Source organism: Macaca nemestrina, chromosome 10, assembly GCF_043159975.1.
Source record: "Macaca nemestrina isolate mMacNem1 chromosome 10, mMacNem.hap1, whole genome shotgun sequence".
NCBI classification, from domain to species: Eukaryota; Metazoa; Chordata; class Mammalia; order Primates; family Cercopithecidae; genus Macaca; species Macaca nemestrina.
Window position 1 is genome coordinate 131,097,348 of NC_092134.1, and position 144,179 is coordinate 131,241,526.

The 144,179-nt window shown below is 49.1% G+C and overlaps 2 long non-coding RNA genes across 3 annotated transcripts; both read right to left on the minus strand.

Moving 5' to 3' along the window:
• Nucleotides 1-53,431: 53,431 nt before the first annotated feature.
• Nucleotides 53,432-114,535, minus strand: LOC139356868 (uncharacterized). 2 transcript variants are annotated; one of them, XR_011609349.1, is made up of 3 exons: nt 114,505-114,535; nt 57,113-57,762; nt 53,432-55,914 (listed from the first exon to the last, which is right to left on the minus strand). It is a non-coding gene; the product is annotated as an uncharacterized lncRNA (long non-coding RNA). The 2 variants fall into 2 exon arrangements; XR_011609348.1 differs by lacking the exon at nt 114,505-114,535 and having other exon boundaries at nt 57,113-59,452.
• LOC139356869 (uncharacterized) lies at nt 95,865-99,512 on the minus strand. Its single transcript, XR_011609350.1, has 3 exons — nt 98,497-99,512; nt 97,331-97,567; nt 95,865-96,966 (listed from the first exon to the last, which is right to left on the minus strand). It is a non-coding gene; the product is annotated as an uncharacterized lncRNA (long non-coding RNA).
• Nucleotides 114,536-144,179: the final 29,644 nt, after the last annotated feature.

The following is a 144,179-nucleotide window of genomic DNA, read 5'->3' on the forward strand; positions in this document are numbered from 1 at the left end:
CACGCAGTTTTCCAGGGCGGCCTTTGCATTTCCTGGAACTATTAAGAGCTCCTTCCTGCTTCCACGGTGATTGGCACGCAGGGCACCTGAGGCCTTGCGTGGCTTAGCCTCTTCTGCAGGCTTAGAGGTCACTTTCTGCTCTTCCCCAAGCCTGCTCTGCTGTGCCAAGTGTTCACTGCGGGCGACGGTCACACTGTCTGGCACAGGCCAACGAGGCCACAGGGCAGACTCCACGTAGCGGAGCCTGCAGAATGGCAGAGCCCAGCCTCCTCGCCGCCCTTCACAGGGAGCAGAAAGCACAAGCCTGTGATCAGAGCTGTGCTAGCCCAGAAAGCCTCCGAACAGGTTTAATTGAGGAATCGGCTCCTACCAACTGCCCATGTTTAGGATGTGTCTGAGTTTTTGTGATTTTTCCTGCACTGAAGCTACTGGGCTGGCTCTGAGTCACCGTCATGGGACTTCACCTTGCCTCGACAGGAAGCGGCGGGGGAGGTGGGCGGCACAGAGGCTTGCGACCCTGATAATGAAGGGCTTGTTGCCTCTTGGGACAGCGAGTTCAAGCTCTTTGTAATTGTCAGCGTAAATAGTGACCCGCTGAGGACAAGGCTGTAATTCAGGGTGGCATGGTTGATTGTCATCCTTAGTATCAGGTACCTGCCTCTAAAGTGACGGTACCCGTAGTGCGGCTCCAGGAGGGCAGCTCCTGCCAAACACACGTGCCCCTGGGCCCCTGCATCCAAGGTCGTGCTGCCAGCCAGGCCTGCAGCTGTGGGTGCAGCGGGGTCTTCATGGCACTGAGCGCCTCCCTCATTTGCTTGTGGGGCCCAGCCCTCCGTCCCTCCCGGTCCCCAATGCGGCTCTTCCCTGGGTTCTCCCAGCCCCATGCACACCTCCGTCTTCACAGCTTCCCTAGTTTTCTCCTGGGTGCCCCAGGTGGGCGCCTGGGCGGGGTTCGTGTGTTAGTCCAGTTCTCTCCAGCCTTCCCTGGCTGGTAGTTCAGCAGGTCCCTTCAGATGAGTCAGCCAGCTGTGTGCCTGCATGTTCAGGATACTTGTCAGGGGCCTTCCTGAGGTCAGAGCAAGACTGAGGCTCACCTCCTTCGTGGGACTTTGGAGCCCGCCCTGGAGAGACGCCAGCCACGTCCAGAGGGGCCGCCCGGGTCCCCACAGGCTGGTGGGAGTGACTTCTGAGCCACTCGAGGCCCCACTTTGTGTTCCTACACCCCACAAAGACACTTAAAGCCCATGTTCTGGTGCCTTGTGCCTCTCGAGTGTGGCACACAAGCCTGGACGGGGATCTGAGCGGGCGCTGCCTTCCTCAGGCTGCGCTTGTGTTTCGGGACCCCTGGAGCACTCTTGGTTGTGATTCTTGCCGCTGTCTGGGCTCCGCTAGAGGGTCTCACCCGCAGCCTGAGGGCCACATCGGCAGCCACCGAGGAGCTGGCAGGTCCGGCGTTGGTCCCACTCAGTCCTTCTCGACTTTGGTGACAGAGGAGACAGCAAAACTTCAGCTGGGAGCCCCAGGCCTTCTTTGCTTGGGGCCCTGGGACTGAGATAGCACAGATCCTGCCATCCACATGCTGGGGGCCCCGCCCTGCGGCTCCCTCCTCTGGTCAGGGGCCACGCCCCTGAGCTGGGCAACTCCAGGTCCTCAGGGCGGGTCCTGGATACAGAGAGAAGGAGAAGGGCGGCGGTTTGAGCCCAAGTGTGTTGGCTTCATCTTCTGCCTCTTGTCCCTAAATACATTTGCAAAGTTTTCCAGATGAAAACTCAGACGGGATTTTTAATGACTGGAATCTGTGAATTCCATGGAAGCCAAGTCTGTCCACCTCTTTCACCCACCTCGCTTCTCCCCACTGGGGCTGATTTTGGCAGCGTTCATAGGGGCATGGACGCAAGGGGTGGTAGCCAGCCCTCAGCCCTGCGTCCCTCCCCTCCTCCCCTCAGCCCCACAGCATTTCAGTGTCATCCCCTTCCCTGTAGGCGTCCTCATGAAAACCAAGTGCGGCTGGAGGCAGATGCCTGCGCCGGCTCCTGTGACCTTCCTGGGCCAACCCAACTGCAGCGGCCCCTGGGCAGGCATCTGTCTGGTGCTGCCTCGGTGTCCCTCCCATCACCTGACGCTCCTACTCCTGAATCTTCACGCGTGTGCTCCGTGCAGCCACCTCACGGGCTCCCTGGGAACGGAGACAGTGTCTCATGTGGGTCAGAATGCTCTTCTCTGTCCACTGAATAGTCCAACACAGAATCATTCCTCTGTGATTATTTATGCTTTGTCATGTAGAACTGGAATAAAGAAAAAGTGAATTTAGACATTACAGCCATCAGGTTGAAGCTAGGTAATTGCATTAGAGAATTAAATGAAAGCATTTGAGCTTCTCGAGTTCTAATTCCACATCTTTGTATCCCCATCACCCCATACCCAGTGTCTAACACAGCTCTTGATCTAGGAGTTTCTTGACAAATGCTTATTGAATTGAACGGGACTGAGCTTAACATTCTCACCCAGAGTTAGAAGCCAGTCTCTGAGCAAATTGCATTTAGAACGTGAGTTTGATGTTACTGTGGTAAGGGGTATCCTACATGTCATAATTCCTAGTCAATATCGGGTATTTAGTCAAATAGACTCAAGTATAGAGAGGCATGGCCCATCTGATGAAAGGGTAAGGCACAGTGCTTTAGGTCCAAGTCCCCAATATCAACTATGAAAATAAAACATCAACTCCAATTACAGCCCTGTCCTCAGCTGGTCCCTGTTCACGCTAACAATTATAAACAGCTTGAACTTGCTGTCCTGAGAGGCAACACACCCTCCATTCTCTCTGTAGTGCAGCTGCCTTGGTGGATGGAACATGCCCCTCCTCCCTCCCTCCCCCCTCCTCTCTCCCTCCCTCCCCCTTCCTTCTTCCTGTCTTCTCTCACCTTTCTCCCCCCACCTTCTCTCCTGGGCGAGGGGCAGAAGAGAAGAGACCTCCGGAATCTTCTGCTTCATCCAAGTAGCTTGGGGGCAGCATCAAGTGCTACAATTTGGCTGCCCCAGCAGGTGCCTCAGGGCAGCCTTTCTAATGGGAATCCTGGAATCTTGTCTTTCCTTAATGTGTCCTAAAGGCTGGAGGACATGAAGTGAAACAATGCTCCATGCTCAGTCCTATGATTTTATGTATTTATTGGACTTACTTTGAAATTAAACTAAATGATACCCAAGGTAGAGCATTAAAAAAAAGAAAAAAACAGGCTATGGTGTTTGAAAAACAAAGTTGTTTGGTTTGTTGGTTTGTTCTTAGACCTTCACAGGCTCCTAGGTCACACGTTTCAGTTTCTCAGGGAGTGACTTTCTCTCTGGAAGCTGTATCAGCCTCTTGTTTGATGATGTCAGCCACAGCAGAAAGAAGCACTCCGTAGGCCCGGTGCTCACCACCTTGGCGTGAGCTCATGCCATCTGTTTATACTCATCACAGCTCTGTGCAATGGGTGTCCTCCTCATCCATGTGGGAGGATGGAGGATGGAGGCGGAAGAGTGAGTGATGGCAGGATCACATTAGGGGTCTATCCCGAGGTCGGGAGGGGAACCAGCCCAGGACCTCAGTGCCCATTGCATCCTTCCTCCTCCTCCTCTGTCTCTCTGTGACTGTTTGACTCAGGCTGCAGGGACAGACATGAGTATGTGCAGAGCGTGTGTGCGCCCTGGGGGGGTGTGCTCATATTGGAAGGGAGGGATGTGAGCGTGTACAGAGCGTGTATGCACACCTTGGGGATGTATGCTGGCATTGGCAGGGACAGATGTGAGTGCATACAGAATGTGTGCTGGCATTGGCAGGGATAGATGTGTACAGAGCGTGTGTGCACACCTCGGGGGTGTGTGCTGTTGTTGGCATGGACAGACAGGACAGATGTGAGTGTGTACAGAGCGTGTGTGCACACCTCGGGGGTGTGTGCTGTTGTTGGCATGGACAGACAGGACAGATGTGAGTGTGTACAGAGCGTGTGTGCACACCTGGGGGTGTGTGCTGTTGTTGGCATGGACAGACGTGAGCATGTACAGAGCGTGTGTGCACCCCGGGGGTGTGTGCTGGTGTTGGCGGGGACAGATGTTTACAGAGCATGTGTGCATACCTCAGGGTTGTGTGTTGGTGTTGGCATGGACAGATGTGAGCATGTACAGAGCGTGTGTGCACCCCTGGGGGTGTGTGCTGGTGTTGGCGGGGACAGATGTGTACAGAGCATGTGTGCATACCTCAGGGTTGTGTGTTGGTGTTGGCATGGACAGACGTGAGCATGTACAGAGCGTGTGTGCACACCTGGGGGTGTGTGCTTACGTTGTTTTGTAAGCGGCAAATACGTGGCCTGTTGCATCGGGCGATGTGCGCCCATGCTGAGTCCGTCAATGGCCCTCGGGTTGAGGTCTCTATCTCCCCAGACAGCACTCGAGTGTCTTGAGGTTTCAGATTCTTCCTCTCCAGGTACTTGGGCCTCCTCAGGACCAAACATCAGAACCAGTCAACTGCAAACTACAAGAACGTTCAAATGCATCTTCAGTAGGAAAAACAAAAGCAATTGGAATAATTTTCCAACACGACCCCGTGGTTAAGCCGTTAGATACTCTAGCCAACAGATTGAGTCACTTTAAAATTCACACCAATTAAAATGGTTGTTAGAGTTGCAGAGCTTTACTGCTAAACCTTGAAATAATTGAAGTGTTCTGCTCCATTTGCTTACAAACTAAGGTTGGGGATAACTTCCCATCCAAAGTAGCAACCTTCTAAATCCAGCTTAGATGCGAGGCTCCCACTGACACAGGAAGAGACGGTGGCCCTTGTTTATTCTCCTGTGTTCAGATACTTTTTTTTTTTTTTTTTTTTTTTTGTATCCTGATCATCACTTCTGCTTTTCCAATTCAAACTAAAGGGAGTTTAGTTCTGTTTTGGAGAAACTGTGGTTAGTGGTTTCTTTTCATGGTTTACTTAATCTCTTAGATCTGGTGCTTCCATTTACCCAAATGGACTTTTCTTTAGTAAGACGGTGCCGTAGCCCAGGGCTTTTCCCTCCATATCTGCTCCCCAGGAGGCCCCCTAGGAACGGGCGCTGGAGATCCAGCCCCTCTCCGTGTGCCGTTTTCTTTGAATCCAACGTAGGTTTGGCTCAGAGAAGAAAACAGGCCTCCGGGTTGGGTGCCTCTGACTGCTTGCTTGTGAAATGTGTAATGATAAGGCACCTTCCAAACTAATTTTACACATTGATAGTTGTAGCTTGAAGTATCACTGCAGTCATAAGAATAAGAAACACTCCCATAAAGTAGATAGGCAGAAAAAAAGCCATAAAAGTTTAATAAAGTGCAAATAAAATGGTGTTGTAAGAATGTACAGTGGGAAATGCTCTCAGTCCAGCCAGATCGGCTGTGGTGTCCTCCTGTAAATACATTCAGCCACATGTGGCCCTGATCACAATCACTACTGTGAATTGTGATCCAGAATGTTCTTGGGGCCCGATGCCTGGACTGTGCCAGCAGCTGAGTCTGATTGGGCGTCACAGCAGTGATGTGCTTAGCGCAGCCAGCTGGGCTGAGGGGTGGCCACCCGTGCACTCGCCACGTGCAGCCGTTATTCTGGTGATGGAGTTGCACGTGGCACGGCTTGTCCACCTGGGCTACTTAAAGTACCGGGAACCCAACCGTGGGCGGGTGCCTCCTGACATGGGAGCTGTCATTTTTATCCAGGGCCTTCTGGTGCAGCAGACCCCGCTGCCGGTCCCTTGAGTCCACGTGGAGGCACCGGAGGGCTCTGCTGAGCCATGGAGGTCCCCGAGCAGGTGGTCACTCATTGCTTGTGGAGTGGTCCATGGCCTGTGAGTTTACTCCCGGGGTCTGTGTGGGCGAGGTTAACCAGTTCACAGCTGGGCACTTACCCCTTACACAGGTGTCACTAGTTGAATTGGAATCTCTATTAGCTCGTACGGGAGTATGTGAGGAGCTGGGAGGGTGGGGGGAGGCTTGGCCTTAGCACTGGAGCTCGGGCTCCTGACATTCTGTGTCTTCCTGTTGAGGGGCCGTCAGGTCCGCTGTGGGTCCTGAAGACAGTGGATGCCATATGGACCAGGGGATGTGGAAGCCTCTAGAGGCTGTGGGAGGCAAGGAGACAGTCGCTTCCCCAGAGCCAGCCCTGCCGACACCTCGACGTTAGCTGCTGGGACCTGTTTTGGACTCCAGCTTCCAGAAATGTGAGAAAATAAGTGTTTAGGGCGATTTAGTGGAGAAATAGAAAACTAGTCCATGAAGGTGCAAGCATTGAAATGTGCTCTGTCCAGCTGTTCACAGAGTGGGCATCAGTGTTCTGAAAATCGTGCAGTTTTACTGAAGGAAGGGAGCTCGCTACGCCTTTCCTCATGTAACTGAAGGTATGTATGCCTGCCACACCACCGGGGAGACAGGGACTAGAATTCTGACTTTATTTCTTATGGGAACCAAGCCACAGAACACGGTGAGGGCTGAAATGAGCTTCCTACGGCCTGAACCGGGAAGAGGAATGGCAAGTAGTTTGTGTTTTTCTACACAGACCTGTCCTTTGAGGTTTTGTTAAGTTCTGGAAAAAGGGAGAAGCCAGGCACACCTTGGCGAGGGACAGTGTTTCTGGAGGTGGTGTGGCTTCAGCCTGAACGTGGCCATGTGGCTGGGAGGCTCAGAAACTGCCCTCCAAGGGCACTCATCTGTTCCTTATTGCACTAATACCTCGTTTATAGAAATCCACAGAAATTACAGGGCAGTGCGGGAGGCCTCTGGTCTGGATGGGTTTGTGTGGACCGAGGGCACAGGGTGTTGTCCCAAGTGCTTATCCTGATCTGGCAGAGGCTCTGTTCCCAAATAATTATTCCACAGTTTCAGAGCCTATATCTGAGGGATAGTCTTAACTTTGTTGCGTAAAAGCAAACACAGTATGTCTTGAGTATCTAAAAATCCATTTAGTAGTCATGGGTGTAAACTCTCACATGGGGTTTTAGGATGGAGTGAAAACCACCGTAATCTGGCATGGACGCTGCGTGGTATTTTTAGTGTGGTGGCTTGCTCGTGCCTTGAGCTCCATCTGCAGTGTGAGCAACAGCTGTGCATTTGAGAATGTGGGCAGCTCAGCTTGCTCCTCCAGGTGCATGCTGGCATCTGGGTGAGGGGCCTGGGATGAGGCCACATCAGTGGGAAGGAGCTCGGGTATGTCAGCAGATATGTCTGCCTCTACAGGCCCGCAAGCCAGTCAGAACCCAGTTTTCCTTTGGTCATCTAATGCTGAAAAAAAATCTGTTAGTCTCATAATTAATGAACCATTTGACCATAAAATGTTACAAATGCATGAGGCTTTACAACTTGGCAAATATGTAACTCACATGTTCTGATTGAGTCAAACTGTTGGAGATATGTTTCACTTGAAGGTTTTTAGCATTTTATGCACAAACCAAATGCCAATAGCATTTTAAAAGAGTATTTTGGGATTTTAAACAGAATGGGACAGTGCTGGGTCTCTGGGATTCTGGTGAGGTGGACGTGACCTCAAGCTCTTGGAGCTTGCAAGCAAGCAGGATTCCTAAATTGTCACACCTGCAGTGCTGGAAGTCAAAGTGGATTTCTGTAAACGAGGTATTAGTGCAATAAGGAACAGATGAGTGTCCTTGGAGGGCAGTTTCTGAGCCTTCCAGACACCGCAGGAGGAAGCGGGGGAGGGGTGCAGTTACCCACCAGAACCTGGACGGTGGAGCCGGGTTTGCAGGTGGCCTTGCGTGGCAGGTCATTACGTGCAATAAGGAACAGGTGAGCGCCCTTGAGGGCGGTTTCTCAGCCCTCTTCGCAACTGCAAGTGGAAGACGCCTGGGGTGGGGGAGTCAGTTACTCCCCCGGAGCCTGGATGGTGGAGCCAGGTTTGCTGGTGGTCCTGCGTGGCAGGTCATTACGTGCAATAAGGAACAGGTGAGTGCCCTTGAGGGCGGTTTCTCAGCCTGCTTCGGAACTGCCAGTGGAAGACGCCCCAAAGTGGGAGAGGGGTGGTCAGTTATCCAGTGGGGCCGGGTTTGCTGGTGGCCACCGCGTGGCAGGTCACTGCGTGGAGGGATGGGAGGTGAGTGGAGTGGGAATAGAGGACGCACCCTCCACAGCTACTGCTGGGACTTGGCTCTGGTAGCAAAGGGGACATAGAGGGATTCCCATCAGGGGCAACATGGCTGGTATCTCACGTGTACTGGACGCCGAGGTGTGGCTATATGTGATCTGTCTCCACAGCAGCCCTGGGATGTGCGTTCAGTTACCTTCCCATCTCACATTTGAGAAATCTCACAGGCTCACATCACAGCTGGGTGGGTTAGAACTAATGTCTCAGGACGTTGCCCCCAGAGCCCAACTCTTACCCCACCTGCTTTTTTCAGTCCACCAATCTTGAGAGGGGGCTGTGGTGGAGGGGGGACGGAGGTCATGCATTTCAGGGGGCGGCTGAGAAACCAACACAGTAGAAGGGAGGCAGGAGACACAGGCAGTGCTTGGGAGGTCTGCGCAGAGTCTGGGTGGGGGGGACACCTGGGCCTGTGAACACCATTCTGAGCTCCCAGCTTGCCCAACCCTGGCCCTCAGCCACATGCTTCGGGCTTTAGGTGAAATCTCAGTCCCTCGCGTGGTGGGGGCATGTTTTCTCTCTGGCTTTGCCTCTCCCTAAATCACGGAGTCTCAGTGGGGATGGCAGGGTGGTTGGTGGTCCATGGAATTTGCCCTCCACCTCCCCATCTTTGTGCTGTCCTGTGTGGCCTGTTACTTAAATCTGTCTCTTCAGAGCCTGCAAATGAGTGGAGGCCATGGCAGCCTCTCACCGGCCTCTCAAACTTTTATTATTCAGAATTGTGTTAAATGCTGATTCCTAGGCACACCATTAGACTCTACGCCTGCCTGACATGGGTACTTTGAGGAAAGTACAGAAGGTTGCTGGGCTGTTGCAGGAGGGAATTTGCATTTGTAGAATGTTCACTGTGGTCCTTCCAGCACTCTACTTTCCACGCACACGTGGCATTAAACCTGGAAGATCTCTGGGTGCTGTGCTGGTGAGGAAGCCCCGGCAGGACGAGGGGCTGCTGGGGCTCGGACTTGATTCCTGGGCTGGGGGCTGCGGGCTTGTTCTCCTCAGTGGGCCTACTGATGGGATGCCCTGGGAAGTCCTGTTGTGCACCCGGGGGAAGGTGCAGAGACGGGCTCAGGGAATACAGACCATGGATTTAAAAATTCCTACTGGAAAATCTTTTATGAGCAAATTTGCATCTGAAGACAATCATTGCTTGAATAGTTTATTTACAAAATTGATCCTATGAACAAACAGATTAAAGTTATCATTCATGCCTTGTCTGTAATGTAAATAGGAGCTATTACCGCAACCTCAATTAGCTTTAAATTTTGTATCAGATTGCACTCCAGATCACAAACGGCTGCTTGATAATCTAATTGAGAAAACGGAGGAATTTAGTACTTGGAACCCAGAGTGAAGAGAACAGAATTGCTTTGGTTTCTCAAAAGCATGTATGTGAGGGGTGACCTGGGGTGAAGAGAAGTGGGTGGAGTCATTACACTGGAGGAGATGATCTGCCCCAGCCTTTCTCAGCTGTCTTCTGGATAAAACAAAGGGGCGATAAATGGAAAAATTCACTGAGTTCATCTATGCCCTGAGCTGCTTATACGGTCATTAGTGACCAGGCTGTATCTGTGAAGCCTCCATACAGGCACAAACGAATTAGGCTAGAGTAAGGCGGCCGGCGGCCTCTGGCGTCTGGGCCGCATGTCATTTTCTAAAGCACTTTTGGGTGAAATGACAGTCGCAAGGTCTGTTCAGAGGAGTGTAATCTCACGTATGAGATGCAGAATTTAAACACCAAAGCCAGGAAGCTTGGTGGGAGTGGCTGTCTTCCAAGTGGTTTTCTGTGCTGCCATGGATGAGCCGTGGATGTGTCATCTGTTGGTGAGATCCACTGGTGAAGGGGCTCAGCAAACCCTGGCGGGGGGTGTGTGGGGGGGTCGTGTGTGAAGCTACATCTCTTGGCATCCCAAGTAAATACATTTTGTAAAACTTGTGAATTTGACCCTGACCCTAACCCTGAGTGTTGAAGTCTGGTGCAGTGTCTTGAGCCCTCTTCTGCATTGAGGATGAGTGACTGTAAATGACCGATCCCTCAGTGGTGAAGGTTCAACTTTAGCTTTCCTGAGGAAGCCAGACTTCAGTCACCCGTGTCTCCATTGTAAACACTGCGGCCCCTACACGAGTGGCTGCAAGTTTCCAGGCCCTCTTTGGAGAAGCAGCCATGTGGTGCTTGGTGATTTGATAACATCAGCCACCTGTCTTCTAATCACGGTACAAATGATCCTCCCACAAGGAAATGGATCTGGTTTCTTCCCCGATCGTTGGAAGAAGCAGCCCGCCTAGGGACAGCACCGTCCTCTGCACTTTCACAGCGAAGCTTGTGTCTGTCTCCGAGGAGTGTCATGTGGGTCGTGAAAATCACAGGAATTGCCGCCTCTATTCTTCCTGCTTTTGAGGGCTCGGGCAGCTCTGCCTCTTTCACCCGGGATGAGCAGCGGGTGGTCTCTGGCTGCTGTGGGACTAGGGCTTGGGATGCGTCATCACATCCGGTGGCCTGTCCAGGTGGGCATCATTGTCTTTTGCCTGTTGGCTGAGGCAGCTGTGATGCCATGGGAGAGGCTCTGGGCCTCTCCTTCCCATTCTTACTCCCTGGAGCTGTGATGCTCGACAAGGGAGCCCATAGCCAGAGGCTCCTTTAAATTAGAAGAAAGATTTGATTACCTAGCCAAACACACTGGAAAAGAACTTCACAGATTAAATTCCAGATTCAGCCCTTCAGGCCCAGTGACCACGTTTTGGGCCTGAGTAGCTGTAGGTGGCTGTTGCCTTTGAGTTGGCTGAGCAGATTGGGGCGTTTCCAGTTCAGCAGGCAGTTCTCTTGCATGGCTCTGCCTGTGGTGAGGGCACCTCAGCTGGAGAGCCTCTTGGGAATCCCTTAGGCCTCTGGCTGCAGCCAGGCTGCACGGTTCCTGTGCCCCGGGTCCTTTGCAGGCCCAGATGGGTCCCACCACAGAGCCAGCACTGCTAGACTTGTGGTACTGTGTGCAGATACCAGAGGGGCAGGTCCGTGCCTTGCAGGGGCTGGAGTGACTGGCCTCTTTAGCCAGGCTCCTGTCTCCGAGTCTTCATGGGAAATGCATCCACCATCCACACCGTGCACCAAAGGAAAACTGCAGGCTTCTCTGTGGATGGTGAATTGAGATCATGCAGAGTGACTAGGCTTGGGCTCCTGACCAGTGTGGAACTTGGTACCTTTAGGTGGAACCTGACATGCCTCCGTGTGTACATGGCAAAGAGAATGCAGCGTTGTCAGCTTGAATCCAGATGTGCTCCCGTTTTGAGGTGGAAGGTTCTGGGAGTATTGACCGTTGGTGATTGTCCTCCGTGGAGGACTTTGAATGCTGGCACTGGTTTCGGATAACCCTGGTTTCCTGGTCCTGTATGTGGGCATCCCTGAATATCCTGGGCTGGAGGAAGGCAGGGCAGATGGGAGGGTGACAAGCGGTCAGGTGTTTCCAGCTGTGGGGAGTGATGCCATCAGATGGCCGAGGTCAGGAGGGTTGTGGCTGCGGGACCAAAGCAGGGGTGCGTGGAAATGCCATGTTTCCTGGGGCGTGGGGAGGACCTGTTGAACTCTATTCCTGGGCAACAGTTCTTCCATTCTCAGGAATCTCTGCCATTGTAATTGAGTAGCAAGTTCTGTAATTGCTCTAATTACTTACTGTTAAATCCCCATCCCAATTACCATGAATTAGCAACAGTGATAAGTTTGCCTGGTCAAGCCTTGCCAAGAAAAACCTGTGGAACTAGTTTTAGTTGCCTTGAGTTCCCTCCTAATCGGATTCCTTAGGGGCTTGTGTCCCCACAGATGCTGCAGTTCCTCCTGGGCCTGGCAGGCACATTCCAGACATTCACATCTCGGCTCAGATGCAGGCGTGCACGTTATTTATAGAAAATCGCACTGTGCTGTGATCGGCTTGAGCTGATGTTTTCTAGGTGGGAGGTGGAGGCCGAGGACCTGTGAGGGACTGAGTGTCCTCTCATTGACTTGGAGCAGGTGCACATCTGTTCTTCAAAAGTTCTAATGGGATGAAATTAGAAAAATGAATTTTTAAAATTCACGTGTTATGAACTCTCTCCAGTGATTTCCTCTGAAATGAGAGACTATTTGCGGACAAGGCAGTCGGCCTGCAGCTCTCCTGAGAACTGTCCTAGACCTCGATGCCGTCCTATGGCTTCTTCCTGGGTGTGGGGTGCTCTGCTTGAAGTAAAACCAAAGGAAAGAACGTGGTCAGTGTGCATCACTACTGCAGCCAGCACAATGCACACCCACTTGGAGGGGGGCCTGATCACTTAACATTTTAAATGCATTTCACATTAAACCAGCAGGTCAGCCAGTGCTTTCTGTAACCAAGCTCCCTGGCTCATGGGAACCTGACACTTTTTGGAAGAGAATACTTGCGTCTGTGGAGTGTCAATATTTGTCTCATTTCTTGAGACTTTGTTCAAAGTAATGAACGTGTGTAAATTAGGACATTTTTGTGTAAATTGGGCCACAGAGATCTCTAGACACAGTCAGGGGAGTAAACGGCTGTGAAAGATGCCGCCTGATGTGAACCATGGCCAGGCACTTTGGAACCTGGAATCTCATCTCCAGCCTTTCAAAGGACGTAAAGGAATATAAAATGCAGATGGGAGAGTTCATATTTTGGGCATCTCTGTTCTTTTGAAATCAAAGTGCAAAGAAAAAGTTTTGCCTTAAGGTCTTACCCCATACTTGTTTTTCTCCTGAGGTTTTAAAATTTTTTTAACTGTACTTTTTTCTCCCCTGATCCTTGGGGAACTTCTATCTTCATATCTTCTTAAAAGATACGGTTAAATTCAACACTGAAATGTAAAAATATGCTTTCATATTATTTTTATTTTAACCGATGTATCTGACATTGGTGAAGAACTAAGTGGGCGTGTTGGTTTATTTTTCCTTTTTTTGAGAGTCTTGCTGTGTTGCCCAGGCTGGAATGCAGTGGTGTGATCTTGGCCCACTGCAGCCTCACTTCCTGGTTCATGCCATTCTCCTACCTCAGCCTCCTGAGTAGGTGGGATTGTAAGTGCCTGCCACCATGGCTGGTTCATTTTTGTATTAGTAAAGATGGGGTTTCAACATGTTGGTCAGGCTGGTCTTGAACTCCTGACCTCAGGTGATTCACTCACCTTGGCCTCCCAAAGTGCTGGGATTACAGGCATGAGCCACCACACTCGGCCTGAGATATTCTTGATTATAACTGTAATAGATCCCTTTAATAAAAACAAAACACAAAAAAAAAACAAAACAGCTGTCTGTAAAGTCCCAAAATTAAAGAGTTCACTTGGATTTGGACACCAGTGGAATGGTCCAGCACAAACCATAGTTACATGGGCCGCTCGGCCTGTTAGATCCTTAGGGTATTTGAAGTGGTGGGGATATTTGCGTTTCTGCCTCTGGATATCATGTTAGTATGAATTCGGCCAGTGTTTGAGGGCCAGGCTCAGATCTGGGAAAACAAGAACCCCTACACTCACGCCTCTTTTCTGTGTATGTGTCTTAGGAAAATAGAAAGCATAAGAGTGCAAATGAAAACCACAATGAGATACTATCTCACACCAGTTAGAATGGCAATCATTAAAAGGTCAGGAAACAACAGGTGCTGGAGAGGATGTGGAGAAATAGGAACACTTTTACACTGTTGGTGGGATTGTAAACTAGTTCAACGATTATGTAAAACAGTATGGCGATTCCTCAAGGATCTAGAACTAGATGTACCATATGACCCAGCCATCCCATTACTGGGGATATACCCAAAGGATTATAAATCACGCTGCTATAAAGACACATGCACACGTATGTTCATTGCGGCACTATTCACAATAGCAAAGACTTGGAATCAACCCAAATGTCCATCAGTGACAGACTGGATTAAGAAAATGTGGCACATATACACCATGGAATACTCTGCAGCCATAAAAAAGGATGAGTTTGTGTCCTTTGTAGGGACATGGATGCAGCTGGAAACCATCATTCTTAGCAAACTATCACAAGAACAGAAAACCAAACACCGCATGTTCTCACTCATAGGTAGGAACTGAACAATGAGATCACTTGGACTCGGGAAGGGGGACATCACACACTGGGGCCTATTATGGGGAGGGGGGAGGGATTGCATAGGATTTATACCTGATGTAAATGACGAGTTGATGGGTGCAGCACAGCAACATGGCACAAGTATACATATGTAACAAACGTGCACGTTATGCACATGTACCCTAGAACTTAAAGTATGATAAAAAACAAAAGCATAAGAGATGTTTTTCAATGAGCTAGGAAGATGGAAAAACAAGCTTAGAATGTTTATTATTCAGAAGAAGGGAAGTGCAAGGAATACTCAGCTTTGCTGCTGCTGAAGGAGGCTCCTGGCAGAGGCTGTTTCAGAGGTGAGGTCTCTCTGAGAAAGGTGGTAAGAGGCAAATAGGATGCCCCATCTGGTTTGCCAGAGATGGGGAAAGTTAGTATCCCCAAAACAGCCTCAGCATTCTGGAAAAGGCTTTGGAAAACCAGCTAGGGTGTGGGACATTGTTGGCTGCTGGGTAGAAGAAAAACGTTGCTAGTCCTGAGGACTGTACTGTTCTTTCACTGCTATAAAGAGCTACTTGAGGCTGGGTAATAAGGAAAAAAAGGTTCAATTGGCATACAGTTCTGTGGGCTGTACAGGCTTCTACATCTGGGGAAACTGACAGGGTGGAAGGTGAAGGGGAGGCAGGTATGTCTTCACATGGCTGGAAGGGGAGAGAGTGAAGGGGAAGGTGCCATGCACCTCCAAACAACCAGATCTCAAGAGACCTATCATGAGGACAGCACGTGGAGGATTGTGCTAAAACATTAGAAACCACCCCCATGAGTCGATCACCTCCCACCAGGGCCCACCTCCAACACAGAGTTACAGTTCAGCATGAGATTTGGGTGGGGACACAGAGCCACACCATGTCAGGCTTCCCATTCTTCTGCACGTGCTTCCCAAGTGGTTCTGTCACTGATTTTTGTTTTTGTTCATACATAATATATGTACATATTTTCAGAGTGCATATGATATCTTGATTCATCCCTATATTGATCAAATCTGGGTACTTGGGATGTCTTTCACTTGAAATATTTTCTTTTCCTTGTGCTGGTAATGTTCAAGTTATTCTCTCCTAGCTGTTTTGAAATACACAGTAGATGACCTACTGCCACCCCCTGCTTTATCAATAGTAGGTCTTGTGCTCCCATTAGGCTGTGTGTTTGTGCCCGTTACCAGCCTCTGCCCATCTCGCTTATGAGTGGGCTCTGCTGGGCCCTGTTGGCCACCTACTCTTGGCCTCCATGAGATCTGCTCTCAGCTCCTGCTTATGAGTGAGAACATGCGCCGTTTCTTTGCTTGGCTCGTTTGCTTAACGTAATGTCCTCCAGCTCCATCCATGCTGTCACGGATGACAGGGCTCTCCGCTGTGTGGTGGAGTATTGCTCCTGTGTATGTTCGGGCCACGTTCCCTTCATCCCCTGTTGATGGGCACTCAGGTGATTTCGGACCTTGGCTGCTGTGGATGGTGCTGCATTGAAGCCGGGAGCAGTCACTGGCTTTATACTCGGGGGACGTGAGCCACTTTGATGTTCTCAAGCAGACTATCCTCCATGCCCTCCGTGGAATGCCACAGTCCTTTGTGCCCATGGCTTCCACTAGGATGAACCGCTGGGAAGGGGCTTTGAGTGAACGCTTGGGTTTCTGTCTTTAACTGGTACATGACTGCACTGACCAAGCAGGGGTCCCAGTGACCCTGGACACTGCCTCACACAAGGTCCAAAGATGCAGTTAGGTTCTTTTTTTAACTTAAAAAAAAAAAAAAGGCTTTTGACCTGGTTAAGCTATAGCATTATCAGTGTTTTTCATGTTGGAAAGGTGTATATTTGATTTTCTAAGAAGGAAAAAAATCCTGTTAAATACTCTAACCACAGATTAAATCATGTCAAGGAAAGAGGTACCATTTTGGGGGAAAATCACTCTTTCATGTCAAAGATCAAGGAGATTACTTACATAGTTTAATTGAGTTAATTATGAAATCTTAAGTGGTTTTGAGAAGACAAACTGGATGCTGCAAGACATGAGACTAAGGCTGACTTAATGTTAGTCAGCCCTGACAGAATGTGGCTGTTATTTAAAGCTTGCTCCAGTATTACTTGATAGATTGCAAGTTAATGTAAAGATCTGTTTGATGCTTTTATTTTACAAAATATTATTGAGAAAATGTTTGACAGCCAAGGAACAGCCTTCAACCAATTTCTTCCTAATTTCTATCACCAGAAAAATGTGTCCTGTTAATTCCAGAATTTACTTTTGGAAAGTTCCTGTAAGGAGAGCAGAGGTATTGGTGGTTGAATGGTGACTTGAATTTAGGTGAACGTCGTTAAATATTTCATAGTTATGTTTGTCTTAGTGGTTTTAGCAATTTTATATTAAATTTAGAACTGCGAATCAAACCAAATGTGTTCTTTTGCTTTTGTGATACTCCTTTGTTTGTATGACTATATGGTAAAGAATGATAAAATGTATATAGGGTATTTTTTCTGTGTAGATATTAGGATTTTTAGGGGAACAAATTAATCATTCTTCTAGTAGACATTGTGCTGTATGTTGGGTACTTTGTATATTGAATCAGTATAATGAGGACCACTTGAAAGTATGTTTCTATACAAGATCTTTTATATGCTGACTTGTGTTATGCAAAATCCTTCATCCTCTAAGCAACGGGTTGGAGGAGAGGTTTAATCCCCCATTAGGTCTATTCCAAATGCCTAGAATTGAATACAAGTACGAACAGTTTGGAACAGTTTCATCCCATGGTAAGTCAGGGAGCATATGTGGTCATAAAAGTAGAGACGATGTCATAGATACCATGAGATATAATGTCACTGATGTTATAGAGATACGATGAAAACAATCAAGTGGGACTTGGAAGCCTTGGCAGGACTCACATGGGCGGCTCCTGGAATGCAAAGGTGAGCGCCACTGGCTTGTGGATGTGAGGTCTGTGCCTTCTGCTTAGCCCAGTGGGTTTTGGCAGCTCTCCAGGGCAGAGAGGTCCAGTGTTCCTGTGTTTAGGTGTTTCCTGTGTTTAGTTGCCTTAAGAGGCTAGGTCAATTCTCACTGGTGTCTTCAGGGCTTTAGGCCTTCTGAACAAGCAGGAGGAAGCACGACTTTAGAGAGCTTTGGAAATCCCAACAGACTTCAGGGCCAACCCCCTTGGCAGGAGAGAGCCCCACTGGAGGTGAGCAGGGTGCAGTGCAGGGCTGTGCTGGGCCCAGGCATGTACGGACGTTGTGAGGGCCACAGGACACAGATCGGTCTTCGTTCACAACTGGTGTGATGGCCACGCAGCCTTTCTGGCAGGTACCTGAGTGCGGGGACTTGGGTTTTGGTGTGTGCATCCTGGTTGCCTAGTTGCTTGGAAGACGCCTATTCAGACCCCAGCCTGAGTCACCCTGCCAGGCCTCCCGCTTCACAGGCCACAAGGAAGCCGTGGCGTCAGTCACTCGGTGCCCACCAGATGTTAGATGTGCGTGTGTATCTTCCCTGGTCTCGGGATGGGTCTTGTTTTGAGGTTATAGTAAACGTTCTTTAAGAGGGGTTTTTGGATTTTTTTATGTTTGCAAGGAGGCAGCAGGCAGTGCTTGAGCAGTGAGATCCCCTTCCCAACCAATGCGATTTCAGGTCACAGCAGGTAATTAGGGCAATGGAGCTGCGAGATCACCTTCCCAACCAATGAGAATTCAGATCACAGCAAGTAATTAGGGCAGTGGGGCGGGTGGTAGAACCCTGAACTGTGGCTGTTTCTGGTGTCTTGCCCCCGCGGACAGAGCGTGCTGGGGCCTCCCTAGTCCTCTGTGGGGTGGGTAGAGCGCATGAGCTGGGTGCTGCTGCTCCGTGGCTGGCTCCCCAGCCCGGGGTTTGTGCAGGACTCTTCTGAAGACAATTTGGAACCCAGAAAGCAGCACGAGGAGAACGGGTTTGTGCGTTTCTGGATCCTTGGTGCTTCCCAGTCTCAGACGCTGCGCAGGCTCTGAGGGGTCTCGCCAGGGAGACTTGCACAGTCAGCCCCGGGGTGGAGTGGGGCTGCAGCGGGTCTTGCAGGAGCTGGAAGTGGAGGTGAGTGTCTCGCAAGTGGGACCTTTCAAATGGACCCAGCAGGATGCATCTGTGGAAAGGGTGCCACCTAATGCAGGGCTGTGGCCAGCAGGGCCTGAAAGGCTACAGCGGGCTCTGTTTCTGCTCTCTTGACAGAGTCTCTACACGGTTTTCCTTGGTTTTTGTCTGTTTGGAGGACGCTTCCCCCTTTCTTGGGCTTACCAAGCCTTCTGAGCGTCCTTGTTGAGTATGACAAAGCCCTGAGAAGGCATTTTTATCACATAGTTATGTTATCCTGGTGGCTGGGTAAATGACCTGCAAATGCGGGTGACTCAGTAGCTCTGAGGGTGCTCAATATCTAAGACAGAGGTGGGAAGAAAATGTTCAGGCAGGCGTCAGAGGATCTGTTCTCTGCTTCACACTGGGGCCCTGGTTTGCTGACGGTCTTCACACTCCATCCAAAATGGGGATAATGAAGTCTCACGGATTCGGCTTCAGCTGAGAGCTGCCTCCAGCACAGTCTTGTGTGAGTAACAGTTTGTATGTTTGGTGGGAAGGGCGGGCGTCATTTGATCTTATTTGTGGTGGTGCTTCTGGTGGCTTTTCGGTAAGGAATTTAGACTTTATTAGCTTTGGCAAGGGAATCCTGAGTGATAAAGTGGAAGAATGTTTCAGGAAATTCTGGAACCGACAGTGAATCTGGAATCTGTATGAAATTGAGATTTGGATTCTCATGATTTCCTAATGCTACCCCGAAACCCAGTAGTTGAGATAGTCGTAGAGCTTCAGTTGTGCTGCCCCAGTTCCCCATTTTAAAAGGAACACATTGCTTTCATCTAGAATGTTCTGAGCTCTGAGTGCTGCCAGCGGAGTGACCAGCCCTCTGCATCAGAGGGGAAGCCAGGGATGCGCTCACGACGTCGCAGCAGCTGGGAGGTGACCCTGGACCTCAGGCACGTGTGCTGCTGACCATTTTCTGTAAACTCCAAGGGTGCTGCAGTGGTCTCCTTGGCGCTTTACAGTCTTCTGAAGCTTTTGATGTGTCTGCACTTTATAGATTTTTACCGAAGTAGATGGCCTTTTCCCACACCCTTGTGCTGAGTTTTGTCAGAGGCTGGTGTGTGGGAAGCACCACACCCACATTCTGACAGGGAAGACTCTGGTGCCCAACTGAGGTCAGAGTGGAATTTGTTTTTCCTTCCCTCCAGTCTGGTCCAGCTGCTCCCTGCTTGGCCAGAAGAAAATCATGCTTATCCAAGTCATAGGCAAACCCCCTAAGTCAAACATTTGTCTTTTTTCTTTAATATACCCATTTAGTTTGTATGGGATGATAGAGAAAAGTCTTTTTAGGGGAAAATTAATTTAATTACAGAGAACTTTTTGGATAAAAATTGCAATCAAGAGGCTATTTTGTAATAAGATCTAGTTAAATACTACAGTTGAAACCTCCTTATATTTGATCTTAAACTTGGGCCTGGTGTGTGTGTCTGCACACTTGTGCTCATGAGGCCAGGCTCAGCTGTGAACTTACAGGCACGGTACATACTTTCTGGTTGCTTTTTTGAAAGTCTTACTGCTTGGCCTCTCTGACTCAAATGTTGAGTTACATTGATTCTGTTCAGAATGATCATCCTTCTGTCTAGGGTGCAGTCATCTTCCTCTTCTTTGTCTCCTACAGTACTGTGTATTTAATAGTCAAGTATTTTATAGGTTACAGGTGACTGATCTCATTAGGAAAACAATGCCAATTTTTACATCATTATAATGGACTTGTTAAATGATTATGTTAGTATAATGAAGTTTACATGGCAAAAGAGGCTTTGCAGATGTGACTGTAAGGGACAGTGAGATGGGGGAGGACCCTGGGTTGTCCAGGTGGGGTCCGGTGTCCTCACATGTGCCTTGATGAGAGGGAGTACGAGGGTCTGCCTCAGAGGAGACCTGAGGGCTGTGCGGCTGAGGGTGGGAGTGGGGCAGGGGCCGGAGGGGCATGGGGCCAAGGGTGGGGTGGGGCCAGAGGGGTGCAGGGCTGAGGCCGGGGCAGTGGTTGGAGGGGTGTGGGGCTGTGAGCTAAGCTGCATGGTGTGACCTCTGAATTGGGAGACCCCAGGCAGGAACACAACCTACTGACCCCTTGGCTTCAGCCCTGGGACTCCTGACTTCCAGGGCTGAGAAGAGGTTTGCATTTGTGGTAATTTGTTGCAGCAGCAATAGGAAGTTAATGCATTTTATCTGTTCTTCACCTCCAAACCTTTGAAAAGTAACCCTGTTGTATCGGCCTCCTCCTCCTCCACGCTCCTGCTCCTCCGCCGCCCCCTCCTCCACGCTCCTGTGCGGCGGCCGCAGCCTCCTCCACGCTCCTGCTCCTCCGCCTCCTCCTCGCTCCTCCTCCTCGCTCCTCCACTCCTCCTCCTCGCTCCTCCACTCCTCCTCCTCGCTCCTCCACTCCTGCTCCTCCACTCCTCCACTCCTGCTCCTCCACTCCTGCTCCTCCTCGCTCCTCCTCGCTCCTCCACTCCTGCTCCTCCACTCCTGCTCCTCCTCCTCGCTCCTCTACTCCTCCTCCTCCACTCCTGCTCCTCCACTCCTGCTCCTCCACTCCTGCTCCTCCACTCCTGCTCCTCCACTCCTCCTCCACTCCTCCTTCACTCTCCTGCTCCTCCTCCTCTACTCTCCTGCTTCTCCTCCACTCTCCTGCTGCTGCTCCTCCTCCACCCTCCTGCTTCTCCTCCACACTCATGCTCCTTCTCCACGCTCATGCTCCTCCTCCTCCACGCTCCTGCTCCTCCTCCTGCTCCTGCTCCTCCCTCTGCTCCTGCTCCTCCCTCTGCTCCTCCCGCTCCTCCTCCCTCTGCTCCTCCCACTCCTCCTCCCTCTGCTCCTCCCACTCCTCCTCCCTCTGCTCCTCCCGCTCCTCCTCCCTCTGCTCCTCCCGCTCCTCCTCCTCCATGCTCCTGCTCCAGCTCCTCCTCCACGCTCCAGCTCCTCCTCGCTCCTGCTCTTCCTCGCTCCTGCTCTTCCTCCTCCTCCATGTTCCTGTTCCTCCTCCTCCAAGCTCTTGCTGCTGCTCCTCCCTTTCCCTGCACAGCCCTTCCTTTTCCCACTTCCTCCCTATTTCCTAGACAGCTTTCTTTCTCTTTTTCTCCTTTCCCATCCTTGGGCAACCTCCTTGAAACTGGTTGAAAATCACTGGTCTGTGGGGCCACCCATTTGACAGACGAGCACGCTGAGGCCCAGACCAAGTGACTGACTCAGACCCGCGCGGAGGCTGACCCAGGGCGGATGTCATCTCTGCCTCCCATACCACTGGGTTGTCCCTAATGGAAGAGAATCAGTGATGCTGCTTCACTGATCTCCAGGGAAAGCAGGTCGATAACAGGTTATAAACATGGGAACGTTTTGGAAAATCTGTCATCCACTTGTCAGCTCCATCTCTCCTGCCTGGAAGATGTAGCGAGAACCTGCCTTCAGCCAACCCTCATCCCGTAACAGGACAGAGGACAAGGGCAGAGACCCAAGTCCTGTCGGTGCCCTCAGGAAACCCCCCGTTTCCTCCTCATGGTGGAAGTGGAAACCATCCCGCTGGATGATCTTCCCGGGGAGACCCTCCACAATGAAAGCAAGGAATCTAGTTTGAGCACACACACATTCTTGGTGCCATCACTTTCTGCAGCTGAACGCTGCGTACGTGGCCCATTAATCTTGCTAGTCCGGTGTTACTGGGTCCTGAGAGTTTCTGTGGGTTGATGGCAAGTGTTTACCATTGTGTTTAGAGAGGAAAATAGAACTTCACTGTGTCGAAATCACATGATAACCATTGCCATGTGATTCCTTGGGTTGGTTGGGGCTGGGGATACTCAAGCTTTTTCAGAGGGCGAAGTTCTTGTTTGAGACAGTCTCACTTTGTTGCCCAGGCTGGAGTGCAGTGGTGTGATCTTGGCTCACTGCAACTTCCGCCTCCTGGGTTCAAGCAGTTCTCCCTGCCTCAGCCTCCCGTGTAGCTGGGATTACAGGTGTGTGCCACCACGCTTGGCTAATTACAAAAACTTTTCAGGCAGGGTTTTGCCGTATTGACCAGGCTGGTCTTGAACTCCTTACCTCAAGAGATTGGCCCACCTTGGCCTCCTAAAATGCTGGGATTACAGGCTTGAGCCACTGTGCCCGGCCCAATCCTGACATCTTTTAAAGCTGCCTTCATGTACCAAAAGCCAGTCTATGTTTGAAAATCAGGCTTGAAGAGCCTAAAAGGAGAGGGATATACTTCAGCTAGGTAAATAACTATGCATATGTTAAAAATGTGGGCCAGAATCTACCCCAAATGTTAACTCTTCTGCTTGGCTTTTTATATCCATTTATGGTTATTCTTTCAGTATTAAGATTTTTAAAGATTCTTTTGATAATTGTGGACAAATTACTATTAAAACTCAGCTGCATTTGTAACACTTTAAAGAAGTAATTGGATGACTTTGTTTTTCTCGGAGGCATTTTGAATAGTTACATAATTAATGTTTATCTCTTTGCCAGAAATCTTTTTTTCCCCCCAGAATAGAAACCTGAAAAAAAAATTCCTTTGCATTAAGTGCTATTTCACTGTGTGACAATCAAGTTTTGAATGTGAGAACAAGATCATCATGTATTTTTGGGATAATTCTTGCTTAATAGTGATAATGCTAAGTGTTAAAATAATGGAACAATTAGTTTCTTTGAAAATTGCTATTTGCCTGCTCATCAGGTGGGAGCTGATGAGAACGTGGTTGTAAAAATTAAATTGTATTTAGCTTGTATAAAAGAAGTTTAAAAAAAAAGCTGTTTTGTGCTACTACTGAAGTTGCTTAGCTGTGGAAATGAGGTGATTGCAGGCACCTAGAATTTGATCTCCTTCACTTCCACGATGGGAAGAAATTCTCCAAGAAGCACAGGAATCTGACTTTCTGATATTGAGACTCCTAGGCATCAAGCCCCATGGAAGGGGTGGTGATTACGTGAGCATTGGCATTGATGTGGGCATCCTCCAAGCCGGACGCAGGGAGCAGGGAAGGGCAGAAAGAACAAGCCCCTCAGGAGCCATGAGAAAATAAAGTGTTGGCAGCAGTTGTGAGGGTTGGTGTCAGGGGCCAGGAAGAGGTGGCGAAGGGGAGCATGTGCCTCAAGGCAGCCCTGGAACCCGCAGTCCCTGCAGTGAGGTCTGGTCTGCAGGGGACATGGACAGCCATGCGGTGAGACCCACAGACAGCCTGGACTCGGCTGCCTCAGAACTCTGGTGGACGTTGCAAACGGTCCCACAGGGTTGCAGTGCACATTCCTCGGACAGAAAGAAGACGCTTGGAACTGTTCCCGGCACGAAGCCAGCGCCCTGTGAACAGTGGCCGCTGCTGTTGTGACTGAGTGCTGTCCAACTGGGGACATTTGCTCTGCTCAGTTCACTTAATTGGGCCAGGAATGGGGTTGCCCTGCCTCCAACAAGCTTGACGCATTGAACGAGGGCTCAGTCGATAATGTACTCTGTAAATACGCTCTCCTGGCTAGAGTGAGCAAAGCCCAGGGAGCGGGTGGTTCTTCAGTATTAGCCAGGTGTTTGTGGCAGGGCCAGCTGTGCGGCTGCCAGAGCGAATGTGACCAGGAAGCTTCTGTCCCCCCGAGGTGGCCAGCGTTCCTGTTACATGTGCCATAGGCAGAAGGTGGGCACTGCTGGGGAACGTGCTCATGTTCCTGTTTTCTAATTGGAAATTCAAGGTTTCTGAGCATCCTATATCGAATTTGTACATTGCTGAAACTGTACACATTTCAACGCTTATTTTTTTCTGCTTTTCAGATCTATACAACCTGGCATTTGGCCGTGGCTTCCAGGACAGGCTGGATGCAGAGTGAAGTCCTCTCCTCACTGTCAATGTTTGCAGATGTCTTCTTGTATAAACTTCGTATTTCTTGAGACTTTCAATTAGGTTTTAACTAGACTCTTAAAATTGCCATGCACATAACTCTACCAGTTACAATCTTGAGCTAACATGGGTTTTTGGTTTTTGGTTTTACTTTGATGAATGTTTAACATTTGCATGCTGGATGTGGGGGTGGAGGTCATTTATCTGCTTTTCATTGCCTTCTTGGTTATACTTAGTGACTTTCAGGTAAGCTGTGGAAGGCGTGGTACAGGGTGAATTGCAGGCCGCACTGTGGCGTTGTGGAGGACAGGTGCGGGCTGCAGTGGTGTGCACAGTGGATGAGAGACAAGAGGAGACTTCTATCCTCGAGGGAAACACACAACAATTTAAAAAACGGATCATGTAGCTTACATGAGGTCCAACAAATTCAGTTTGCAAACTTTAGCTTCCAAGTTAATTTAGTAATTTTTCCCCTAAGTCATTAATTTAGTAGCTTATGTTTAAATATATTTCTTTTGTCTAAAGGAAGTCATAAATTCTAAAATGAATGACTAAACATGTAATAATTTAGGCATACAGCACCTGAAGGGAAAACTGCCAGTATGCTAAAATATTGGATACAGATGCTTTTAAAAAAATAATGTAGCATTCTTACAATGCATGAGTTTTTAGCATGTAACTTGGTGAGTAGTTTTGAGCTATGTTTGTAGGAATGTGTATCTTGAATACTTGAGGCCACCACTGCAGATGTGTGCGTGAGATGTATAAATACTGAATGTTCTTCTCCCTTCCCTTAAATGAAAAACATTAGCTCCCTTTTATTTTCATTTTTATTTTTTTTTTTGAAGTGGACTCTTGCTCTTGTTGCCCAGGCTGGAGTGCAGTGACACAGTCTTGGCCCACTGCAACTTCTGCTTCCGAGGTTGAGGTGATTCTCCTGTCTCAGCCTCCTGAGAAGCTGGGACTACAGGCACCCGCCACCATGCCCAGCTAATTTTTGTATTTTTATTAGAGATGGAGTTTTGCCATACTGGCCAGGCTGGTCTCAAACTCCTGACTTCAGGTGATCTGCCCACCCCGACCTCCCAAAGTGCTGGGATTACAGACATGAGCCACCGTGCCCAGCCAGCTCCCTTCTGTAATGATTTTTTATACAGTTGTTTTTGCTTTTTGTTTTTTTTGAGACGGGGTCTCACTGTGTCGCCCAAGCTGGAGTGCAGTGACACAAATCTAGGCTGACTGCAGCCTTCACCTCCTGGGCTCAGGTGATCCTCCCACCTCAGCTTCCTGAGTAGCTGGGAACAGACACATGTCACCATGCTCAGCTACTTTTTTTTTTTTTTTTTTGTATCTTTAGTAGAGACAGGGTTTTGCCATGTTTTCCAGGCTGGTCTCGAGCTCCTGGGCTCAAGCGATCTGCCCGCCTCAGCCTCCCAAACTGCTGGGATTACAGGCCTGAGCACCACATCTGGCCCATTTTTTTTTTTTCCTTCCTTCCAGGATTAGAAGTCAACTTTCAGAAAACCCTTCAACCTGGCAAACTTCATTTTCCATAATATGCCTCTAGGATAAAAACAAGACCGAAACAAAGAAATATGTGTGGACTGCAGTTAAAAATTTTCAACACAACATAGCTTAGGAGAGTTGACATTTACAAAGAGCAGGAGGCCCGTTCAGTGCCTTCTAGGCATTGGGAATGGCGGTCTGTGGGCGACCCTAACTTGTGCGTCCTGAGACGTGATCGTGGTGCTCACGCTTTTCCCGAGGGCCCACCAGGAGTACCAGAGGCTGCTCTTCTGCAGTCGGCCAGCCAGGCAGCAGCTGCTGGAGAAGGAACAAACAGTAAAAAGACAGATGTACATGGTGTTATTGTGGCAGAGAGGTTAAAACCAGGCTCACTCTGTTCTTACAGTTTTAAAAAACTAATAATGAAGTCCTTGAATATGTATTGCATTTCAGGATTTTAAAGCAGTTGTGGGTGTGTCTGTGTGTCTCTCTAGCTCCCGTTCGGGTGCTCCCTGTGAAGAGAGCTCAGAGATGCCACCTTTCCTTTTTGAGGTGACAGGGCCTGGAGAGTTGTGAACCCCGTGTTGGGGGGGTGGGTGACTGACCTGGGGGGAGGCTGGGTCAGCGGTGGGGATCCACCCCCACTCCACGTTTCTGTAGGGAATCCACAGTTCTAAGTCTTTATGATATGGGTAACATGAACCTGGAAGAGGTGTTATTTTTTAAGAAGTAAGTGCCATGCTCTTTTTTCCTCATACTTCTCCATGTTTAAGCAGCATTGAAGGATAAGGCACTAGTAGCATGTTGGTTTGGAAACAATCTTGTTGGTTATTTTACCTTGAATCTGATATTAAGGTTGCCTGGTAACAGAAGTTTTCCTTTAATAACATGGAACTCTGTTGAATCTGTTACCCCACTGGCTGAGCAGTCTGAAGTCAGTGCTGTGGCAGCTGAAGAGGCCTTGGAGGAAGCCGCTGGATGGGCAGAAGGCACCCCCTTTGATTGAGGGAGAGAGGTGCAGTTTGCAGGGACCGCACGTGGCACTTGCGGCTCTCTTCTGCCCCCTGCTGGTTGACCAAGCGGCCTCGCCACAGTGTGCTCAACGTGAATGTTCACCGGGCAGGCCAAGGCTTTTGCTCCGGAAACACTGACTTCAGAGAGGGCCGGCCGTGTGTGTTGAGCATGGCAAGAAAGACTTACGTGTGTCTTAAACCTCTTGAACAAAGCAAGTTGATGTTTCAAATGCATCTCTAAGGCTAATGACTTTGCTATGGTCAATATTCAGGAGAAAATGGGGTTTGATGAAATAGACAGGAGTGGCAAGTGAGGTGCTTGTTCCCTGTATGACTAAGGGATGTCTTGGCCGTTCCACACCATGGCCTCTGAGTAGCCGGCGTGTAGATACTGGGTCAATTTAGATGGGACTCCTAGAGCTGTCAGCCACCCGGGAGAAGCACGAGGAGTTCTGTGTGCCCATGGTCATGGTTCCCGCTACTGTGTCCAGCAATGTGCCGCGTTCCGATTTCAGCATCGGGGCAGGCACAGCCCTGAACACTATCACTGAGGTAAGTCCCTGTGCGCCCAGCCAGGCCGGCACCGGCTGACGCTAACCCGAGGGCCCTGGCCCTTTTTATCTACCAGTGCGCTAGAAAGAGGCTGTTACAAATACCCTGAATGAGAGCTTCTCCTTCTTTATTCCCCCCTATAAAAGTAGGTTTTTAGACTCTGAACATTTTTGATCTCACTCCTAAAAAAGTTTGACCGCCTCTTCTGTGTGGCCACCGGTGGGGACGTAGTATGGCCAAGACCCCGTGAGTACCTGCAGCGCTGAGGATGGCTGGGCTGCAGTCTCCTGTGATTGCACCAGCATTAAAATCCCCCCCTCCCTTTTTTTTTTTTTTTTTTAATGCTCAACCTAAACTTTCTTTGAACCTCCAATACCCATTATGATGAACCCCTGCCTTGATGCTGAGGGTAGAAATTGAACTGAATATTTTATAATTGTAGTCATTGTCCTGAACGTACCATTGCATTTGTTATCTCTTTGGTCTTGGCTGTTGACTTCATTTTCCCGTTTGTAATCTGGGGATGTTAAATTACATCTAAGGCAATATTGGGGCTAGTTTAGTTTTTTTGCCAAGAGACAATAATAAAACAGAAGTATATTCTTCTGTTTTTTTGTTTTGTTTGATTTGTGAGACAAGGTCTTACTCTGTCACCCAGGCTTGAGTGCAGTGGTGTGATCTTGGCTCACTGCAGCCTCGACTTTCTGGGCTCAGGTGATCCTCCCACCTCAGCCTCCCAAGTACCTGGGACCACAGGCACATAACGCCATTCCTGGCTAAAAGAAATATATGCCTATCCCCATGTTTGTGTGTCACACTTGGTGATTCACGTGGGAATCTGAACCGTACCTAACGCAGGAAGCATTTCATTTTTTTAAAACTTGATGTCTAAAATTTTTCAGAAATTCTCAAGTTCTAATTTTTCTTGTGCGACTTGGTTCTCACGAATATTTTTCAAAGGTTTTTTTTTTTTTTTTTTTTTTTTTTTTTTTGTAAATCCTTGGCATGAAACTTATTTCTAGCACTGGTAAAAAAAGATTTTAACATACAGCTCATATGGTAAGTAATGATTAGCACTCGTTTCTTGCTTTTCTGAGCGTCTTAAACTTTCTTCACTTTCGTAGCGAAGGAAACCTGCCCAGGTTTTCCCATGTTCACTGGCTTTGGGGGCAACTTTCACCTTATTTTTGGCAGTCACTAATCTCTGACCTAGACGTGGCTTCTGTAATCCTGGTGACGGGTGTCACGGTTTTGCTGCTGTGGGTCCAGCCCGGCTCTGGGCTGACCTTCATGCTGGGAACGTGAACATGAGTGTCTGTTTCACAGAGGGGGGATTCCAGCATGGCTTTCACTGCTCTTTCACCGGCTTTAGCTGGATTTTTGGGTCTGTGAAAGTTGGGTGTGCAATGGGGAGGGATTGAAGCTTCTTTTTAAATCATTACCTAATTGGAACTTGCCCAGAGGGAATGGGTGAGAATTTGAGAGCAGTCACTGCAGTTAGCTGAGCATCTGAAGATGTGGGACAAAGCTGGTGTTGATCTCCCTGTGACTTTTTTATTTTCAAGTTTCCACACAAAGCATAGATCCTTGTGGTATGTGATGTACACTTGCAGGCATGAAGAAAATCTCTAATTCCAGGGTCCTCCGCTGTAAATATGTAACAAATGTGTAGGGTCAAAATTTGAAAACCAAAATACTTGAGCCAAACACCCCAGAGATGATCAGTTCCACCCGCTTTGACTTCCCTTGGAGGGATTGTGTGATTTATTATGCGATTGTTTTAAATTCAGTTTTTCATTCGTTCGAGTTTCTCAAAGCTAGGTTAAACAATTTCGGGTTTTTTTTTTTTTTTTTTTTTTTTTTTTTTTTTTTTTTTTTTTTTTTTTTTTTTGAGACAGGGCCTCATTCTCTTTCCCAGGCTGGAGTGCAGTGGTGCAATCACGATTCACTGCAGCCTCGACCTCCCAGGCTTAGGCGATCCTCCCACCTCAGCCTCCTGAGTAGCTGGGACTATACGTGCATGCCACCGTGCGTGGCTAATTTTTTGTATTTCTATAGAGATGAGGGTCCTCCCTATGTTGCCATGGCTGGTCTCAAACTTCTGGGCTCAAGCAGTCCCCCTGTCTTGGCCTCTCAAAGCACGGGGGTTACAGGGATGAGCCACTGCCCTGGGCCTTAAGTTAACTGATTACAAGAGAGAAATAACTGGAGCGTGTAGTTAGTTGAGCCTCCCTTTGGCCAGGCACAGCCACCTTGGTAAGTGTATGTGTGTGTCCTCATTGCCCTTCTGATCCTGAGCTCCGAGGAATGAGGCTGTCTTGGGAGTGCTGTGGTTCTAGTCTCGTGATGGGTGAGTGACGCCGGCTGAGCTGATCGAGGTCACCCTGGCAAATGCTGCAGCTGCTCAGGAGTCGGGGCAGGGACGAGAAAGCCGCCGAGGATCCCTCTGTGGACCCCTGAAGGGAGAGGGACCGAGATGTGGACATGGCAGCTGTTTTCTCCAGAGCCCTGTTTACTGACGGCCAAACAGGCTGAATCCTGAGGAGGTTTGAATTTGGGTCTGAACTGGGCTTGTCTGGCCGTAGAACAGGAGGTGGTGACGAACACGGGAAATGAGAGCGTGAGGCGACTTAACGTGGATGGCTCCGGGTCGTTCCAGCCACTGTCCTGAAGCCGTCGGAGGCTGAGGATGTGTGGGAGTGAGCGTCTCTTCCCTGTCCGGCCACACCCTCTGTGACCCGTGACGCCTGGCCCTGGGCAGCATTTATGTTTGGGGTCTCTGGATGGCTCCAGGTGTTCAGTCAATTTGGTAATTCTCATGGGGTGACTGTGACCCAGGGGATGTTTGCACCATCCAGGGAGGTTTCTGGTTAGAACTGGGAGAAGGGATGCTCCCAGCACCTGTGGCTGGAGACAAGAGATGCTGCGGAAAGTTCCCCCAAGCACAGGGCGAGCTCCATAGTAGGTGTCTGGCTCAGGACCTGGCCGTGTTGCACTTCAGAAGCCCTGGGTGGATCTGATGTGGTGAAGTCGTCATCTTTGGACACGTGTGTCCTCATCCTGACTGATGATTTGCTTCTTGCCAGCATTGATGCTTAGCTGACGCCACAGCCCCTCAGAATCTATGTGGTGCTGGCGAGTGGGTCTTCCGGGCAGAACAGAATGAATGAAATACCTCAGAGCAGGTGTTACACATTCTCAGGATGTGGCTGCAGGGAGTTTCGGTTGGACTCTTCATTCCTTAGCGCTGGCTGGTGCGTTACTCTGTCCTGTAAACTTGATCAGGTCACATCAGAAACACAGGTGGGTGCCACGCTGCTGTCAGGTGTCGCGAAGGTGGCGGTGACCACAGCCTTGTAATTCCTTGTCATAGTGGCCCCACCACAGACCCAGGGGCCCGGCTGTGCTTGGTCTTGAGAGTTTTATGCTTTTCTGGGCAGGGTCTCCCCTGTCGTGAAGCTTCCCTCCCCTTTTTTGGAGACTGAAGGAAGGGAAGAGGGGAGAGAGGATTTGCAGCAATGTGGCCATTCCCACAGATTTCAATGTGGAGCTAAGGAGCTGAGACCCCCCCACCTGCCCTCTTGTGTGCCTCAGGCCCCTCCTGGCCCCGGGTCACCCACACCCTCTGGCTTCCGGCAAGGGCTTCTTGGAGAAGCAGCCAGCTCCCCGCAGCCAGTCTTGGTCCAGCCAGTCTTGGTCAGTCCTGAGCTAGGGTATTCCACAGTAAAGGAGTGACATCACCTGTCTGAAAAGCATAAGGAGCCCCGCATGTGGTGGTCCTGAGGGGGCCACATCCTGGGCACCAGGCCAGTGAGTATCCCCAGATGAGTATTTCTGGCTGGGAAGCAGGCTGGCATTTGGATTGAAGTCCTGCAAAGACTGCCATGGCCAGAGCCTGTACAGAGCAGCCCAAGAGCTGGGCATATGCTGGGCCTGGGTGGATGTGGAGGCTGTGCCATGGGGGCCTGGGGGCCCCTGCTCACAGCTCACCTTGTGGTCACCCAGCACTGACCCACCCACCTTACCCTCCTACCCACCACGCTGTGAACTCACCTGCCACGGATCTCTACTCACTGTCCCAAGCCCTCTGCCCACACACGGGCTCCTGGCCTTGGGATGCTTTGGGTTGCACCAGGGCTGCAAAGCCTGGGTCGCTCACTGTCCAACTCTCCTGGGAGATGTGGACCCCACCCTGTGTCCCAACAGTAGCATTTCTGCAGCAGATGTGGAGATATTCACAGTAAGAGGGACACGTCCAAGTCCATAAATTGTTCGTTTTGCCACCAAGTGGATGACAGAAACACTTTGCCGTGTGGGGCCGCTGGGAGGTGGGAACAGTGGGCGTGTGGACCTGTCCTGCTGTTACCTTGGTTAACAACCTGAGGTGGAGTCTGAAAAACCCCGGTGCACACGGGCTCGAGAACAGCTCCCCTTTCTGACACCAGAGCCCATTTCCCGGTGGAACCCCAGAGCAGCAACTCAGGTTCTTGCTCGCGTGTGTGGCTTTGTGTGCGGCTTCCCGAGGGCAGAAATGGCAGCCTTCCGCTGGAGAGCAGAGATGCGGCCCGGGGCTGAGTGTGGCCCCCCGGTAATCCAGCTGCCTGCCTCCTTCCCTGCCTGCGCGTGGAGGCTGCCTCTGCACGATGATGGCGGTCACTTGGTGTGGTCCTTACAGCTGTGGGCCCCATCCCACTCATCCTTGCCTGCCTGCAGAAAGCTACAGGACTGGCTTTGCCTTTAAACGTCCTGACTGCCCTGGCCTCCCTTACCCACAATGAGATGCCGAGAGCTGAGCTGTCCGGCTCGTGACTAACTCGCCACTGCCTGCAACCTGCTCTGCTGCTTGCCTCACACCCACCCTGCTGTGCTGCCTGCAGGCCTCCCCTTTCATGAGGACCTGGACTGTGCCCAGGCAGCCTCCTGTGTCACTGAGGCCTGTCCTGCTCCCGCACAGCCTCCAGAGCTCCCTGGGCCCCTTGACCCACATGAACGGGCTTTCCCTGGTGACTCAGGCCCCTCCTGTCCCTTCCTGGACCTCAATGCAGGCCCTGGGGCTGGCAGGTGAGCACCCGGCACCCCTGCTAACCACTTGGCCCCGCTGCTTCAGGCTTACAAGAGCGCGTGCAACATGGCCGAGGCACAAGGCCGCCACCAGGAGCTTTGCATCCCCCGTGTGTGGTGCCGGCCACGATTAGCAACAATGTCCCGGGCACAGAAAAAAGCCTGGGCTTATTTATTGACCAGGACAGACGGACGGATGGACGGACAGATGGCTGGCTGGCTGGGGAATACTGTGCTTATGTCATTCAGAGACAAGCATTTCTTGAGCACCTGCTGTGGGGGCTCAGCCGGGTACTGCTGATGGTGCAGTGTTGTAAGCCCAGCCCACAGTTCCTGCCCTCATGGAATTCGCAGCCTAGTGAGAACTACAAGTCAAAGAACCACGAGGTAACTGCAGGGAGAGACACCGGGGTGATTTCTATGAAGAGAGGACATGGGGTGCCCCAAGAGCCCCTGACGGAGGGAACTTTGGTCCTAGAAACCAGACGGCGTTTTCCTGAGGAAATGACATTTCCCTCTGGGTGTCCCGTGGCCGCTGTGACCCTGACCACACACCTGGGGCTGGAAAATAATACTCGCTCTCCCACAGCTCTGGAGGGCGGGAGCCATGGGCTGAGACCAGAGTGTTTGCTCCAGGAGAGTCCCTCATGGCCCATTCAGGGGCCGAGAGCTGTGGGCCTCGCATGCCTTGTTCCCTGGAGCCGCCGCCGCCTCCCATGTGGGAGTGCAGCATCCTGCTCCAGGGCCTTCAGCCTCTGCACGCCTCATCTTCTGAAGCAAGTGGCGGCACTTAGGGCACACCTTGGTAGTCCTCAGGATTCACCTTTATCACCGCGTGAGGGCACATTCCCAGGTTCCAGGGATTAGTACCGGGATTCCTTTGGGGGGGGGCCCCCTCCCACCCGCCCACCACTGTGCCTGAATGTGATGTACACAGCGACCGGCATATCCAGAGGTCCCAGGAGGACCTGGGGTGGCTGGAGCTAGAGCGGGACCTGGTGTCAGAAGCAGGCAGGGCCAGGGATTCCCAAGAAAGGCTTGACGTGTACTTGAAGTGAGCAAAGGGTTTTGAATGGTTTTTATAGATGGGTCTCCAGTCTGTGTGAAGAGATTGCAGGGTGCCGGGGTGGGAGCTGAGGCCCAGGCAGAGGCTTTGCAGAGTCCCAGGAGAGGGCGCTGCAGCCCGGACTGGTGTGTGGGTGGGAAGGCCGCGGATGCATTTCTCTGCTGTTTTTCTCCCCGCTGAGCTTGGGTCCTCGTGGAGGGCGGATGGCAGACATTTCACTCGGGGACCTGATGCCTATGCATCGGAAAGGCTTCCCCAGGCGCCTTGGTCTAAGAACCACCGTCTGCCTTTGAGTAGAGTTTCTATAAACGTAACATTCACCGATGGATGGAAGATGGCCACAACTCTAAAATCACAGGGAGCTTTTCAGAAGAAAATAGAAGAGCACATTTGTTCCCATGGACTAAGCTGGCAGGTGACAGCCCCCTAACTTCTCAGCATCCCCCCTGAGAGATTGTTTTTGCCATTCAAAACAGGAGAGGGTGACATGACTCCAGATATGGAAGAAAGTGCAAACCCCCGTGTGATATTCTAATATCTAGAAGAGATATCAATCCCCATATCGCAGGAGGGGTACACTCACTCTGATATGTTTCCAAATATGCAGATATTTGGAAATCACATTCCCAATATCGCAGCAACGGATGTACACCCCTGTGTGAGATGGTTCTTCATAACTTTCTGAGGCAGAGGGGATATTACATATATGGCAGAAAGTGTACACCCCCCAGGGATATTGTTCCCATGATCCTGGAGGGAAAGGGATGTTACATTAAATATCGCAGAAGGTGTACACGCCCCCAGTGATATTGTTTCTAATTTCCAGGTGGGAGAGGAGGATGTGACACCCAATATTGCAGGGAGTAGATACAATCCTGGGATACTGCTCTTAATATTGAAGAGGATGATACAACTTCCAATACAGATGGGTGTACATCCTCTGAGGGTGTACACCCGTCTAGGAAAGAGTTCATAATTTTCAGAGGGGGAGATGATACTACTCACAAAATCGTAAGCAGGCTGTGAGTCCACCCTGTTTCCTAATAGCTAAGGGGGGGAGAGGGGGTGGCTATTAGTCCCCACCTCGCAGGGAGTGCCTCACCCCCCTCACAATATCACTGTTGATTGAACACCCCCTGCAGTGCAAAGAGGAATAATACCTTCCTTTAGCTCTTGAGAACAATATCACATGGCGGGGGACAGCCCCTGCACTTTTGGAAGTAACATGCTCTCCTCCTGGATAGTGGGAACAATATCTCAGGCAGGTTGGACAACCCCTGTGATATTGAGAGGAATATCCTCTCCCAACGTGGATATTAGGAGCCATAGCACAGGGGGCATGTTCACTTCAATTTTGGTAGCGATATCATCCTTTCCTCCCTGGGTTTAGGAAACAATGTGACCTGGGGAGTATTAGCCCTCCCTGGATATTAGGATCCACGGTAGACACAGCGTGTTTACAATTTTGTAATATCGTCTCCCCCTAGACATTTCCAGCAGTATCAAAGACGGGTGTACACCCTCTGCAATATAGGGAGGGAGATCATCCTCTCCCCACCTGGATATTAGGAACAATATCAAAGGGAGTGTTTATAACTTCTGCGATATTGGGAGTAATATCCTGTTCCCTTCTGGAACATGGGAACGTCATCACTGGGGGGGTGTACACTTTCTGCGATATTGGGAGTAACATCTGTGCCTTGGAATATTAAGGACAATATCACAGAGGGGCGTGTACATCTGCAGTATTCGGAATGAAACTATCCTCTCTCCCCCTGCAAATTCGGAAAGAGGTCAGAGTCGGTATTCACCTCCTGCGATATGGGGATTAATACCATCTTCTCCCCTTCCGGATATCAGGAAGAGTATCACACGGGGGTGCACAGTGTCTATGATACTGAGAGTAATATCAACCTCTCGGCCTTGAGATTTTAAGAATATCCCAGACTGGGTGTACACCTCCTGCTCTGTGGGGAGTCTTATCCTCTCCCAGGATATTAACTATCTCATGGCGGGTGAACACAGCCTGTGATACTGGAATTATTAGCCTCCTCTCCCCCTCCGGATACTAGGAACAATATCCCAGAAGAGCTGTACCTTCCCTGTGATACTGGGAGTAATATCATACACTTCTTCCGTGAATATTAAGAGCAATATCACCAGGTGGCTGTCCATTCATTTCTATGTTGGAAGTCATGTCATACTCTTCCCCTTTAGATTTTAGGATCAGTGTCACAGGGTAGCACTGATATTAAAACTAATATAATGCTCTCCATCCCTGGATATTAGGAAGGACATCACAGGTAGGTGTACACCCCCTGTGGTATTAGGAATAATATGATTAATTATTAAACATCAATGGTCCATTTTAATACTATTAAACAGGATACCATTATTATACATAATTTTAAATATATGATTATGCACACTTAATGTCATTTAACAATATTACAATATCTCAGTATTGAGGTAAGTAACATTAATTGCTGATATATTTTATTAATAGTGATATTAGTATTAATACTAATTAACATTTTTGAGCAGTAATTTTTACTATATTGTGATTAATATCGATGATTACTATTAATTTTATATTAATAGATTTGCTCCTGATATCCGGCAGGGAGAAGCTGTTACTCCCAATATCGATGAAAGTGTATACCCCTCTATGACGTTATTCCTAATACCAGGAGGTAGAGGATAACATGGAAACTATAGCAGTGGGTATACATGCCCTCGGTCATGTTGTTCGTTGTACCTGGATTGGGAGAGGATATGACTCCCAGTAACGCAGGGGACATAGACCTCCCCTGTGATATTGTCCCTAATATCCAAAGGTAGGATATTTCTTCTGATTTTGCAGGGGGTGTACACCACCCCCGTGATATGATTCCTAATATCCAGGGGGCGAGAGGATATTAGTCTCAATATTGCAGGAGGTGTACACTCCCTAGTGATATAGTTCCTAATATTCAGGCACGGAGAGGACGATATCACTCCCAATAGAGCAGAGGGTGTACACCCCTTCTGTGACATTGCTCCTAACAGCCAGCAGGGGAGAGGAAGATACTACTCCCAATATTGCAGGGGGTTTACAGCCCCTTGTGATATTGTTCCCTATATCCTGGGAGGGAGACGATGATACTAGTGGTAATATTGCAGGGGGTGTAAACACCCACTGTGATATTGTTCCGAATATCCAGAGGGACAGAAAATGGTATGATTCCCAATATCACAGGGCATGTGCATCCTCCTGTGATATTGTTTCTTATATACAAGGGGACAGGATGATATTACTTCCAATATTGCAGGGGGTGTACACAACTCCTGCGATAGTGTTCCTAATATCCCGAAGGGGAGAGCACAATATTTCTCTCAATATGGCAGGGGCTGTACACCTTTGTAATATTCTTAATATCCATTATGGGAGAGGATATGACTCCCAATAGCATGAGAAGTGTACAGCCGCCTGTGATATAGTTCCTAACATCTAGGTGGGGAGACAGCCGCCTGTGATATAGTTCCTAACATCTAGGTGGGGAGAGGATGATATTACTGCCCATATCACACGAGTTGTAAAACCCCTGCAGTATTTTGCCTACAATCCTGAGGGGAGAGGATGATATTGCTCCCAATATCGAAGAAGACGTATACCCTCTGTGATACTATGCCCCATATCCATGTTGGGAGACGATGAGAATACGCCCAGTATAGCAGGGGATGTACACACACCCTGGGATATTGTTACTTAAGAGGGGGAGAAGTTGCTATTGCTCCCAATAACGCGGGCTGTGGCTGTACACCCCTCCTGTGATACTGTTTTTAATATCCTAGGGAAGAGAGGATACTACTCCCAAGAAAGTAGGAACATTACAGCAACCCTGGGATTTTGTCCTTAACCAGAGGGGAGAGGTGATATTACTACCGGTATTGCAAGGGGTGTACACTCCTCCTGTGATATTCTTATATCCAGGAAAGGAAATATTAGTACCAATATTAAAGGGATGGAGAGCCCCCATGGGATATTGTAAAGATACAGGTTGGAAGAGGATGAGATTCCATCCAATACAACAAGGGGTGTACACCCCACCTGTGATATGAATCGTAAAACATAGAAGAGAATGACATTGCTTCCAAAACTACACGGGGTGTACACCCACCCTGTGATATTGTTCCTGTCATCTAAAGGAAGAAATGATACTACTCCCACTACCGGAGAAGGTACACACCCCCCCTGTGAAATTGTTCCTCATAACTTGTGGGGGAGAGAATGATACTACTACCAATATGACAGGGGCTTGACACCCAGTCTGTGATATTGCTCCTAATTTCCAGTAGGTAAAGTATGATGTACCTGCTAAGAGAGTAGTGAGTGTACAGACGCCCTGTGATGTGTCTCCAAGTACTCAGGGAAACACAGGACATTACCCCAAATCTCCCAAAAAGCGTACACCCATAATGTGATATGGTTCCTCAGATCCGGAGGTGCAGAGAATGGTATTTGTTCTCCAATTGCAGGTTGTGTACACACAACCTGTGAAATTGTTCCTAATATCCTGAACAAGAGAGACTAATAATGGACACACGTTGTGGCGGGGAGTAATTGACTATGACGATCCACATCGCAGGGGGGTGAGGCACCCCCTGCAATGTGGGGAGTAATAGCAGCCCTCTCTACCCCCTGGCTATTACGATCCACATCGCACGGCAGTTCAGGACACGAGCCCTGCCCCAACCTTGACCCAGACAGTGGGTATCATGGGACCACCGCACAGTGGGTGGCAACTCAGCTCTAAGGTGTCCTTGCTGCCAAAGACCAACTTCCTGCTTGTTTGAATCTGGCCACAGGGTCTCTGTTAGACATGACTATGAGGCAGACACCCTGAAATCTAGCACAACAGAGTTCAATGCCGCCATGAGAGGCACCATAGCACTTAGACTTTGAAGACCTTAATATTTGTCCTTAATAACCACATGGTAGAGGTGATATTACCACCAATATTGCAAGAGGTGTACACCCCTCCTGTGGTATTTTCTTATATCCAGGAAACGACAGGATGGTATTAGTACTAATACTGAAGGGATTTACAGGCCCCATGGGATACTGTTCTAAAGATACAGGTTGAAAGAGGATGAGATTCCATCCAATATAACAAGGGGTGTACAACCCGCCTGTGATATAAATCGTAAAACCTAGATGAAGAATGACTCAGGGCCACAGCAGACCCTGAGTGAGGAGCAATCTGACCAAGATCCTGGGGTCCTGTCACACAGCCCTTAAACCAGGGACTGGAAACTTTCCCTAAAGAGCCAGGAGTCAGTATTTTCAGCTTTGTCAACTGATCTTTGCCTCAAGGATATAACTCTGCCCTGGCTACATGACAGCAGCTTTCTGCAGGTGGCCCCTGAAGAGATGGGCATGACTACACCCCCATCAAACTTACGGACATGGAAACTTCTCAGTGTCATGAAGTGTTGTTTGTTCAACCATTTGGAAATGTAAAATCCATTCTTGATTCACGGGCCACAGGAGCAGGCAGGTACGGGCTGCCCCTGGCCGACCTTTGTAATGAGCTTTGAGAAGGAAAGCACAGGCTGGGCGAGTGCAGCCTCCTCACAGCAAATTCGCTGCAGGAGGATCCTTCTTAGCAACCACTTCTCATCCTTCATCTTGGCTTCAAGTGCAGTTCAGGTGGAGAAAGAGAAAAAACTGGCCTCAACAACAAGGAAGGAAGGAGATGCAGGGTCAAGCAGCCATGTGCATCAGTCACACTCAACAGTCACACCAAGCAGAGCACAGGCAGGACCAGCCTGGGGGGACCGAAGTGGAGGCTCTCTGGGGTGGGGGACCTCTGGGTGGGCAAGATTCTCTACCTAAAACTCACATAGAGGTTCTACACAGCAGTAGTTACAGAAAACACACACTGAGAAAAAGGCCAAAATAAAAGAACAGCTGCCTCTGCCCACACCTTGTCCCTCAGGAACCCACCTTCAAGCCCTGGCAGATGAAGACTCACTTCCTGATGCCCTTCCTGGTGAATTATGTGGGCGAATGCATCCGAACTGTCCCCTACACGGACCCAGATCATGCCAGGTAGGAGGGTGGAGGTCGGTACCTCTCAGGCCTGAGCTTTACAGAAGCAGCTCGTCAAGCCTGTTCGAGTTCACAGGGTATGTTTTAGCACAGGAATTCTGTACGGACTCTGGGTGTTGGACCTGGGGCTGCATGAGTCTACAAGCGGCCCTCTTGAAACAGCAGAATCTTGATGAACAAAGGCCTAGGTTTAGAGCCAGTCATTTTTGTAAACTTTTTTTTTTTAACTATACGTTAAGTTCTAGGGTCCATGTGCATAACGTGCAGGTTTGTTACATATGTATACATATGCCATGTTGTGCTGCACCCATCACATCATTTACATCAGGTATAACTCCCAATGCAATCCCTCCCCCAGCCCCCCTCCCCATGATAGGCCCCGGTGTGTGATGTTCCCCTTCCCGAGTCCAAGTGATCTCATTGTTCAGTTCCCACCTATGAGTGAGAACATGCGGTGTTTGGTTTTCTGTTCTTGTGATAGTTTGCTAAGAATGATGGTTTCCAGCTGCATCCATGTCCCTACAAAGGACACAAACTCATCCTTTTTTATGGCTGCATAGTATTCCATGGTGTATATGTGCCACATTTTCTGAATCCAGTCTGTCTCTGATGGACATTTGGGTTGATTCCAAGTCTTTGCTATTGTGAGTAGTGCTGCCATAAACATACGTGTGCATGTGTCTTAATAGCAGCATGATTTATAATCCTTTGGGTCTATACCCAGTAATGGGATGCCTGGGTCATATGGTACATCTAGTTCTAGATCCTTGAGGAATCGCCATACTGTTTTCCATAATGGTTGAACTAGTTGACAATCCCACCAACAGTGTAAAAGTGTTCCTATTTCTCCACACCCTCTCCAGCACCTGTTTCCTCACTTTTGAATGATGGCCATTCTAACTGGTGTGAGATGGTATCTCACTGTGGTTTTGATTTGCATTTCTCTGATGGCCAGTGATGATGAGCATTTTTTCATGTGTCTGTTGGCTGTATGCATGTCTTCTTTTGAGAAATGTCTGTTCATATCCTTTGCCCACTTTTTGATGGAGTTGTTTTTTTCTTGTAAATTTGAGTTCTTCGTAGGTTCTGGATATTAGCCCTTTGTCAGATGAGTAGATTGCAACAATTTTCTCCCATTCTGTAGGTTGCCTGTTCACTCTGATGGTAGTTTCTTTTGCTGTGCAGAAGCTCTTTAATGAGATCCCATTTGTCAATTTTGGCTTTTGCTGCTGTTGCTTTTGGTGTTTTAGACATGAAGTCCTTGCCCATGCCCATGTTTTCTTCTAGGGTTTTTATGGTATTAGGTCTAACATTTAAGTCTCTAATCCATCTTGAATTAATTTTCGTATAAGGAGTAAGGAAAGGATCCAGTTTCAGCTTTCTACTTATGGCTAGCCAATTTTCCCAGCACCATTTATTAAATAGGGAATCCTTTCCCCATTTCTTGTTTTTCTGAGGTTTGTCAAAGATCAGATGGCTGTAGATGTGTGGTATTATTTCTGAGGACTCTGTTCTGTTCCATTGGTCTATATCTCTGTTTTGGTACCAGTACCATGCTGTTTTGGTTACTGTAGCCTTGTAGTATAGTTTGAAGTCAGGTAGCATGATGCCTCCAGCTTTGTTCTTTTGACTTAGGATTGTCTTGGCAATGCGGGCTCTTTTTTGGTTCCATATGAACTTTAAAGCATTTTTTTCCAATTCTGTGAAGAAACTCATTGGTAGCTTGATGGGGATGACACATCTACAGCCATCTGATCTTCGACAAACCTAAGAGAAACAAGAAATGGGGAAAGGATTCCCTATTTCATAAATGGTGCTGGGAAAATTGGCTAGCCATAAGTAGAAAGCTGAAACTGGATCCTTTCCTAACTCCTTATATGAAAATTAATTCAAGATGGATTAGAGACTTAGATGTTAGACCTAATACCATAAAAACCCTAGAGGAAAACCTAGGTAGTACCATTCAGGACATAGGCATGGGCAAAGACTTCATGTCTAAAACACCAAAAGCAACGGCAACAAAAGCCAAAATTGCCAAATGGGATCTCATTAAACTAAAGAGCTTCTGCACAGCAAAAGAAACTACCATCCGAGTGAACAGGCAACCTACAGAATGGGAGAAAATTGTTGCAATCTACTCATCTGACAAAGGGCTAATATCCAGAACCTACAAAGAACTCAAACAAATTTACAAGAAAAAAACAACTCCATCAAAAAGTGGGCAAAGGATATGAACAGACATTTCTCAAAAGAAGACATTCATACAGCCAACAGACACGTGAAAAAATGCTCATCACTGGCCATCAGAGAAATGCAAATCAAAACCACAATGAGATACCATCTCACACCAGTTAGAATGGCAATCATTAAAAAGTCAGGAAACAACAGGTGCTGGAGAGGATGTGGAGAAATAGGAACACTTTTACACTGTTGGTGGGATTGTCAACTAGTTCAACCATTATGGAAAACAGTATGGCGATTCCTCAAGGATCTAGAACTAGATGTACCATATGACCCAGCCATCCCATTACTGGGTATAGACCCAAAGGATTATAAATCATGCTGCTATTAAGACACATGCACACGTATGTTTATGGCAGCACTATTCACAATAGCAAAGACTTGGAATCAACCTAAATGTCCATCAGAGACAGACTGCATTAAGAAAATGTGGCACATATACACCATGGAATACTATGCAGCCATCAAAAAGGATGAGTTTGTGTCCTTTGTAGGGACAGGGATGCAGCTGGAAACCATCATTCTCAGCAAACTATCACAAGAACAGAAAACCAAACACCGCATGTTCTCACTCATAGGTGGGAACTGAACAATGAGATCACTTGGACTCGGGAAGGGGAATATCACACACCAGGGCTTATCATGGGGAGGGGGGAGGGATTGCATTGGGAGTTATACCTGATGTAAATGACGAGTTGATGGGTGTAGCACACCAACATGGCACAAGTATACATATGTAACAAACCTGCATGTTATGCACATGTACTCTAGAACTTTAGTAATATAAAAAAGTCTAGTTAAGTAAAAACCTAATTGAAAGTCTCAAGAAATATGAAGTTTATACAGGAAGACATCTGCAAACATTGACAGTGAGGAGAGGACTTCACTCTGCATCCAGCCTGTCCTGGAAGCCATGGCCAAATGTCAGGTTATATGGATCTGAAAAGCAGAAAAAAACAAGTGTTGAAATGTGTACAGTGTCAGCAATGTACAAATTTGACGTAAGATGCTCAGAAACCTTGAATTTCCAATCAGAAAACAGGAACATGAGCACGTTCCCCAGCAGTGCCCACCTTCTGCCTATGGCACATGTAACAGGAATGCTGGCCACCTCGGGGGGACAGAGGCTTCCTGGTCACATTCGCTCTGGCAGCCACACAGCTGGCCCCACCACAAACACCTGGTTAACAATGAAGAACCACCCACTCCCTGGGCTTTGCTCACTCTAGCCGGGAGAGGGTACTTACAGAGTACATTATCGACTGAACCCTCATTCAATGCGTCAAGCTTGTTGAAGGCAGTGAACTGAGCAGAGCAATGTCCCCAGTTGGACGACAATCATGACAGCAGCAGCAGCCACTGTTCACAGGGCGCTGGTTTCGTGCCAGAAACAGTTCCAAGCATCATCTTTCTGTCCGAGGAATGTGCACTGCAACCCTGTGGGGCCGTTTGCAACGTCCACCAGAGTTCTGAGGCAGCCAAGTTCAGGCTGTCTGTGGGCCTCGCTGCGTGGCCGTCCATGTCCCTTGCAGACCAGACCTCACTGCAGGGACTGCGGGTTCCAGGGCTGCCTTGAGGCACATGCTCCCCTTTGCCACCTCTTCCTGGCCCCTGACACCAACCCTCACCACTGCTGCCAACACTTTATTTTCTCATGGCTCCTGCGGGGCCTGTTCTTTCTGCCCTTCCCTGCTCCCTGCATCCGGCTTGGAGGATGCCCATATCAATGCCAACGCTCAATGTAATCACCACCCCTTCCATGGGGCTTGATGCCTAGGAGTCTCAACATCAGAAAGTCAGATTCCTGTGCTTCTTGGAGAATTTCTTCCCATCGTGGAAGTGAAGGAGATAAAATTCTGGGTGCCTGCAATCACCTCATTTCCACAGCTAAGCAACTTCAGTAGTAGCACAACACAAAAACGTTTTTTTAACTTATACAAGCTAAATAAAATTTAATTTTTACATCCACGTTCTCATCTGCTCCCACCTGGTGAGCAGGCAAATAGTAATTTTCAAAGAAACAAATTGTTCCATAATTTTAACACTTAGCATTATCACTATTAAGCAAGAATTATCCCAAAAATACACGATGATCTTGTCCTCACATTCAAAAATTGATTGCCACACAGTGAAATAGCACTTAATGCAAAGGAATGTTTTTTTTCAGGTTTCTGCTCTGGAAAAAAAAAAAAAAGATTTCTGGCAAAGAGATAAACAATTATGTAACTATCCAAAATGCCTCCGAGAAAAATGTCATCCAATTAGTTCTTTAAAGTTACAAATGCAGCTGAGTTTTAATAGCAATTTGTCCATAATTATCAAAAGAATCTTTAAAACTCTTAATACTGAAGGAATAACCATAAATGGATATAGAACGCCAAGCAGAAGAGTTAATATTTGGGGTAGATTTTGGCCCATATTTTTAACATATGCATAGTTATTTACCTAGCTGAAGTATATCCCTCTCTCCTCCTTGGCTCTTCCAAAAGCCTGATTTTCAAACATAGACTGGCTTTTGATACATGAAGGCAGCTTTAAAAGATGTCAAGATCGGGCCGGGCACAGTGACTCAAGCTTGTAATCCCAGCATTTTAGGAGGCCAAGGTGGGCCGATCTCTTGAGGTAAGGAGTTCGAGATCAGCCTGGTCAATATGGCAAAACTCTTCCTGTATTAGAAATTTTTGTAATTAGCCAAGCGTGGTGGCACACACCTATAATCCCAGCTACTCGGGAGGCTGAGGTAGGGAGAACTGCTTGAACCCAGGAGGCGGAGGTTGCAGTGAGCCAAGATCGCACCACTGCACTCCAGCCTGGGTGACAAAGTGAGACTGTCTCAAACAAGCACTTAGCCTTCAGAAAAAGCTTGAGCATCCCCCGCCCCAACCAACCCAAGGAATCACATGGCAATGGTTATCATGTGATTTCGACACAAAAAAAGTTCTATTCTCTCTAAACACAATGGTAAACAGTTGCCTTCAGCCCACAGAAACTCCCAAGACCCAGTAACACCGGACTAGCAAGATTAATGGGCCACGTATGCAGCGTTCAGCTGCAGAAAGTGATGGCACCAAGAGTGTGTGTGCTCAAACCAGATTCCTCGCTTTGAGGGTGGAGGGTCTCCCCGGGAAGATCATCCAGCGGGATGGTTTCCACTTCCACCATGAGGAGGAAACGGGGGTTTCCTGAGGGCACTGACAGGACTTGGGTCTCTGCCCTTGTCCTCTGTCCTGTTACGGGATGAGGGTGGGCTGAAGGCAGGTTCTCCCTACATCTTCCGGGCAGGAGAGATGGAGCTGACAGGTGGACGACGGCTTTTCCAAAATGTTCCCATGTTTATAACCTGTTATCGACCTGCTTTCCCTGGAGATCAGTGAAGCCGCATCATTGCTTCTCTTGCATTAGGGACAACCCGTTGGTACGGCCTCTGGGTCAGCCTCTGGGCAGGTCTGAGTCACTCACTTGTGCCTTGGCCTCAGCATGCTCGTCTGTCAAATGGGCGGCCCCACAGACCAGTGAATTTCAACCGGAGTTCCAAGGAGGTTGCCCAAGGACAGGCAGGGAGAAGAGAAGGAAGAAAGCTGTCCGAGGAAGTGGGGGAAGGGGAGGGCTGTCCAAGGGAAAGGGAGGGGCAGGGGGAGGAAGAGGAGCGTGGAGGGAGGAGCAGAAGCGGGGTTCTCTGAGGAAGAGGACCAAGTTGCTGAGGTGTCTTGGAATCAGAGGTGGCAGTGGCTTGGGCTCTAGGCCCTCTGTTACATAGTTTTAGGCTTTAACTATTTGTTATTTGTGGACTCTTTAAAAGATTTAATTTGAAGAAAACCGGAGTTGAGGATACCTTGCTTCTAAAACACAATTTCTCAGGCCTGAGACTAAGTGCTAGGCATTGCTCATTCTGTTACCGTCATTTCCTCCTATTTAAAATCAGCCACACACCCCCAATCTCCCTTCAGTGTAAGCATCACCTTTTCAGAGGATCTCAAACAGCAGAGTGAGCAGCCCGTGACCCCGGCCGTGTGCACGAAGAGCGAAGAGCAGACGTGCAGTGAGGGCTGCGGACAAGGGAGGCTGCGGACAAGGGAGGCCGAGGCCCAGCACCTCCCTGCACCGCTGTGCTCTGTCAGGCCTAAAGGACACCCTTGCCTCTGGGGTGAACAAGCAGCACAAGCTATGGACACTTATTCCAAAGGAACAGGAAGAAAATTCAAACGAAGTTAACACAGTTATCCCAACACAACACTGCAACAGCCCAGAAACAGAAGGGCCAGTGAGCCTGAGATGGGTGGTTCCCACAGCGGGACTGCAACGTTGGCATTAGGGCTTTTTGGCAAAAAAAAAAAAAAAAAAAAAAAAAAAAGACAAAAAAGGTAACATGGGCCACCCATTATTTCCTGCCAGTGGAAAGACACCCACAGGCCCCCAGATGCCAACAGGCCCCTGGAAATGAGCCCATGCAGTGCCTCGGGTCTTCGCACGAGCAGGCACGTGGTGTCCTCAGCACCCCCACCCGGGACACACACACACCACACTTGGCTCGCACACCTGAGGGTCCAGGGGAATGGCAGGAAGTCCCCGCAGGACAGGGCATCCTGTGAGGGCACTGCAGGGCTATGCACCTCAGAGAAGCCCCCGGGCAGGTGCTCTCTCCCCAAAGGATGAGCCAGTCCTGACCACACCCAGATCGCGGTGGCCTCCAAGCCAAGCGCCAACATCTCACGTCCAAAGGCATGCGCAGGTACCTGCTGTGTGTGGAGCCCAAGCCCCTCGCAGAGGTCAGGACGAAGCCAGTGTCTAGTCCCGGGGCCGTCACCGGCCAGGAGAGGCGTCCGGGGCCCTTCCCAGCAATGGCCATGGGAAGTAACAACTCAGGCCCATCAGGGGCTTCCCTCACCATGCAGGTTTTAGAAGTGGAGACAGAGGTTCAGGTCTAGTGGCACAAACATCGACAGACCCCATGCAAATGCGGGCACAACCCCTCCATCCCACCAGCTTTCATGGCTGCTCCTTTCTGCTCCCATCACACATGTCCCCACCCAGCCAAGCCCCTTCTCCTTTTCCACACTGGATTCATCAAATCAAATCTCGCTGTCCTTGGCAAATGTACCATTAATTTATTTACAAAAGCACACTTCCAGTTAACATGACACCCCCGCTATGATAGAACAGCCTTAATTCAGACATGACGTGGAGGAACAGAGGGAGGAGGGGTCGAGGGCCGCCCTGGAATCAGCAGCTGTTTTCTGGGGAAAGCCTCCATCCCACCCGAGCCCGACATCGTGCCACACTGTCCCCATGGTGTCCGAAAGCTCCATGAAGACGGGGTCACTCTGACCCCTTCGCACCCACAACTCCAAAGAGGAGCAGGTGTTCAGGAAAAGTCTCCTGCTAGTGCTGAAGACAAGAATAATTCCTCGTGGTGCCCAGAATGTCAGGAGAAAACAAGGCACCATGTGGATGCCTTCCAGGTGAATTTTGGAATGATTCTACCGAATGCCAGTCATCCTTTTTTAGAACAAAATCTATACCAGAAAACATATGTCGCCAGCAGAGAGATGGTCCCTTTCACGGCTTACAAACACACCTACGTTACACTGAATTTATCTCAAGCCACACTCTCTGTGCTAATGTAAAAAGTGTCCCTTATTAACCAGTAGCCTTTCTCATCTGGTGCTTTTTTAACAAGCAAGAGGATCCTGTGACACTCAGGCGTTGTCTGAAACGTCAAATGGAAGCCTAAAATCCTCTTCCGTGCAGCTTCACTGCAAAGTATTTTGACGTGAGCCAAATCGTGCTCTTCCTACACCTCCACAGGAAACTCAATGCTTCATCAAGGAGAGCAGCATGATTTCTGCTAGGCACAGAAACTGGAGGGGTGGGGATAGGGTTGAGGGAACATTACATAGAAAGCACACCCCGATAATCACCTGCATGAGAGCCACACTGGCCGGCAAGCCCCGGTCGACTCAGTCTCTGCAGTCACAGGTGTGAGGCCTGGAGGGCAGACACCTGGCACTGCTGACCACCCCAAGGTCATGGCTTCTGCCCCTTCTCTGCTGCCCATCAGTTCTAAGCTTCTGGCAACATTGCCTGCTGCCCTGCCTGACCGACTCTTCATGAAAAGCAAATGTTGCCAGGATAGCTTATGAGTACATTTACCAGGAAAGCAGCTCTGATTGACGCTGAAACCCCCTTCTCACAGCCCTGGCAGCTCCCCTACCCCCGATGTGTACATGCTTGCAGCTCTGACCTCGCTCAGTGTCCACATAGGCTCTGTCCCCTGGACAGCCCAATGCAGACTCAATGTTGAGTCAGAAATACACAAAGAGGCTGACGGTTATGAACCGCCTGCCTGTCCCCCAAAACACAGGTTGAAATCCTCACCCTCAGTGCGATGCTGTCAGGAGGTCTTTGGGAGGTGATGAGTTCCCGAGGCTGGAGCCCCGTGAATGGAGTTTGTGCCTCAGACAAGGAGCCCAGCAAAGCTGTCACCCTCCCACTGTGTCAGGGCCAGAGAGAAGGTGTGTGTGAACCAGGAAGGGGCCCACACCAGAACCCACCCGTACGGCACCCTGATCCCGCCTTCCAGCCTCTAAAACTACGAGAAACAAATTTCTGTTGTTCATAAGCCACTCAGTCAATGGTGTTTCGTTGCAGCAGCCTGAGCTGCCTGAGGTGACAATGCTCACCGTCCTATAGAGACGGCTACTCCCCTCTCCCAGAAAGAGGGGTTTAATTAAAATCCCTGTCTCTCCTCGCTGCCACCACAGATCTCATTCCCCCACCCCGTAAGCCAGCAGATGCTACGATTAAAGGAAAAGGAGGATCGTTTTAGACCAGCCCCTCCATGTCGGTCTGAAGCATTTGACTTTGTCCACTTCCACGGTGGCCGTGTCACCAGATTCCCCATGCCAGCTCTGCATCTGCACCGGGTCCCAGGCTCTGCACAGACTTCTCCAGTTGCCCATCCAGCACACCTATTTCCCCTTCTCCTTTGCAGATTGTCCTTCAATCCGCAATCTTCTGGTTGCCTCTCTACAACCCAAGGCCTTCCAATCCAGCCATTCAAGGTGAGCTCAGCCGTGCACTGGAGTCCTTGGCTCAGGTAACCCAGACCCAAGCCATTGGCACCAACCACCTACTGGCTGTGGGGTCTGCACAGCCACCAGCTGCCCCAGCCACACCAGGGCCTGGGAGGGGAGGCAGAGGAAGCTGTGAAGCTGCCAACAGCCGTGCGGGGACAGGAGCCTCTGGGATGAGGATACCATGGAAGGAAATTCAGAGAAAGAGCCCCAGGGCTGGACGGGTCATGTCCAAAGTCTGCACTGCTGAGTTTTTGAGGTTTCTGAACTCAATCGCTGACCCCGCGTGGCGTTGGATACCGCAATAAAGCAAGACCCTCACCCCCACCCTCCCCCCACCACATACACGGGGCCTCTGTCCTGGCGGGAGGTCAGGCCTGGGCGCCCAGCTGGCACAGCCAGCCTGGGAAGGGGGCCATTTCAGACGGCACGCCTGAGCTCATTAGGGACAGACACTGTCGCCTGCTTATCTCCAACATTTTCTCTGCACGTCTAGTTACAAACGGACGACACAGTCTCGGAAGCACAGATCCCAGGCCTCCCCCTGCTCCTCTCCTTGGTGCCATTGACAGGGAGGGGGGCCCGTATGGCCGCGAGGCCGCACACCCACAGCCACACTGCCGCTGAGAGGCGGGCCTTTGACGGTTACTTCTGCCAAAGAACCCTACTCCATCTTGGAGCACACCATGGTGGGAGGGAAGCTCCACCCGGAGAAACAGCGATGCTTCTCCCCAGGGCTAATGGAGGGCACCCCCCACCCTGCATTCAGCAGCTTACTTACCTTCTGGAAAACATCTGAATTAATAGGGAACACTAAAACGAAAAGGTCACGCAAGAAAGCTTAGCAGGCCCTGTGAAGTCTCAGCAAGTCCAAAGGTTTCTGAACCAAGACTGCTGGGGTCGACGAGCTTACAGGGAAAGTTTCCACACGGGCCTTCAACAAGCAACGCTCAGCAGAGAGCGCCACGCTCTGGGCAGAACCTCTGACACCACAAAGTCACATCAGAGCCAACAGCAACTGAAATACAGTGCTCTCCTAAGATGTGTGCGTTACCTGCAGGAAGTCACTAGACACTAAGATGGGGGAAGAAAAGGATAAGATTAAAAACAAATTTAAAGTAATTTCTGCATACAAAAAAAAAATTCTATATCCACTGGCTTCCTTTCTGGGAGTAGTAACTTTTACATGAGATGCACATCCCAGTTGGAAGGAGTCTGGGTTTTCCATGGGCAGAGACAAGGGCTCTCCAGGAAATGTGAACCCTTTCTCACTGAGCCGCGTTCCCTGAGGCCATCCTGACCTGTCTGAGCACCTCCCTGCTCTGCCTCCAGCCAGCTCCTTCCAGCACTCACCCCGCTGCTCCCAGAGCCTACACTTGCCCAGGATCTACTCTTCTGCTGCTGTCAATCTTCTCCTGCCAAACTTTCACGTTAGGGTAAATAAGTTGGAAACTAAAAAGTTGTAAGACCCCTTGGTTTTTTAAAAATTTGTCTTCTCAGAAAACAAAGAACACTAATTCTACTTCCATGGTTTAATATGTTGCCCCCATCTGCATGCTCATGGATATGTGCTTATATATATATTTTAATCAAAACTTATAATACTGTTGGCTACATTCAGTTTAATTACATTTGAGGTAAGAAGTCTTAAATTCAGTGAATTCAGGCACTCAAAATTTAAGCCCTCTGACATCTATTATCCAAATGGAAATATGAGAGGTAGGTATTACAAAAATCAAGAGAAGTGTTTAATATAAATCCTGGACTTTTAGATATTTCCAGAAATGTAACATATATATTAGTACACAAACTTGAACATTTTCACAAACCTTTGAACTCAAAATTCCATTCTTAACTTTTACAGGTAAATCAATATCCATGTGTGATTTTAAGCAGCTCAAGCATCAGCTCTTAAAAACCACCAGAAATGCTGGGGGCAAATTCCACCGAGCAGCAAATAATGAACCGCACCCAACAACCCAGGTACCTCCCCCTGAGGCATCTGGAACATGAGAATTAGGAGCAGTCTTTGGTTTCTGAGGTGCCCGAAAGTGGGGACTCCCGACTCCCCAAGTCTAAGAAGGCCCCAGTGATAAGGAAAACTAGCCCAAAAAAAAAAAAAAATCATCCATGCCGGCTCCCTGCCATGGGCTCCTCCCTGCCACGGGCTTACAGATCTCACTTCCTCTCCGCCCCCCAAAGCCTGACTCCTGGTCCCAGCCCTGCTGCTCACTGGGGTGAGGCTGTGGGTGTCACTGCACCTGTAAGGGGAGAAGCTGGTCAGGATACAGGATCCTGGCTATCCTGGCAGTGCTCAAGCTGCTACTGTAACTTTGTAGTGAGTTACTTAATGCAAAGGTTTAACTTCTGAGTATTTCAGATATGTGTATTCTAACACGGAAATCCTGAACGTAGAACACAGGCCACACCCGCACACAGATGCTATCTGGCTAGCACTCTTTGGCTAGCATTCTTTCTTGTTTGCCTTTTCAATAGACGTTTTTAAAAGCAGTTTTCAGTTCACAGCAAAATCAGGAGGAAAGTACAGAGTCCTCACATATCTATCTCCTTCCCCAGCACAGGCAGAGTCTCCATCATTCTCCTGCCCCCACCGGAGCAGCACACTTCTGTATGACCGACAGACCCGCATCAATGCGGCACCACCACCCAGAGTCCACAGCTCCCACGAGGGCTCGGCCTGCTGCTGCTCACTCTGTGGGTTTCACAGACATGGAACGGCATGGATCCCCCATGAAAGGCCCATCCGGAGTTGCTTCCCCACCCTACACATCCCCCTATGCTCCTCCCATTCATCCCTCCCTTCCCCAACCCCTGGCAGCCGCTGGCCATTTTACTGTCTCCACAGCTTTGCCTTTTCCAGACTGTCCTGCGGTTGGACTCACACAGCAGGCAGCCTTTCCAGATTGGAGACTCACTTAGCAACATGCGTTTAAGATCCGTGTCTTTTCATGGCTTAGTGGTCCAGTTCTTTTTAGTGCTGAATAATATCCCAGTTTCTGACGTAACACAGTTTATCCGTTCACTTACTGAAGCACATCTTGGTTGCTTTCTAGTTTTGGCAATTGTAAATAAAGCTATAAAGCTGCTGTCAACATCTGTGTGCACATTTCCTCGTGGAGGTAAATTTTCAGCTCCTCTGAGTGGACGTCCAGGACTGTGATTGCTCCTGTGGTCGGAGTGCTTAGTTCCATGGAAAACCGCCACACTGCCTCCCACAGCAGCTGCCCCACTTCCCCCAGCGACGAGTGACGGTCCTGACACCCACACATCCACCAGCTCACGGTCGTGTCGGAGTTCCAGTATTGACCAGGCTGGTGGGTGTGCAGTGGCGCCTCGCCCTATGACATAAGACACGGGCCATCTTTCCACGTGTAGATTTGCCATCTGTGTATCTTCTTTGTTGGGGTATCTGTCCAGGTCTTTTCTCCATTTTTAATCAGGTTGTTCATTTTCTTGTTTTGAGAGTTCCTTGCACGGTTTGGATAACAGCCTTTATCAGATGAGTCTTTTACAGATACGTTCTCCTCGTCTGTGGCCTGCCCTCTCATGCTCCTGAGACACTATTTTAAAAAACATTTTAGACAGAAGATGGACCTCCCAGCCCACCGCGGTTCTCATTTTGGCCGTGGTCACCACCCTCCCAGCCCTGGTTCCCACCTTTCCACGATCTGCTCGTCCTAAGGGGGTTTCTCCATACGAAGTTCCTACCATATCTCCAACGATGGCAACATAAAAGCAGGCAGTTTGCAGATAGCAGGGAGCTGATGGAGGCCGGAGCAGAGTGTGAAGGTCAGCGGCTTCATCCTTCGGGGACAGGCAGGCCTCTCAGATGTCCCTCTGGGTCACCTCCCAAATGAAGTACCATGCCTTGGCCATGGGCAGGAAGCAGGACCTGGCCCAGATCTCAGCATATGTGACCTGGCACGGCATTTACAGGTGAGCCTCCGTAACCGGAAACTCTACTCTGGGGAGAACACGTTTTCATTATCAAGGCTTATTAATTAAGAAACCAAAGAGCAATGCCTGGAGCGAGGATACAGGGACTCTGTGTGACCCACACGCTCGTTTCCACCTGGCGCAAAGGACCCTGGAGTGAGGTGCAGTGCCTGCTCTGAGTCACCAGCACCCTCGTCGTTTCTACATGAAGAACCCAGTGAGTCTGTCCCAGGACTTTTTAGCCTAGACTTAAAAATTCACAGCCCAGGAAACCCTAACCATTTTAGGAACCTGAGGGGTGGGCCAAGGGGATCTCACAGTTTGGTGCTGGCTTTGGAGTCAGGAAAGGGTGGTTGGGGCTTCCCGCAAGCACTCCCGGGAGGCCGTGCACTGGCCTGAGGCTGGTTCCACCTCCTGTCCTCGGTTCTCATGCCCAGCAGTGACAGGAGCGCTTCTTCCGGAGCAGTCCCTGGCTCCAGGCCCTAACTTCCATGTCCAGGCCCCAACATCCATGTCCAGGCCCCTAGTGGGGCAGCTTCTACCCAGGGAGGCTTGGACTGGAGACAGCCTGGAGCTCTAGGCAATCCTGGCAACCACCTGCTTCCCGAAGTGGCTGCAGACAAACTCCTGCTTCCAAAACCTGGCACGGGCTGTGTGAGGCCTGGAACATGGGAGGCACACTTCGCAGGGTCCCTGATCAGATGCAAAAGCAAGGCTAAGAGCAGGAAAATTATTTAATTATCCTCTTGGTCATCAAATAAAGCCATAGTCACTTAGACCTCTGTGTGACTAGAAGTATACACATTATAGAAGGGTATATAAATGTAAATACATGCATGCTTATTTTCGTTTTATATGCCTTACATATATATATCCATACATGCATATATATAAAACATTGATAAACCGTAGTTAAGATTTCAAATCTCACTCACAAAGATCTCAGAAGCAAATTACTATCCTTAAATTCTAAACAAAGACGTAACATTTTAGATTCTTGTGAACAAAAGGTTCTCTATTAGCATTTTATTTTAAAAACTAAGATTTCTATTTTAAATAATCACTTTCACTGAGAGATTCTATAACTTGCTACACACCTTGATTTCCAACAATAGCTCATTAGTTTAAGAAAAACTGCTCTACGGGATTTTTGCTATTTTAAAGCATAATGATGTCGTTCTCTCTATACCCAAGAATAGAAAGATGCCCGTGCAGATGTTTCCAAAGCAATTCAGGTGAGATGGTCTAGACACACAGTTTAAGACCATCACATTTTCAAGAAAAAAGAATTACATTTTCAAGAAAAAAAAAAGAATCTCATTTTCAAGGGCAGAAAATCAAGACCAAATCCAGGATGTTCTGAAGGCGTCACCTTATATTTAAATTTCATGTATTTGTAACTTGGGTGGAACACGACATCCTTAAAGATAACCAAATAATGTACCACAGCCCTTAAAACCCGCAGTATAGTACCTCTTTTGTTTGACATACACTTAATTTTGTCACATCTTCGTTTTATAATTTCAAGATTTCTAAAGCTCCTAAAGCCTCAAATCGAGAGAGAATTTGACTTTGGCAATTCCCAAAGTCACAAGCAGGTTGTATGTCCACAGCTATTTGGCATGTGGTATCTGATGGAAGCTTCTATGAATGCACATGAAATCACTCTGGACTGCAAAGACTGACTCAGCGTGTCTCAGAATGAAAATATATACGTTTGTAATGGACAACAGAACAGATCCTAATTACTAAAACAACAGGAAAGTCTACAGCACTTCTCATACAGAACGAATGCAAAGTGTTTGAGGAAAAGTCTTTCCAACTGAAAATATCAGAGCTGATTGGAACAAAGAAGATTCTGAAGATGATCCTCCCTGCTTTATGAGACTTTTAGAATTTTCCTCATCTGCAAGTGAAAATGAACCTCCTGCTTGCCCACTGAGGACAGGGAGAGAACAGGGTAGGATAACAGACCTTCAAACACTTCATAGGGGGAGAAAGGAAGACAGGCCAGTCCCGTACACCCATCGGCACACCCACACCAGCTGTGCAGATAACTGTGATAGCCGGGCATCTCAATGAGACAGCTGGGCACGGGTGATCTGCCAAAAGACAAGATGGCCAAGTTTGGGCGGAATCCCTGGAGGGTGGTCACTCCAGGGCCTCTCAGGTCTGTGCCCAGGAATCTGCATTTCCAAGTAGCCCAGATGAGCTGCTACCCAGAGGCCCTCACCAGTCATGGCTCACACAGGCATCGGAACTCCACACGCCTCCTCCTTCTGCAAGGTCTGGCGTGGATTTTCCTTAATTGCCGACACCGTGCTCCTCTACGCCTACTCTCACCATTGGTCCCGAGTTTACTGAACTTACAAACAGAACAAGAGAAGGGAACTACAAGGGAAAACATCCACCTGAAACAGGACTGACCAGGGCTTGCGTCAGTGGACACAGCAAACACAGCACATATCTGTGCACGGCTCACCACTCACAAAGTCCACAGCAGTGCGGTTTCCACTCAGAACATCCGGGTTTCTGCGGGCATGGAGAAGATGCTGCACAGCTGTTTCTATGCTAAATGCTTAAAGGTGTGAATTTTATTACATATAGAAAAATGTGTGTTTAGAATACAAATGTGTGCATTTATGTTAAATACATGAAAACACGTAATCCAGGTGTTTCGGTTCATATCACTGTGGAGACTTTTTGGTTTTCATACAACTGCCTAACTGGGGCCCAGAACCAACACCCACCAGCTGTGTCACTGCATCTGTTTTACTGTCACAGACCAGCCCTACCCCACAAAAAAAAAAAAAAAAGCCATGTCACTTATTAGAAAATTAATTTGACAACATTATTAGAGATGACTTGTGGTCCTCTTTGAAGAGATTGCAGCACATGAAGGATTTCAAATACACGTATGTTCTGGGTCTCCTGATCTTAGGACCTGTCCACACTGGTGGCTTTAACGGTGCTTCGTGGAAACCTCTGGAAAGCATGTGTGTCATGTCTAAGAGCAAACTAGAGTTCACACCTCAGCACTGTGTGCCTCTTCTTTCCTCCATCCCACAGGCACTGCCTTCTCCCAGGGAGCTGGTGCTGTGCCTCTGTCCCGCCAGTCTCCGCCAAGTCCCTGGTGCCATTGTGGAGAACCAGCCTCCGTCTGTCCAGGTGTGTTGTGCAGAAAGCAACTCATCCAAATCTGTTTAAGAAACACACATTTGAGATGCCTATAGGCCTCAGAAGGTGGAGGCAGACAGGATAAAGGCAGCTGTCGTAGGGGCTGAAGATCAAGCCTGTCTAGCGACTGATGGACGCTGTCTGCAGTGAGCCACCGCACATTTAGCGAGGCTGTCTGGCTCCTCACCTCCACCAAGCCTCCACCCGTCATGTCTGGCCTCGATTCTCTGACGCCTGCACAGCCTTCACCTGGTTCATAACCCAGCTCACAAAGGCCCCCATACAAAGGCCCCCATACAAACGCCCCCGTACCGCAGCAAGGACGGCGGTGGTCGCACCTGCGGCCATTTATCCTCTCTGCATCTAGCTCCTCTCCCTGAGGCAACAGCACCTCTGGAGTCACAGCCTGGCCTCCCAACTCTCCCCCATCCAGGGCTTCTTGGTGTGTTGCTCTGCTTCACACACCTCAGCAAATACTGCGGATTAGCCAGAATCACCCAGAAATCTCTTGATTCTGGCTGCTTTTGTAATTTGTAATATTTGTACTTCTGGTGTGATTTGAGGAACAACAAATTTTAAAATTAGAGAAGATGTGGTTTTTATTCTCTCCTTTCTACTTGCAACCTTGAAAATTCTAGCAGCAGCAAGGGTTTGCTGAAAGTAACTTCCAACGAATAGAACCTATTACAAATGTACTACAGAGTGTCAAATAACCACATAGATGTAAATAGAGATGCAGACACAGATATAAAATCCAATGGTTAAACCAGATTGAGAAATGCTTGCCAGTTTGTAGGACTTCTAAAACTTGACATAAATGTTGGCTAAGGGATATAAGATGCTTTGAGATGAGTGAGATGCTTGGCCTAGAACCACAGGCTCTCTCCTCTTTATAGCAGAAAATCCATAAGAAGGTCAAATCTGAAAGAACCAGGTACCATTGAATGGCATGATCAGCCATCCTTCCCCATCCCTGGGCCAGCTGCGGTGAGTGCAGCCAGTCCTTTACCAACATCCGTCCTCCAGACCATGGCTACACTTTACTCCCAGCTCCCTGTCATTATGTAGATTAGGCAAATCATGGCCACTCTCACCCTAAGCCTCACCCCCACACCCCACTCTGCCAGCGTGGCACTCACCCAGTCCCAACCACAGCAAGGACAGCCATGTCCTTGGGAACGCAAAGCAGGGGTCTGGAAGGAACCTGGATCCCCAAATACCTCATGGAGTAGTCACCAGCCTGGAACTTCCTCCCTGAAGGGTTTGCAAGAGAGAAAACCTCCTTTGTTCCTGAAGCTACAATCCTGCAGAGTCTCCGGTCCCAGCATCCTTACCTACCCTCGTCAGGAGCCGTTCATGCTCATCAAGACCTGAGAACAAAACTGCAGTGGCACAGTCACACCCCCCCAGAACGCAGACCACCTGCTGCTCACATTCATCGTATTAACACCAAAAAGCCACCGCGGTGGATATCCTGGATGTGGAAACTCTGCGGCCTTTTGCTGGAGATGCGCTTTGTGCGTTTATCGCACGACCATCTTGGTATCAGGAGGGGCTGCGCAGATGGCAGCTGTGCACGTCACAGGGAGTCTTACACACTGGACTCTCGGCGAGCTCCCAGCATCAGCGCCCACAGGGTCCTCTCCTCCGGGAGGCACGAGCTTGAACGCCAGAGTGTCCTGTGGATCCACACAACCGCGCTGTGTGCCCCAGGAGCTTAGAAACTACCACTGCGTCCACAGGTGACGCCGGGGGCAGAAGCCAACCTCAAGCAGTCACGGTCCTCTGTGGGGCTGGCGTCCAGGCAGGAAGGCGGCTCAGCAGCTCTCCTCTCACTGTGGAACTTCCTAGGTCTCCACATGAACAGAACCTAAGCAACAAACAACAGGAACGAGAACACGACCAGCAGCTTCTAAGATGGGCAAGCTGGGCTGATCATGAGACACCTGACGGGGACGGTGCCAGAGCCCCTGCCAGTGACCCGTGAGGACAGCGCTGCCGACATCTCCCTAAAACCAGCCCAAGTCGAGTTAGACTCGAGGCTTCCCAGGAGTGGGCAGATCCATTCAATCTCCACAGTCTGAACCTTCTAGGCCATCTCATGGCCCTCATCTCAACAGATGGGAACCAGGACACTGCACCATAGACCCTGCCCCAAGCCCCCGTTCCTTCCTCTATACCACACACCAGTACAGAGAACACTTAGGGACTGGTCATTCATGTAAAATACCACTTAACTCAAACTTCTGATTTAGAAAATCTAATTCCTACTCACAGAGCTGAAAGTGTTCTGTGCTGGGAGGCGGCAGCTGTAATTAAGCATGAGAAAAGGAGGAGGGATCAGAGTGGTGCCAAGTACTAAATATTCATCTAAATCTATTCACCACACCTACATGCTCCTCTCATCTGCTTCATTTTCTTTCCTTAAAAGACACCATAATTAGGTGTCAAAATAGACAACCTGTTTTACTGATACTTAACTATAAAGGAGGGAGCTACGTATCCAAAAGAGATATGGGAAAACAGAAAATGTCCACAAGCGATCGGGTGGGAGGGCAGCTGCAGCAGCACCTGGCTCTGTTGCGTTGTGAGCCAGCTACGTGGGCTGGACAGCTCATTTAACCACTGAAATTACATCATCTAAGATTTTTGTTTCAGTTACTTTGATAAATTCTCCCTCCTGCTATGGAGAGTAAGGGTTTAGCTTGCTTTCCTTTTATGTTTTGAGTCGGAGTCTCGCTCTGTCACCCAGGCCAGAGTGCAGTATTACAGTCATGACTCATCGTGGCCTTGACCTTCTGGCTGAAGCAATCCTCCCGCCTCAGCCTTCCAAGTAGCTGGGACCCACAAGCGAGTTTCATTTCTTTGCTAACCAATTCCTTTTCACCACCGTGCTGCGAGCCCATCAGGACCATCTGCCTGGATGTCCACCTTGCTGACCGGCTGTGTGGTCTCTAAGGAGGATGCACCCTGGTTGCCCAGGCTCTGCATGCAATGCTGAGTCTCCACGTCTGCCGCCGTCTAAGGGATTGACAGACCGGAGCATCCCCACGTGCCACCGTAAGCCAGGCTTTATTCCACAGGGTGACTCTGCTTCCCGTGACGAGATGCAGCACGTGAGCACAGATCAAAGGGTGTGAGCAATAACACATTTCCCAGATACTAAGCAGAGGACCAAGGCTTTAGTTCCTTACTTATTTGCCATAGGCTAGATTCAAAACAGCTTTCTGGGATCCTGGGGACAAACGTATCTAACTAGTGAGAATTCTGGGTTCAGTAACGGAAGACTCAACTAATGCCCACTTTGTAACTGCTGTTTCCATCAGAACTTGAGGCCGAAGAAAGGGAAAAATAAAAGGGGGACCAAGGTCCTGACACCCCAGTTTGTACAAGGCCAACCAGCCTGCTTGAGGGGTGAAAGGAGCAGTGTTTTTAAATTGCCGACTTTTAAAAACATGGCTGTAGGCTGGGCGCAGTGGCTCACGACCGTAAGCCCAGCACTTTGGGAGGCTGAGATGGGAGGATTGCTTGAGACCAGTTCAAGACTAGCCTGGGCAACACAAGACCCTATCACTTTAAAAAGTAAAAAAAGTCTTTCATTAAAATAGTAATAAAAAGGTTAATACAATAAATTACTATGTCAACATGGCACCCCCTGCTGTCAGACGAGGTGGATTCTCTGTGGCTACAATGAGGCCCAGAGAAAAATGTAATCGGCATCACAGAGAGGAAGGTCAGCCTCGAAGCCCCACGACACTAACTCCTTTGCAGTTTGTTAACCAGCCTGAAGTCTCCTCCGCCATCAGACAGAAGCCTGGTTTAGAGGAATGCTGCCCACGGGACCTGGGTGGACTTCCGACGCCAGCCAACCAGACAGCCCCACCCTAGGACCCTGACAGCAGCCCCAACTGGAGAGAATGGCCTCGTGAGTGTCCTTTCCCGCCAGAAACCACAGACTCTGAGCCAGTCCTGGCTGTGATTGAGGCTGCGCATAAACGTCTGTGCCCAACAACTCACCTTTGTACATGACACGCTGAGTCCGCCTCATTTCAAATGTTACACTAGCCCCAAGGCGAACATGGATGTTACAGGTTAACTCACTGCGCATGTGCTAGACTTTCCCTGTAAGTGTTCAGACATTCCACGAACCGGATGAAGAAACCCCACTTTCCCTGTAAACGTTCAGACATTCCATGAGCCCGATGAACACACACAGCAAACAAAAACCGGAAGGTTTAACGCCACGGCCTCCCCCCTTCCTGAAGGATGTGTGCTTACAGCTCCCCCGAGACCACATTTCCCAAAGCACAGACTTACTCTGAAAACAAAACCTCCTTTTTTCCTTCCTCTGTACATTTCTTAGGTCATATTAGCAACTATTGCTCCAAATGCAAAGAAATCGGGTATCATCCGTGCTGGTCACCCAGTTCCTACCACCAAAGCTTCAGGGCCCCCCAGTCTGATGGAAGCTTCTGTCGCCCTAAAGCCAACTCTGGAGATGAAGGCCGAGCTGGGGAAAGGCTGCGTCACCCACAAATCCACACCCCGGGGCCCTCTGCAGCTGTGTGTAAGGAATTCTTGGCCTGTCCTGGGGTTTGGGGAAATCAGGATGCAAGCAGATACTGTACGCTCTGCCATTGGACCATGAAGTCCGCAGGACCTCAGAGGAACACAGACAAATGGCTGCACGAGTCCCACAGGCCGAACCTCGATGGGCACCCGTGTCAAGAACACAGACACGCCAGGAGAGGCAGCCGATGAAGGCAACGCTTGCAACCCCAGCACGCGGCAGTGTCCGAGTGTGGGGGTCTCTGGCCAGGCTCCACCACAACTGCCATATTCTGTGACAAAATTTTAAAAATAGGTTTTAGCTATTTACAACTCTAACTTGTTTTACAGATAAACAGAACACAGGGTTCCAACAGGCTCCAAAATACTTTGCCTAGAACCAAGTCTAGAATGCAGATGGCTGCTGCTCTGAGTGTGATGAGTCCCCTGTAGTGCCATAAATCCTAGATCTAGGTGACTAAGTGCTCTTCCTAAACCAGAAGGCACCCTCTGTCCCCAGACCAGTCCATCAGCCCTGGCAGAAGCTTCTAGAGTAAGAGCCTGTGGATTTGTATTGGATGGATGTAAACCAGGCAAAGTCACCGGGGCTCATCCTGGAAGCCCATCCATTTACCCTCTCATGCCCTGAAGATCCTTGCCCCCAGCTCCACACCCTCAGTCACGCTGAACCACGAGAACTGGCTTCTAGGCCTTAAGCCACTCCCACTCTCCCCTGGACAGACCGTTCTCAAACCATGAGGCCCAGAGTAGCCTTAACAGGTGGTCCCAGCAGACCTGGCCGCTGCATTTTCTTACTGGCAAGAGTCTACAGTTATCCAAGTAGAGCAACCAAACGGGATGTTTTTCCACTTAAAAGGTCTCATTTTTGTCCATTTAGAATTGATACTTTGTGTATGTGTGTATGGGGATGTATGTGGGGTATGTGTGTATGGGGACGTGTGTGGGGGGGGACGTGTGTGGGGGGGGACGTGTGTGGGGGGGGACGTGTGTGGGGGGGGACGTGTGTGTGGGGGGACGTGTGTGTGGGGGGACGTGTGTGTGGGGGGACGTGTGTGTGTGTGTGTGTGGTGGCAGGGGTTCTCGTTCTGTCAGGCACAGTGCACCGTAAGTACAGTGGTGCTATCACGATTCACTGCAGCCTCAACCTCCTGAGTGGCTGGGACCACAGGTGCACACCACCACTATTTAATTTTTTGTAGTGTCAGGGTCTTGCTATGTTGCCCAGGCTGGTCTCAAACTCCTGGGCTCAAAACTGAATTTGCTCACCTCAACCTCTCAAGGTGCTGGGATTAAAGGTGTGAGCCACTATGCCCAGCCTAGGATTGATATTTCTTAAACTATTACTGAGTTTAACACATGAATTCCACTGACATAGATACCAGCACACTCTCACAGCTCAAAGGTTTTTCAGAATCTCGATTCTGTCCATTCAAGATCAACACCTAAAGAAAGGGCCAGAACTGACCCTCCCCTCAATGAAGCCTAAGGGCAAATGCAGCAGCATCTCAGGGTATGAGGAGACAAAGTAAGAAGGGTGGAAAATACACATTGAAATTCTGGTGTTAGAATCATAATCAACACTTTAAGAGACAATCTGCTTTCCAAAACATGTCGCTGCTGGATTAACCTCAAAGTCACCAGATTCCACAGGCAGGCGCTCAGAGAGGCACAGCTTTCTAAGGCCACCCACGCCGGCAGCCTAACAGCCTCGGGGCAAATAGACAAAGGCTTGTTTCTCTCAAGGAAGAAGGTGCTCAAGTCCTTCCAAATAGTTTCTTCTCCTAAATCAGTTAGAACGCCTCCTACAACACTGTTTAGAGTGCCAGTGTGTTCAGAAGTGTGAAGTGAAAATACATCTCAGGACCCCGAAATCACTAAGCTAAAGTGAAGTCAAGGTGGGAAATGGCTTAGGGCAAACCTGCCTCCCATGTTCCTAACAGAGACTAGAGGAAAAAAAAAAAAAAAAAAAAAAAGCCACGTACTTCCCTCACAACCGTTGGTCCACAAGGAAATTCCTCAGGGACAGAGGACAGAACTGAAAGTCACCATCTGCACACGGAGATAAATGTGGATCTTACTGCTTTCTCTGGAAAGGCTCACCAGAAACGCATCTGTCTCTGATCTACCTGTGACCTGGAAACCCCTCCCCGCTTCGAGTCATCCCTCCTTCCTGGACCAAACCAACGAACATCTCATATATTGATGTCTCACATGTCCCTAAAAAGTGTAAGGCCAAGTTGTACCCCACACACCTTGGGCACATGTCCAGGACCTGAGACTGTCACGGCGCATCCTCAGCCCCTCCTAAGGCTGGTGTCCTGGGTGTGTCCTCAACCCCTCCTGACGCTGTGTCTTTAACCTTGGGAAAATGAACTTTCTGAATGGGCCGAGAACTATCTCAGATGCTTCTGGTTTACAGGAAGCATTCTCTCCTGCGGGTATAATGCAATCATGTGGAATCACAAAATGCCACTTTAGTAAAGGCCGAAGGAATTAGGGTTTGATGTACTTTAAAAAAAAAAAAAAAGAAAAAAAAAAAAAAAAGGAACGTTCTATTTATCAATGGACCATGAAGCCCACACCCCCTTCTGCAGTGATGTCAACTGAGACGAGGGGCCTCCTCCTGGGGATGCAGCAAAGGCTACCCTCTGATCCCACTCCCCAGAGTCCAGGCTTCCTGCTGCTCAGGGAGCAGCAACCCCAGCTTCATGGGGCTCAGGCCGCCAAACCCAACTCCCATCCATGCTGGAGAATCACCCCAGGGACTAGCGAAATGGCAAGTGCAACTCTCACCTCATCCCCTTAAAGGAGAAAAGGCACCTTCCCACTCCTCTTCCTGCTGGTGGGAACAGGAACAGGGGCAGGAGCTGGAGGGGCAGGAGTCGGGCAGCAGGAGGGAAGCAGCCTGGGTCCCTGCTAGTCCCAGGTGGCAAATGCCAATCAGCCCTGACCTTCGCTTTGCAGAGAAGAAATCCTTCTCTTCTGGCAGGTCTCTGTTAGAAGTTTGCGCCCATTCCTTTAAAAAAAAACTCAGATACAACATGGGTGTTTTGCTAACAATATTTCAATTGCCTGGGGGCCTTGGGGTTGAGTGACGCCAAAACAGGAACCTGAACCCTGTTATTCAGGAAACCACCTTCCAGCCCCATCTACCCTCCCAGGCTGTCACCTTATGGTATTTGTCTGCTGGATGATTATTTTTAACAATAACTGCTCTTAAGAGCGAGGTGTACAGAACAGACAAGAAGTCAGTTCAGGTTGAGGGGAAGCAGGAACAGACCCCTCTCCCTGCAGGACAGTGGAGAAGGGACCTTCAGTACCTGGGTTTGCAGGATGCTGGATCTCTGAGAGCATCGCTCACAGCTCAAGTACGGCCAGACCCTCCTCTGCCACAGCCTGTTCAGGAGAAGGCAGCACCTACCCTAGAGACCCACAGCCCTGTGTGGGGTTCAGCTGGAGCTGAACTTTCCTCCCTTGGTAAGAGCCAGAGCCAGAGCCAGAGCCAGGGCCAGGGGTGAGGAGAGGAGAGAAGCAGCAGGTGTGAGGGGCACTGTGGAACTCCACACCACGCTAACTCTCATCTGACGTGCTCCAGCCAAAGCCACGCTTCTCGGAGGGCATTTCCCTTCACATGTCCAGAAATCATCAACATCTACTCTCCCCACAGAACAGATTCTTCCCCAGGAGGCAGGGGCTTGGCTGTAACATGTGGTAATGAGGGGCGCGCCTTCGTGCCCATTCCATAGTGTTTCCTGTTACCTATTTTACTTTAAAGCTAAAAATGGTCCCCGTTTACACTCTGTAGTGACACAGACAGCAAAACACACGAGATTCAGTGTGATCCCGCACCCGTCACTGCTGACCTCAACATCTTTATTTGTTCATTTTGCTTCTAGAGTTTGTACTCTATCCCCGAGTTCCAGGCCTGTGGATTCAACCAAACATAGACCAAGAATACTTTTTTAAGGTGTCTGTACTAAGCATTCAGACTATTATTCATTAAGCAATATCGTTTAACTACTACTTGCATGGCATGTCCTTGGTATAGGTGTTACGAGCAACCCTGACATGACTGAAAGTCTGCGGGAGGATGTGTGTATGTCATATGTAAACACGATGCCTTTTATACCAGGGACCTGAGCGCCCACAGACCTTGGTGTCCATAGGCAGTCCTGCAGCCCACCCCCGTGGGCACTGTGGAATGGCTATAATAGAAAACAGAGATTTTAAACAGTTATGTACCAAATCTAATCTTTTGTTAAGAAATTCCTGTGTATCACGTGTATTATTTGCAAGTCCTTCCTGGCCCAGAGACTTGACATGTTTTTATCATCTTTTCATCCACTGATCTAACGAGTCATTCCAGTAAGTTTATTGAACACGAATCAATTTTACAATTAAATTCTTATGGGAATCACACTCATACTCTAAGCTGCTTTGGTTTTTAAAGTGAAATAACCAATAGTTTTGAAAACCAGCTATATCATAGAATAACAGGATAAAGCAGCCCCATGACATGCAGAAGCATGGGGTTTCAAAGCTAACCAGTATAAAACACGTTACAATCCCCTAAATTGAAAACGTTTTACACCACAACAAATATTCCAGAAAAAAACAAGATGTTCAAAAAAGACTTATGTAGAAAACCACTTTCCCCCTTCATTTTTCACACGGTTTCCTGAAGCTTGTGTTTGGCAATAACCATGAACCAGAAGTGGCGTCCGCTGCAACTGCTGCTACTGCAACACAGACTATTAAAGAGAAAAAAAAAAAGGACACAGTAGATTTCCTATTGATGAGAACAGGTAGAGTGTTATAAGAATGAGTGTGTTCTAAAGTCAACAATGTTCCATTTCTAGGTCTCTTGCAGACACTAGACGGCAACCACCAAAGCTCATGTACTTGGCAACGTTGGAGGAGACCAAGTTCAGAGCTGTCACAATACAGCACCATCCTCACGCGATTATCTCAGGAGGGTTTGAGGGCAAGTGCCCCCATCACGGCGGGAAAGCTGCCCAGCCCAGCACTTCCTGAGATCACAGACCTTCGCCTTCCCACGTCTTCAATAGCTCCTTTACACTGGGAACCAGAGAGCAAAACCTAAAACACTTCCTCAAATCTCAAGAGTTTTGAGAGCTCTTCTCCTCGCCCCTTCTCTTACTGAAAAAGCCTATTTTGCAAGCAATCTGTAGTGCTCACCAGAGCTGTGGCAGGAGGAGAGCTAGTGTTCGGTAGACCCAGTTTCAAGTGTGGGGAGACCAGGAAGCTCTGGAGATGGATGGTGGTGATCGCGGCACGACAGTGTGAACACACTTAATGCCCCCAAACCATACACTTAAAAATGGTTCGAGTGCTATGTAATTTTACCACAAGCAAAAGACTGAGAAAAGTCATCTATAATTACTGTCTCCACTATCTTACATCCTGTAAGATGCATTTGCTTTTGGAAATCCTCAGAGCAATCATGAAAGATTAATACCCTGTCGTCTCTGAAACACAGGCAAAGTCAAGGCTTTTGATTATAGGAAAGTAGCTGGAGAGCACAGCGTCCGTTAGACACGGCATCCGTGGTAGGATAAACACATGGTAGGAAGGTGGTGGTCATGCCATGCTACACGCAGATGGGAAGGCTGTGGGGAGCCACAACACCCGATGCTTGGGAGGCACCTGGGTAGGAGCTGAGAATGTTCCAAACACGTTCGATCACGCAACTTTCATGGACCCCGAGTCCAGCCACGGCCGCTGATATCCACTGTGCCCGGGGTGTCCTCTACCACAGAGATACGCACCCTGTGGAGGATAGTGCACAGATTAAATGCCAAAGCACAGAAATGCTCAGGTCCACCTTCTCAGATAGAAGCAAAAACACATTTCCCAGACCACAGCAGCATGACTCTCCACCTACATGTACCCCCGTCCCATTTATTCTCGAACCCGTCTCTTCCGGACCCCACAGCATGACTCTCCACCTGACTGTACACCGTCCCGTGCATCCCCGCACCTGTGTCTCGGCCCTCACTCACTCCCCCTCGTTGGATCAGGCACCAACAGTCCACTGTGTGCCTGGTGCACTGAGCCTTGTCAGGAGCCTCTGGGCCGTGTACCAGGACACGCACCTGGAAACTCCCAGTGCACACGTTGGCCTCCTGCAGGACGCTTGGCTCTTCTATCTGCGGGAGCCGGCACCCACCCCTGACTGAGCCCTCTGCAACCTCCACCTCCCAAGATTCAAGCAATTCTCCTGCCTCAGCCTCCTGAATAGCTGGGATTACAGGTGCACGCCACCACACCCAGCTAGCTTTTATATTTTTAGTAGAGATGAGGTTTCACCATGTTGGTCAGGCTGCTCTCCAGCTCCTGGGTCTTGTGATCTACCCGCCTCGGCCTCCCAAAGACAGGCATCTGTTTTAACAGCCACCCCTGCTCCCAGCCACAACACTGCTGAAAGTTGGCAGAGGATTAACTGAATTGTTGATTCTCTTAATCAGAAAAGACTTCCTAAATCTGAATATTTCTGCCAAACAAACATTCTCTCCTCTGCTTACAAAGCCGTGAGCATGATATAAAGAAGTTTCGTTTTGTTTTTCTGTGATAGAGTCTTGCTGTCATCCAGGCTGGAATGCAGTGGTGTGATCTCTGCTCACTACAGCCTCCACCTCCCAGGTTCAAGGGATCCTCCTGCCTCAGCCTCCAGAGTAGCTGGGACTATAGGTGGGCACCACCTCACCTGGCTAATTTTTAGTTGAGACAGGGTCTTACCATGTTGGCCAAGATGGTCTCCAACTCCTGACCTCAGGTGATCTGCCTGCCCCGGCCTCCCAAAGCACTGGGATTACAGGCATGAGCCACCACACCTGGCTGAGAAGTGTTTCACAGAGGCTGAGGGGAGGCTCCTGTCGCACCCTGGGACATCCACATCCCACCCAGCTTCCCACACCGACTACAACACTCAAAGCGTCACAACAAAGGCAGCTACATCCCTGCGGTTCTCTGCACTAACGCCACAGCTGTGTGAGCTGCCACAGCCCTGGAGCTGCCACTCAGCCTTATCATGCTGGCACAAGCACAGCAGAAACTACTGAGCTCCAAGAGGGAGGAGTGCAGTCCAGGGGAGTGAACCAGGAGGCAGGGGTGGCGGTCCAGGGGAGTGAACCAGGAGGGAGGAGTGCGGTCCAGGGGAGTGAACCAGGAGGGAGGAGTGCGGTCCAGGGGAGTGAACCAGGAGGGAGGAGTGCAGTCCAGGGGAGTGAACCAGGAGGGAGGAGTGCGGTCCAGGGGAGTGAACCAGGAGGGAGGAGTGCGGTCCAGGGGAGTGAACCTGGAGGCTCTAGGGGTAGCAAGTTCACACACCTCAAATAACTCCCACATCCATCCGCGTGCAGGGAAGAGACGGAAGCCACGCAGGACCTGCAGCACTTTCTCATCTCAAATGAGAAGTGAGGATACCTACTCATGCATGAAATCAGAGCTAAAGTTCTACCGTGGTGGGGAGACGCTGTTCAACAAGTTTCATAGACCCAAATGGGAACAAAAAGAAACCAATCATACAAGATCAGTGGATGGAAAGGGATCAGAAATTTAAGCCTGTAACAAACTTTCAGAAAAAACCTCACTTGATCTGCAAGATGGCTGCGGCTCTGCCTGATCATTTCTGAAAATGTCTAACCCTCGATAAGCCATCTCAGAACCGATGAAGAGGAGTAACAAAATCAAAACGCCAAGGCACGCTCCGTATTTTAGATGACCTGCAACAGTACGGAAATGAGCAGCGGTGCCAGAGCTTTCAAGTTTGTTTGAAGCAAACTCCAGCATGAGGGCAGCATCTTTCTAGCTGAACCAATGAGGTGGGCTCCTAACTCACCTCATTGAGCAGGGAGATCAGCTTTCAGGAAAGGTGCTGTCAAGGGTCTGCAAACCATGATCACCGAACCAGCCTTGGCCAGGGAACCAGAAGTGATTTTTACACTTTGAAGTTTTAACAAAAGAAAAATATGCAGAGAATTCTGTGACCCACAAAGCATAACATGTTGCCTACCTCGCCCTTTACAACAGCTTCTAAAGCTTTGTTGTCAGGTACAAAGTGTTTCTATAAAATAATGTCACTGATTCTCAAGCATGCCAAGAAAAGTCACACTTCAGAACAACCCTCAATGGAGATGCACCATCCTGTGTTTCACACAAATTTTAGTTTTGTAAAAGCCAAAATAAGGAATGTAATTCTGTGAGAAAATAAACTAGCTCAAAGTCAAACACAAAATAACAAACCAAAGCATGTTTTGGCCTCTCAAAGTGATCAGTGAAATTGGGAAGAACACTCACATAAATCATACTTCAAAAAAAAAAAAGAAAAAAGACAAAGGCAAAAACAAAACAAATTCCACTTCACCATCATTCCTTAAATTTATTTAACTACTGCTGCAAAATAAAGTGGAGAGACTTCTTACTGCAGGGTAATAATCGGCCATCATCACCATGAAACAGACCACTGTGCAGGCTCAGGCCCTCCTGCCCACAAAGGCGAGGGGAGGGAGGAGAAACGATGGTCAGAAAGAAAGGGACAGGACAACCATGACCTAGTCAACAATTGTACCCTCCCACCTTTCTTCTGGACTTGAAATTTTGGATCCATCTGGGTTTACCTTCCTGTGTCTGTAAGTCAACAAGTTCTCGAAGCCAGAAATCTACAATACTTCTGGCAGCCAACTCCTCTTGACCTTCCCCCAAGTTTTAGGGTCCCATCAGCTCACCCCTGGATAGTATCAATGGCCTCGGAGCTCCAGCCAACCTTGCACTCTACAGACTGAAATCTGCCAAGAGCCACTCGAGGCTGCCACTGCCATGACCAAAGGCTTTCAGAGACAGTCACAAGCACTGCACAAATCCATGTGGCTTCACCAGATGCAAAGCGGCTCCAGCATTCCATCCAGCCTGTCACTGCCACCATAGCTGTGAGCCTATGATGTCAGAAAGGGAAGGAAGACACCATGTAGATCATCTCATTTAAGCTTCAGTGTCACAAGGTGGATTTTGTAGTGCCCATTTTATGGATCAGGAAACAGTTCTAAAGAGGCCATGCACAGGGCCCTGCTGACACAGCAGCAAGCCCTGCAGCGGTCTGGGCATGACCCCCACCCCATGCTCCCTGGGTCCTAAAGTCCACTCCTCCCCCGTGGGAGCCTCATCCTGGGTCTGCCTGAATTGCTACCATTCCTAAGACATGACCCACGTGTGCGCACCTCCTCCTCCGTCTGTTTCCCGCAGCCTAGAGGCATGTGCTCTTCCATTAAGCCAGACATCACACTTCAGCACCCGCACCTGACACCACTTCAGCCAAAAGCTTTTCTCAAACCTCCCCCCACACCTGCCGGTCACACAGGTCTGCACCTATCACCTTTCTCACTCAAATTCTCACATATTCCTGTGTAGCACCATCCAACTGATTATAGTCTGTTGAGAGAAGGAAGTTCTGTAGGTAAGTCCACATGCTAGTTTGCTCCCAAGCACACTGTCTTGCATGAGGCAACCGATTAACAGCAAATTCATTTCAGCACAACATTTCCATTGAAGAAACGCAGAGCATAGAGCTCTGGTCATAATTAAAAGGGCATTTCATTTGTCATTGAAATTTCATGTACTGCTGCAACAGCAGCACCCCCTCCTAGCCAGGCTCTGGCTCAAGGGACATAATTCTTCCAGTGCACGACTCCCATCAGAGCCCCGGCAGCAAGAGCCCCACAGGCTTCCCAGCGCCTCAGGCTGCAGCTCCCATGCTGGGCCGGCAATGGCCTAATGACAGGTCGGGAGTGGTGCCCCCAACAACGACAGGATCGGAAGCTGGCCGACTGCTCTGTAGAATGGAGACATGTTAGTAATCCCTGACATTTCCACTGACAGGCTGCTCAGCTAAACTGGGAAAAATCCACAATAGAAAGAACTCATGGGGACGAGCACTTCTCTCTCCAACCTGACGGCAAATGGTGGCTGTGCAGACGACCTCTTACCTCTTCGGGATAACTGTCAACTGCATCTCAGGTCAGCAACAGCCCCACTGAGCGCCAAAAAATCAGCTCCCCCCGGCACTCACTTCCTAAGGGGCAGCCTTCCCGGGCCGCCTCTCCTGGAAGATCAGCTCTGACGCACCCACGAGGGTCAGGAACCGGTTCTGGGGCTCATTTCCCAGGCTCCTGCCCACCGCCCTCTCTTCCTTCTCCTCCATCTCCCTCTTCACTCCCATCCTCCCTCTCGCTTTCACTTCTCTTCTCTCCTTTCCTCTCCCTCCCTCATTTCCTCTCAGCCCTCACCTTCCTCACTGCACTTCCCCATCCAACTCAGCTGACACATTCTCAGGTCAGTAGAGGGTTTTCTTTCACTCCATGTTTTTATTGCAATGATCATTCTTAATGAACAGAAACCTGTTTCAGACCATGTGGATGCCACCTCATGACCAACTGCTGCCCCATGGCTCCATGTCCACTCAGTGTCCTCACGGTGCAGGTGCCCAGCAGTATGGCTGTGACCAGGGGCAGCAACATGGGAGAGGTATCCCAGCCAAGAGGCCCTGCAAAGCCTCCCCAGCAAACCGCAGCAAGGCCCAGGGCGGTAGGGAGAGCGCCGTGTTCATGAGGTAGGCAGTTCGGCTCCCGCAAACTGTCCATCGACTGCAAATTACTTTCTTTCCATGGTTACAAAAGAACCATAAGCATTCTGAAATATGTTCTTGGTTTCATGTTTGTGAAATCTAAGCAACATAATAATAAAAATCACCGAATTCTGCCAGAGGCTCTAGGGGTGTTTTCCTCTCTGAAAGGAGCCCCTTCTGGGACTGGGGATTGAGTGACAGCCTTCAATCACGGTTATCCTGGTGGTAACAGGGAACTCCTCACCCTGCCGGGAGCTGGGGCCCTCGATAGCCTCACAGCTCCACACGCCAGTGTTCTAAGGATCACACGCGTGCACATGGCAAAGCTTGCTGCACACACGTCAGGTGCTAACAAGCCCCAAATGTCTCACTCATACTTGCTAACCACATCTCTTCTCTCAGCCTCCACGGCGTTTCACGCTCTGCCTTTATATAGAGATGAACCGCGCATCCTGAGCGCCACCAAAATTCACCTCCTTCTGGGCAGAGGGTTGCATCTTTCCATCACGGGGGCCTCACTCCAGCTGGTACAGAATTTGCAGAGTGGGCGAGTCTAACGTTGATACTTTCTCAATATTCCCTTCACACCCCTCCAAAAACAAGAGTACTGCCAGCTTCTTACCGAGGTTGTAATTTTTCTCTTGTGAAGAACGTGACTCTGTATGTACACTGTTAGCACCTACACCGTGAACATTCTGCTCTCCCGTGACTGTATTCACAGGTCACAGGGACAAAACTTCTCCATAGTAGCCAAAAAAAAAAAAAAAAAAAATACCATGACTCCCACTCATCTGAAAGACACAGATGTGGTTTTTCCTTCATAAAAAGATCCAAATGATCCACAAGCCAGGTTTAATAAACACGTTGGTCCAAGTGGGAAAATGACCCCTCAATCTCCCTCCCCTCAAAGACCAGGGCAGCCAGGAAACTGCGCTCTCCAGTAAATGACAGCCGGCAGGATTCCCTAAATAAGCAGCTGGAAAATTCCCATCTCACAGAGGGCGCCTTTCAAGACTCAAGATGTCCCCACACTCCCTGAATGTCCTACCAAGAACAGGGCTACCCAACTGAGGACTGAGGCAGTAAACAAACATGTTTTCGGCTAGGTGTGGTGGCTCACACTTGTAATCCTAGCACTTTGGGAGGACGAGGCAGGCGGATCACAGGGTCAGGCAATCGAGACCACCCTGGCTAAGACGGTGAAACACTCGTGTCTACTAAAAATACAAAAAATTAGCCAGGCATGGTGGCGGGCACCTGTAGTCCCAGCTACTCGGGAGCCTGAGGCAGGAGAATGGCGTGAAGCCGGGAGGCGGAGTTTGCAGTGAGCTGAGATCATGCCACTGCACTCCAGCCTGGGCAACAGGGCAAGACTCCGTCTCAAAACAAACAAAGTAAAATTTAACAAGTTTTCAGCAAATAGCATCATCGACCCACAAATGAGAGGTACCTGTTTTCATTTTAGGAGGGAAACACTACAAAGCATATACATTTTAGCCCATAAGTGAATTCTTTGGGTGTTCCTGGGTCTGCTGTCAAATGCAGCACATCACCTCAAAAGGCAAAGTTCTGTAAGTCACATTCAAAGCAGGGAAAAATCATTCTAAGTTTTAGCAATTCAGTAAGAACCTGATCAAGAGAAACCTACTTGTTCCAGACTCTAAGCAGCAATATATTGCTACAATGTAATGAAAACAAAGAGATGATTTAGAAAATTTCAATGCTAATAAAAGACAAAAATGTAATTGGATTTATTCTACTCTAGACAGAGAGCAGCCGAGCAGTTCACCCATAAGTTATTATTGTTGCTGTTTTTCAGACAGGATCCCAACTCTGTCAACAAGGCTTGACAGCAGGGGGGTGATCCCCATTCACTGCAAGGTCCGCGTCCCAGGCTCAAGTGATTCTCCTTCAGCCTCTGGAGTAGCTGGAACTACAGGTGTGCAGCCATCACATTGAGCTAATTTGTGTGTTTTCAGTAGAGATGGTATTTCACCAGGTTGCCCTGGATGGTTTCCTGGGTCTCAAGCTCCCGGGCTCAAACAATCAGCCTGCCTTGGCCTCCCAAAGCACTGGGATTTCAGGCGTGAGCCATCACGCCCCGCCTTTTTTTTTTTTTTTTCTTTTCTTTTTAAGTGATTAATGTGCTTCAGAGTCTTGTAGACATTTAGAAAAAAAAAAAAGAAGAGCAAGAAGCAAATTCTGTAAGGGAAAGAAACCATTAACACGTTTTACACATCTCAAAACTCAAAACTGAAATGCTAAGAATAAAATGTATTTTTATTCGCAGAAGCAGCATTCTTAAAGTTCTGTAAAAGTGATACCATGAACACCACCCACATCACAGACGCGCGTGGCAGGACTGCTCAGGTTCCGAACACATTCTGAACAGTCCTCCTGCAAACTTTCCTCAATGGGAATACTTTATTCTGTCTTTTATTCAAATTAAGTATCTTGCAAGGGAGTTGAAGAAAACTGCATAGCAGATTTTAAAACTTCAATGTTTTCTCAATTTTCGCCACATTCTGATGCATTTTACTGACTACACGGCCAATAAGTTTAAAGCTTTTTGCATCGATAAAGACAACGCTCCTTTTAGCAATAGGCTTTTTCTTTTCATACAACGATCTATAACTTAAGCTAGTAAACTGGGCATTTCACAAAGATTTCGCACAATTCCTAGCACAGATTTTAGCAAAATAAAACCGTTATCTTTCCACAATTAAATAACCAAGCATAAGAAACTGCACAGTTAAAGTAACTGTTCCATTATTTTATATAAACCCAAATGATAAAGTAGAGTATGCTTTGGAAAACAGTATTTCCATATGCTAACGATGAAGCAGAAGACAGTTCATCAGCCTCATATGACATTTGACAGCCGAAGAACTCTGGCCCAAGCCCAGCCCGGTTAAACGGAAATGAGGTAAACGTGTGAGTGACTGTGCTGGGGCACTCGGATAGCCACAGTCCGGGAAAGAACAGCTAACATCTTTCTTCTTCATGGGAAAACCGAAACATACTCAACAGACCATGATTATTTAAAACAGTCTGCCCCAGTACTAACCTTAAGCTCCCATTGATAAAGACTGCGATACCCACAGAGGTGTTTATCCAGGCCCTCGAAAATCACGGACATGGTACATACACAATGTTTTCAAACACTCAATGCTGCCAGTATGTTAAATGCGCTGTGATACCGCAGGTCTTGGGCAGGACCAGAAGCGTCACAGCCTGGTTACCTGTCCTGGTGTTCAATGCTTTGTATGTGCAAAGCCTGCTGTTACAATTTACTGGGCCTAATATGATTCAGTTCATCACAGAAGAGAGCTATGACATTTACTTAATTCCACACAGGGATTCTCAGGTTCACCTTCCAAGAGTGACTGCTCTGTCCACGAGACAGCGGAGGGAAGACCAGGAAAGGCCTGGGAGATGCCTGGTGCTCACAAACTGGTATCAGTCTGCTGCTTTTGGCTTAAAGGAAAACAGACATAGAAGGAACTAAAAGGGCTCACTACACCTAATATCACAACGTTCTCAACTTTACCTTAGCCAAAAATAAAAGCGGAAAAGCGAAACTACTCACTTCAGGGCATGATTCCAGTGCTAATCTGAAACATGGAATATTTAGAAGACAAAGCTTATTGTGAGTGCAATTATAATACGCACATAAAACACTGGTTTCACAAAACCCAGTCTTTGTGATTGCTTTTATAAAAAGTAAAATTCTCATTAGGATCGCATACATTAACTGATTTTCAAATGAAGGGACTGGTAAACTTCAGGGCATATGATTTCTGCCACACACGAGGGGAGCAGTGAGAGAGGAGAGCTAGGATCAAGTGTGCTGAAGCTGTCCTAGGACTGACATTCAGTTTCTGCCAAAACAAAAACCCAGGAGTCTGTCAACTTCGATAGCAAGCTCTGCTTGAGAGCGTCAAGATGTTAAAGTTGCAAAGGGGCTTCTCCCGGCTATGGGTACGTGTGATCCTTGCAAAAACATAGCACAGCATCATCAAAAACCAGGAAAGAAGAAAAGCCTTCCAGACATGAAATCCAAGAGCAGAAGGGAGCAGAGTCCAAGCTTGCTCAACAGAACTGTTCCCGGAGGAGAACAGCACAGAGGACGTCACAGGGAGCACAGGGCAAGCAACAGCGGCTTCCGTCTCACTGCAAGCAGGGCCTGAGCCAGGGGCGCAGTCTCCTCCAACCTGACAAGGAGGCACGAGGAGCCACAGAGAAGCCAATTCAGGGTCCTTTTCGGAAAGGGGCAACAATGAGAAAATCTGGTCTTTCCCACCCTCCCCCCCCACCCCACGGTAAGAGCTGAGCTCGTCTGTCACGTTCCCCACCCCTCATGCAGATGCTTTTCCTGCACCAGAGTGCCCGTCTCCATGCTGCTCCTGAGGCCACACCTGTTGCCATCCAGTAGTGACCAGGAATTCACCTTTGTCCGGGAGAAGCAAACGCAGAGTTCACACACTCCTGTACGGGTTTGCTGGCTGAGAATCTAACCGCGCTGTCCGATTCCAGATGTGCTGGTACCAAGCAGAAGGTTCGATGTCCGGCATTTATAAACGGTATCAGTGGGTTCTCCTGGGACTCCCAGGCAGCCGCAAGAGGGACGGAGCTCTTGCCCTGTTACCCCGAGCCAAAGTCACGCTGTGAGGCAAACACCACGGGCCACATCACACTCAAGCACTGACTCTTGACAACTGCTTGGTTCGTGTGTTAAGAAGAGTTCGGGGTACAGGCGTCAGACAGGCCTGATCTCAGCCATGGGACAGCAGTGACTGCCCACAAGTCCCGTATCGAAGCCCCGACTTACCCATCTGGCCTTCCTTCAGGAACAATGCCCAACTCACAGTGCTGCCATGAACGCTAAGTCAGCACGTACATACACAACCAAATTCATTTCAATTGTGCATTCTACCCCAATTTAATACAACCAGGCGCTATCATCGAGACTGAATAACCAATATTAGAACAGAAGGTCAGGCCAGGGATGGTGGCTCAGACCTGTAATCCCAGCACTTTGGAAAGCTGAGGTGGGTGGATCGCTTGAGGTCAGGAGTTGGAGACCAGCCTGGCCAACATGGCAAAACTCCACCTCTACTAAAAATAAATTATCCGGGCATGGTGGCACACACCCTGTAACCCCAGCTACTAGGGAGGCTGAAACATAAGAATCGCTTGAACCTGGGAGGTAGAGGTTGCAGTGAACGGAGATCGTACTACTGTGCTCCACCCTTCCAGCCTGGATGACAGAGCAAGATTCTAGCAAAAAAGTAAAAGGTCAAGATGAAAACTGATTGCCAAGGTCCACGTTCCATGTACTTAAAATATAAAATTCGTTAGCTGATACTTGATCAAGTTGTTGTTTACTTCATTACAATCTTGTATATCCTAACACAGCTCAGAATGTTTACATTTGAGTACACCTCACGTATAACAAAAAAAAAGTGCCGATATTTCATAAGAGAGCAAGTTCCAGAAAGGCTGCATCCTGCCGTAGTTAATCCTTTGACAACATAAAACTGAGCCATCCTGACATAGCACTGACAGATGGTATAAGAAGAATGACCTGCAATTAAGTCGCTAGATTTAGAGGACACATAAATATAGTTTATCACTAATTCACTAGCGATTAGCAAGATGGTAAAGGAAGAAAAAGTATCAGGACCGTAACTAGGAATAAAGGCAAATATAAACATGAGAAATTAGTCACGTTTAAATCAATACCCTTTCAGTGGGGCCGTAAGAGTTTGCACACCTGTTGTGTATACTTTATCATGCTAAGCTGTCACCAAGCTCTCTATGAAGGAGGTAAGAGCGTACCAAGTCGCAGAGCCTCGTATTCCTATTTAAACCCTAAACAGCCAACACCACACTCAGCACGCAGTGAGAACTCTGAAAGCTCAGGGGAACGCATGATGGGATGAAGGGCCCTAGCCCTGCCATCACCCTGCTGCTCATTAAAAATATAAAACAAAGCCTTGTCTTCAAGGTGCTCAGATCTAACTAGTACAAGCTTTTGCTTTCAACAAGTTAACTACAAATGATGAAAACTCAACAGCTGTGAGAAATGTAAGGCAACCTGATAAGAGGAACTTGGCTGAGACTAAACCCAGAGATGGTTTTTTTTTTTTTTTTTTTTTGAGATGGAGTCACGCTCTGTCGCCCAGGCTGGAGTGCAGTGGTGTGATCTCAGCTCACTGCAAGCTCCGCCTCCCGGGTTCACGCCATTCTCCTGCCTCAGCCTCCCGAGTAGCTGGAACTACAGGCGCCCGCCACCACACCCGGCTAGTTTTTTGTATTTTTAGTAGAGACGGGGTTTCACCGTGTTAGCCAGGATGGTCTTGATCTCCTGACCTCGTGATCCACCCACCTCAGTCTCCCAAAGTGCTGGGATTACAGGCGTGAGCCACCGCACCCAGCCCCAGAGATGGTTTTTTAACCACAGAAGAGGAAAGAACTGAAGAACCTTACAGAAAATTGGCAGCAATTTCTATTTGTCTATGGTAGAACCTGGAATTTGCCTTTAGAGACAGACTGTCCCTTCTGTTCTGAAAAATCAGATTATTCTTGCAGTCCTCCATCAGGAGGAAAATTCCCAAAGGCATGGAAAACCAAGTACTAATGTTAAAAACCCAAAAAACTACCTACCATCTTAGATGTGAGATTTATTATTCTCAAATTCCAAATTTGGAAATATTTTGCACTAAGCCCTTATTTTCCCTGTATACTTGAAAGCTCTCTATTCTTTTGTCCTAAATATCTTCTTTCTCATCCTTCCAAACAGTACCTGAAGATGAACTTACATATCATTTTCAATGTTAACAAAGAATATACTACATTTCTCATGAACTGTTTATATTCACAACTCTAGAAGGGATTTTGCTACATCGTGAGGAATAACACAAGGCAGTAAATATGCCACGAATAAAGAACAGTCGAAAATGGACACATTTCCTGATGAGTGGCGATTTCTCAGTGAGCTGCTGACAAAGTTATAATATGGAAAGCTAGACAGCTGCTATGTTCATTCTACCTCACTTCAGTGACCGAGTCATTGTTGTTTCGGTTCCCTCTCTCATCTGGGAATGAGACACACCTCACAGAGCTGTTTGTGATTTCAGGAACACACACATTAATGAAGTGATTGTTCCTTAATCGTTACAAAGGGTATAGGAACCTGCCAAATTTCAACTCGGTTGCAACAAACAACTGTTTTCATCCTACACTCTGGTGCCAGCGAGATGGTGCGTTCTTGGATCCCTGCGGGAGCCCTATTCCTGGTGCCATAGAACGCACACACATTTACACTCACATAGTATACGTATATGGTACACTGTACCACGTGTACATGCAGAGAGCGTACACACATCCCAATACGTATGGTGTACATAAGTGCACTACATGCGTACAGAGTGCACACACATCCAGATCCATGTAGTGTACCTGCATAGTGTACACATCCACATATGTATAGTGTACAAGAGTTCACTACGTGTGCAAGCATAGAGCATACACACATCCCTATCCATATAGCATGTGTACGTAGGTATGCTAACATGTATGCACATGCATAGCATGTACACACATCTATATGTAAGAAGTATACACAGATATACTATAACCTGTATGTACATGCATATGGCACACACATGCACATCCGTGTGTACACAGGTATGCTATTTGCTATATGTATACACGTCCATATAGCGTACATTCTTATCCAATGTATGTAGGTGCACTACAGCACGCATACACATGCACAGTGTACACATATGCACATGTATACACTGTACATCAGTACACTAACGTATAAAGTCTAAGGTATACACATATGCAACAGTGTACATACATATGCAGCATGTATATGTATTAGTGTGTACATATCCAGAACTTTAGTGTGCGTAGTGTACATGCATGCTTGTGTGCACATATGTATATATACATGTGTACAAATAATGTGCACATAACCACATGGTGTACGTACACAGGTATGTATATGGCATTAAACACATGCATGTATGTACACATGCAGAACAGATAAGTGTCCAAGTAGTGTGCATATAACCATAGTGCCCAGTTACACACATACACGTGTACATGCATGCCTACAGCATGTACGTGTGTAGGACATATGTAGTGTACATACCTATACACTGTCAATACATGCAGTGAAATACACTTAGTATGCATACACCACATACACACATGTACATTTATACAGTACACATATACCGAGACCCAGAACGGGTCATGAGTATTAACACTGCGGAAACGCTTCCAGTTCTACCTATGTGAATTTTTTTCCAAACTATAATAGAACTCATACAAAAAGGGTTTTAAGGAAATTAATGAATAAAACTAGTGACAGAAACAGTGGGAAGGGCACAACCACTTTCCCTCAGAGCTCTGGGCCTGACCGTGGAAGTTCAGAGGTTTCCTAATGCAGTACACGTCAGGACTGACTCACGATGAAGCGCTCCTTAAAAATTAGAAGTGTGTCCTCATGTTTTGGCCTTTGAGACAAAGCCTCTTTTATTTAATCGAGTTTTGACTGAATTTGACTCACGGTACTCTGGCAGATTCTTCATTTTCTGGTGAGACAGACGAATGTCCCAGAGTGAGGGCAATGCCAGCCCTTTCAGGGTCAGCTTTTTGAGGAGCAATGTCTGGCAGAACACAATGCAACACCATAGTAGGATCCCCCACCCAGCCACTTAGACGCTTTCTGGTACTTACTCTAGTCTACTTGTTTCCCTTTCTTGAATTCAGCTCGGGGGTGGGGGGAACAAAAAAAAATCAAAACCAAAAACAAACAGCCCATGTGTTTGTATGTCTGAGAAGTTAATACATCCACATCCAACTTTCTAAATGAGACGACAGGTATGATGGTCACAAAACAGTGGCCACTGTTGACAAAATACAAAGTCTTCTGCAAATATGAACGAGTTTCTAGGAATACAGAAGTCAAGGGAATTTACTTCACATATTAAAGCTGTCAAGGACGCTCATCAAAAATGTACTTAGAGGTTTTCTTTTCAAGTTATTTTTGAAGATTTTTAAGTTGCAATATTTAAAAGCCTCTGGGGAAAAAAAAAAAAAAGGATACGGGTGTCTGGAAGATTTATACTCAGTGATTTTAATTTTTTTTGATAAAGTTAAATCAGGTCAACCTTGAAGTAATGGGTTCCACTACTCTGAGGCTGTGGATGGAATCCACCACACGACGAGACAATTAAATAAACAGCAAGGCTGCATACACAGGATGCAGGCAGTGAGCTAGCCTGACTAATCATCAGGTTCTGGGTCAGTTCTACCCAGTTCTGCCCAGGCCCCACTGGAGATGAAAACCTGCCCTTTAGAAGCCTTCAATCCCCCACCTTTCAAAATCTAATCCTCTCCAACTGCGGCCCGAGTCCAAAAATCTACTGACATCATCCACGCGTTAGGCCAGCTGTCCCCCAGCCTTTTTGGCACCAGGGATGGGTTTCGTGGAAGACAATTTTTCTGGGGGGTGGTTTTGAAATGCAACTGTCCCACCTCAGGTCAGGCATTGGATCCTCATAAGGAGAACCTCCGAGATCCCTCACATCCAGTTTACAATAGGGCCCCAACGCCTATGAAAACACACAGCTTATGATTGGACCCCAGCACCTAGGAGAACATGCAGCTTACGAGAGGGTCCCAGCATCTAGGAGGACCTAATGCTGCCGCTGATCCAAGAGGAGGCAGAGCTCAAGCGGACATGCTCACTTTGCCCACCACTCACCTCCTGCTATAACCCCGGTTCCTAACAGACCATGGACCAGTACCAGTCTGCAGTCCAGGACTAAGCCCTACTGGCCAGCACACACACCAGCCCAGGTGGAGACATCACTCGTGACCCTGCTGGGCAGGAAGGAAGCCTGAGGGCAGCTTCCTGACCAGGATGCCACACACCCAACCCAAATACAGAGGTTCTCCATAAAAACCCACTGTACACTCAACAGAAAACAGAGCCACACCTGGGCAACATAACAAGACCCCATCCCTACAACAAAGAAAAGAAAATTAGCCAGGCACGCTGGTGCGAGCCTGAGGTCCCAGCTGCTCGGGCGACTGAGGTGGGAGGATCGCCTGAGCCAGGGAGGTCCAGGCTGCAGTGAGCCGGGATTACGCCACTGCATGCCAGTCTGGGTGACAGAGCAAGAGCCTGTCTCAGAAAATACAAATAAACTAAAAACCAACAGAAACTGGGTGCATTTAGGGTGGAAGAAACCCCGCAGGAGACTAAAGAATGGCATGATAGGGTTTCTATCAGGAAGAACAGCGTGTCTCCAAACCAAGTGTTCATGCCCTTATGAGACCCTGTGCTTGGGTAGCACCAGTGAGGCCACATGGCTGGTCTCTTCCTGCTTTAAATAAAGTGGAACCAGACACTGTAATGACACAAAGGGACTATGACAAAACCTGGAAGTTCTAACTGGAGAAAACAATTACATGTGTGAGTTCCTATGACATAGTCTCATAACAATGGAAAGAAGGTATCATTTTCAAATAAGACAATTTTTGGTGTCTATTCAAGTGTTACCTCTTGGGAAAATAGGGAAGACTAATTTTCTCCACAGACAGAACACACAGACCACTTTGCCACACATCACACAAGGGGATTTATGGCAGTGGCCGCATATTTTCACATGTATCAACTTTTGGGCATCTTCTAGGTTTGCAAAAGCCAGTGACTACTTTTATTCCCCACAAAACACACAAATGCATGAGAATATCTCCTCCAATGGAGCATCTACACTAATAGGAAGAGGAATGTTGTACTCCAAGTGTATCTGCAAACACGGTTTCTTCTGAAAATCCAAGCACATGCAAAGCAAACACAGGATATCACTAAAGCGCACAGGAGAGGAGCACCTCTTAGTAGAAAGAATGTATAGGACAGCTGGTTGGGAACATTACTTTAAAAAGTTTGTATGGAATGAGTTATCCCAGGGAGCCTGTTTGGTACCTGCATTAAAAGGCAATTCATTATTCTACAGCGAACCTTTACAGAAGGTCCACAGTAAGATCCCTGGAAATGGCATTCCTCTAGCGAATTTTCAATGCGCAGATTTCATTGTCGATACAGCTTTGTAAGCAGTCAGGAGAGGGGTGGCTCAGAGGCCGAAAGCACACAGGTCAGGGCCCTCCTGTGTCCGACACAGCCTCGCCTGCGCCTTGCTTTCTGCACCGCCCAGGACTACTCTTGAGATTGTGCCGAAATGGATCTGTGCACGCCAAACAGCTCTTAGCAGGCGCTCAACAGCTGGAAGCAGTTCCACCACCTTCATCCCCCTTCTAACCAAATAGAGAACACCTGATACAGAAACAGGAGAAACAGATATTAAATGAGTTGGCAAAGCCAAAATCCACCCGATCTACCACTCCAAAACAAACGTACACCACTGCCCAGTATTGATGTGAGCCAAAAACATGGAAGTCCTGAGGGCCCACACTGACCACAGCCAGACACCACTTCTGCAAGAACCAAGCACACGCCAAGAGATCACCCGTGATGACCTAGGAGAGCAGCTTTGAGCAGAGGCAAACGTGAAGGAGAGGCACAGGGGCGAGGGTGCTGGGTGTGCCCGTCTTTGTGACCTCACTGAGATTGCTGACCTCTGGCCCTTGGTGTCCATCCTATGAAGGAGGTAGACCCCCAATCCCTGCCTCCCTTCATCACTGACTGAGGCTGCCCTGAAGTCTCCCCAGGGCTGAGACTGCTTCTAAATCCAGTTAACTGCACACCCACATATAAAACAAAAAACGAAATATCAAGTATGCAGACAGGAAAAGAAAAATATGTGAATCTTCCCCTATTCAACAGGCATTTAAAAAGTAACAGGAAAATTGTGATAGTCTTTGAACCACCACCAGCTATCACATCCTGTTGAAATGTTTTAGCTAATCAGGAACATCTTTACCAGGCACCTGTGTTTTTAGGAAATCAGCTGACAGATTCCAAATCACCTCGCAGCCTGTGACCTGACCCCCACTCATGAGCATCACCTCTCCAGCGGAACAGGCCCTGGACACCATTCAAATGGTGAGGAACAGGAACAAGGGTAGCTTTCCCTCAACACCACAAAACAAGCTCGACCCCGAGGAGCCAGGAGAACAGCAACGTTTGTTTAGACACTTTCCCACTGACCTTGTCAGAGCGAACATTCCCATCCCACGGCGCCCAGTGTTTTACTCTCACTGGCATACCAGCAGCCGTCAACCCTCACAAACTCAAAACAGAGGCCAAGCTGACAGGAGGCCTCTCTCCATTCCCTACTGAATTCGCTCAGGACACGGATGTTCCCAAACACACACGGCCCTGAGTATTCCACACCTGGAGAACATTCAAACAGACGCTGCAAAGACGTTCCCCTAAAGAGAAACTCAGTTTCTAACTTCCCTTAGGGAAAAATATGAGGCCCAGAACTTTCCAGAAAATCAAGTCTGGAAGGAAACCACTCACCTCTGGCACTTCCTAAACCTGCCTCCCCCACAGGTGCTCAGGGATGTCCCCGCGCCAGCCCCGTCCACCCAGGACGGCAGCAGGGCTCAGGCAGCCAGCACCTGGGCAGCTGGCGAAGCAACCCCAGGGTGAAAACGTCATCCCAGGCACTGCTTCTCGGAGCCCCTCAGCAAGAAAAACAGAGGCGGGACAGAATTGAGGGCTGACTCGAGGCTGGGGAGCCACAGACCCGCACAGCTCAATCATCAGACACGCTCTGCTGTGCACAGAGCCCAGGGAGAGGCCAGCACAGAGACCCTCATGCCAGCTCCACGGGCCGGCGTCCTCCAGGGCTGCAAGTTTGTGATCACAGCTTCAGAATCTGGTTCCAGAATCTTCCAGAATCAAAGACACACCAAACTGTAAAGCTGCCAGGACAGCAGGGCCCAGGAGCAGGCTCAGGGGAGGACCAGGTAGAAACCCCACACACAGCACACACGTGTGCATGCTTACTCCACACACGCCACCCCTTCACCCAATACTATACAAACACATGTATGCACTCCATACACACCCTCAAATACACTCACCAAATGTGATGCGTGTACACGCTCCACACACACCCTCAAATACGACACACATGAACATGCTCACTCCACCCACACCTGCTAAATACACTCACCACACACGCACAATCGTGACACACGTGCACACTCATTCCAGACATCACACCCCTCACCAAGTACACAGGTGCACACACCCCCCAGTCCAGAACCTGCAGACTCCACAAGCTTTGGTTTCTCCCACTGTTTCATCACATGAGATCGACACACAGGTGTCATTTACTCACATCTAACACCCAGGGAGGCCCTTAGAACTGCAGTCACAAGTCGGCTTCATTCAGGCATTCATCACCAGTCTCCTGAAGCCACCTCCTGTCCCCAAGGGGAGCGGGGGCTGAGACCGGAGACGTCACTGGGCTTACAGATCCCCAGGCTGGAAACCCAGCGAAATCAGGAGGGCTCGGCCACGGCCCTGGAGGGAGACGGGCACTGGCCCAGGTATGCGGAACATGAGTCCTCATTTCCATACAGTGCCACCTACGACAGCATCAAGTGAAAGCCAGTGGTTTGGCATTCCTGGGACAGACAGTCCTGGAATTACAAGGGAAGCTTTTTACTCCCCTTCCCTCTGAACACATGAGGTCCATGGTTCCCTCACATCTAACCCTGGGAATCGGAATCAGTGACTCCTTGTCCACCTGACCACCCAAGAGGATCCGCACACCTGCTGCAACAGCAGCACTGCACCTGGTCCGCACGGGAGCAAAGCAAATCCCACCTTTTAACTAAAACTGGATTATCCCGACACTGGCAGCCTGCAGTGTATATATCGTCAAGCCCTCACAACTGCGCCACCTGCAAGAGGAACACAAGCCCTTAGTCCCAGGTTCTCAGGACGGCCTGTGAGGTGGATGCTGGCACCTTCTCATCTCCCAGTGGAGAGGAGAGGAGAGAAGGCCAGGGTCAGGGCTGGCGTATCAGGAGGGTCAGGGTTCAAAACCCCATCTGCCTCACGAAGAAGCCCTTACTGTTCAAGTGACTTCTATCATCAGCCTTAAAAATGTACCACAGTTACCAGCAATTCTGAGTGCTGTTCCCTGGGACATCATAAGCAAACATTTTGTTAGAAAGGTTTTGCCAAATCTGCTTTCAAAATCCTATGTTATGAAATGACTAATGAAAATTTGAGCTATGAAATAAACCACATATTTAAATGAATCCCAAAATGACTATCACGAAGGAAGTTTTAACTTGATGTGAAAAATATCCTCTAAATGACATCAGCCAGAATTATCTTCTATCATTACTGATCCCATATGCTTAATGAATTATACAACATCATCTCAGATATGAACTTAAAACCATTAGCTGAATGCACGTTTTAGCACAACCGAAGTTCTGCTCTAATAAGCAGCACAGGCGCTCTACAGAGGATTTTAATTGGGACTACAATGTGCATGATCATGGTAAGAGGTTTCACGATGGCTGTTCTCCAAGGTGCAACACAGAGAAACACCACTAACCTCGAAGACACCTGCTGATTTGTAACGAGATGACGAGAGACCATGTGGACAGAATACTCTAAATACTTGAAAAGGAGAAACAATGCAAGGAAAGAATCTTATCAGTTACTCTTGACATTCTTAGAAAAAACCGATTTCTCTTTTGGGATGATTAAAAAAGAAAATGATATTTCTGGATTTTTTTTTTTTTTCTTTCTGAGACAGGGTCTTGGCTGTGTCGCCAAGACTGGAGTACAGTGGAGCAATCGCAGCTCACTGTAGCCTTAAGTGATCTTCCCACCTCAGCCTCCAGAGTAGCAGGGACCACAGGCATGCACCACCACACTCAGCTCATTTTTCTGTTATAGAGATTGTTATAGAGATGGGGTCTTGCTATGTTGTCCAGGCTGGTCTTGAACTCCTTGGCCTCAAGTGATCCTCCTGCCTTGGCATCCCAAAGAGCTGCCATTACAAGCATAAGTCAGCATGCCCAATCTTTTTCTTAATTCTATAACAATTGTGCCACATTCAGAGAAAGTATAACTATTATAATAAGAAACTTGGTGAAGCAATATGTTGATACAAAAACAAAATGGTAACAATTCTTCATTTTTAAATTTGAGTTTGAATATTTGTTCCATTCATTCTACGCCACGTTAAATAAAAAAATGAAATTGTTTATACAAAGCAAAAGTGATCGCTCAAATCAGGTTTTACAAAGAAGTCCAATAGATTATGATTCCAAGTGTATGTTTATTTCTAGATTTTAGAAAGTAAGTCATAGCCAGCTTCTACAGTTTTGTTGCCATAGGCTCAAGATTAAATCAAAATGTGCGAACGTGCCGCCTCAGGGTGCGGCAGGGAACCCCATGCCCACCAAGCACGCATACGCAGAAATATTTTGCCCAAATCTATTTTCCAACATATAATTACAGAGGTCCCAGATATACTTTTCTCTCTCTCCCCACAAAGTATGTGAGGTCAAGTTTATCCTAGTATTCGGTAAAAAGGCTCAAGTGAAAAAGGTAACAGCAATGCTCAGGCGACTCACGCAGGCCCCAGCAGACGCTCTAGCAGAAGGGATGCGGCACAGGCGGGGCTGTGAGTGCACCCTCGCTAACCTGGCCAACCTCATGGTGCAAAAGCACCCGAGGCTCTACAGATTCCATTCCCAGAGTTAGTGGAAAACTCCATCCTAGCACCGGGATGCTCTGTGTTCCTAGATCTACCTGCTTTAAGATATGCGTGAACTGTTCTTACTCTACACACGGGACTCACTAGGAGACACTTTCAGATTTAGCCTAAGCGTACGATGTTTTATCGGAAAATAGACATTCCAGCAAATGCATTTCTATAAGATTTTCTACCTCTTTTCACTGTGGGGGAATAAAAGGTAACTTGCCTCCAAGGGTTGGAGACAAAGCTGTTACTGCAGACAAGAGCGCTGTGCACCCCAGGAACTGCTGCGCCACGAGGAATCCGTGCACCCTGGATGCAGGAGTAGCACACGAGGCTAGCACAGGCTGATGCCGGCCCTCTCCAGAAGCAGGCCTATCATCCTTCCTCCTCCCTCAGCCCCCAGCTCCCCTCCAGGCCTCAGTGGCTGCTGACAGGGCAGAGGCCACAACTAAAGGAGGCTCTCAGCTCCAACAGGGACAGGAGGCTCCAGACGCTGGGGACTCCACTGCTGCCCTCCGTGCCCACCCCCTCTGGTCCGCCCTTCTCAGGAGTCAGGCAGGGCCACTTTGAGCCTCTTTCCTTCTGTGGCTCCTACAAAACCAGTCCAGGGAGCCCAGGCTGCCACGCACACCAGGGATGCCCGGCACAGGCCACATGTCCTCATCCAAGCTCCTGGGACAAGAAGGGTCTTGCAATATTTCACTTTCTGGTTGAGCATCCCCAGCCTGAAATCCAAAGTGCTCCGAAGAGCATTTCCTTCGAGTGTCATGAGGGAGCTCGGAATGTTTGTTTCAGAGCATTTTGGAGTAGGGACGCTCAGCCTTAATTTGAACCTCTTCAAGGAAGCCACACACTGAAGCCCCCGATGTCCGCCCCACACAATCCCAGCGCACCATCTGAAGTCCTCAGCAACAACAGATTTTCTTTCTTCAAAAATAACCACAAGTCACATAAACTCACACGCAACCACAAAAGGGATTATGGACACCTGCACAGACTGGATGAAATTGAACTGTCACATTTTTACCTGGGTAATTTAAAGTCATTCCTCAAAACATACCTGTTTTACTGAGTTGCATTTTAAGGTGAACACACACAAATCATTTCAGGGAAACAAATGTCACTTTGGGCTGTGTGTGGTCTCTTGACTCCTGGGAATAACTTGGCGTTCACCCTCACTTCTGGATAAGGGAGAAGATGCCAAGAAATCTGTTAAAACAAAGACATGAAAACAAGATTAAGAAGGGTTTGAAAGGTTCCTCCTGACTCCCTGGAGGGGAGAGGAGGCCACCTGGAAGGCTCACAGGGGACAGGAGCACAGCCTCCTCAGTGCTTTCTACACTCAGCAGCGTCAGAAATTCCCGTAGAAGCAGAACACGTGAGAACCGAGACTGGAACACCCCAAAGAAAGGGGATGAGGGATCAAAAAAAAAGCATTCGTTCCTTAACAAGTAACACGGGCAAGAAGCCGCTTCAAAGAACGTGTGAAAAGTCACTCACAGGCATTTCAAAAAATAAGGGTAGCATGAGATTGCTTGATCAGCTCAAACTGGCTGCCGTCCCTCAGGCCATGAAGTCCCTGAGATGAGCCTCTCAGTGAACAGAAGTCACTCGCATCTCTCTGCCAGAGAAAGTCCTACAAGCCGACATGTGACCTCACGAAACCTGGGCTTCAGCCCATCGACAACAGTGAGTCTGACATGGTACATCCCTCCAGATGGTTAAAGACCCCAGGGGCCCAGACAACCTCGAAGGACTGTGTCTGACCAGCCCCTTTCCAAGTTCTGGACGATTTTTTTTAAATGTACTATAAGCAGCATGTTCCAGTAGAGACGTCATTAACTGGCTCTGGGTCCTCTTAATTTTGAAATTAGAAACATGCTTGGCCAAGCACGGTGGCTCATGCCTGTGATCTCAGTATTTTGGGAGGCTGAGGAAGCTGGACTGCTTAAGTCCAGGAGTTCGAGTCCAGCCTGGGCAACATTGCAAAGCTCCATCTCTACAAAAAAAAAAAACAAAAAAACAAACAAACAAACAAAAAAAACAAAAATAAGCCAGGCATGGGGACATGTGCCTGTGGGTCCTGGCTACTCAGGAGGCTGAGGAAGGAGGATCGCTTGAGCCTTGGAGGTCTAGGCTGCAGTAAGCTGTGCTCACACCACTGCTTGGGCAACAAAAGTGAGACCTTGTCTCGAAAAAACCAAAGAGAAAAAGAATTATATACATGGCTAGGCCAAAATAAGAGGCCTGGTGGGACCACCTGAAGCACAGCTGCAAATTCTGGCAGGGCCTCCCCTGGCTTGATTTGTGGTGGGCGTGGGACCGCTCTGAAGGATAGGACCCCAGGCACCTTCCGAGACTAGACCTTATAGTACAACTTGCCCTTACTGGAAGGAACACTGGTCTTGGAGCCTGGGACACCCTGGGGCCGTGCCACCATCTCGAGGCCGCCATGGCACAAGGAGGCCCTAGCATCATGGAGCCTGAGATGTCCATCGGAGCAGGGCCCCTGACCTGAGGCCGCCATGCCAGGGGAGCCTGGACATCATGAAGCCTGGGACATCCTGGGGCAGTGCCACCAACCCGAGGCCGCTGTGACACACGGGGGCCCTGGTGCCCCTGAGAGGCTGCACAGCAGGTCCAAGCCCAGGCCAGGAGTGAAGAGGCTCCACATCCTTTCCATCCCTCCAGCTGAGGCCACAGACGTCTCGGAGCAGAAGTGCATCACCCTCAATGCCCATGGGTAAGTTTTTGGCAACAGAATCTGGAAGCATAAAAGATGGCTCTGGGTTGGTTGGTTGCTGGCTCGGACCAGGGCTCAGGCTTCTGCTTATGACCTGTCCTCTTTCCACACAAAACCTGGCTCACACCAAGCAACGTCTAAGTCCTGGAAGACCTGCTACACACAAGTGCAGTTACAAAGCGGAGAAACAGGGATGCCTGGAGGGGGCCGGGCCGGGCCGGGCTGTGCTCCAGTGGCACCGGGGTTTCTCAGGAAGACCCTGGGCATTACAGGGTCCAGGGCACGGGCTTCCTGGGATCCAGGACATGGAACAAGCACCCATTCCCCGGTCCTGTTGAATATGAATCGGCTAAGGGCCGATTCCCTCGGAGGACTGAGCACCGCTCCACAACCCATACCAAGGTAATAACAAGCCCAGTACGAGCAGAAGGCTGGTGATGAAGACACGAGGACCAGATGAGCACGAGGCATCCTGACAGATCAGCCCTGGCACCGAACAAGGGGCGGACAGACCCGCCTGTTCCTGACGCATCAGCCCTGGCACTGAGCGAGGGGTGGCAGCACGACCTGTGCCCCTGCAGATGCAGAGGGATGTGAGGGGGGCGCAGACCCAGCTTGGAGGCTAATCAACCACCTCCGCTTGCACTTCTGTTCCTCGTGGCGGGGAGGCCAGGCACAGGCAGCATTAGCGCTCACCTTGCCCCCGGGCTGCATTTTTTTTCTGCTTATGAGTTGTGTTCACTTTACGTGGACAGACATAGCCATAATAACGGTTCCCTGAGTATTTTGCTGCCTAAAGGGCTTTCAGAATTCACTTCCATCCTTAGGAAAGGCGGCCAACACCAGGTTGTCTCCCTTAAGATGCCATGTCTCATATGGGGAAAAAAAAATCAAGAGAAATCAAATAAAGGTCATAAAATATATCAGTTTCAACATTAAAATTTAATAGTATACTTTAAATTGAAGATGAGTTAAGTCACATTTCCAAACCTCTGAAAGAAAAGTTACTGGGAGGGAGTGGTTTGCAACACACAGTTACAAGGAGGGAGTGGTAGAGGGGCCCAGGCTGGACCAGGTCTCAAACGTCAGTGCAAGGAGAAAGTCTGAACAAACGCTCTCCTGCCCTGCAGCTGTCCTCTTCCAAAACACACCAGTTATCTGTCAGTTTACAACAAGGCCTGGGGAGGCAGGAGGCGGGCCTGGGAGGATCACCTAACAAAACCAAGCTCCTCACCCGCACCACGCTGAGCTGAGCAGCACACACAAACACCACTAATTCTCCCCAGAGAGAAGACGGAAGGTAGCACACTGCCACACCAGGCGAGAAGACCGAGGGGAGCCAGAGGCACGTTTAATCTTGCTTGCATGGCGGAGGGAGGGGAATAACGCCGCTCTCACTCAAGTGTTGCACAATTCTTTCTAGCACTGAGCAGCAGAAAACAAAAATTATAGATGCTTCCTCAGAGAAATGTTTCCCAAGAACTACACATAAATTACGTTCAAGAAATAGCATTTGAATGCCTCAAAGCGCTTTTATTTTTAATAATCTCCAAGTAATTCTATAAAACCAGGAATCACAGTCTCACCCAGCTCCAGGATCATGGCCCAGGTGACGTGGGCGCACACATCCTGAAGATCCAATGTTCAACTAAAGTGGGGGGAGTGAAAATGATCCTGGGTATAATTTACACTGACACAGGAAGGTGGCTGAGCCCGAAACCCCTAAACCAGGAAGACTGGCGTCCTGCAGAGGCTTCACCTCTGTCCTTTCCCAGCCTCTGGGAACCACCACTCTCCTCTCTACTGCCACAAACGCCGCTCCAAGGTACAACCAGGAAGATCATTCAAAACTGAGGAACGTGGCAGAACAGAGCTGTCAGGAGACTTGAATCACCAACAACGCTGGTTACATGACCCAAAGATGATTAAAACCCCAGGCCCTTCAAGACTGAATGTTATCTATACTTAAATGCATTTAATCACTGAAACTAGGCCGCATAAAACTTAGAAACTAGGCCTCATAAAAAAAGAACTTAAAAAAATTAACACCAGGTGGCTCTGGATAGGGTCCCACCCTGCCTCGATAGGGTCCCACCCTGCCAATTCCTGAAACAACCTCATGGGGTCCCACCCTGCCAATTCCTGAAACAACCTCATGGGGTCCCACCCTGCCTCGAAGTTCCGGGAATCAACAACTCCAGGAAAAAAAAACCTCATAAGGTCCTGCTCTAACCAATTAGAACAAGACACCTTGCTCAGGCCATAGACAGACCCAATTACCACGCGCCTAAAGCTTTGTTTGAATTTCGCACCCTAAGCTGTGTTTGAACTTGTGCTTGCCTATATAAACAGCCTGTAACAAGCAGTCGGGGTCCCAGGGCCAACTTAGAGCTTGGGACCCTAGCGCGCTAGTAATAAATAACTCTCTGCTGTGAATCTCGTGTCGGTGATCCTTCACGGCGACCCCTGCCCAGGAGAGAATCGACAGTTCGGTTCCAACAATCACCACATTGGGGGGTTATTCCTTTGTTTTGCTGCAAATATATCCAACGGCTGTAAAAGGAAAAGGCAATTTGTTAAAGAAGCTTCTTGGAGTGTCTCAACGGGCCTCAGAGGCAGGATAAAAGGCAGGAATTCCTGGCAGAAACGCTCAGCCCAGGGCAGGCGGAGTTCTTGAGCACCAACCAAGGCAAAACAAGGTCGAAGACCACACCACACTCTCTTCAATCACGTCCTTCATTCCACGTGTCCTTCTATTTCTCGAGACTTCTCTGAGAGAGAGAATTAAATTGTGCTGAGCCTCTGAAAGAAAATGGAAACACACACCCGGCAAAGTCCCTGCAGATGCTGAGAATGGGTGCAGCCGTCACAGCCCGAATGTCCTTTCAGGACCATCTGACCTGGCTGCGATCCAAGTATCCAAAGTGCAGGAATGTATGTCGGACCCGTGAAGCCAGGATTACAGCCACTGAAGGGCAGTTTTCCATCCCACCGCAACCGGCCTTGTTAGGGGCTTCCTCGGGGACCACTGACCTCACGCCACCACCCCTCAACTACTTCAACTAACTTACATCATGCCAGAGGCCTCTCCAGGCCGACCAGCCCTGCCCAAGTCCTGCTTCACGGCAAACCCTCCAGGCAAACGTCCTCGGCCTCCTCCAGGAGGCTGTGCTCGGAAGGTGCCCTCACATTTACTTCTGTGGCTCTGAGACATTTAACTAGAGCCCAACACACCTCTTCCTGTTCACAGTATTGAGTTAACAGATTTTTATGGTGAACTTTCACTGGGAAGAACACTATTTCAGGAGCCCCAATGACCACAGTGAAAATGCTTTTTACCTCCCCTTACGTGACATCCGCAAGGCCAGGTCCAAGGAATGTTCTGGATCTCAGAGAATGGCATATCCACTCGTAGTAAGTCTTGGTATTGTTTCACAAGCTATCAAACGCTGCCCCGAAGCAGGAAAAACCCCACAACGTGGCAGGGAGGGGCAACCAGCGTGAGTTCGAAGGCCAGACCTCGCGGGTCTGCTGACAGCGCTGCGAGGGGTAAACAATGCAGGGTCTAAGGTCAGACCACCCGGGTCCCGCTGACAGTGTGGCTTCAGGAGTTTCTTAAACCCTTTGCTCTCCAAGTTTCATGTCAGAAAAATGCGGTGATAACTGTGGCCACCTCGTGGGATGACGGTGAAAGGAGCTGGGCACATTCCTCAGCCCCGGGCTCAAAACTCCCTGAGCCTAGCACAAACACATCCCATCCTCCCATCCCACCACCATATATCTCTCAAACTCCCTGAGCTCAGTACAAACACCACCTGGAAAGTCTCCGATAAGGAGACAGCCGTTCAAGGTTACGGAAAGCGCAGGAATTTCTTTGTTCCCCTACAACTTTCGGGCTGTAAAAAGCAAACGCTCGCATTGTTCGGGGCCCTCTTGTATACTGTGTAAAGGAGGGACCAGATTCGAACTTGTAGTAAAGATCCTTGCCGCTTGGCTTTGACTCTGGACTCTGGTGGTCTTCTTTGGGGAACAAACAGTCTGGGCATAACAACGGGAACACACACAGTAACAGTGTCAGCAGGTGACTTGCTGGGCACGTGGTGAGGCCACACTGCTGTAGGTTGCCCCACATGAAATCCAATTCGCTTTAAAAAAAAAAATACCCCAAACCTACAATCCTATAAAGGTCATTAATCCTAGCTATCCCTCAAGGCATTGAACGAACAATAATGAGCCATCCATCCCCCTGCTGCTGACCTGCCTCAGCCCCACCCTCCGGAAACTGAAATCCCACAGCAGCCACTGCCTCAGCCCCACCCTCCAGAAACCCCGCATCCACACAGGACGAGGGCAGGAAAGGAGCAGGACTGTGTCTTGGGAACTTAAACTCTGGAAGCTGAGTTAAATCAGTGTCGCTCAAATCTTGTCACCAACGATCTTGTTAAATTGGAAGATTCTGTCTGGGGATCTCGAGGGAACCTGAGGCTCTGCACTGAGTGAGGTGAGCACTCGTGCTGGAATGAGACGTCAGGGAAAGCAACCGAATCTGGGGTCGCAGTTGCCCAAGGCTTGGGTCCCACTGGAAAAGTGGCACCAGGGCCCTCGGGACAGTGGCGGAGGTCCCAGGAGGAAGTCCAGGCGCAGAGACTCGTGGACCCAAAGCTTGCTCCAGGGCCAGGAGGGGCTGCTCCGCTGACAGCCACGAGGCAGGCAGCCTTCGAGCTCCTCCAGCTGCCATCCCTGCAGGCAGGGAGGACAGTGCCCAGACCACCCCAGGGCTCCCCCAGCCTGCCAGGCTGGTACTCTTACTCCAGCCACTGACAAGAGTCCCCATGTTCCAAGCTAGGTTGAAACAGTGCCCCAGGCCTCAGGGCACATGCACCCCTGCAGGGCCACTCCTACCCAACACCTGGGGATGGTTATTCCCACACATCCCCAACTCACAGCAAAACTTAAAAATGAAAGTCGGAACATTTAGCCAGGAAACCAATGCTCAAGAAGCAACTCCAGGGTGACTCTTCCTAGAGCTATTGCTACTGAACATCTTTAAAAACATTTCCAGGGTGACTTCCTAGAGCTATTGCTGCTGAAAATCTTTCAAATTCTTCATTTCAAAATTAGCTTTTATTACACTGTCTCCCTATTCTACCCAGACTCTAGAAAAGAAAACCATTACAAATTCCAATTCTATCTTATAGCAAGTTAGAAACACACGTTTCCTCAAAGGATTCTACGTGTTTCCACGTCTTTAGTGGCTGTCTCTTTGTGAAAAAAGTAATGCTGTCTGGAAGCAAAAACCACATTAGAAATGCTTTAAATAAGATTCTTCCTCTTGTCAGGAGAGCAAAGCCACCGCCCTAAGCAGAGGTGAGGGCTCAACAGCTCCCAGGCAAAACCTTAACACACAATGGGGAAGGCAATTCATTTCAAGATAGTTACCAAGGGCCACAACGTGAGACCAGCATAGCCATGAAAACTGCAATCATTTCACAACAGAATGAAATTCATAAAGAACTGCTGAGAAGCATGTGATAAGTTACATAAATCACCGTTCCTTAAATTCTGACGGTTGACTAGAACAGAAGTAGCTTCACGGTCAGTTCAAACAGGAGAAAGGCAGGGAGGGGTGGTTTCCACACCACACAGGGCCTGCAGGAAAGGGACACTCTTCCTGTAAACGGGAGATCCTGGGAGTGATGTGATAAACCACATGCACGGAACTGTGCAAGCCGGAGTCGTGGCCTGGGCCCCACCACGGAGCTTGTGTCCGTGAACGACGAGGCTCGAATGTCAGGCCGGGGGCAACCGAGGCAGTTATCAGGGAACAAGAAAACGAGCGCACGGTGCGAGGCAAAGGTCTGAAACTGCGCAGCAACTTCGAGTCAAGTGGGACAAACTGACTCAAAATACAGGTTCTAAAAACACCACAGCGAACTGTTCCTGGGCTCTGGAAAGGCTAAGTGACTATTGCCCACACTGAGCATCTGCTCCCAGAGACGACCCTGGTGACAAGTAAGGCCCAGCTCCTCCGAACCCGCGCCGAACCTCAGCAAGGAACTTTGCTGGTATCTTATGGCGTATCGACACGTTCCTTTAAAATCTGGTATTTCATCAACAATGCAGGCGCCAGCTTTGACTCATTTACATTTCAATTAAACAAGATAATTTACACCCTGACCATGCCAGCTAAGAGTTTCCTACAATCTTGAAACAGAGCCAGAGGCTACAGTCTGCTCCTACACAACACTACGTCTCTACAAGTTCGATGGGTTTTTACTTTCCATGTCTTTACTTGCCTAGTGCTAGAAAGCAGATTAAAAACAGAAGAAACTCAGAAACACTATTGAATGAGACTCAAATATCTTGCAGTCATCATCCTGATGCGATGTTTATTCAAGAGAAATGTTCTCACCTGCAGAAAGCAGCACACATCAACACGCACCGGTAACTGTCACCAGCATTCCTGATCATCTTCCCTTCCACGGCCACCTGCAGACCCACGGAAAGCGGGGTGACACGGGCCGATTCTTGTAGCGAGCAGGCCAGGGTGCACTCAAAGTGCATCTCTTTCCAGAGGGCCGCCACAGAAAGTTACACATTTATTCCATGAATGGCGCTGCACCAAACATTTCTGTAAGATTCTCTAAGCAAGCTTTTCCTTCTGCCTAAAATGGCCCGACACAAACTGAAAAAGCTCTTGGAGCTGGCAAAGACTTCAGTATCTCCTTAACTATTGTCATGCGAGCCCGTGTGAAGAGACCACCAAACAGGCTTTGTGTGAGCAACACGGCTGTTTATTTCACCTGGGTGCAGGCGGGCTGAGTCCCCAAAGAGTCAGCGAAGGGAGGTAAGGGTGGGGCCGTTTTATAGGATTTGGATAAGTAAAGGAAAACTAGTCAAAGGGGGGTTTTTCTCTGGCGGGCAGCAGTGGGGGTCACAAGATGCTCAGTGGGGGAGCTTTTTGAGGCAGGGGGAGCCACGAAAAGGAATTTCACAAAATAATATCATTGCTTAAGGCAAGGACCAGCCATTTTCACTTCTTTTGTGGTGGAATGTCATCAGTTAAGTCCAGGCAGGGCATTTGCACTTCTTTTGTAATTCTTCAGTTACTTCAAGCCATCTGGGCATATACATGCAAGTCACAGGGGATGCGATGGCTTGGCTTGGGCTCAGAGGCCTGACAACGATAATCTTCACTTCTAAGGTGTGGGGTAAGATCATATAATGCCCAACTCGGCTCCCGATGCTGCGTCTGGCATCCAGCAACAGCACGTTCCATTCCTGGATTACATTTGAGTCAAGAGTCCACAGTGAGAACGATTTCTGGTGAATGAGACACCAGGCAGGAGGGCGATTCCGATGGGCAGCTCTTCACACACAGCCCAGGAGCTGGGGGGAGGGGGAGAGGAAGAGGCCGACGCGCGTCCACCATGCTCACGCCCCCTTCGATGCCCCCCACTCCTAGAGGCCCGGACCCAAGGGAAATCTGACCTGAAAATGGGCAAACCCTCACTTTGGCAGAGGGACAGGGACTCGGGGCCACACCTTGACCTCAGAGCAACACAAGTGCAGACACAGTACCCCAGGACACCCTCCCCACCCAAATTCAAGGAAGAAAACCATCGCCCCGCCCCTTTGCGGAAACCCCGGCTGCTGGAGCAGATGCCTGCCGCCCGGTGTGTGCAGCCTCTCCCGTCCCACGTTCCGGGCTCAGCACCTATGCCTCAGCCCTGGCACTGCTCACCACACTCACAGGTGTGCCAGGAGGGGCAGGTCCTAAGGTCTCCACTGCACCAAAACCTGCAAGGCGAAGGGGCCGCTCACTCCAGCAGGAGTCCAGAAGCAGTGACTGCAACAGCGTCAGGGCGTGAGAATTCTCCCCTCGGTCTCCGAGTCTCCAGTCTGTTGCCCGCCAGATTCTTCTGCCAACCGCGAGGCCCAAGCTGAGGGGCACATTTGGTTCTGACCATTTCACTTGTCAAGATCAATACTGCAAACATATCCAATTCATCCTGTCACTAAAAGTGAAATAATCCGCCATCTCCATCACAGATGACGCAGTCAGGTTTCCATTACCGGGGTGTTTTTCTTTTTTTTTTTTTTTTTTGAGAGAGTTTGTTCTGTCGCCCCAGGGTGGAGTGCAGTGGCGCGATCTCGGCTCACTGCAACCTCTGCCTCCCGGGTACAAGTAATTCTCCTGCCTCAGCCTCCCAAGTAGCTGGGATTACAGGTCCCCGTCACCGTGCCCGGCTAATTTTCGTATTTTCAGTACAGACAGGGTTTCACCATGTTGGCCAGGCTGGTCTCCAACTCCTGATCTCAGGTGAGCCACCTGCCTCATCCTCTCAAAGTGCTGGAATTACAGGCGTAAGCAACCACGCCCTGCCATTACTGGTGTAATTTCTAAGCCACTCTCTCACACCCACTCCCATTTTTTTTTTTAAACCAGCTTTATGGCTATCTCTTTTCCAAGAGAACCAGTTACCCATTTGAAGTACAAATAAGACACCATATTTAAAAACCAAAAATGCCAATTTGCACAGACGTCTCCAAATACCCAGTCGATTTGAGCCTTGAGAGTATGATCAAGCTGTTGGCTGAACACAACTTTCCTATCCATCTGTCTGCCTGTGAGTTAGACAGAAGGACCAAGCCACAAGCTAGGGACATAAAGGCAGCAACCACTAAGGCAGCCGAGACTCCAAATAAAAGCTCGAAGGACCAACATAAAGGGGATATTATTTTGAAGCTTGTCAAAGGAACAGTTGGGAAGATGTTCACATTTTTAGAATTTTCATAGTAATAGTTATAATTTACAAAGAATTTAAAATTGTGTAGTCATTATTTTGCTTTTTTCTAGATGTGCCCCTCAACAGGGTTGCTAGCTATAATTCTACATCACAGGATTCAGAACAGTACCCTTTTGGAGCAGATGCCTGTAATCGAGGAATTCCGCCTAGTCAGTTCACTTTAAGCGTGAGACGCCCTCCTCTCCTCCTTCCTTTTCAGAACTTCCAGAGGATGAAACAGGGACCTCCTCAGACGTCCCACGGTGCAGGCGGCCAAAGGGGAAGGCGGCGACAGCCTGAATGAGGCGACCGGGAAATCACATTCCACAAACAGAAATTCTCCATGTGCTTTACATGCGCTGTCTCTGAAGAACTATGTCAGTCTAACAGTCACTGGAAAACTGTATTCAAGTGTCATTTCACATTTCAAGCAAAGAAAACAGTGGTGGGGCATGAGGGAAAAACATAGCCATGTGTTCCGGGGTATTAAATAAGCTTTTCTCTGTTATAAATGTATAATTATACATTCTCAGATTTCTGTATAATTGATATGCTTCCTAATTAGCAGACATAGTAATAAAAAGTGAATTCCAAGTGTAAGATCGGAGGACACGTTCACATGACTTCAGGTTCTGCTACTGGGTTTCAACTTAAGAAACTGGTTCTGTGTACTGGTAACAAGGCATGAGAGTCTGTGTGAGAGTCTGTGTGGCTGTAATCAGGGTTCGTGTTGGCTCCGTAGCAGAGGATATTACACTGTTACACTATCTTCTACAAAAAATCCTGAAAAAATGAAGGCTGAATAGACATACACACACTCCCAAAATAATCCAGATGTCCACCGATATCAAAAAGAGATGAATTACTGTTTCCATCATGGAATATTCCACAGCAGTGAAAACCAACTATAGCCACAGGTGCCAACTAGGATAAAGAAAATCTTTTAAACACGCTTAAAGTGAACTGACTAGGCGGAATTCCTCGATTACAGGCATCTGCTCCAAAAGGGTACTGTTCTGAATCCTGTGATGTAGAATTATAGCTAGCAACCCTGTTGAGGGGTACATCTAGCAAAAAGCAGAATGATGACTACACAATTTTAAATACTTTGTAAATTATAACTATTACTATGAAAATTCTAAAAATGTGAACATCTTCCCAACTGTTCCTTTGACAAGCTTCAAAATAAATACCTGGCATTGCTCCCCACACCCACAGGTGTGCCAAAATAAATGAAAATATATCCCAAGATAGTAGAATCGAAACCTGAAGATGTACCAGCTGTCCCTGCCTCGCTATCTATACATCGTGTAGAAATTTAAGAGCAGGTAGTGACACTGCAATGCAAGGCTCAAACCAGCTGGGTATTTGGAAACTTCTGTGCAAATTGACATTTTTGGTTTTTAAACAGGTGTTATTTGTACTTCAAACAGGTAACTGTTTAGTTTTCTTGGAAAAAATACAGCCATAAACCTGGTTTAAAAACAAAAAAATACAGGAGTGGGTATGAGAGAGAGCTGCTTAGAAATTTTACCAGTAGCATCAGGGAGCAGTGGCTCATGCCTGTAAAATCCACAGGGCCTTTGAGGGCACTGGTGTCCTCTGCTGCCTTCCTGCTGGACTGACCCCAAGACATTCACTGGGTTTCCACCCCTGTCTCATTCAACATCCCCCCAAGGGTGGTCTTCATCCTCGTCTGGGGCTCAGCTCTGCCCCAATTTCCTAAATCTCTGCCTTTAGAGCCTGATATCACCCATGCCCAGGGTAACCTTAAGTCCAAGTTTACCCCAGAGAGTCCCGATTTTATCTGTTAACCCAGCATCGCCTTAGTGATAATTTATCCTGTAAATTCCAACTGCCTTCACACCTCACCCCTGCTGTCTCACAGCAGACCCCACTCAGATGCACCTGCCCCAGACCCCACAGCCAGGTCTGTGCATGCTGCCCTGCTCCGCCCATGTGGGGACCACCTCTCTTTCTTGAGGAATCAGCTGGCGATCATCTCCTTGTGGAGGGCTGCCCTGACTTCCAACCCTCTCCGGCAAAGGCAGAAGCCGTCCTCGGTACTTCCCCCAAAACTCAGGCCAAGTATGAAGATGGCGCAGATGCTAACTGTGCCTGGGATGCCATGGGCAGGGTCCCCAGATGCTCTGCACATGGCCCGGGACACCGCCTGAACACAGTAAGTGCTGAAGAAATAAAACGGATGTGCGCTGACCTCTGATAGGGCCTCCTTCACCATCCACATCTGTCTCCCCCTCTGGACAGTAAAATCCACAAGACGGGGAGGGCTTGTCTCACTCATCTTCAAACTCCCAGGGTCACCCTGGCACGTAAAGGGGACTCAAATGTCTTCTGAAGGAAGCAGCTGGTTAGCTGCCGAGTTAAAGGGTCTCTGGAATTCAGAGCTCTGCGTAGGAGTCCAGCACACTTTAATATGAATGACTCCAACCACGGCAGAAGTGGCCGTGGAACCAGTGCTAACCAATTCAGGGTTTGTTCACTGTTTCAGTTCATTATCACAACTCACTCTAACAGCAACCACGCACGGATCCTCAGACATCTACAGAGTGGGACAATAGCGCCGAGTCACGGGAACATCCCGTTGCAGACTGGGAGACACTGGTCAGACAAGGACCCAGGGAGAGCGCAGACCTCGCGTTAAATCGGTTCCGTGTAAACAGCACTCCCTGCCAGGCTCTTTCCTATCTGTACAGCTTCTACAAATTCAACTCTCGCACCTGACACCAAGAATAGTGTATACCTCCATGTGAACGCCCCACTTACCTCCGAAAATGACCCGGCATGGCCCAGTACAAACCATTTCAACATAAGGGAACTGGAGAGCATGTGGGGCTTTCTCGAGTCCCTGCTGCCTCCTGATGGGAAGGTCCAATGCTTCACACCCCTAGTGAAGAGCGGGTCTCTTCGGCCCCCTCAGAATCAAGAAAACCCATGTTCACTTTCTCAAGACCACACACAACCGAGTCACAAAGCAGGGCGGAACCTCGACTCTCTGGGTTCAGGTCATGTCGAGTTTACGACCTGCTGCTGTGAACACTGCAGGAAATGATGAGCCTGATTCCGGCTTTGACCTCGAGCTCATCAGCATTAACTAATTTCACTTTCCAGGGGACCAACTTCAAAGGTCTGCAAAGTCAGAGAAGAGAGAGGAGATGGAACACGCCCTCACCCCAGACCTGTTGCAAGCACACACTTCTCAGATGCGTCCCAAGGTGCACAGCGTGTCCAATGCCTGCTCATGTTCACCGACCTATATAGGTCTTCTATGTGGCGTCAGCCTCCTGGGCACTGCGGACACGAAGTATAATGGCAAGTCCCCTCTGCAGCAAAGCTGAGGCGCAGGGACCCAACGGAATAGAACTGATCTTTTTCTGACAGTCTCAAAACAGAAGAAAATACTGTACAGCCAACCTCCCCTCACAACACAGGTTTATTTACCTGTGACTCACAGGCCATGACAGACAACTTCAGGTTTTTACCGATTCCTATTCTCCCCATCCAGGAAGCCTTTGTTTTTAATATTTTATGAACTTGCCATTTTGTAGGCCCAAAACAGCAAATATTGGCAGTTTGCTACGGTTCAACCGAATAAAATATGATCATGACCTTTTGTGAAACCATGAAGAAAAGGTGGATATCTCAGTATGTGTTTCCAGACTGGCTTTGTTCCTGAAGCACCAACTCTTTTCACTCAGGATTTTAGACACTGAAGAATAAACATCAATATCCCACCAAGGAAACCAAAAGAATGAAATAATTTTGCATCCACCTTGGAGCCTTTTTAGGACAAGGCAGGACACAAACTTTTAAAAAGCTGCAGTTGTCCCTCTGTATACACAGGGACATGGATTCCAGAACACTCCCCGAGTTTACCCAAATCTACGTATCTACAGGATCCCACGGCCACCCCATGGAACCGCATGTAGGAAACGTCGGCCCTCCACAAAGCCACGTTTTCTCAATAAGGGTTAGGTTGGAAAAAAAATTAACATAAGTGATCCTTCGAAGCTCAAAACCCATGTCGTTCAGGGTCAGCTGCATTTACTACTTGTGTCATATCTGAGGCCTGAAAGCCATCATTCTCGATACCTTAACATGACGGTTAACAAACTAACTGTTCATTCTGATTAGAAAGAGGAAGAAGCTTATTTTTACAAGCTGACAATGACAGTGGACGCTGCTACGGTGAATGGAGAACAGACCTAAGCAAGCACCAAGGCTGGGGTGACTGCCTGTGCTCAGACCCACTAGGGCCTGTTCCTCCATATCCCTCTGCTGAAAGGAATAACTCCTTCTCCCCCACGATGAAAGGGCTTTTTTAAAAATATTCACACGAGAAGTGCTATGAAAAGCTGAAAGGTCACACATAACATTTTTAAAAATAAACATTGATGTAAGCATTTCACAAGCCCATTATGATTAAAAAAAACAAAAACAAAAAGGGTATTAAGTTGTTGGGTGCAGCGGCTCATGGCCATAATCCCAGCACTTTGGGTGGCCGAGGTGGGTGCATCATCTGAGGTCAAGAGTTTAAGACCAGCCTGGTCATCATGGTGAAACCCCGTCTCTAATGAAAATACTAAAATTAGCCAGGCATGGTGGCAGACGCCTGTAACCCCAGCTTCTTGGGAGGCTGAGGGAGGAGAATCACTTGAACCCAGGAGGAAGAGGTTGCAATGAGCCGAGATCATACCATTGCACTTCAGCCTGGACGTTGAGTGTGTAACTCCATCTCAAAAAGAAAAAAAAGTGTAAAGTTTTCCTTCCAATGAACCTGTCATTCAGCCACCGAGGTATCCTATAGCTACTTATTCAGCCATGAGATACACCACAGGAGACATAGTCCAACAGGACACAGTTCCTCCCTGAAGGAAGGCTGCACCCCAACAGAAGGCAGGCACACACTGCGAATGGAATCGGCGTAGGGAACACAGATGCTGCTGCAGGTGGAACTGGCTGCACAGAGCACCCGCTCAAGTGTCTGAGAAATAAGGACCCGTTGGTGGCATCACCTTCCACACCTGAGCTGGGGCGGTGGGGAGCCTGTCACCACCACCACCCGGGGCAAAGACCCCCAGAACCGCACGAGCTTACAAACTCACCGAGGCGATGAGCGAGCAATGCGCGTGGAGTGATGCGAACACGCAGACGTCAGGGCCACGCGCGGCGTTGGTTTTGTGCCTCGACCTGAGCGTGCCTTGGGTTCCCAGATGGCTGGTTCTGCATTATTTCTGTATGAGATGCATGTTTGCCTCTGGACTGAGTGGAGACCCATCCTCGCCGGTGTTGGGGGCACCACCCTATCCACCCAGGGCTCGAGTAAAACAGCAAGGCAGGGAAGACTGGGCTCACTCTACCTGTCTGGCTGATGGGCCAGTGACATCCGTCTTCTGCCACCCGTGCTCCTGGGTCTCAGCTCCTCAGACCCGGGTGGGATCTGCACCCTCTGCTCCTCAAGTCTTCAAGCCACACCCTCCCAGGACTCTAGCTTGCAGGCTGTGGGTCCTGGGACTTCTTGGACTCCGTAGCCCCTGCAGCAAGCCTTCCCCTGGAGACACACGCACACGTGGCTGGCTGGCTGTCTCTCTGGAGAGCCCTGACTAAAAGCTGCCCCTAAAACAAGTGGTCTTCAGAGTTTCTTTCTAGCCCTAAGATCCCAGCGCCCCTCCTACAATTCTAAACGGAAAGATGAACAGAGACCAGTGGACAGAGGTGTGTGCCGAGGACAGCGGCGCTGGGCAGGAGGGCACTAACGCTCTCGCTAAGCAAAGAATCAATGTTGCTTTCCACAAAAATGAGATCAGTAAAGATTTCTTCAAACAGAAATGAGTTTGTTTCATGATTTGCTCTTAATACATAAGAAATCATAAAAGTAGGCCTATTAACAATTACGTAAGTCTTTAGAGGCCCTTGAACTACTTCTGTCCCTTTGTGTTTTTATACTAAATAAGCCTGAGGTTAAAGAGAATAACGTCACTGGCCACAGCTGGGGCCACGCGAGGACACAGCTTATACCCATGAGGTCCCGGGGTGCCCCGAGTCCTTCCCTTGCTATTTATGGAATTATGGGAGAAACCAGGAGGGTCTGAGCATGGACCTGGCCATGCCCCCAGGGGCCAAGGAAAGCATCCATCTATCCAGTCTTCCCTCCAACCCCGCAGTTCCCTCCTACCCGGACTCTTGGGCTGACGCGGCTCATGCACTCAGCAGCGCATTCATTCAGTGTTTAGCTTTGCATCACGAGGGCCTCCTCTGGCCTCCTCTGACCACCCCTGGACCTGCAGTCAGCACTAGTCTGCAGGACACGCATGGACAAGGTTGATGGATCACGGCCTCCAACGAGGAAGGTGCCAGGCAAGGAGTCGGAGACGCCAGGGATGGGGCAGCACTCACCCGGGGAGGCGAAGGCCGGCAGCGGCCACCACTGAGGACCTCCCTTCCCACCCTGAGGGCAGCTTACCCAGGGAGGCTAAGGCCTGCTGGCACCGGCCACCACAGAGGACCTCCCTTCCCACCCTGAAGGCAGCTCACCCAGGGAGGTGAAGGCCAGCACCGGCCACCACTGAGGACCCTTCCCACCCCGAAGGCGGCTGTGATCACGTTTCCCATCGCACTAAGAGACCCCTGTATTGAGCACAAACCTTTTCAACCTTCGAATCAATAAAGAATCACAACACGGACATTCCCTCAATCCAAATGGCCAACCCACAAAACAGACACGCAATCATACACATTTCCTGTGGGAAAGTCAGTCCCTCCCTGGGGCCTCGCACCAGGGGTGGGGGAGCATCATGGGGAGACCCCCCAGCCCCAGCCTGGCTCCTCCCCCTACAACTCCTTTTCCCTCTGCCCCCGCCCCTCCCCACCCCCTCCTAGCTTCAGAGGCTCCTTCCTCAAATTCTTTCCCCTTGATGAAGTCATTCATTCCCAAACTGCAAAGCAAAGGCACGGGGGCTCAAAAGAAAACCCACACCATGGCCCGTATTTTAGATTCTCATAAGTTTGAGAATAACCAAGCAAGAATCTTTGGCATCTGAATGTGGTCTGAAGGCATCTCAGCACAATGCCTGGCACTGGCCCGGAGTGGATCATGGGTGTCTCGGACGTCTTCGTAACTCTACACCAATTATTTTGAAACATCACTAGCAGAATAGAACCATGTCAATAGTTACTTCTCTATTAAAAGTAGCAAAAGACTCCAAGCTGCCCTCAGGGAACATCCTTCCCACGAGGAGTTTCTGCATCGAGCCTTTCAGGCACAGGCCTCGCCCCCGGGCCCAACTCCCTCATCCTTTCTCATAAAGTAGCAAAGATAGCGGGGAATAAAGCAAGTGAAGGAGTCGGTCCCACACAAAACGAGCTCCAGAAGCCACAGCCACTCTCCCAGTGTGGGAGCCAAGTCCAGACACCTGGAAACCCCAGCGTTCCCAGCGAGGAAGGCAGAACAATGCCATTTCCCCCGAGTTTAGGGAGACAGCACCCCACGTCCTCTGGCCTTAATACAAGAGAGACTTCACATAAATGATTAGAATGAATCCACCACACACAGAAAGTGGGCTAAAGGCTAAGACACCCATGTACATGCCCAGCAAAAACACATTAAAGGAACACACAGATAAGCAAAGTTCTCCTGTTATCCACGAAATATTCAGAAACAAATCCAACAAGCAATCTCTTTGCAATCAAAAGAGCAATTCAGAGGTGCAGATTAAAAATCAAGATACAACTGAACCCCTAATACACCAAGAACCAAGCTCCACGGAAGTGAAATCACATCACCACCTCCCAGCTGAAGGAAGCAGCCCTGGCCACTGGCCAGCTGTTCACTCGTGGGTCAGTGAACGAAAGGCAATGCTGTCCAGGACAACGAGGAGATGTTAACCTGAAAAGGGCAAAATTGCAGAGGCTGGAGGGACCTTCCAGGTAACCCAGCCCCCTCAGTGGACAGAGGACCCCCGTGGGGCCACAGAGCCCAGAGCTCCAGTGTGTACGGGGCAAGCACTCAACTGCAACCCTGATGATGTCCGAACGCCTTCTACGTCTCTGCCCCATTAACAGGGAATCCGTGAATGCTAAGGAAATCTAATCCATTTCACAATACATTTAGATTTTTAGCAAATTAAAGATAAACAGTGAGAAACTTTGGGAATTAACCAAAATATAGTTCACTGAATGCCCAAACTCAAAGTTAGTGTCCAAGAGGTGATAAGCTGTGTGTGGTGGTTAACGCCTGTAAATTCCAGCAGTTGGAGAGGTTGAGGCAGGAGAATCACTTGAGCCTGGGGTTGAAGGTTGGGGTTGCAGTGAGCTGTCATTGCACTACTGCACCCAGCCTAGGAAACAGAGTGAGACTGTCAAAAACAAAAAAAAAAAAAAAAAAAAAAAAAAAAAAAATTTAAAGGAGTTCAAACGAATTTGCCCATACCCTTTAAATTTTCACTTGGGTGCATGGGGTGATCTAGTTCCTTTTTCCCTTGCAATACATGAATAATCTAACAAATAATTAAATATAATCTAACAATTAAATGGAAAAATTTTCCCATTTCATTCTTCCCTATTTCAGGGAAAAACTTAAAATTATTCCCTCTTTCAGGGAAAAAGCTAAAAATCATTTTAAACCTTCTTTCCACAAAACAGTATACTCAGTTATCTCTATCTGTTTTATAATGTGGAATTCTGCTTCACATGTCTACAATACAGTTTTTGTTAAACAGCGTTTATGTAGACAGGCAAGAGAGAAATACTTGGTCTATGTAGAAGCAGCAGAAGACACGTTTTAACAGAAAAGGGAGAAGATACCACCGTGTGGATCATCCGGAAATTCTGTCCTCATCTTGTCCACACACACAGAAAACACCCAAGCACGTGCCTAGTGTCCAACAGGAGCACAGAAAGGACAGGGATCGCTCCAGTTGTTTCATGACCAGCCCCACTTGTCACCACCACATAACAAAATCCGCGCAGCAACTTCAGCACGTTTCCTTCACGATTCCACGGAAATCAGGCTGAAGAACTGAGATGTTTTGCCCACCTTTGAAATCCAAGTGTGGGACTCATAGAAATAAATCCATTATGGGTTCACTTAACTTTTTCAAATTTTTACTTGAGGAAACCTATAAAGTTCTTGTCAGGTACATTAAGTTTTTCAATAATTTTTAAATGCAAAGGTCGGGCAAGATTTGTAAAGAAGTACACACATATGGCCCGGGGCAGTGGCTCACACCTGTAATCCCAGCACTTTGGGAGGCCGAGGCGGGCGGATCACGAGGTCAGGAGATCGAGACCATCCTGGCTAACACAGTGAAATCCGGTCTCTACTAAAAGTACAAAAAATTAGCCAGGCATAGTGGCGGGTGCCTGTAGTCCCAGCTACCCGGGAGGGAGGCTGAGGCAGGAGAATGGTGTGAACCCGGGAGGCAGAGCTTGCAGTGAGCTGAGATCACACCACCGCACTCCAGCCTGGGTGACAGAGGGAGACTGTCTTTAAAAAAAAAAAAAAAAAAAAAAAAAAAAAAAAAAAGGAGGTACACACACACATGCCACGTTCTTCTCTCAAAGAGACGGGCCCTTTTATAAGATTCCAGATGTAAATGTGGTTGTCACCCTGCTTTTGAGAGGATGGGCTGTTTTAAGCATGAACAGACTTTTCCTCCATGCTCCCAGGATGCACCATGGGGGACAGCGCTGCCGCCACCTCCTCAGTCTCTGCTCAGGGTGGAGCAAGGGGAGCTCATCTATCTCCCGTGTACACCGTCAACAGGCCAGGTGCTCAGGAGGGAGCTTCCAGGACTCGCTGTAGGCATTCGTCAGCAGGGCGGGCAGTGCCTCGTGCTGGTGGGCATCCAGCAGTAAGGGGGTCTTGCACTTCACTACCTAGGCCCAGCCCCAGAGGGGAAAGAGACACCTGTATCGTAATTAATGTGTATTTATAGACACAGAGACTCCGCAGTGCATGGTGCAGAACTAGAAGGAATCGTGGAAATAAGAGGAAAGACATTTGGTTACGACTGGCAGAGCCACCTCAAGCCTCGGCACTTCCTGCCGGAGCCCTCACTAACCAGACTCCTCCAGGGTCACTGCCGCTGCCTTGCCCAGCTCATGACAGGGCAGACGGTGACAGAGCCTCAGAACAACCTCCCACTACATCCTCACCAGCCCAGGGGGATGAGCTGCTCATGAGTGTCCCAAAGCCTGAATGCAGGAACGCAGAGGTGACTGAGCAGAAAGGGGGACAGCCACAATGGCCACGGGTGTGCAGATATTGCTGGGCACCCCAGCAGCCCTTTCCACCTTAAAGAGGACAGCCACGGGTGTGCGGATGCTCCCGCATGACCCAGCAATCCTTTCCACCTTAAAGGGGAATGGTCACGGGTGTGCGGATATTTCTGGATGCCCCAGAGCCCTTTTCACCTTAAGGAGATGTTCACAGTCTCATTTCAGTCTCCAAACTATTCAGTGAGGTGGGAGGAGTATCACTGTGGACCAACACTGATGGGCATCAAGTAAGGGCAATTTTACAACCACGTCTCGACCATGAGACAATCAGGTCTTTGGTCATCTTGGTCAAAGCTTTTTCTGTAACAAAGTCGGATAATTAAGTTGAACTTTGGATTTCCAAAGCTTCTTACAAAAACCATATCTTCCTAGGTGTGGCTCCATGGTGTCACGTGCACACATCAGTAGGCAGGCTTGTCAAGACTCACTACACGGGCCGGGCGCGGTGGCTCAAGCCTGTAATCCCAGCACTTTGGGAGGCCGAGAAGGGTGGATCACGAGGTCAGGAGATCGAGACCATCCTGGCTAACACGGGTAAACCCCATGTCTACAAAAAAATACAAAAAACTAGCCGGGCAAGGTGGCAGGCGCCTGTAGTCCCAGCTACTCGGGAGGGTGAGGCAGGAGAATGGCGTGAACCCGGGAGGCGGAGCTTGCAGTGAGCTGAGATCTGGCCACTGCACTCCAGCCTGGGCGACAGAGGGAGACTCCATCTCAAAAAAAAAAAAAAAAAAAAAAGCGTCACGGCACGTTACACGTTCACCTGAGAAGGCTGCTCAATTGTTGATGGCTCTGGCGTGCTCTGAAATGAATTTGCCACTTCAGCCTACACTCTACTCCCTTGTTTGGTTCAAGAAAACCAAAAGGCAGAATTTGTTTTGGCCAATCGCCTGCTGCACCCAACTGCAGAGGTTTTAATTATAGTACTTTCATTGCATCATAGAAAGCAGAGTCATATAGATCAACTTATTACCACTCCAAAGGTTTAGTAAATCTCCAGATAATCAGGCAAACATTTTAAGAAGCTACATTAAGGTTTCCAATATTTAAAACTATATCCATGCTTCAAAAAACCACCATTCCCATTGTAGAAGGCCAAATGCATGGGAGAAAGAAAGAAATGTGCTGAGTGCATTTTTTTTTTTTTTTTTTTTTTGTAATCTTACAGAGAAACTGCCACTTTAAAAACGGCTCTAGTTCCTGGCTCCAGATATGTGCTGGGTTGCCTCACTCAATTTCAACTCCACCTGAAGCTGGGAAACGAAATCCATTCCCAGACTGCAGGGTATGAGAATTCCCACTTCTGGAAACAGCCTGAAATGCAGACTTGTAGCAGAGAATTCTTTCCTGCCCACCCTAACCGTCCTCTGCGGAAGGCAACAGTCAAAGACAAGTCCACCCCCCTAGGCGCAACCGCACCACGAAGAACCATTTCAAGGTGGGAGGTGCCCACTGCTCCAACGGCAGGCCTGCCGGCATCTCAGAGCAGCCAGAACTGCTCCCTCCTTCACAGGGAAGGGGAAACAAGGCCAGGAGGAAGCCGTGGGGGAAGCGAAGGGGTGGCTGATTGGGGATCAGAGGTTTCCTCAGAGGGGCCTCAGACTCGGGTAAGGAGAGAAGAGGAGGAACCAAGATTTGGCTAACAAGCGTTTTGTTCTGATTCATCAGTGGGAACAGGCAGTTTAGCTAATCATTTATAAGGCAGAGAAGGGGGATTTGAAGGCCTGTGTCTCGCCCTGTCCTCGGTAAATGGTCATCCGAAAGTCAGCCTAAGCCACATGGGAAGGGGCTTCTTGCAGTAAAAGTGGGGACGCAGTTGTGGGGAGGGGGAATGTCTTAACCATCAGTTTTACAGGATCACAAGGCTCAGGCAATGTTCAGTATTGTCACACACCAAGGTTTTAACAGTCTGAAGAAAACTACAGTCCTAAGGTGTCAGTTCTCAAAGCCCTTAGGTTCCTCCTGGCTAAGACTCCCAGAGAGTCTCCACTTCTTGCACTGAACCCCAACTTGCACAGGCACCTGCATCTTCCTCCTGCAGCAAATGCAGATGAGAGGCTGTGGCTCTGCTGCAGTAGTGATGCCATGGCAGCCCTGACACCACAGCAGAGCAACGGCTCTGGCCTGAATGTCCCCAAAACCTCATGCTGAAACCATCTCCAATGGGAAACTAAGAGGTGGGGAGGGTCTTTGGGAGGCCCCGCTCTCAGAACTGGGGTTGGTGTCCTTGTTGGGAGGCCTGAAGGAGCCCTCCTGCTCCTCCACAACGTGAGGCCTGATGAGACGCCTGCTGCCACGCGAGACCCGGTGAGATGCTGCCAACTGTGAGCCACAGGCCCTGGGGCACCAGATCTGCAGGTGCCTTGACCTTGGACCTCCCAGCCTCCAGAACTGTGAGCAATAAATGTGCTTACAAATCACCCAATCGACAGCAGCCGGACAGAGACACAGTCATGTTACAATATGAATCACATTCTCAGTGGGCCAGAGGCCTCCCCGTGAGCCACCACCATAAAGCAAGAACTCCCTGGAGGATGGAAAGGGGTTCCCAAGGAATTCTACCCAGCATCAGGGCATCTATCCTTTCTTGCAGGAAGATAACTGAGCCATGGCAGGAAACTACGGGGTGGGTGGGTTTGGACAGTAACATGTCACCTGTTCATCTAAGCCTCAGTCTCCCACCTGTCAACACGACAGCGGGGGTAGCACCCCTCACCTGAGCTGTTGGGGGAGGTAAGAGTGCTGGGTGATTAACAATTGTTAGCTCCGCAGAAATTAGGCAAAGAATCCACCGCTAAGTCTTATAAAACCAAACCAGCCCAGAATTCCACATCACTACTAATTTGCATGGGAAAATGCTGGATTCTCATAAGTTCTGGCATGTCATTTGTATTAATAAAGTTTGCAGAGTTTTCATATACTAAGTATATAAAACAGGAAAATAAATCATGCAATTTGGAGGCTGAGGCAGGAGAATCACTTGAGCACAGGCGGCGGAGGTTGCAGTGAGCTGAGACCGCACCACTGTACTCCAGGCTGGGTGACAGAATGAGACTCCATCTCAAAAAAAAAAAAAAAAAAAAAAAAGATTTTGCTGCTTCATACTAGTAAAGTGGGCAGATTCTACATGCCAACTCTTATTCGAAGGTCACCTAACACTGACTCAGGAACTCTCTGATGTGCTTGAAGCTTTAATCCTAACAGTGTTAAAGACCACTCCCCCAGGAGCTCTGAACAAGTACTCCAGGTATACGCTGAACAAGACCACACACTCTGACCGAAATCTAACTTCACAGACCCAAACTACAGAACCACAGAAGACACTGCTTCTCTCCACCTTTCTGTTCTGCCATCGTTTGTGTCCATTACTTTCTACAAACCATCTCATTAGAATTTAGGGCACACAAAAGGCCGATACAACACGGTTACTTTTCAAAGGTTTGGAGGTGAAGAGCAGATACAATGCATTAACTTCCTATTGCTGCTGCAACAAATTACCACAAATGCAAACCTCCTCTCAGCCCAGGAAGTCATGAGTCCCAGGGCTGAAGTCAAGGGGTCAGTAGGTTGTGTTCCTGCCTGGAGTCTCCCAGTTTATAGAGGTCACGCCATGCAGCTTGGCTCACAGTCCCACACCCCTCCGACTACTGCCCCGGCCTCAGCCCTGCACCCCCCTCTGGCCCCTGCCCCACCCTTGTCCCCATGACCCTCCGGCCCCTGCCCCAGCCCTGCCCTCAGCCCCACAGCCCTCTGGACCCTATCTCATCCTCAGGTCTCCTCCTGAGGCAGACTCTCATACTCCCTCTCATCAAGGCACATGTGAGGACACTGGACCACTCCTGGACAACCCAGGGTCCTCCCCCATCTCACTGTCCCTTACAGTCACATCTGCAAAGCCTCTTTTGCCATGTAAACTTCATTATACTAACATAATCATTTAACAAGTCCATTATGATGTAAAAATTGGCATTGTTTTCCTAATGAACAGATCAGTCACCCATATAACCTATAAAATATTTGACTATTAAATACACAGTACTGTAGGAGACAAAGAAGAGGAAGATGACTGGACCCTAGATAGAAGGATGATCATTCTGAACAGAATCAATGTAACTCGACATTTGAGTCAGAGAGGCCAAGCAGTAAGACTTTCAAAAAAGCAACCAGAAAGTATGTACCGTGCCTGTAGTTCACAGCTGAGCCTGGCCTCATGAGCACGAGCGTGCTGACACACACACCGGGCCCAAGTTTAAGATCTAATACAAGGAGCTTTCAACTGTAGTATTTAACTAGATCTTATTACAAAATAGCCTCTTGATTGCAGTTTTTAATCCAAAAAGTTCTCTGTGATTAAAGAAATTAATTTTCCCCTAAAAAGACATTTCTCTATCTATCATTCACATATAAACTAAACTGGTATAATAAAGAAAAAAGACAAATGTTTGACTTAGGGGGTTTGCCTATGACTTGGATAAGCATGATTTTCTTCCGGCCAAGCAGGGAGCAGCTGGACCAGACTGGAGGGAAGGAAAAACAAATTTCCACTCTGACCTCAGTTGGGCACCAGAGTCTTCCCTGTCAGAATGTGGATGTGGTGCTTCCCACACACCAGCCTCTGACAAAACTCAGCACAAGGGTGTGGGAAAAGGCCGTCTACTTCGGAAAAATCTGTAAGGTGCAGACACCTCAAAAGCTTCAGAAGACTGTAAAGCGCCAAGGAGACCACTGCACCCTTGGAGTTTACAGAAAATGGTCAGCAGCACACGTGCCTGAGGTCCAGGGTCACCTCCCAGCTGCTGCGACGTCGTGAGCGCAGCCCTGGCTTCCCCTCTGATGCAGAGGGCTGGTCACTCCGCCAGCAGCACTCAGAGCTCAGAACATTCTAGATGAAAGCAACGTGTTCCTTTTAAAATGGGGAACTGGGGCAGCACAACTGAAGCTCTACGACTGTCTCAACTACTGGGTTTTGGGGTAGCATTAGGAAATCATGAGAATCCAAATCTCAATTTCGAACAGACTCCAGATTCACTGCAGGTTCCAGAATTTCCTGAAACATTCTTCCAATTTATCACTCAGGATTCCCTTGCCAAAGCTAATAAAGTCTAAATTCCTTACGGAAAAGCCACCAATAAGCACCACCACAAATAAGATCAAATGACGCCCGCCCTTCGCACCAAACATACAAACTGTTACTCACACAGGACTGTGCTGGAGGCAGCTCTCAACTGACGCCGAATCCGTGAGACTTCATTATCCCCATTTTGGATGGAGTGTGAAGACTGTCAGGGAACCAGGGCCCCAGTGTAAAGCAGAGAACAGATCCTCTGACGCCTGCCTGAACATTTCCTTCCCACCTCTGTCTTGGATAGTGAACACCCTCAGAGCTATTGAGTCACCCGTATTTGCAGGTCATTTACCCAGCCACCAGGATAACATAATTATGCCATAAAAATGCCCTCTCAGGGCTTTGTCATACTTAACAAGGAAGCTCAGAAGGCTAGGAAAGCCCAAGAAAAGGGGAAGCATCCTCCAAACAGACAAAAACCAAGGAAAACTGTGCAGAGACTCTCAAGAGAGCAGAAACACAGCCCGCTGTAGCCTTTCAGGTCCTGCTGGCCACAGCCCAGCATTAGGTGGCACCATTTCCACAGATGCATCCTGCTGGGCCCATTTGAAAGGTCCTGTGAGAGACACTCACCCCCACCTTCCGGCTCCTGCAAGACCCGCTGCAGCCCCACTCCACCCCGGGGCCGACTGTGCAAGTCTCCCTGGTGAGACCCCTCAGAGCCTGCGCAGCATCTGAGACTGGGAAGCACCAAGGATCCAGAAACGCACAAACCTGTTCTCCTCAGTGCTGCTTTCTGGGTTCCAAATTGTCTTCAGAAGGAGTCCTGCACAAACCCCGGGCTGGGGAGCCAGCCACGGCCCAGCAGCACCCAGCTCATGCGCTCCACCCACCCCACAGAGGACCACGGAGGCCCCAGCACGCTCTGTCCGCAGGGGCAAGACACCAGAAACAGCCACAGTTCAGGGTTCTGCCACCCGCCCCACTGCCCTAATTACCTGCTGTGATCTGAATTCTCATTGGTTGGGAAGGTGATCTCGCAGCTCCGCTGCCGTAATTACCTACTCTGATCTGAAATCGCATTGGTTGGGAAGGGGATCTCACTGCTCAAGCTCTCCCTGCTGCCTCCTCGCAAACAAAAAATCCAAAAACCCCTCTTAAAGAACGTTTACTATAACCTCAAAACAAGACCCATTCCGAGACCAGGGAAGATACACACGCACATCTGACATCTGGTGGGCACCGAGTGACTGACGCCACGGCTTCCTTGTGGCCTGTGAAACGGGAGGCCTGTCACGGTAACTCAGGCTGGGGTCTGAATAGGGGTCTTCCAAGTAACTAGGCAACCAGGACACACACCCCAAAACCAAAGTCCCCGCATTCATGTACCTGCCAGAAATGCTGCGTGGCCATCACACCAGTTGTGAGCCAAGACCGATCTGTGTCCTGTGGCCCTCAAAACGTCCGTACATTCCTGGGCCCTGCACAGGCCTGCAGGGCACCCTGCTCGCCTCCAGTGGAGCTCTCTCCTGCCAAGGGGATGGCCCTGAAGTCCGTTGAGCTTTCCAAAGCTCTCCAAAGTCGTGCTTCCTCCCGCTTGTTCCGAAGGCCTAAAGCCCTGAAGACACCAGTGAGAACTGACCTAGCCTCTTAAGGCAGCTCAAACACCTAAACACAGGAACACTGGACCTCTCTGCCCTGGGGAGCAGTCGATAACCCACTGGACTAAGCAGAAGGCAAAGACCTCACATCCACAAGCTAGTGGCGCCCACGTTTGCATTCCAGGAGCCACCCATGTGAGTCAGTCCCTCCAAGGCTTCCAAGTCCCACTTGATTGTTTTCATCGTATCTCGATAACATCAGAGACATTATATCTCATGGTATCTATGAGATCAACTCTACTTTTATGAGCACATATACTCCCTGACTTACCATGGGATGAAACTGTTCCAATAAACCCAGTGTAAGCTGAAAATATCCTAAATAGAAAGTGCATTTGACATAATAGTTTCAACTTACAACGGGTTCATCCAGAGGCAGCCCATCTCGGGTCGAACAATTCACTGAGTGTGACTGGTTCACACCATCACAAGGTTGAAAAAAAAAAAAAAACTCACAAATGTAACCATTGTGAGCCAGGGACCATCTGTATTGTGGCTCCTGTCTTCAGAGACAATAGAAACATCTTCTTAGACAAGAATCACAATTTATAATCCTCAAAATGTTAAACTAAAATTAGTTTAACAATCTACAGGTTCAAGCAAACCCAAAGTAGGCCCACAAGGCCATTTGTGCCATTCACTAAGACACACCACTCTGTAATAACCCTCACCACAGCCCCTCAGTGTGGTTCCCAGAGGCGGCTGAGGCTTGTGGCTATGGACACTAATGAAACCAAAATCAGAGTACACAAGTGCAGTCAAGTCATATGACTTCTCCACTAGAATATGCACAAATGTTCTTCAGCAAATCTGATCTTTGCTTTACCTCCCTCCCATGACCTCAAAAGGAGTCCACCCCCCGCCCCCACACACACCCCACTTCAAAAGCATAATTGTTACTTGCATTCAATTCTGGGCATTTGGAATAGACCTAATGGGGGATTAAACCTCTCCTCCAACCCATTGCTTAGTCTTAGAGGATGAAGGATTTTGTATAACACAAGTCAGTATATAAAAGATCTTGTATAGAAACATACTTTCAAGTGGTCCTCATTATACTGATTCAAAATGCAAAGGACCCAACATACAGCGCAATGTCTATTAGAATGATTAATTTGTTCCCCTAAAAATCCTAATATCTACACAGAAAAAATAACCTATACACATTTTATCATTCTTTACCATATAGTTATACAAACAAAGGAGTATCACAAAAGCAAAAGAACACATTTGGTTTGACTCGCAGTTCTAAATTTAATATAAAATTGCTAAAACCACCAAGACAAACATGACTATGAAATATTTAACGGTCTTCACCTAAATTCAAGTCACCATTCAACCACCAATACCTCTGCTCTCCTTACAGGAACTTTCCAAAAGTAAATTCTGGAATTAACAGGACACATTTTTCTGGTGATAGAAATTAGGAAGAAATTGGTTGAAGGCTGTTCCTTGGCTGTCAAACTTTTTCTCAATATTTTGTAAAATAAAAGCATCAAACAGCTCTTTACAATAACTTACAATCTATCAAGCAATACTGGAGCAAGCTTTAAATAGCCGCTTTCTATCAGGGCTGACTAATATTAAATCAGCATCAGTCTCATGTCTTGCAGCATCCACAGTTTGTCTTCTCAAAACCACTTAAGATTTCATCATTAACTCAAACTATGTAAGTAATCTCCTTCATCTTTGACATGAAGGGGTGATTTTCCCCCAAAATAGTACCTCTTTCCTTGACATGATTTAATCTGTGGTTAGAGTATTTAACAGGATTTTTTTACTTCTTAGAAAATAAAATATACATCTTTCCAATATGAAAAACACTGATAATGCTATAGCTTAACCAGGTCAAAAGCTTTTTATTTTTTTTTTAAAGTTAAAAAAAGAACCTAACTGCATCTTTGGACCTTATGTGAGGCAGTGTCCAGGGTCACTGGGACCCCTACTTGGTCAGTGCCATCAGGTACCAGTTAAAGACAGAAACCCAAGCGTTCACTCAAAGTCCCTTCCCAGCGGTTCATCCTAGTGGAAGCCATGGGCACAAAGGAATGCGGCATTCCATGGAGGATTTTGGGGATAGGCTGCTTGAGAACATCAAAGTGGCTCACATCCCCCGAGTATAAAGCCAGTGACTGCTCCCGGCTTCAATGCAGCACCATCCACAGCAGCCAAGGTCCGAAATCACCTGAGTGCCCATCAACAGGGGATGAAGGGAATGTGGCCTGAACATACACAGGAGCAATACTCCACCACAGTGGAGAGCCCTGTCATCCGCGACAGCATGGAGCGAGCTGGAGAACATGACGTTAAGCAAACGAGCCAAAGAAACGGCGCATGTTCTCACTCATAAGCAGGAGCTGAGAGCAGATCTCATGGAGGCCAAGAGTAGGTGACCAACAGGGCCCAGCAGAGCCCACTCATAAGCAGGATGGGCAGAGGCTGGTAACAGGCACAAACACACAGCCTAACGGGAGCACAAGACCTACTATTGATAAATCAGCAGGGGGATGGCAGTGGGTCATCTACTGTGTATTTCAAAACAGCTAGGAGAGAATAACTTGAACATTACCAGCACAAGGAAAAGAAAGTATTTCAAGTGAAAGACATCCCAAGTACCCAGATTTGATCAATATAGGGATGAATCAAGATATCACATGCACTCTGAAAATATGTACATATATTATGTATCAACAAAAACCAAAACAAGTGACAGAAGCATTTGCCAAGCACATGCAGAAGAATGGGAAGCCTGACATGGTGTGGCTGTGTGTCCCCACCCAAATCTCATGCTGAACTGTAACCCTGTGTTGCAAGTGGGCCCTGATGGGAGGTGATTGACTCATGGGGGTGGTTTCTACTGGTTTAGCACAATCCTCCACGTGCTGTCCTCATGATAGTTCTCCTGAGATCTGGTTGTTTGGAGGTGCATGGCACCTTCCCCTTCACTCTCTCCCCTTCCAGCCATGTGAAGACATACCTGCCTCCCCTTCACCTTCCACCCTGATTGTCAGTTTCCCCAGATGTAGAAGCCTGTCCAGCCCACAGAACTGTATGCCGATTAAACCTTATTTTCCTTATTACCCAGCCTCAAGTAGCTCTTTATAGCAGTTGAACAGTACAGTCCTCAGGACCAGCAATGTTTTCCTTCTGCCCAGCGGCCAACAAGGTCCCACACCCTAGCTGGTTTTCCGAAGCCTTTTCCAGAATGCTGGGGCTGTTTTGGGGATACTAACTTACCCCATCTCTGGTAAACCAGATGGGGCATCCTATTGCCTCTTACCACCTTTCTCAGAGAGATCCCACCTCTGAAACAGCCTCCGCCAGGGGCCTCTTTTTGCAGCAGCAAAGCTGAGTATTCCTTGCACTTCCCTTCTTCTAAATAAGTAAACATCTTAAGCTTGTTTTTCCATCTTCCCAGTTAATTGAAAAAAAAATCTCTTATGCTTTCTATTTTCCTAAGACACACACACACACAGAAGAGAAGAACCATGAGGACAGGGGCTCATTTTCCCAGATCTGAGCCTGGCCCTCAAACACTAGTCGAATTCATACTAGCACGATATCCAGAGGCAGAAATGCAAATATCCCCACGACTTCAAATACCCTAAAGATCTAACAGGCCGAATGGCCCATGTAACTATGGTTTGTTTTGGGCCACTCCACTGGTGTCCAAATCCGTGTCCAAGTGAGCTCTTTAATTTTGGGACTTTTCAGACAGCTGGGTTTTTTGTTGTTGTTGTTCTGTTTTGTTTTTATTAAAGGGATCTGTTACAGTTACAATTAAGAATATCCCAGGCCGAGTGTGGTGGCTCTTGACTGTAATCCCGGCACTTTGGGAGGCCAAGGTGAGTGAATCACCTGAGGTCAGGAGTTCAAGACCAGCCTGACCAACATGTTGAAACCCCATCTTTACTAATACAAAAATGAACCAGCCATGGTGGCAGGCACTTACAATCCCAGCTACTCAGGAGGCTGAGGCAGGAGAATGGCGTGAACCAGGAGGTGAGGCTGCAGTGAGCCAAGATCATGCCACTGCATTCCAGCCTGGGCACCACAGCAAGACTCTCACAAAAAAGTAAAAATAAACCAACACGCCCACTTAGTTCTTCACCAATGTCAGATACATCGGTTAAAAGAAAAATAGTATGAAACCATGTTTTTAAATTTCAATGTTGAATTTAACCATATCTTTTAAGAAGATATGAAGATAGAAGGTCCCCAAGGACCAGGGGAGAAAAAAGCACAGTTAAGAAAATTTTAAAACCTCAGGAGAAAAACAAGTATGGGGCAAGAACTCAAGGCAAACTTTTTCTTTGCACTTTGATTTCAAAACAACAGAGATGCCCAAAATATAAACTCTCGCGTCTGCATTTTATATTCCTCTACGTCCTTTGAAAGGCTGGAGATGGGATCCCAGGTTCCAAAGTGCCTGGCCATGGTTCACATCAGGCGGCATCTTTCACAACCGTTTACTCCCCTGACTGTGCCTAGAGATCTCTGTGGCCCAATTTACACAAAAATGTCCTAATTTACACACGTTCATCACTTTGAACAAAGTCTCAAGAAATGAGACAAATATTGACACTCCACAGACACAAGTATTCTCTTCCAAAAAGTGTCAGGTTCCCATGAGCCAGGCAGCTTGGTTACAGAAAGCACTGGCTGACTTGCTGGTTTAATGTTAAATGCATTTAAAATGTTAAGTGGTCCGGCCCCCCTCCCAGTGGGTGTGCATTGAGCTGGCTGCAGTAGTGATGCACACTGACCACGTTCTTTCCTTTGATTTTGCTTCAAGCAGAGCACCCCACACCCAGGAAGAGGCCATAGGACAGCACTGAGGTCTAGGACAGTTCTAAGGAGAGCTGCAGGCTGACTGCCTTGTCCGCAAATAGTCTCTCATTTCAGAGGAAATCACTGAAGAGAGTTCATAACACGTGAATTTTAAAAATTCATATTTCTAATTTCATCCCATTAGAACTGTTGAATAACAGATGTGCACCTGCTCCAATGAGAGGACACTCGGACAGTCCCTCACAGGTCCTCGGCCTCCACCTCCCACCTAGAAAATGTCAGCTCAAGCCAATCACAGCGCAGTGCGATTTTCCATAAATAATGTGCTCCTGCATCTGACTGAGATGTGAATGTCTGGAATGTGCCTGCCACGCCCAGGGGGAACTGCAGCAGCTGTGGGGACACAAGCCGCTAAGGAATCTGATTTGGAGGGAACTCAAGGCAACTAAAACCAGTTCCACTGTTTTTCTTGGCAAGGCTTGACCAGGCAAGCTGTTATCACTGTTGCTAATTCACGGTAATTGGGATGGGGACTTAACAGTAAGTAGTTAGAGCAAATACAGAATTTGCTACTCATTTACAATGGCACCGATTCCTGAGAATGGAAGAACTGTTGCCCAGGAATAGAGTTCAACAGGTCCTCCCCACGCCCCAGGAAACATGGCATTTCCACGCACCCCTGCTTTGGTCCCCTGGCCACCACCCTCCTGATCTCGGCCATCTGATGGCATCACTCCCCACAGCTGGAAACACCTCACCGCTTATCACCCTCCCATCTGCCCTGCCTTCCTCCAGCCCGGGATATTCAGGGATGCCCACATACAGGACCAGGAAACCAGGGTTATCCTAAACCAGTGCCTGCATTCAAAGTCCTCCACGGAGGACAATCACCAACGGTCAATACTCCCAGAATCTTCCACCTCAAAACGGGAGCACGTCTGGATTCAAGCTGACAACGCTGCATTCTCTTTGCCATGTACACACGGAGGCATGTCAGGTTCCACCTAAAGGTATCATCAGGTTCCACGCTGGTCAGGAGCCCAAGCCTAGTCACTCTGTATGATCTCACTTCACCATCCACAGAGAAGCCTGCAGTTTTCCTCTGGTGCATGTTGTGGATAGTGGATGCATTTCCCATGAAGACTCGGAGACAGGAGCCTGGCCAAAGAGGCCAGTCACCCCAGCCCCTGCAAGGCCTGGACCTGCCCCTCTGGTGTCTGCACACAGTACCACAAGTCTAGCAGTGCTGGCTCTGTGGTGGGATCCATCTGGGCCTGCAGAGGACCCGGGGCACAGGAACCGTGCAGCCTGGCTGCAGTCAGATGCCTAAGGGATCCCCACAAGGGTCTCCAGCTGAGGTGCCCTCACCACAGGCAGAGCCATGCAAGAGAACTGCCTGCTGAACTGGAAACGTCCCAAACTGCTCAGCCAACTCAAAGGCAACAGTCACCTACAGCTGCTGAGCCCCGAAACGTGGCCACTAGACCCAAAGGGCTGAATCTGGAATTTAACCTGTGAAGTTCTTTTCCAGTGTGATTAGCTATGTAATCAAATCTTTATTCTAATTAAAGGAGTCTCAGGCTATGGGCTCCCTTGTCGGGCATCACAGCTCCAGGGAGTAAGAATGGGAAGGAGAGGCCCAGAGCCTCTCTGTATTCTCCACGCTAATTCAACACGTCATCATAAGGACAGGCACTCCAGCAGGAGAGGGGTGCATGGGAAGAACTGGGTTGGCCCTGACACAAGCATGACCCCCATGGCATCACAGCTGCCTCAGCCAACAGGCAAAAGACAATGATGCCCACCTGGACAGGCCATCGGATGTGATGAGGCACCCCGAGCCCTAGTCCCACAGCAGCCAGAGACCACCCGCTGCTCATCCTGGGTGAAACAGGCAGAGCTGCCTGAGCCCTCAAAAGCAAGAATTAAGGAGGCAATTCCCGCGATTCCCACGACACACGTGACACTCCTCAGAGACAGACACAAGCTTCGCTGTGAAAGTGCAGAGGACGGTGCAGTCACTAGGCAGGCTGCTTCTTCCAACGATTGGGGAAGAAACCAGATCTGTTTCCTTGTAGGAGAATCATTTAGTACCGTGATTAGACAGAAGATAGAAGGTAGCTGATGTTATCAAGTCACCAAGCACCGCATGGCTGCTTCTCCGAGGGGAGCCTGGAAACTCGCAGCCACCTGCGTAGGGGCCGCAGTGTTTACAATGGAGATACGTGTGACTGAGGTCTGGCTTCCTCAGGGAAGCTAAATTTGAACCTTCACCACTGAGGAATCGGTCATTTACAGTCACTCACCCTCAATGCAGAAGAGGGCTCAAGACACTGCACCAGACTTCAACACTCAGGGTTAGGGTCAGGGTCAAATTCACAAGTTTTACAAAATGTATTTACTTGGGATGCCAGAAAAGATGTAACTTCACACACCACCCCCCCCACCCCCCAGGGTTTGCTTAGCCCCTTCACCAGTGGATCTCACCAACAGATGACACATCCAGGCCTCATCCACGGCAGCACAGAAAAGCACTTGGAAGACAGCCACTCCCACCAAGCTTCCTGGCTTTGGTGTTTAAATTCTGCATCTCATATGTGAGATTACACTCCTCTGAACAGATATTGTGACTGTCATTTCACCCAAAAGGGCTTTAGGAAATGACACGCGGTCCAAACGCCAGAGGCCGCCGGCTGCCTTACTCCAGCCTAATTCCTTTGTGCCTCTGTGGAGGCTTCACAGATACAGCCCGGTCACATTAATGACCGTATGAGAAGCTCAGGGCATAGACGAACTCAGTGCTGAATTTTTCCATTTATCGCCCCTTTGTTTTATCGAGAAGACAGCTGAGAAAGGCTGGGGCAGATCATCTCCTCCAGTGTAATGACTCCACCCACTTCTCTTCACCCCAGGTCACCCCCTCAGTCACACACTTTTGAGAAATCAAAGCAATTCTGTTCTCTTCACTCTGGGTTCCAAGTACTAAATTCCTCCATTTTCTCAATTAGATTATCAAGCAGCCGTTTGTAATCTGGACTGCAATCTGATACAAAATGTAAAGCTAATTTAGGTTGTGGTAATAGCTCCTATTTACATTATAGACAAGGCATGAATGATAACTTTAATCTGTTTGTTCATAGGATCAATTTTGTAAATAAACTATTTAAGCAACGATTGTCTTCAGTCAGATGCAAATTTGCTCATAAAAGATTTTCCAGTAGGAATTTTTAAATCCATGGTCTGTATTCCCTGAGCCTGTCTCTGCACCTTCCGCAGAGTGCACAGCAGGACTTCCCAGGGCATCCCATCAGCAGGCCCACTGAAGAGAACAAGCCCGCAGCCCCCAGTCCACGAATCAAGTCCGAGCCCCAGCAGCCCTTCGTCCAGCTGAGGCTTCCTCACCAGCACAGCACCCACAGGTCCTTCCAGGCTTAATGCCACGTGTGCGTGCAGACTGCTGGAAGGACCACAGTGGACATTCTACAAATGCAAATTCCCTCCTGCAACAGCCCAACAACCCTCTGTACTTTCCTCAAAGTACCCATGCCAGGCAGGCGTAGAGTGTCTAATGGGGTGCCTAGGAATCAGCATTTAACACAACTCTGATGAATAAACAAGTTTGAGGGGCCGGTCAGTGAGAGGCTGCCGTGGCCTCCACTCATTTGCAGGCTCTGAAGAGACAGATTCTGGTAAAAGGCCAGATAGGACAAGGATGGGGAGGTGGAAGGCAAATTACAGGGACCACCAACCACCCTGCCACCCCCACTGAGACTGTGATTTAAGGAGAGGCAAAGCCAGGGAGAAAAGATGCCCACACCACGCAAGGGACTGAGATTTCACCTGAAGTGTGCAGCATGTGGCTGAGGGCCAAGGTTGGGCAAGCCAGGAGCACAGAATGGGGTTCACAGGCCCAGAGGTGCCCCCCCACACCCAGACCCCACGCAGACCTCCCAAGCACTGCCTGTGTCTCCTGCCTGGTTTATTTCCTGCCCCCCCTTCTACTGTTTTGGTTTCTCGGCCGCCCATCACCACCAACACACACCCCTCTCAAGACTGGTGGACTGAAAAGAGCAGGTGGGGTAAGAGCTGGGCTCTGGGACCAACGTCCTGCCTGAGACATGAGTTCTAACCCACCCAGCTGTGATGTGAGCCTGTGAGATTTCTCAAATGAGAAATGGAAAGGTAACTGAACCCACGTCCCAGGGTGACTGTGGAGACTGAGATCACATATAGCCACACCTCGGCGTCCAGTACACGTGGGACACCAGCCGTGTTGCTCCTGATGGGAATCCCTCTATGCCCCCTTTGCTACCAGAGTCAACTCCCAGAAGTAGCTGTGGAGGGTGCATCCTCCATTCCCACTCCACTCACCTCCCATGGCTCCACGCAGTAACCTGCCATGCAGTGGCCACCAGCAAACGCGGTCCCACTGGATAACTGACCATCACCCCCCCCACACTTTGGGGCGTCTTCCACTTGCAGTTCTGAAGCAGTCCGAGAAACTGCCTTCAAGGGCACTCACCTGTTCCTTATTGCACGTAATGACCTGCCACGCAGGACCACCAGCAAACCTGGGGCCACAATCCAGGCTCCAGGGAATAACTGACCCCCCACCCCCCACCTTGGGTCTTTTTCCACTTGCGGTTCCGAAGAGGGCTGAGAAACCGCCCTCAAGGGCGCTCACTTGTTCCTTATTGCACGTAATGACCTGCCACGTAGGGCCACCTGCAAACCCGGCTCCACCGTCCAGGTTCTGGTGGGTAACTGCACCCCTCCCCTACTTCCCCCTGGGGTGTCTGGGAGGCTCAGAAACTGCCCTCCAAGGACACTCATCTGTTCCTTATTGCACTAATACCTCGTTTACAGAAATCCACTTTGACTTCCAGCACGGCAGGTGTGACAATTTAGGAATCCTGCTTGCTTGCAAGCTCCAAGAGCTTGAGGTCACGTCCACCTCACCAGCATCCCAGAGACCCAGTACTGTCTCACTCTATTTAAAATTCCAAAACACTCTTTCAAAATGCTATTGGCATTTGGATTGTGCATAAAATGCTAAAAACCTTCAAGTGAAACAAGTATCTTCAACAGTTTGATTCAATCATAACATGTGAGTTACATATCTGCCAAGTTGTAAAGCCTCATGCATTTATAACATTTTATGTATGGTCAAATGGTTCATTAATATAAATTATGAGAATCTCTCAGAAACAGTTTTTTTTCTGGCATTAGATGACCAAAGGAAAACTGGGTTCTGGCTGGCTTGCTGGACCGTAGAGGCAGACATATCTGCTGACACAACCAAGCTCCTTGCCACTGACGTGGCCTCATCCCAGGCCCGTCACCCGGATGCCTGCACGCACCTGGAGGAGCAAGCTGACCTGCCCACATCTCTCAACTGCACAGCTGTTGCTCACACCGCAGATGGAGCTCAAGGCACGAGCAAGCCACCACACTAAAAATACCACGCAGCGTCCACGCCAGGTGACGGTGCTTTTCACTCCATCCCAAAGCCCCATGTGTGAGTTTACAGCCATGACTACTAAATGGATTTTTGGACCCTCAAGACATACTTTGTTTCCTTTATATGCAACAAAGTTACAAGACTATCCCTCACATATAGGCTCTGAAACTGTGGAATTATTATTTGGGAACAGAACCTCTGCCAGATCAGGATAAGCACTTGGGACAACACCCCGTGCCCTCGGTCCACACAAACCCATCCAGACCAGAGGCCTCCCGCACTGCTCTGGAATTTCTGTGGATTTCTATAAATGAGGTATTAGTGCAATAAGGAACAGATGAGTGCCCTTGGAGGGCAGTTTCTGAGCGTCCCAGCCACATGGCCACGTTCTGGCTGAAGCCACACCACCTCCAGAAACACTGTCCCTCGCCGAGGTGTGTGGCTTCTCCCTTTTTCCAGAACTTAAAACCTGAAAGGACAGGTCTGTGTAGAAAAACACAAACTACTTGCCATTCCTCTTCCCAGTTCAGGCTGTAGGAAGCTCATTTCAGCCCTCACTGTGTTCTGACTGTGGCTTGGTTCCCGTAAGAAATAAAGTCAGAATTCTAGTCCCTGTCTCCTGGGTGGTGTGGCAGGCATACATACCTTCAGTTACATGAGGAAAGGCGTGGCGAGCTCCCTTCCTTCAGTAAAACTGCACGGTTCCCAGAACCCTGATGCCATCCCCCTCACGCCACTGTGAACACCTGGACAGAGCACATTTCAATGCGTGCACCTTCGTGGACTAGTTTTCTATTTCTCCACTAAATCACCCCAAATTTAGCGCCCTAAACACTGACTTATTTTCTCACATTTCTGGAAGCTGGAGTCCAAAACAGGTCCCACCACCTAACATCGAGGTGTCGGCAGGGCTGGCTCTGGGAAAGCGACCGTCTCCTTGCCTCCCGCAACCTCTAGAGGCTTCCGCACCCCCTGGTCCATATGGCACCCACTGTCTTCAGGACCCACAGCGGCCCTGACGGCCCCTCAACAGGAAGACACAGAATGTCAGGAGCCCGGGCTCTAACGCTAAGGCCATGCCTCCCCACCCTCCTAGCTCCTCACGTACTCCCGTACGAGCTAATATAGATTCCACTTCAACTAGTGTCACCTGTGTAAGGGGTAAGTGCCCAGCTGTGAACTGGTTACTCTCGCCCACACAGACCCCGGGAATAAACTCACAGGCCATGGACCACTTCATAAGCAACAAATGACCACCTGCTCGGGGACCTCCATGGCCCAGCGGAGTCCTGTGGTGCCTCCCCGTGGGCTCAAGGGACCGGTGGCTGGGGTCTGCAGCGCCAGAGGGCCCTGGATAAAAAAGAAAGCTCCCATGTCGGCAGGCACCCACCTGCGGTTGGGTTCCCGGTACTTTAAGGAGCCCAGGTGGACAAGCTGTGAAGCGTGCAACTCCATCACCAGAATAGTGGCTGCACGTGGCGAGTGCACGGGTGGCCACCCCTCAGCCCAGCTGGCCGCGCTAAGCACATCACCTCCGTGACGCCCAATCAGACTCAGCTGCTGGCACAGTCCAGGCATCCGCCCCCAAGAACATTCTGGATCACGATTCACAGTAGTGATTGTGATCAGGGCCACACGTAGCTGAATGTATTTACAGGAGGACGCCACAGCCGATCTGGGTGGACTGAGAGCATTTCCCACCGTACCTTCTTACAACACCATTTTATTTGCCCTTTATTAAACTTTTATGGCTTTTTTCTGTTTATCTACTTTATGGGAGTGTTTCTTATTCTTATGACTGCAGCGATACTTCAAGCTACAACTATCAATGTGTAAAATTAGTTTGGAAGGCGCCTTATCATTACACATTTCACAAGAAAGCAGTCAGAGGCACCCAACCCGGAGGCCTGTTTTCTTCTCTGAGCCAAACCTACATTGGACTCAAAGAAAACGGCACACGGAGAGGGGCTGGATCTCCAGCTCCCATTCCTGGGGGGCCTCCTGGGGAGCAGATATGGAAGGAGAAGCCCTGGGCTACGGCACCGTCTTACTAAAGAAAAGTCCATTTGGGTAAATGTAAGCACCAAACTGAAGAGATTAAGCAAACCATGAAAAGAGACCACTAACCACAGCTTCTCTAAAACAGAACTAAACTCCCTTTAGTTTGAATTGGAAAAGCAGAAGTGATGATCAGGATGCAAAGAAAAAATGACAAAGTATCTGAACACAGGAGAATAAACAAGGGCCCCTGTCTCTTCCTGTGTCAGTGGGAGCCTCACATCTAAGCTGGATTTAGAAGGTTGCTACTTTGGACTGAAAGTTATCCCCAACCCTAGTTTGTAAGCAAGCGGAGCAGAACGCTTCAATTATTTCAAGGTTTAGCGGTAAAGCTCTGCAACTCTCACAACCATTTTAATTGGTGTGAATTTTAAAGTGACTCAATCTCTTGGCTGGAGCTTCTAACAGCTTAACCACGGGGTCGTGTTGGAAAATTATTCCAATTGCTTTTGTTTTTCCTACTGAAGATGCATTTGAACGTTCTTGTAGTTTGCAGTTGGCTGGTTCTGATGCTTGGTCCTGAGGAGGCCCAAGTACCCGGAGAGGAAGAATCTGAAACCTCAAGACACTCGAGTGCTGTCTGGGGAGATGGAGGCCCCAACCCGAGGGCCACTGCTGGACTCAGCACGGGCGCAGGGCCGCCTTAGGCAATGGGCCACGTATTTGCCGCTTACAAAACAACATAAGCACACACCCCCAGGTGTGCACACACGCTCTGTACACGCTCACGTCTGTCCGTGCCAGCACCAGCAAACACTCCCAGGTGTGCACACATTCTCTGTACACGCTCACGTCCGTCCGTGCCAACACCAACACACAACCCGGAGGTGTGCACACACGCTCTGTACACAACTGTCCCTGCCAATGCCACCACATATCCCCAAGGTGTGCACACACATTGTGTACGTGCTCAAGTCTGTCCATGCCAACGACAGCACACACCCCCGAGGTGTGCACACACGCTCTGTACACATCTGTCCCTGCCAATGCCACCACATATTCCCAAGGTGTGCACACACATTCTGTACATGCTCACATCTGTCCCTGCCAACGCCAGCACATACCCCCAAGGTGTGCATACATGCTCTGTACACGCTCACATCCCTCCCAGCCAATATGAGCACACACTCCAGGAGTGCACACACACTCTGCACATACTCACGTCTGTCCTTGCAGCCTGAGTCAAACAGTCACAGAGAAGCATAGGAGGAGGAGGAAGGACGCGATGGGCACTGAGGTCCTGGGCCTGTTCCCCTCTCTACCTTGGGAGAGACCCCTCATGTGATCCTGCCGTCACTCACCCTCCCACCTCCATCCTCTACCCTCCCACATGGATCAGGAGGACGCCCACTGCACAGAGCTGTGATGAGCATGAACAGAAGACGGCAGGAGCTCACGCCAAGGTGCTGAGCACGAGGCCTACGGAGTGCTTCTTTCTGCTGTGGCTGACATCATCAAACAAGAGGCTGACACGGCTTCTGCAGAGAATGTCACTCGCTGAGAAACTGAAACGTGTGACCTAGGAGCCTGTGAAGACCTAAGAACAAACCAACAAACCAAATGGCTTTGTTTGTTTTTCAAACACCATAGCCTGTTTTTTCTTTTTTTTTTTAATGCTCTACCTTGGGTATCATTTAGTTTAATTTCAAAGTAAGTCCAATAAATACACAAAATCATAGGACTGAGCATGGAACATTGTTTCACTTCATGTCCTCCAGGCTTTAGGACACATTAAGGAAAGACACGATTCCAGGATTCCCATTAGAAAGGCTGCCCTGAGGCACCTGCTGCGACAGCCAAATTGCAGCTGTTCATGCTGCCCCCAAGGTGCTTGGATGAAGCAGAAGATTCCGGAGGTCTCTTCTCTTCTGCCCCTCGCCCAGGAGAGAAGGTTGGGGGAGAAAAGTGAGAGAAGACAGGAAGAAGGAGGGGGGAGGGAGGGAGAGCGGAGGGGGGAGGGAGGGAGGAGGGGCATGTTCCATCCACCAAGGCAGCCGCAGTGCAGAGAGAATGGAGGGTGTGTTGCCTCTCAGGACAGCAAGTTCAAGCTGTTTATAATTGGTAGCGTAAACAGGGACCAGCAGAGGACAGGGCTGTAATTGGAGGTGACAATGTTTTATTTTCATAGTTGATATTGGGGACTTGGACCTAAAGCACTGTGCCTTGCCCTTTCACCAGATGGGCCATGCCTCTCTATACTTGAGTCTATTTGACTAAATACCCGATATTGACTAGGAATTATGACATGTAGGACACCCCTTACCACAGTAACATCGAATTCACGTTCGAAATGCAATTTGCTCAGGGACTGGCTTCTAACTCTGGGTGGGAATGTTAAGCTTAGTCCCGTTCAATTCAATAAGCATTTATCAAGAAACTCCTAGACCAAGAGCTGTGTTAGACACTGGCTATGGGGTGATGGAGATACGAAGATGTGGAATTAGAGCTCGAGAAGCTCAAATGCTTTCATTTAATTCCCTAATGCAATTACCTAGCTTCAACCTGATGGCTGTAATGTCTAAATTCACTTTTTCTTTATTCCAGTTCTACATAACAAAGCATAAATAATCACAGAGGAATGATTCTGTGTTGGACTATTCAGTGGACAGAGAAGAGCATTCTGACCTGCGTAAGACACTGTCTCCGTTCCTGGGGAGCCCGTGAGGTGGCTGCACGGAGCACACGCGTGAAGATTCGGGAGCAGGAGCGTCAGGTGATGGGAGGGGCACGGAGGCAGCACCAGGCAGATGCTTGCTGAGGGGCCACTGCAGCCGGGCTGGCCGGGAAGGTCACGGGAGCGGGCACAGGCATCTCCCTCCAGCTGCACTTGGTTTTCATGAGGACGCGTGCAGGGAAGGGGATGACACTGAAATGCTGTGGCGCTGAGGGGAGGAGGGGAGGGACGCAGGGCTGAGGGCTGGCCACCACCCCTTTCGTCCATGCCCCTATGAACACTGCCAAAATCAGCCCCAATGGGGAGAAGTGAGGTGGGTGAAAGAGGTGGACAGACTTAGCTTCCATGGAATTCACAGATTCCAGTCATTAAAAATCCCGTCTGAGTTTTCATCTGGAAAACTTTGCAAATGCATTTAGGGACAAGAGGCAGAAGATGAAGCCAACACAGTTGGGCTCAAAACGCCGCCCTTCTCCTTCTCTCTGCATTCAGGACCCGCCCCGAGCCCCTGAGTGTGAGGACCTGGAGCTGCCCAGCTCAAGGGCACGGCCCCTGACCAGAGGAAGGAGGCGCACAGCAGGGCCCCCAGCAGTGGATGGCAGGATCTGTGCTATCTCAGTCCCAGGGCCCCAAGCAGAGAAGGCCTGGGGCTCCCAGCTGAAGTTTTGCTGTCTCCTCTGTCACCAAAGTCGAGAAGGACTGAGTGGGACCAACGCCGGACCTGCCGGCTCCTCGGTGGCTGCTGATGTGGCCCTCAGGCTGCGGGTGAGACCGTCTAGGGGAGCCCACACAGCGGCGGGAATCACAGCCACGAGTGCTCCAGGAGCCCCAAAACACAAGCGCAGCCTGAGGAAGGCAGCGCCCGCTCAGATCCCCGTCCAGGCTTGTGTGCCACACTGGAGAGGCACACGGCACCAGAACATGGCGCTTTAAGTGTCTTTGTGGGGTGTAGGAACACAAAGTGGGGCCTCGAGTGGCTCAGAAGTCACTCCCACCAGCCCGCGGGGACCTGGGCGGCCCCTCTGGACGTGGCTGGTGTCTCTCCAGGGCGGGCTCCAAAGTCCCCTGGAGGAGGTGAGCTTGGGTCTTGCTGTGACCTGAGGGAGCCCCTGACAAGTATCCTGAACATGCAGGCACACAGCTGGCTGACTCATCTGAAGGGACCTGCTGAACCACGAGCCAGGGAAGGCTGGAGAGAACTGGACTAACACACGAACCCTGCCCAGGCACCCACCTATGGCGCCCACGAGAAAACTAGGGAAGCTGTGAAGACGGAGGTGTGCATGGGGCTGGGAGAACCCAGGGAGGAGCTGCACTGGGGACCGGGAGGGATGGAGGGCTGGGCCCCACAAGCAAATGAGGGAGGCACTCAGTGCCCTGAAGATACCACTGCACCCACAGTAGCAGGCCTGGCTGGCAGCAAGACCTTGACTGCAGGGGCCCAGGAGCACGTGTGTTTGGCAGGAGCTGCCCTCCTGATGCCGCACTACGGGTACCGTCACTTTAGAGGCAGGTACCTGATACCAACGATGACAATCAAACATGCCACCCTGAATTACAGCCGTGTCCTCAGCGGGTCACTGTTTACACTGACAATTACAAAGAGCTTGAACTCGCTGTCCCAAGAGGCAACAAGCCCTTCATTATCATGGTGGCAAGCCTCTGTGCAGACCTCCTCCCCCGCGGCTTCCTGTCGGGGCAACGTGAAGTCCCATGACAGTGACTCAGAGCCAGCCCAGTAGCTTCAGTGCAGGAAAAATCACAAAAACTCAGACACATCCTAAACATGGGCAGTTGGTAGGAGCCGATTCCTCAATTAAACCTGTTCGGAGGCTTTCTGGGCTAGCACAGCTCTGATCACAGGCTTGTGCTTTCTGCTCCCTGTGAAGGGCGGCAAGGAGGCTGGGCTCTGCCATTCTGCAGGCTCCGCTACGTGGAGTCTGCCCTGTGGTCTCGGTGGCCTGTGCCAGACAGTGTGACCGTCGCCCGCAGTGAACACTTGGCACAGCAGAGCAGGCTTGGGGAAGAACAGAAAGTGACCTCTAAGCCTGCAGAAGACGCTAAGCCACGCACGGCCTCACGCGCACTGCGTGTCAATCGCGGCGGAAGCAGGAACGAGCTCTTAATAGTTCCAGGAAATGCAAAGGTCGCCCTGGAAAACTGCGTGAACCTTTCTGGCTACTCACAGGTGGGGAGCCACTGCCTGAGACACAAAGGTAGAGAATTAACCTGAAACTGCATATTATAAAACTTATTTTTAAATGATGGCGCTTAATTTAAAAGACTCCCAAAGAATACTGCATTAGAAAGTGACAGAGTGAAACCGTGAGGCTGACCACAGGAGTCTCTGGAAATTTTCCAAATGTTGTGTCAAAACTGGGAAACAGAAGAACCGCACCTGATGAAACATTCGATTAATCACTCGAGTCTTCCCCACATACAAAGCTCTGTTAAAAAGTGTTCCAAAGGTGGAGAGGATGATATTTCTTCCGATTTCACAGGGGGTGTACACCACCCCTGTGATATGATTCCTAATATGCATGGGGAGAGAGGGTGATATTAGTCTCATTATTGTGGGAGGTGTACACTCCCTAGTGATATGGTTCCTAATATCCAGGCAAGGAGAGGACGATATCACTCCCAATAGAGCAGGGGGTGTACACCCTTTCTGTGACATTGTTCCTAATAGCCAGCGGGGTAGAGGAAGATATTACTCCCAATATTGCAGGGGGTGTACAGCCTCTTGTGATATTCTTCCCTATATCCTGGGAGGGAGACGATGATACTAGTGGTAATATCGCAGGGGGTGTACACACCCACTGTGATATTGTTCCAAATATCCAGAGGGAGAGAAAATGATATGACTGCCAGTATCACAGGGGGTGTACATCCTCCTGTGATATTGTTTCTTATATTCAGGGGGAGAGGATGATATTACTCCCAATATCGCAGTGGTTGTACACACCTCCTGCGATATTGTTCCTGATATCCCGAAGGGGAGAACATAATATTTCTCTCAATATGGCAGGGGGTGTACACCTCCTTTGTAATATTGTTCTTAATATCCATGATGGGAGAGGATGATATGACTCCCAATATCACAAGAAGTGTACAGCCGCCTGTGATGCAGCTCCTAACATCTAAGTGGGGAGAGGATGATATTACTGCCCATATCACACGAGTTGTAAAACCCTTTCGATATTTTGCCTACAATCCTGAGGGGAGAGGATGATATTGCTCCCAATATCGAAGAAGGCATACACCCCCCCTGTGACACTATGCCCAATATCCACGTTGGGAGACGATGACATTACGCCCAATATCGCAGGGGATGTACACCCACCCTGGGATATTGTTCCTTATATAGAGAGGGGGAGAAGATGCTATTGCTCCCAATCACGCAGGGGCCGTGGCTCTACACCTGTCCTGTGATATTGTTCTTAATATCCTACGGAAGAGAGGATGATGCTACACCCAATATCACAGGGGGTGTACACCCACCCAGTGATATTGTTCTTAATGTAATCCACCCCCCACCACCAGGGATATCATTCCTAATATCCAGGGAAAGAGAGGATAACATTATACCCAATATTGCAGGGCAGTGTACACACCCTCTGTGATGTTGTTCCTCCTATCCAAAGGTAGAGACGATGATATTACTGGCCATATCGCAGGGAGTGTACACCCTTCTGTGATATTGTTTTTGATATTCAGTGGGGGAGAAGATAACATTAATCCCAATATCACAGAAGGTGTACAGACCCCTGTGATGTAGTCCCTAATGTACAGGGGAAAGAGAAGAATATTACTTTCAATATTGCAGGGGCTGTAACCACCCTGCCCCCCGAATATTGGTCTTAATATGCAGCGGGGTGGAGGCTGATAGTACTCCCAATATCCCAGAAGGTGCACACACACCATTGATATAGTTCTTAATATCCAGCGGGAAAGAGGCTGATTTTACTTTCGATACCACAGTGGGTGTACACCGCCTCCAACCCTGGGGTATCATTCCTAATATCCAGGCGGGAAGAAGATGACACGACTGACAATATCGAAGGGGGTGGACACCTCTTCAGTGATATGGTTCCTCTTATCCAGGGGGTGAGTGGATGACATTACTCCCAATAAAGTAGCAACCTTACAGCCACCCTGGGATTTTGTCCTTAATAACCACAGGGGAGAGGGATATTATTACCAGTATTGCAAGGGGTGTACACCCCTCCTGTGATATTGTTTCTTATATCCAGGAAACGAGAAGATGATATTAGTACCAATATTGAAGGGATGGACAGTCCCCATGGGATATTGTTCTAAAGATACAGGTTGAAAGAGGATGAGATTCCATCCAATACAACAAGGGGTATATACCCAGCCTGTGATATTAATCGTAAAACCTAGAAGAAGAGAGAATGACATTGCTTCCAAAAACACACAGGGTGTACACCCACCCTGTGATATTGTTCCTGTCATCTAAAGGAAGAGATGGTGATGCTACTCCCACTACTGGAGAAGGTGCACACCCCCTGTGATATTGTTCCTCATAACTTGTGGGGGAGAGCATGATTTAACTTCCCATACGACAGTGGCTTGAAAGCCAGTCTGTGATATTGCTCCTAATTTCCAGTAGGTAAAGTATGATGTTCCTGCCAAGAGAGTAGTGGGTGTACAGCCGCCCTGTGATATGTCTCCGAATATTCAGGGAAACACAGGATGACATTATCCCAAATCTCCCCAAAAGTGTATACCCATTGTGTGATATGGTTCCTAATATCCAGAGGTGCAAATTGTGGTATTCATTCTCCAATCGCAGGCTGTGTACACACAACCTGTGAAATTGTTCCTAATATCCTGAAAAAAAGAGACTACTAATAATGGACACACATTGCGGTGGGGATTAATTGGCTATTAAGATCCCCATCGCAGGGGAGTGAGGCACCCTCCGCGATGTGAGGAGTAATAGCCCCCTCTCCCCCGCTGGCTATTATGATCTACATCGCACGGCGGTTCAGGACACCAGGCCTGCCCCAACCTTGACCCAGACAGTGGGTGTCATGGGACCACCTCAGGGTGGGTGGCAGCTCAGCTCTAAGGTATCCCTGCTGCCAAAGACCAACAGTTCCTGCTTGTTTGAATCTGGCCACAGGGTCTCTGTTGGTGAGACAGATGACCATGAGGCAGACACCCTGAAATCTAGCACGAAAGAGCTCAATGCCCCCATGAGAGGCACCATAGCACTCAAACTTTGCAGACATACTAGCGAAGGCCACCGCATGCCCTGAGTGAGGAACAATCTGACCAAGATCCTGGGGTCCTGCCACACAGCCCTTAAACCAGGGACTGGAAACTGTTTCCCTAAAGAGCCAGGAGTCAGTATTTTCAGCTTTGCCAAGTGATCTTTGCCTCAAGAATGCAACTCTGCCATGGCTGCATGACAGCAGCTTCTGCAGGTGGCCAGTGAAGAGATGGGCATGACTGCACCCCCATAAAACTTTACTTATGGACATGGAAACGTCTCAGTGTCATGAAGTGTTATTTTTTTATTTGTTCAACCATTTGGAAATGTAAAATCCATTCTTGATTTACGGGCCACAAGAGCAGGCAGGGAGGGACAGGCTGCCCCTTGCCGACCTCTGGAATGAGCTTAGAGAAGGAAAGGACAGGGGGGGCCAGTGCAGCCTCCTCACAGCGGATTCGCTGCAGGAGGGATCCTTCTTAGCAACCACTTCTCATCCTTCATCTTGGCTTCAAGTGCAGTTCAGGTAGAGAAAGAGAGAACAGAATTGGCCTCAGGAACAAGAAGGAAGGAGATGCAGGGTCAAGCAGCCGTGTGGATCGGTCACACTCAACATTCACACCAAGCGGAGCACAGGCAGGACCAGCCCGGGGGTGCGGAATGGAGGCTCTCTGGGGTGGCGGACCTCTGGGTGGGCAAGATTCTCTACCTAAAACTCATATAGAGGTTCTACACAGCAGTAGTTACAGAAAACACACACTAAGAAAAAGGCCAAAATAAAAATAGGACACCAAGTTTGGCCAACTGGGTCTCACAAGCCAGTAGGTAAGAAAGCCCAGGAGGGCCCACCAGAGGAGCTGGGGGTGGGTTCCTGCCTGCAGGCTCCCTGGGACACCCCATTCCCACAGATGAGGACCCAAACTTTGGGGAGGAAGCTGTCAGAGTCACCAAGTGAGCTAATCAGAACTGGAGCCACAGAGCAGGTGAGGAGCCCTGGCCACATCCCCCTATGGGCTGAGAAGTTGGGGCGGGGGCAAACCCCCAGGGGCAGATGCAAACAGTGGACCGCAAGCCTTCCTCCTGCCCAGAGGATGCTCAGCTCCCAAGGGACCACCAAGGCCTGGAACCCAGAGACACACCACCTGACCATCATGCCCAGGCCTCCCGGACCAGGCAATGTCCAGTACAGGCAGGCAGTCTGGGCTTGGGACCGGGATAGGGGTGGATGGTCGTGCTAGGCAGGTCTCCTTCTCCCTACCAGCTGGACTGGTTGCACTGTAGTTTTGGTTCTGGCAACATATTGCTGCCCAATTTGGTCACACCAGTCCCTGGTTCCCTGGCTAGACCCAGTGCTGTCCAACCCACCTACACAGACCCCACACACCCTGTGCCCACCAGGCTCCCGTCAGCCAGAAGGACCCATGCTCATCCCCTGAAGTATCCGTGGGAGCCCGCATCCCACAGGGACCCACAACTCGGGGCCAACCTCCATGGGGGCCTCTTGGTTATGGTGGTAGGGGCAGGGTGGGGGAGTTGACCTCCAGCCCTCCCATCCTGGCCACTGGGTTTTGTGGGGATCATTCAGTCCTGGGAGCTTCCTGGGGACCCCAGAAGGAAGAGAACAGGGTGGTCATGGCAGCCTCAGCCCCAGGCTCTGGGCCCAAGTGCAACAGAAGGAAGAGAACAGAGTGGTCATGGCAGCCTCAGCCCCAGGCTCTGGGCCCAAGTGCAACAGTCTTTAGTTTCTGGTTTGATTTGGGCAGTAACAACAGGTCTTGTCATTTACACAAGGATTAGCTTCAATGTAATGCATCAAGTGACTGTGGAGGACACAGATCAGCCTCCAGCCCAGTTATACCTGGTGACTAAGGCAGTGCAGGCTGGGGAGTGGAAAAGCTGACCCTTGACCTCCCCACCTACCCTGCCCACCAGATGCCAGTAGCGGCCAGGCATCCCCGACTTCAGGCAGAGGCAGGCAGCACAGTTGCTGCCTCCTTTGATCCCATCCCAGGGCCCACAGCCCCTGGAGAAACCTGGCAGGGGCTGAATTGGGAGAATCAGGCAGGGGGATGCCAAGTGAAGAATGTGAGGGACTGGGTATGAGGGGCACTAAGGGCACAGGGTCTCCTTCCCCTGGGGAGGTGGCAGTGAGACATATAGTAGCCAAGCCTCCGCAGGCACCACCCTGCTGCCAGGCACACGTGGTGTCCATACCCACCCCAACGGCTGCGGGAAGGTTCTTCATCAACAAAAGGGGAGGACGCACCCACACCCACATAGGCATTGGTGCCCACACACATCAGAGAAGAAAATTGCTGCTGTGCCCAAGGTGTGGGGAAAGGGGCAATGTCCCCTTCCTGCGCATGGTGGCTCCAAAATTACCTGCTCCTGCCAGCACACCCATCCCCAACTCCACAAGCTGTTGACCTCCACCACAGTGCCATGCCACGTGCCAAGAACAGCTCAGCAATACATCTCAAAGGGTACTATCCTGGAGCGGTTGTGCTGGGCAAGGGACATGTTTCCTAGTCACAGAGGTTTTCCTTCTTTACCGCTCACCGGACCTGTGCCTCGGTTTCCCCCACTGTGGTACAGTGTAAAAATCCCATCTTGAAGGCTAGGAACCAAGAAAGGTCACCACACCTGGTGAAACGGGCGGTGAAACTCCCTGCCTTGGACCTCTTGCTCCAGGACTGATGTCCACTGGGACATGGCCATGCCAGCATCCTGGGGAGGGCTGCATTCCTTGCCTAGGGAACATTGCTCCCGGTTAGAGATCACTAAGTTGAGGCCCCTAATGGATTGGGGGAGGCACAGGGGTAGAATAGAGGTAGCCCCATCATATGGGCCTATGTAGACCCCAGAAAGCAAGCATAGAGTTCAGACTCTTGTCTGAAGCTGGCCACCTGAAAGTATTTGCGCTTTGGGGTGTGACGAGGGCCTGGGGTCAGGGAACAAAGTGTGCTGCTTTGGACATGCAGGAGGTTCTCTGCAGCTCTCTCAGGTACAGGGTATGTTGCCAAGTATATGCTTTTAAAAACCCTAGGAGGAGGGGGCACCCAGATGGGGCCCTGAAGTCAAGGGCAAGGTCCAGCCTTTCTACCTCCCCAGCTGAAGACAGGCTGGAGGACAATTCTCCAGAGTTTCATAACAAAGAAGAGAAAAAAGAAATCAAAAAGACCTGGAGGACAGGCAAGCTAATGAGGGCCTACAGGGATCACCCTGCCTTATCCTCAAAACAAGCCTTCCCTATCTGTCCTCTGGGCCAGGTGAGGAAACAGGTCACAGTAGGACATTCAGACCCTGGGCAGGCAGCTGGCAGCCTGGAGCCCAGGAGGTGCAAACACATTTTCACTAAGGCACATCCTGCACAGCCCTAAATCCATTCAACCTTGAGTCAACACAGCACATGCTTCTGTGAGCACAGGGTTGGGGCTGGGGTTACAGATGAACAGCATCTCAAGGCAGAAGAATTTTTCCCAGTACAGATCAAAATGGACTTTCTTATGTCTTCGTCTTTCTACATAGACACAATAACAGTCTGATCTCTCTTTCTTTCCCCCACACAGAGAGTGTCACCCTGTATGTCAGCCACTGGGGGACAGGCTTCAGCTTACGCCCACCTTCCAGATTCCACCCTCTCATCTTGGCAGAAGCTGGCCAGGAATTGGGGCTAATGGATGGGTGGGGTCTGCAGACCACACCATGTTCAGGTCCCCATGATGGCCTCACACATGAGTGGTGGCCCTGCAGTTCCAGGTGCCACACACACGCCAGCCTCTGCTCAGACACTGATCTTTGAGGAGGAGGAGCAGCAGAACCCGGGAACTGACCCCACAGTGCCACTCACACCCACAGACGACTCTCCACATAGGCATCAGGTCTCGGTCCTGGCCACCTCCCCCTGCAGGGCCTCAGCTCTTTCCCGGGACTCACGTGGTCCTTCCTCACATGCAGCTCTGGTAGGATGCATTGCTCTGTACTCAGGGGCTCTGAGGTGACAATGGCCACGCTCAAGTAGAGTGCAAGGGCACAGGCTGGGTGTCCATTGTGGGGACCCTGACTGCAGCACTCCCAGGCTATCATCGGGCATGCTGGCCCCCAGGCTTAGCTAGGGCACCAGCAGTAGGAGTGCACTGCTCTGGACTCTGCAGAAGGAGGACAACTATCACTGCATCTTCATGTTCTCCTGCTGGTGTCACTCTGTGCTTCTCATCTCCTGGTTGTAGGATTCAGGGCAAACTTTCTGAAGACCTTGTGGGAAACAGCAGAGTCCAGCAGAGAAGAGGAGAAAAAGCCCAGCTGCAAAGATGAAAAAATGGCAGGTGTGACATGGGCCCCCAATCAGATTCTGTATTTAAATGAGGTCTTCCGGAACACCTGCTCTCATTGGATAATACTTCAAATATATATATATATATATATATATACATATACATATATATATATTTTTTTTTTGAGACAAAGTCTCGTTCTGTAGCCCATGCTGGGGTGCAGTGGCATGATCTCGGCTCACTGCAACCCCCACCTGCCGGGTCCCGGTTCAAGCAATTCTCCTGCCTCAGCCTCCCAAATAGCTGAGATTACAGGCATGCATCATAATGCCGGGTAATTTTTTGCACTTTTAATAGAGACAGAGTTTCACCATGTTGGCAAGGTTGGTCTTGAACCCCTGGCCTCGTGTGATTCACCCACCTTGGCTTCCTAAAGTGCTAAGATTACAGGCAAGAGCCACCATGCCAAGCCCATTGTGGCATCTTAATCACAGAGGAAAAGAAGTCCTGGACCCAGCATGAAGATGATGGAAAGGGGGAGTAAAACCTACCAGAATGCATCTTTGTAAGTGCATTACTGAGCTGGCATTGAAGGATGGAATCCACAGCAGTCAATAAGCAATTGGCAGGAACCAAAGTGGAATTTTTTTTTCTGTTTAGACAGTTGCACAGAGGATGGGGCATCAGAAACAAAACCGGATGTCTCTCCAAAATGAGGTCAGAAATCTGACATCTTAGACTTAAAATAAAAGCCCACCTCAGAGCAGGAGCAGCAAGGAGAGCAGCTGTCCCTGCATTGGTGCTGGGTGTGGGGGAAAACCACTGACCCTGAGAACTGATGAGAAGCAGTCCTCCAAGAGTTTGTGCTGGAAGACCTCGAGAGCATGTGTCAAATCGACGCGGCACCAGGCGGCTGCTCACTTCACCCCTACCCCATGTGAGTGAACATCTTTGCTGAAACAATGCAACCCTGTCCTCAAAATATCTCCCCACGTAAAATTCTAAGGAAGATAAGTCCGCGTGCAAAACGTTACAAAACTTAAGTAAACAAAGTACTGTGGATACATCCAGTAATTCAAGAAACAAATTCAGCAGAGCCACAAAAATCCAAAAGGTGGAAAAGATCAACTGCTGGCAAAGTATCCACTGCTGTTGCTCCTGTTAAGAGACTGTATTTCATAAAAAGCTAGACACGCCCCTCTGTGGCCTCACACTTGCCTTCTCCGGCATGTCTGCCCTAGAAATGCCCTTGCACGGTCTTCTCCAAGAGACATATACGGGGCAAGAGTATTTAGGCAGTGATTGTAGACATAGAAAACACCTGAAAGCCATCCAAACACACCTCTTTCAAGGGAAAAAGCTGCCCTAGTCACATTGTGGAATATGATACCGAAGTGAAAATGAACGGCACTTAGAAGCATCAACAATGAAAAATTACAGTGAACAAAGGAAATTTCTGAAAAATACACTGCTATTCCCTATACAGTTCACAAACCATAGTATGTGCTATTGCTTAATAATATACATAGAAATGATAAACCTTATGAAAAGCAAGACAAACATTAACACATTAGTCCTACGTCTGGGTGAAGAAGGGAGACCCAGGTTATCAAAGAAGGGCATATTGTAGCCTTTCAAGACACTCGATGCTAATGGATGATGACATCAGCGCAATTATTAATCTATCGGATTATACATTCAGTTTTTGTTTGTTTGTTTTTGAGGTGGAGTTTTGCTCATGTAGCCCAGGCTAGAGTGTAATGGCACGATCTCGGCTCACTGCAACTTCTGTCTCCTGGGTTCAAACAACTCTCCCACCTCAGCCTCCCGAGTAGCTGCGATCACAGGTGCCTGCCGTGATGCTCAGCTAACTTTTTGTATTTTTTTAGTAGAGACGGGTTTCACCAGGTTGGCCAGGCTGATCTCGAACACCTGACTTCAAATGATCCGCCTGCTTCAGCCTCCGAAAGTGCTGGGATTACAGGCATGAGCCACCGTGCCCACCCAAATTTTATAGACTCCTTTGTGTCATATATTTCATAATTAAACATAAAAAATAAAATATTTACTGTAGTGTGTAAATGAAAGAGCAATAAAAAATGCTGCAAACTTTTAAACATCAAACTTGTTGTATAGCTCATAGTGACCCCCGTATTAAGCTGTGGTAAGTTCCAAGTTGTATTTTACTGTAATTTTCTAAAAACTAGGTGAACAGATGAAAAACAGAATTCAGTTTTAAAACAAGATATTAAGATAATGTTACTGGTCGACGGTGTCCAGGTTCTTGGTGTCTTGAACCAAGACTTGGACACAATGCAAAAATGGAGCAAGGAAAGAATGAAGCAGCAAATTAGAGATTTACAGAAAATGAAAGCACACTCCACAGGGTGGGAGCACCTGAGCACAGGGAGCCTGTTACTGAAGTTTCTGGGGTTCAAATCCCCTTTAGAGGTTTCCATTGGTTACTTGATGTGTACCCTATGTAAATGAAGAGGATGAAGTAAAATTACAAAGTCATGTACTCAGTGTATGCCCTGTGTAAATGGAGAGGATATTTCCTGTCATAGCCCAAAAGTTTCCATTTGATTAATTCTCCGAAGTCAGGGTGAATCGGACTTTTGTTCCTGCCTCCAGACCCTTTTCTCCTGCCTCCGTGGAATGGAGGGCAGACATGGAAAAGTGTTTTGTCCAAATGACATGTCCCAGGGCACACTGGCAGCTGAGGACAAGAGGGAACCAGGTGGTGCCACTGAGGAACGCTCACCCGCATCTCCACACCGCACAGAACAAAGTGAGTGTCCTTGTCCTGAACCTTCTAAAGTGAATATCTCGTCTCAGGGCTTTCATGAAACCCTTTTTTGGAGAGGCTCCTTCTCTCTCCTTCTGCAGCCACAAAGCAGCAGGGATAGCCCCTCTCACGCTGAAATTCTTCTTAAAAAAACAAAGAGAATAAAATAATAGAATTAATGTAATGAATAATAAAATAATGAAAATGAAACTTTTTTTTACAGAAGCAGATCTGGAATTTCATGGATTGGTGGCATTAAAAGCAGAAAATGGACCTATAAGCCTGGTGGGGTGGCTCAAGCCTGTAATCCCAGCACTTTGGAAGGTCAAATCGGGCGGATCACGGGGTCAGGAGATCAAGACCATCCTGGCTAACATGGTGAAACCCCGTCTCTACTAAAAGTACAAAAAATTAGCCAGGCATGGTGGCGGGCACCTGTAGTCCCAGCTACTCAGGAGGCTGAGGCAGGAGAATGGCGTGAAGCCGGGAGGCGGAGCTTGTAGTGAGCAGAGATCGCATCACTGCACTCCAGTCTGGGCAACAGAGCAAGACTCTGTCTAAAAAGGAAAGAAAAGAAAAGAAAAGAGAATGGACCGATAGAGCTCAACTTAATGGCAAAAAATTAAGGAAAGAATAAAAAGACTCTGCTAATAATGGTGACATGAGTTGCTCATATTGTCATTTTCTCTGGGACCTAATATTGGGAGGAGGTGGGACCACCTGCCACCAGGCTCCAGGTGATTTTCAGGCTGTACCCCCAAATCACTGCAGCCTCTTCCCTGCTGGTCCCTTGATGCTGCTGCCGTGCCGGGCGTCCTGTGTGCCAGGAGGCACCTCGGCAGCTTCCAGTGGGATAGGCCTGCGGCATTCTGAGCCTGAATGCCGTGATCTCTAGGAAGTAAGGAGACACAAGCAGGAAGTGTTCAGGGATGGAGCGGCCACTTCTCAGAGATCAGTCTCAGGCCCGAGCTGGGAAGAATCCCCTTTCAGGGCAATGGCTCCAGGCTGAGGTCAGCGCTGTTTCTGTGCATTATGATGACTGACCTGCATCCACAGGGAAGCGTATCCGGGCGATGCTGGGAACACCTTGAAATGGGCACTGGTGGATTTCAATTCCAGCCTTCCAGAAGCCACTCCAAATGGAAATTGAGCTAAGGGATGTAGCTGGAGGAAGTTAACAACTCTGGGTCCCGAACAACAATTTTCACACACAACATAGTGTGCAGGGAAAATAAAGCCTCAGCACCCCAATTCACAGCCAAAAAGGAAGAAAACATTAAGCTGGAAGCTGAATCATACGAGAAACTGCCTTTCCTTTTGTTCCTAAGCAGATAGCTACAGATAAAGGGTTACGTATCTCCACAGGAAGCTGTTCTATGTTCACCTTATCTTATGTAAAGGACTGATTTATTGCATGTGAGATGAAGACGTAACTGACCATTCCCCACCTGCTCTCTTTCTCTTGCAACCTGAGGACGACCACAGACTCCCTCTTTCCCCTCC